Below are 142092 nucleotides of genomic sequence, written 5' to 3' on the forward strand. Positions count from 1 at the left end.
CTTTTGTATTGCCTATTTAGTCGTACAAGTTGTGAGAAAATTATTTTTGGTGCTTCCGCTGTTAGACAAGTTCTTGTTTTGAACCTTTGTTGAGTTTTTCCCAACAAGTGGTATCAGAGTCGATGGTTAATCGGTCTGGTGGTTTTAAGGGGTATTCAAGGTGAAGTCGAAAGTCTTCCCGACAAAGGTGGTTCGGACGGCGTGTCCACGGTGTTTTGCGGCGGTGTGATGGACGAATACCCGTGGTGGAGGAGCTAGAAAAAGGAGGAGTTGATGCTTGATATGGAGACTCACACTTGGGGAAGAGATTGTTAATATTGCAAGTGTGAGAAGTGTTGAAGTTAGTCCCACATCAAAGAAAGCAAGGCAGAGTAAGGAGTTTATAATATGAGAGACCCATTAACTTACTACTTTAAGGTTTTGAGTTGGATGTGGTGTCTACTCATCTTATCTTATCTCACTTGATTCCTTTCCGAAATCTCCTGGTTGAGAGCTTCCCACGGTTGGTCTAACACATATAGACTACAAACATCATTAATGGAATATGATTGTCCAATGATTATTTTGAAGCCATATATAAATTGTAGAAACCATAGTTAATTTCAGTTCCTGTGATAAATGAATAGAGTGGTAAAGAAATCTGAACTGAAAAATCTACAGTTAGTCAATGACATAAGTTACTTCAACCCAAGCCAAGCTTGATAAAATATGACATATCAAAAATAGTTATCTAAACAATAATTATAATTAATAAGATTAAAAAATTAAGAAAATTTTTGATACATAATAAATCGTAGGGCGCGAAAGGCCTTGAATCCAAATACATTACCTACAATGGAAGTAAATATGTTAGTGACAAAACCTTCCTCAAAAAGGTCTAAAGGATAAGCTACATAGGCAATATATTGATTTATTGTATGAAAAAAGATTATAGAAGTAAGAGGCATTAAAAAAGATATAGATATATGGTATCTATCTATGTATATTGAATTGAGAATATACAAATAATACAATTATTTCAGATTCGACAAAATCTGGATATCCGACATAGATGAAAGAAAGTAAATAAAATGGGTGGAAACATTTTTCAATAATAAAAAATTTAAGAAAAAAGGACCAAACCTTTGATTCTTTCGAGTCTTTTTCTATCGTATTTAGATAATTCCTTGTACTGCAGTACTAGTCAGTCATAGTATGGAGATGTTTACTAGATGAGTAAAGAATAGGTGTATGTTCCCGGTATATGTTTATGTCTATAACATTAAATTAAATAGAATATGTATTAATGAGTACAGTTATTTCATGAATCTTATGCTAATATATCTTTTATTTGATTCCGAATAATTTATTTTCAAAACAACTACATAAAAAGTTATATAAAAATTACTAAAATAATGAAATTATTAAGAATTGTATTTTTGTCGAGTTGGGTTAAATATCAACTATTCTTTTGATGCATATCTATTTTTAATTACTTAAAATAATTTTTGTTTGTCAATATCACTACGAAGTTAGCTTTCTTTTTATACTGATCTCAAAACAGAGTTTGGCCATTTAATTTGAAGGATTTGTTCCAAAATATGGGGTAAGAGGATTCGCAATTTTACTAATCTAGAATAATAAGTTTCTATGTCATGTACCAACTGAGTGTTACTTGATGTTCAATTTTTTTATACACATGCAAATCAAGTATCAATCAGGATTCAAATTTTTACCTGTTGGCATCATTTCTATCTGCATGCACCGCCATTCAATTTTATGATGTTACTAATTGCGTTCTCAGCGCTGAAGAATAGACCAACAATTTTTTCTCTTAGTACAAAATATTGTATTAGAATAATTAATAAAAAAGGAAATTTTTTGGTTTTTTTTTGTGTTAAGAGAGACGGTTAGAAGTTAGAGAGAGGAACATTTCACATGGATGGTGCAAATCTTGTTTTGTTCTTCGGAAGGATTTTGGATAGATGCTGTTGGTCTAGATTCTTCTTTTGTACTTCTGCTGAAACTCCTTGCTTTCTAATATTTTGTTTGCCTTGCTCACTAAAGACAGAGGAATTACACTTTTTCATTCTCATGTTTCTTTTGTTTCTTTTGGATCATAAAATTTAACAAATTGTAGGATCCTTGTGTTTTGTTGGCTGGTACAATTACATCTATCTCTAATGATAAGAATTTGTGGTACTCAGTTTGTTTGTGTGGTGAAAAAATATATGCAAACCAATCTAAGCTCTTTTGTCACCTTTGCTTGACACATTATTCTGATAGAGTTTTGAGGTTATCTTTTGAACTATCTTCATTTCTATTTATATATTGTTTAATTAGTAGATTTTCGGGTTAGTTTAGGACTTTTGAATTATTTTAAAATATTTTTACTATTATTTGTTATTGTAGATACAAAGTAAAAATTTTTGTTAATCACACTGGTGGTTGCAATGCATTAGTTCTCCATGATGGAGATGTGCAACACTTAATGGGATGAAAATATTCTGAGGTTTTAAGAGATGATGGCTCCTTTATCTTAGTTAGCTTCTTCACGAGTTACTTCTAAACGAGATTAATTTATTATTTATTTGTTACATTGATGCTTATAATTTATCTAAAAATTGCGAACTATTTAGATGTGGGTTTGATAACAACTCATTTATTTCATATGGTGCTATAAGTAATACTGAAAATCTGTATTTTTTACAACTAATATTGAAATAAAATTAGTCAGTACTTTATCCTTAGCTGTGTTATTATACATCACTTGAATTTTATTTTGATATGTTTAACATTTAGTTATTTATTGTTTGTAATCTAAAACTGATGATTGAGTTGTTTCTCTCAGAATTGGTAATGTATTTAGGAGTTGGTTGTGTGTGTGTTGTTTTTTGTTGGTGGTATTTTTATTTTAAAAATATTTTTATGTCTTGTAGGTCACATTCTTAACTTTATTAGAAAACAAGACATTTATTTTAATTTTATTTATGATGCTAAGTTAGTTTCTAATCTTTGAATTATTGATGTTGCATTTTTTATTGGGCATTTAATTGAATAAATTAATAATATTGTTGTTCTGCCTTTTTTTTCACCATGCGCTCTAGACTGGAATTCTTTATCTCTTATATTTCTACCTGTTAAATGATATATTTTTATTCATTTAATGTAAAAAAATTGTTGTGGTCAAAAGTGAAAAATTCTGTAAAATTCTCTCTGGTGTGATATCAATTGATGGTTTTCTTAATTTGTATCTTAAAGATACGTCATGTGTATCGTTACTACTCTTTATTTTGTTCTCTTTCTGTGTCTTTGATTTTTTGGGTTTGATATTCTATTTTTTTCTTTGTATATTCAGATACTGATTTCTCTATTATGTTATTATCAGAATGAACAATTTTACTTGAATGCATCCAATTTTTTGTATAAATTGATAGAAAAAAATTGGTATTTATGGTTGATCCTTAACCCGTTGAGAGTGACACAATATGCCTTGCGTATAATGTTTTTAAAGTTTTTACACATGAGTTTATGTTAAAGCTGATTGAACGTGTTGAGAATCGTATTTTAAATGCGATTAGTTTAGTTTTCTCTATTGACTTTCAAGTTATTTTTTAATAAGTGTTTATTCACTTTTTTTAGTATTATGCCTAACAATAATATTCTCTTTTCTATCAAAACATGTATAATTAGTGTGCTATTATTTCGACTTTAAATATGGTTTCTATTAAAGATCCTGTTTCACATATTTTTGATTCAGTATTATCTGTTGTAAGTTTTCATCTTTATATTATATTTCCGACCATTATTTTTTGATATCGCATTTTTATAGAACTGGTTCAGTATTACCAGTATTGATTGATGAATTGTTAGAGTTTTAGTTATGATATTATCTGTATTTCTCGAGATGAGTGTTTTTTTTGGAAAAACACTAGTATTTCATAAAATACATATGATTTTCTTATAAAAAGTTTAGTTGTGTCTTTTGACAAAACATAATAAGAATTAATGAATGAAAAATTCTACGGTGTTGACCCATATTGTGAGCATGGGATGATGTTAATGCGTGGTGGTTTGGGAGCGTGAAACTTAATTAATAGTTCTTTTTTCGTTGATGTTATTCATTCTCCATTCTCATTGCTGTGCTTAGTTATGATTAATGAAACTGCTAAGTATTTTTTAGTTTGTGGGCCGGTTACCCTAAATTTGGTAATGAGCCATAGTAGATGATACTTCGTACCATTCTCAATAAAAAAAAAAAGTATATATCTATTTTGATTTTTAAAGAATTTTGAACTAGACACTTTAGTCTTCAATTAAAATTAATTACTCGATTGGTCCCTAACAATTAATTCTGTCAGTCATTTAGATTTTTGGCTCGTCAACTCCCCAACTAAAATTCAAAATTAACAAACTCTTTCTCTCAATCTTCATCTTTATTTTTTTCTCTTTTTTCTCTCATTCTCTATTTTTTCTATTTTTTTGTTCTACAAAAAATAAAATTAACAAAATAATATAATTTAAATAAAAAATATTATTATTATATACATATTTTTTTAAGTTTTTTGTTTAGTTTTAAATTTTCACCGCTTATCTTTCTAATCTATATTTTTATTTCTCTTCTTTTAAATATTTATTAAATATAATTTGAAGAGAATTCTAATGTTATGATTAAAAGTTAAAATTAAAAGTCAATTGTTTAAAAAAATTGATTTTGAGTTAATTTTATAACTATCAATATAATTTTTTTATGCTAATATCTAATTATATTTTTATATACATATATATAGAGAAAAAAATATTTTTAAATAGCAAGCATAAAAATTAATTATTTCTATTTGTGCAACAGACTTAACACCTAATCAAAAGTATACGAGTTAAATCGTTTCTAATTTTAGATAACGAAATTAAAATTAATTATTAGTAATAAATTAAACTCTTTTACATGAAAATAATAATAAAAAATCTTAATATTCGAATTTTTATCTACGAAGACCTTGGTCTTCTTAGTCGATAAAAACTTTTGTCCGTACGATCTTTTTGTAAAAGTAGTTTAATTTTATAAATCTTTTGTATCATAATTTATAATGTCAGAAAAAAATCGACGTAATTTTAAAAGATTTGTATTCTTATAATATAATTACGGATAAAAATATTAATTATTAATAAATATAATAGACGAACGATAAAATAATAATTTATAAAATAAAAAATATATTTTATAATTAAATAATATATATAAAAAATTAATTTATAATTAAAATTAAATAAAAATTTGACCATCAATTTAAAAAAATATGTTTTGTTTTGGTAGAAAAGAAAGAAAAAGATGGTTCCAGTATAGAGAGGTGGACTTTTTTTTTTTTTTGACAAAAAGTCAAAAATAACATACAGAGATAGAGAATAGAAAACTCTTTTGCGTCTTATTGCAGCTTGAGTCTGATGGGTACCTACCTGATTCAAGGAAAAGATATCTGGTTTGGGAATCGAAAACGGTGACTATGTGTTCCTACGTTTGAGGATCCACCAGGCACGGCGCTATTTAATGAAGCAACGAAGCTGATGACACATATATTGATGCCATGGATAGCGTTATTCCTCTCCTTACTCCATACAAGATGGGGAAGTTCAATTTATCACACAGGGTTGTGTTGGCGCCACTAACAAGGCAGAGGTCCTACAACAATGTTCCACAGCCCCATGCAGTTTTGTACTACTCCCAGAGAACCACCAATGGCGGCCTTCTCATTGCGGAAGCCACTTGTATATCCCCCACTGCTCGCGGCTATGCTGATACTCCCGGGTTGTGGAGCGACGAGCATGTTCATGCATGGAAGCCCATCGTGGACGCTGTTCATGCCAAGGGTGGCATCATCTTCTGTCAGATTTGGCATGTTGGAAGAGTCTCCAACACATGTCCGTACTCTCTTTCTCTCTTAATAGAAATACTAGTGTCGTTTATGTGAACGTAACTAAGTGTTGTATGTTTACGCTACAAAAAGGTTATCAGCCAAACGGTGAAGCCCCTATATCTTCTACGGACAAGCAACTATCATCACAACCTCGAGGCAGTGGCACCGAAGTCGATACCTTCGCAAAACCAAGGCCGCTAAGCATTCAGGAAATTCCTCAAGTTATCAACGACTTCAGACTTGCTGCTAGAAATGCTATTCGAGCTGGTAACTTAATTAATTGCATGGAAACATCTTCATGTGTGAAATTTTAATTTTGTGAGTATATATTCAAACAGATCCTTAAAAAATTTTGCATAATATTTTCATCTCTCAAAATTTTTTATTATATTGAAGTTCTTAAACTTTATAAAAGTAAGACATATAAGTTTCTGCCTTAGTTAGATATGTTATTTTTATTTGGACAAATAAATCATATTTGGGTATACTCTTCTTAGGTTTTGATGGAGTGGAGATCCATGGGGCTCACGGCTACCTACTTGAGCAGTTTATGAAAGACAAAGTGAATGACCGAACAGATGAATACGGTGGATCCCTTGAGAACCGTTGTCGATTTCCGTTACAAGTTGTTGAGGCAGCTGTGAATGAGGTAGGAGCTGACAGAGTTGGAATTAGACTATCACCTTATGCAGAGTATGTAGATTGTGGAGATTCCAACCCTGAAGCATTGGGGCTTTACATGGTTAATGCACTCAACAAATATGGTATTCTCTACTGTCACATGGTTGAACCGAGAATGATAACCGCTGGAGAAAAAGGTGAATGCCCTCACAGTTTGGTTCCAATGAGAAAGGCCTTCAATGGCACTTTCATTGTTGCTGGAGGGTATGATAGAGAGGATGGGATCAAAGCCATAGCTGAAGACAGGGCAGATCTTGTTGCTTATGGTCTTTGGTTCTTGTCTAATCCGGATTTGCCAGAGAGATTCGCACTTAATGCACCTCTCAACGAGTATAACCGCCAAACGTTCTATACATCTGATCCTGTTATTGGTTACACTGACTATCCATTTCTTGACGATGCTGCTGCTTCCCCTATGTAATGCAAAGTCGATTATTCTCACTAGATTCAAAGTATTGTGTTACAAACTTAGTTTTCTAATGCCATATGAGCATTGTGTTAACATTTATTATATCGTACTTCCTGTGTAAAACTAGTGTTATTATATTTCATCTACTTTAGGTCCCAACAAAAGAAAGATTCGATTGATGTAAATCTATTTTTTTGTTTTAATTTTATTCTTAGCAGCTACCTTACTTTAAAGGTGACTTAGTAACGAAGATCAGAAAACTATTGAATCTTAACTGAGAGGTTCAATTCAATTTTTGTTAAAAGAAAGGCAAAAGTTGTAATTATTGAGTCTGGGATAAGACAGAATTCATCGAGTACAGTGGTTGGAGTTTTGGTTAGAGTTGTGTAATGCTCTTTGCTATGACCTTGTTATGCTGTCTTGTTGCTAATTTTTTTTTTTTTTTGTTTCCGAGACTGCCTTTCCTTTTTTTTGGACGGTTGAGACTGCCTTTCATGTTCTAACTTTTTCTTAGTCAAAAATATCTGCTTAGCTGATTTTTCGATATAGCTTACTAGACTAGAAAGAACTAGTAATTCATCTCTGATTGTGTTTGTATTCTTATAAAGGTTTGGAGAACTACAATGTCTGGTGAACTAATCACTGAAAGTGGGTGGGTAAGGCCCGTAAGGGACTGGCCAAACTTAAACCTCTCAAATCTCATTGAAAGCATAGACTTCAACATTTTCGGCCCATGGCCCAAAATAATCAGGAGTATCCACGTATTGGCGAGCCCATTTGAGAATTAGGAGCGAGAGACATGATCTTTGGTGGTACCGGTACTAGTCATTTCACTCACTTGTAAGTTGTAACATGAATTAATGAATCAAAATTTTATAAGATTAGGTAGTGATGAAGGCAATAGGCAAGGCAAGGCTAGGCGAGAAGAGTGTAGCGTAGGTTCAATTCAATTATTGTATGAATTGTGTACTTGGTTTCGACCTTGATTTCATTCATCCCTGTGTGGTCCAATAATGCATTTAAGATTTTTACTTTTACCCACCCAACAATCAATTTTCACCTCAATTTGGAATGAAGAAGCACATTCCACGCCACTGCTACTTCTAGTAGAGATACCGAGCATGACAAAGGGAACAAGCACACAGAATCATTGCATCATCATGGTTAACATTGCCATTTGACACAACACAATGGCAAGCAAGTGTGACTCAACCACCCTAATAAAATGGTTACCAAACTAGGCTACCGTTTGGTCCAACCATGTTTTCCTAATTATGACAACCTTTTCACCTCATACATTTCTAATTAAAATAAAAACTTGTGCTTAGCTTTTCTACATGGAGTCGTGCCCCACATATATGGTATAGTCATATAATAAGTGATTTTGTATGTGATGTATGATTATATTTAAATTATTAAATTATAATAAGATAAGATAGGTCTACATCATAGTTATACAGTGTTGCTTGTTAGTATATCCATGTTTAATGCAAAAGATAGTGACAGATGAGGAAAGCTTTGTCACATACATTACCCAAACCCAAAAAACCCTCATTTCACTCTATGTATGTATGTATAGAGTATGGACTAAGAGAGAAGAAAAATTAAAGTTCAAAGCAGAAAAGAAGGAAACTGGAAGCGCAAAAGAGACCATGCTGCTCCCTTTGACTGAACTGCCTCGCTTATTTTTACCCCCTCTCACTCAATTTTACAATCTTGGAACACAAAAAGCAAAAGCAACAAGCAGATCTTCTTTCACTTCTTTTTGGTTTCTTACGAGCTTTTTCATACATATCTATATATTAATTAACAACCGGTTAATCTTATTAATATAATTGTTTTTGGTTATGACTCCTTTCTACATTCTGTGTGTTAATGCCAGATGCTAATGCACCAAACTACTTTTCTATGCTATAATACTGCGTTTGGTTAATGTCTTTAAAACATATAGACACATACACAGTATACAAAGATATATAGACATAAAAGATACATAAATTTTGTAATGTGTTTGATAATAATGTATAAGATACATATGTATAAATTAAATATCAATTTTACTTTCTGAGTCTTATACATTGTGTCTTATGCATTAATAATTTTAAAAATAATTAGGGATAAAAAAGTCAAATTTTATGTTTTATGCATTGTGTCTTCCTATTTCAACTTTAAAGAAGAATACTAAATACATGTATTTTGTGTGTATTTATGTACTACCGTGTCTATTCAAATCTATGTCTGACCAAATAAATACTAGATGTGTACCACCGTGTCTAACAATTAGTGTCCATGTCTCAACAAACAAACAAACATATTTTGCTGAATCACTGTGTTCATATGTTAGACACATTTCGAATACGATATTCATCTGACACTCGTTTGACATGTGTGTCATTTGTGTTCAACTTGTGACTTAATAAAAAATGAAAAATATTTTTTGAGAGATTTGGATACATCTAAATACTATCACATGTTAGCATATTTAATTTTATTCTTAACATGTATTCTTAAAATGAGTTTAAAAATAATATACATGATTATTTATTAAAAAAATACTTTTAATACTTTATATAATTTAAAAAGATATTAAAAATAATTAAAAACTAATTTATATTTTAATATCAATAAAATATTAATTTATTATTATGATTTATCTAAAAATATTTTATATTTTATATATACGTCGTATTTTTCTGTTTTATAAAAATTTAAAATTTGTGTTCCTCAGTTATGTCTTTATCTATATATGGATGGTCTTATTTCCAAGTTCCAACAATTGAATGTCGTGCAGTTGTGGCCAATGCTTTTTCACTCATATGTTGAATAATGAGTCATTTATTACTTTCAAGCTTAACTACATATTTAAGGAAACAGATCCATGCTATGCGTGATAGATTTTAATATGATTGAACAAATTCAATAATTCATCATCACTGCGTTTAAATGTGTTCCCCTTACCAGCACTTTGCATTGTGACAGTACAAATTGTATTGCTAAATATCTGTTCAGAAGGCATAGCATTTAATTCTCTACCACAAAGTTTGCCTCTCTTTCTCAAAATGAAAATGGACATCATATCACTATTGAATCCAAAGAAGTTGGTTGGTTCTTCTTAGCTAGCTAGATATGATACCACTGATGAAGATGCTGAATCTTGTATAGATTGTCTATACTCAAACAGATATAGACTATTACATTACATGAAAACTCTGTGCCACCCAAATTTGTAGGACCACTTCTTCTTCGCCTAAGGTGTATAATTCAATTTACATGTACACTTTATACTATTTTATACTATATGGCTCTCTCTTTGTTACAGTTTTGTGCCCTTTGCTAGTTTAATTATATTTACGTAACCATGTACACTAGAACTGTTGTTCTCTGAAATTGGAATTATGGTTGAACATTTGAGGATTTGACCCGCATAGTAGTGTTAATGTTAGAGAATAGAGATGGCATGGATTTGTTGAACGCTCGAGGATATTCAAAAGGCAGTAGCAATGGACGGCGCATGATTCTAAAGTCTAAATTAACATAACAAACACATACATTATGAAATTGAAACCTCCCTCCTAATGCATCATGAAATCAAAAAGAAAAAGATGAACCCCAAATTTGGGTGGAGTGCCAAAAAGTTCTTCAACTTGATTGGCTACAGATCCAAACATTCCGTGCTATATATGCATCCCCTTCCACCAATCATATACATTATACATACTATCACATTGCTCCATAAAATGCTCAATACTATATCATAGTAAAGACAATTGTTAGAGGAAGACTTAAAAAGAATATTTGTTGTAAATACTAACATTTTATTGTAAAATTATACCTATCAAAGAGGACGAAAGCTATCATTATTATATAACTGTTGTCACAAAAGCATGGTACAAAACATAACAAATTCACGATGATTCTAAATTGTAATGAATAAAAATAATAATTTAATGCTGTATGATCTACTTTTGCTTTGGCTTTGGTAAGAAGAGCAGAACGGGAAGAAGAAGAATACATGCAAAAATATAGAAACGTTTGGTGAGTAAGGTGGGTGCAGCCTTTGCTGGTTGTGGCGGTTGTTGTTCTATGTTCAGAATCGTTAAAAGCTATGCCCCTCTCTTCTCTCTATAAAGCACATAATATAATATTGATTTAATAATTTATGAATAAAGTTGTTACATACATACTGTGCTTTATTCTGTTGAAAAAAAAAAAAAACAACCTTGTTCCACAGAACGAGGCACTATGCTTATGCTTATGCTTTTAAGAGTTAAGACACACAAACAACATAATTCACAATTCACAACCATAACCCTCTTTAGTCACATGAAATTCTTCTTCTTCCTCTCTTCTCAATCTTTATGAATTACAACATTAACAATGAGACTTGATCATTCAAACAACACCAAGGTTGGCTTTTTCTCCACTCTTTCTCTCTCTCTCTCTCTCTCATTTTATTTTTGTTTTTTCTTCTTCCATAACCATCTTTGAATTCTCGGCAACTCTGTTAACTCTTGTTCCCTCTGTTGTGGTGAATCATGAAGCTGTCATGGTCCAAGAGAATGGTCAGAAAGTTCTTCAACATCAAAACCAAAACGGAGGACTCTCACCAACCAAATGCTGTTTCTTATGGTTATGGAGGTGCACATCTTTTTTTTATTCAACAATTAAAGCCTAGTTTCCTTCATCAAATTCATCCCTCATTCCTATGCATTTTGTCTGCTATTTCGGATTCACCAATGCTCATTGATTTTCATGAATTTTGTTTCTTTCTGCAGTTGGTGACGTGGAATACAGAAGCAGAAGCAGCTTCTCCGAGAGAGAGCCATGCTCAAACAAGAAGAGCAAAACAGGTAAACACACACAATCTTCAATGAATGGATTCTGACCATTTATACGAAATCCTCATAATTTGCAATGTACAGACAAGGGAGGAGGAGGAGGAGGAAGAAGAGGAAGAATGAATCTTGAGCATCCTCGAATCATAGATGTCCACAACTATAGCATTTTTGTTGCAACATGGAATGTGGCTGGAAGATCCCCAACAAGTAATTTGAGCATAGATGATTGGCTTCATGCATCACCAGCTGCAGATATATATGTTCTTGGGTATGAATTAAATTACTTCTTTTTGAGGGAAAAGTCTTTGCTTTAATTGGTTACCAATAACAAGATTGCTATTTTTGTTTGTGTTGCAGATTTCAAGAGATAGTTCCCTTGAATGCTGGTAATATCTTAGGGGCTGAGGACAATGGTCCTGCAAAAAAGTGGCTTGCTCTGATTGGCAAGACTTTGAACAATCTTCCTGGTGCTAATGGAGGCAATGTGTACTATGCACCATCTCCTATTCCTCAGCCGGTTGTAGAATTAGATGCAGATTTCGAGGGATCGGCTCGACAGAAGAACTCTTGTTACTTTCATCGCCTCTCTTTCCAGACATCTTCTTCAACCAGCTGGAGAATGGACAATGATCCTTCAACTGCGCAGCCACGGCTGGATAGAAGATTCAGTGTGTGTGATCGTGTGATATTCGGTCACAGACCAAGTGACTTTGATCCCAGTTTTAGATGGGGTTATAGGCCAAGTGACTATTCCAGAACAAGTGACTATTCCAGACCAAGTGACTACTCAAGATGGGGTTCCTCTGATGATGATAATGGCCTTGGAGATTCACCCAATACAGCGTTTTCGCCAGCTGCCTCTAATGAAGATGGATATGGAATGGCAGGGAGGTCAAGGTATTGTGTTGTTGCAAGCAAGCAAATGGTAGGAATATTTCTTACCATATGGGTTAGAAGTGAATTAAAGGATCATGTTGGGAACATGAAAGTGTCTTGTGTTGGCAGAGGACTCATGGGTTATCTTGGAAATAAGGTCAATTTCAATTCATACACCTAGAATCATTTTCAAGATTCATCAGCTATGTGAAAATGATTCATCTCTGATATGTATGTACTTGCAGGGGTCCATATCAATTAGCATGTCTCTCCATGAAACAAACTTTTGCTTCATTTGTAGCCACTTGACCTCTGGACAGAAAGAAGGAGATGAACTTAGAAGGAACTCTGATGTGATGGAGATTCTTAAGAAGACAAGGTTTCCACGTGTTCATGGTTCTGACAATGACAAGTCTCCGGAGACAATCCTCCAGCATGAGTAAGGATGAATCTTATTATGCAGAATGAACATCAAAAACATTTCTGTTTCCACACACTGTTGTAATTTTGATTTTGATTCATTTTTTCAGTCGAATTATATGGCTTGGAGATTTGAATTACCGGATAGCTCTATCCTACCGTTCAGCAAAGGCACTTGTTGAGATGCAAAATTGGAGAGCATTATTGGAGAATGACCAGGTACCAATGGTAATTAACAATATTCTCTTTGTTTAAGCATAGCAGCACCAATGAATCTTATGCTAAGTTTTGTGGCAGCTGAGAATAGAGCAGAAAAAGGGTCGTGCATTTGTTGGATGGAATGAAGGCAAGATTTATTTCCCTCCAACATACAAATATTCAACCAATTCTGATAGATATGCAGGAGATGATATGCACCCTAAGGAGAAAAGGCGAACACCGGCCTGGTGAGATCATTAGGATTACTCTATTACTTCTGCTGCTACTACTGCTGCTAGTATTATGAACACATAGTAATCCTTAGATTCTTGGTGTAGGTGTGACCGTATTTTGTGGCACGGTGGAGGACTCCATCAATTGTCTTATGTGCGTGGAGAATCAAGATTCTCAGACCATAGGCCTGTTTATGGCATATTTTGGGCTGAAGTTGAGTCAAGTCATGGAAGAATGAAGAAAAGTATGAGTTGTTCTTCTCGTTCCAGAATTGAAGTGGAGGAACTTTTGCCATATTCCCATGGATATACAGAATTAACCTTTTTCTGAAGCAAGCATGGTTTTACATATTTGATGCTTCCATGCATATTCAAGTACTTTCTCTATCCCTTGTTCATATATAATCATATATGCTCACATTTCTTGCTTCTAAAGCATAACTTAGGTACCTGAAATTAAAGTTCATTCAGGCTAAGTATTGATCCTGAAATATAAGCTATTTTGTCATTACAATTACAATTAATTTTCCACCTGAGTCAGAAACCTTACATGCATGATGCAACCTATTACTGTTCAGAAAACTGGTCAAACAAGAACAAGTCACTTTGAAGAAATTCATACATAAATGGAGAGGTTGGTTGATAGAGACAACCCATTTCCCATATACCGAAAAAGGTTAGTTTTTTTTTTTGTTAATTAATTTTTTTTTTAAACTCTGATGCTTTTCTTGGTTTCTGCTTTTGGTTCCAAACCTCTTTGTCTAATTCTAACTTTAACTTTTGTTTTTTTTGCATTGTGATTTGTCAGGTGCTAATATGTAATTTCACCTTTGTCTAACGCATGATCAGTACAGTTCATAATCATCATGAATGTTGTTACCTAATCACGCCAGCTTCTATCAATTAACAACACTCACTTTCCGTTGTCTCATATACCTTCTTATGACAAATCACAGTGCTGCACAATCATTAGGTACTAAATTATTCTTTTCTGATTAATTAATTAGTTAATGTATATGTAAGTTACTAGTGATATGCACGCTGCACGCATAATCATAATCATAATCAAACCCCCCTTCTTTTTTTGTGTGCAGGAAATGGAAGAGGATGATTTTTCATTTTCTTATTCATCATTCTTAAATTGTTTCCAGAGAATATTTATGATGACTAAAAGAAGATGAAAATATAGTCAAAATAATCAACATTATTATTATTTTTTTGTTCTTGTAATAATGCATAGAAAATGAAAAGAGTAGTTATGATGATGTATACTGATAGCTACAGTGATTGGAAAAGAAAAACTGTAGAAAGAATTTGAAAAGAAATGATTTAGTTAATTAATGAAGATAGAATTTTCAGAGCCCCCCACTGGTGATTGTCTTTGTCTTTTTCTCTGCACTACTAATGATATGATATGATACATCAAATAGTATGTAGTGCTTTGATTCCTGATATGCGTGCTCGTCTTTTTGTGATTGTTGGAGAGTTATTTAACAGATTATAAAGTTTCTCACAGCTTTAAAGCCATCAGTTCTGAATTCTGATGCTCAATTACTCTTTGCTTTTGACTAATTTAATTTAGCTTTTTGAATTAAACATTAGTAAGTAGAAAATGAGGCGAAAATATATGCTAATAATAATATATAGTACTATTTTGAATTTTAATCATGATAATTAGACAAGTTTGGTAAACAGTTATGAATTTCTTTTGATATGGAATATATGTATGTGTAAGAAACTAAAATTTGGTAGCATACTATATATAATCAACACAAGTTGGTCCAAAACTAATGAAAGATGGCTGAAATGATAATTGTAAAAGCATGTGAGAGCGAGAGATCATTGTGAAAATGTGTGTTGACAGAAGAGAATGCATCATAACTGTTTGACATGCGTAATCAATAGCTTATTTAGTCATGTATGATCATTTGATATTTTGATTTGATGATTTATTTGCAAATACTAACAAATGACAACTGTCAATAGATTCTTGTTACAGGAATTAAACTAAGTTGCCCTTGACCATCCATAGGGAAGACAAATTAAAGTTAACTCAATTATATATAATACTTTAGCATAATGTTGTATGTAACTACGTATACTTGTTGAGGCATCCTAGTATACTAAACTACTCTTGTCCTTCGAAACTTGATTACTTTAAAGATACCTACTCATTAAATAAAGATATAAAAAAAAACATCTTTTTACAAATATGTTTTGTTTAAAAGTATAATTTATTTATTTAGTCACACTTTAAATAAAAATAATATTTTTATAATATATTAAAATTTAATTTTACAATTCATCATTTATTTTCCAAAAAAAGTATTTTTACATAAAAAACAATTATAAAATTTTTATTAGAGTATCCATCTACTTTAAATTATACATATTTAGAATTTAACTAAAAAGTCAGATTTTTTTGGTGGACATCAATAACTTTTTAATTTAAATTTTAGACTTTTACACTCAAAATTTTAATATTAAACTCTAAATTCTCCAAAAATAGTAGTCTCTTTTTGGGCACAACAAAAACAATTATTAAAAGAATACTTTTATTTATTTATTTATTGGTATTTGAATAGTTTTACAATAAACAGAACCAAATACTGTAGTGGGTCACATAAGACTGGTATTTTGGACTGAGTAGGACTTTTTGGTTGTTGCTTAAAAGATAAGCCCAAGAAGCCCAAGAAAACTTTGTTAAACTACTCCAACCTTTGACTGAAAACAACATAATGTTTGTGTGAAGTGGTTATGACTTGTGACCCACAATACCAAAACCGAAAGTTGCTATGACCCAAAAAAATGGTACGGGGTGGCAACTGGCAATTGTCTAATATCTAAAAAACTCGAGTATACCAAAAAAAACCATTGGAGGCTTGAACAAAAAAAAAAAAACATAAACCGTTAATTGTAGCCACATTTTTAAAGTGGCTAAAAAGAGTGCTTGGTCCGTGAAAGTTCATTCGTTAGATCGGAGAGCATGCCTACGAAATATTTTTAATATACGAAATATCTTAATTACCAATATATATATATATATATAATCTCTTTTCTTTACTTACCTTTAACATTTTATGCAGTAATTTTTTGAGTTTAATTTTAGTATATGAATAGTATAATTGTTGTTTAATTATATTTATTATTTTAAACGACTATTAAAAGATCAATGTAAGGTAATTAATTTTACATATTATATAATTAAATATACGTATAAAATTATTTTATATTGATAAAATTAAATTTAATTTTTATGCATAAAAATCCAAAAAAGAAAAAAAAAGTTTGATATTTAAGTTTGTTGTAATTATTGTGAAAGATTTTTGTGGTAATTGTTGAGGGATGGAGCAATAATTGAAGAGAGTCAAAAGATGGAAGGGGTTTGGTCAAACTTAGAGTGTTAATGTGAAAGAGGAGGGAAATGATGTCCTATAAAATACACAGCTACATAGGTTTTATGATGAAAAAAATCTACAACAATGGTACACTTGCACAGTTTGATGCTTGCAAAATCAAATCATGAGTCCTTCTCCTTCTCCACTAGTGTTAAAGTAATTAATTACATATGGGTTGAGAGTTGGTAAAAAGCTGCTGTTATATTGTTATGTGAGAAGGAAAGAAAATCAGACTAGCTATGTATGTATATATGTACAACAACTTAGACTACTTGATCATCATGTTCATCATGCATATATATATATATATATATATATATATATATATATATATATATATATATATATATATATATATATATATATATATATATACACTTAACCAAATTATTTAATTCATGCAGTAATAGCTAGTACTGTATGTAATTCATAGATATAAAATAGTATACAGTATATGCATTACGTACAGTACGTAGCACTTGAGTAAACTTATATATACACGATACACCAACAACCCAGATATATATAATAAGCCTAGCTAGGTGGGTGCATGTGTATTAGGTGCAGCCACAAAATATAAATAAATTAAAAGTATTAAGAAGGCTCAAATTAAAGTATTTTATAGAGATAGATATGGAGGTGGCATAGTAGTAGTATTCTGATTGATGCGGCTGCTGTATGCTTTAATTTTTATTTGTTTTAATTTGGGGATGGGGATTGGGGAGAGTTATGGAATCAGAAATAGAAATGGAAGCTAAGAACCTAATTAAGCTAAGCAAGTAGCCACTACACAATTCATTTCATTCGGGTAATGCAGGGACTAATCCAAAAATATGAGTAACGGCTCCAACATTTAAACCTATTATTCATGTCGAGAAATTAATTAAAAAGAAAAAAAAATTAGGCTCATAAAAAATTTACTATCATTATCATCAATAGTTTAATGTGTACATAAAATATAATTTAATTAAGTATACATTAAAATTAATTATTAGTATAAAATACATATAAAAATAAAAATTTAATTAATCTGTTGATTCTTATAATTTTACTAAATTTTTAATTTGATTCTTATACTTTTTTTCATTTCAATTGAGTCTCTACATTACTTTTAATTTTGTAATTAAATCTTTCATAATTAAAAATTATTAAAATTAACCGAATATTTTTTCACAAATTAAAGATATCTATAATTAGAAATATAATTAGAACTTTGATCACATATTTTTTAAAGAAAATATTTTATTAATTTTAATATTCTTAATATGAAAAGAACTTAATTGTAAAATTAAAAATAATGTAAAAATTTAATTAAAAAAATATAAAAATCTAATTATAAATTTAATAGAACTATAAGAACCAACAAAATAATAAATAAAAATTAAATTAAATTAAATTACACATTATATATTTATAAAAAATACACGGCGGCTGATTTTAATAATTGAATCTAATGTATACATATTATTTTTGAATAAAATTTAAAGTTGATTTACTTAAATAATTTGACAATTATAAATGTTAAAAAATGGGATGGGATTATTTATACGTAAAAAGAATTTAATTTATTAGTTAAATAAATATGTGCATGCATATAAAGTGGGAATAGTGACTAGTGAGTGTACAGTTGTGTGGTTGTCTGATATGATTGGTATTTGGTACTTGAATATTGTCTTATTTGGTCAAGGTTTTATATATATTCATTCATACTGTGTTCTGCTTCTGCACCTCTGAACGCTTCCCTATCCTTTTCTTTGTTCCTTCAAATCACAACTCTGTTATATTTGAAGACGGTACAACAAACACCACACACTCTTTCATTTCATTTCATGCATGCCAGGTAACTAACCTTGTTTTCTCTGAGTTTAATTATTATTTCTATTAATTGTAGGTGGATCGCGGCTTCCACTCTTCAAGCTTCCATCGGTTAGTGCTCGTCTTTTGCTTTTTTTTTTTTTTTGTTTTCATGGAATTTCTCTTTTACATGTTAAGGAAACTACATACTACGATACCCATTGCACAAAAATTTACTTGAACTTCCACTTAGCTAGTTAAAGTTATTGTTGGGAGTAATTTAATAGCGAGGGATTTGATTTATATTATATAAATATGAAATATTAAGTTTAAAAAGTCGACATTTTTTGTAAAGAATTAGTTAGTTTTAATTCAAATAAAAAATAAATACAAGAGAAAAATAGTGATAATTTAATATTTGTGAATATTTTTTTTATACAAATAATCTTTAGTATTTTAACATCTTTTTTATCATGGAAAATTCTTATGTGCTCTGGAAGTAAAATAAGTCATTTGTTTTATATCATTTGTTGTTTCGAATATTTTTTAAATTATGGATACTTTTCTAGCAATTTAAAAAAAAAAAAAAAACTTCAATTGTTAATATGTCAAACAATAATAGAGCAGAACAAATGACTTAATTTTTTTTTTTTGTGACTGAAGAACAAATGACTTAATTTGCTATTAGTACAAAGAATTTCTCCCAATTTCACTCAAGTTCTTGATCACTTTCGCTCCTAATCAATTGAAGGTAGAGTTAATAAAAAAAAAGTAAATAGTATATTTTTTTCCCATTGAGAAACCAGTTACATCTTTGTTCCACGTCTAAATTGCTTCGTAACTACCAAAAAAAAAAAAAAAGAAGGAAAACTAATAAAATCTATATAATACAAGCCACATAAAAATGGGATTAAAAAACTCACTACTACAACAATATAGATAGTAGAAGAAATACAAATTTCGAACTATCGACATTAAAGTAAATGAGACTAATTCTATGGTATTTGTTATTTGGTGTTTTTTTTTTAATTTATTATTTATAGCAAATTTTAAATTTTTAAAAATTATTTATTTTTATATTTTTAAATTAAATATTATTTTTAATTTTTTTTAACAAATTAGACAATATTACAAAGCAATGAAAGCTCAGGCCGGAGAAATATTTTTAAAAAAAAGTGGGGATTTTTGCTTGCAAATAATTTGGGTCGGGTTAGGTAAAGCAATTTATGGCGTTTGGAAGTACTAGATGCAAATAGTAATAGGATAGGGCTTTCAAAAATAAAAGTTTCAACAAGTTGCCTTGCCGCTCATTATTACGGCGGTGATATATACATATGGCTGATGCTGCCGCCGCCATGGCCATTCTGGCCCAAAATGCCAATAAATTGAAGAGCCTTAGCTTATAAACAACTTGGTCTAAAACCGGTAATTTGGTCTAATAATGCGTCCAAAAGGACCTTGAGAAAATTAAAATATCTATTGGCGTGCCTCTACTTTTCCTGAATAGAGGGTGTACAGTGTAGTACACTGAAACCTAGCTAACTTCAACTTTTATTTTCATAAATCATGACTTTGATCATTTTATATTGCTGCTGCTTTGGTATCTTTGCTGCCCTCTCAGAATGGTTTTGTTGTAACTGATTATTATATATTATGAAATAGATTAGGTTAAAGTGCTTTTCTGGTTGTCAGAGTAATTATCAAAACTATATACATATCAATGTTTTTATATTTTGAGTTTTATTATGTATTATATTGTGAGCTATTTTTTATATTATGTTGGCTACTATGCTTCCATTCTTTCATCTCTTTCACGTGGAAAATTGCTATATGATTTCTTTTCTTCTGTCCTTTATTCAACAGCGGATTTTTATATATATTATAGCATGAGTTATAAATAATCTTTATACTATATATATATATATATATATATATATATATATATATATATATATATATATATATATATACTGTTGACATAGCGGTCAAATTTTTTAACCAATAATCACGTTTTAAAATAAAATATGTTGTTTCTTTAGTAATTTTGTAAAAGATAATAATGCTAAATGTTTGCCGAAATTTTATTTAAAACTGATTAAGCTGACATGTTTAATTACCACATATAAGCTTTCAAAAGGTCAGAAACTAAACCGAGGGAATAAGAGAACTTATTAGATATGATACCATTCGTTTTTTAATTTCTTTATTGCAACCAAAGACATGCATGCTTCATATTAATTTATCATAGAAATTTAGGGTATGCTTTGAATTTCATAGTTAATAAGCTGTAGACTCAGATTAAAATAAGTGTTATGTATGTCAGAATTGTATACCTAACTTAGCTAGTATCCGTACAAATTAAAAGATAAACTGAGGTGAATGTTAATTAAATATCCTAATACTTAATTGCATGATCATGGAATGTTTGAATAGCTAAGCATTAAGAAAATCATTTAGCCATAAGTAGTCATTCAATATTTGGCCTTGTAATTTGCTGCATCAATAATTAACCTGTTCACAATGAAACCCTAATTTTGTTTCTAATTAACATAAAAAGGATAAAATTTAATTAGGTTGAAAGTTGAAACAATTAATATTTGAGTGGTCTAATTAAAATGATGTCAAAGATAAGAAAACTGTATAAGTTTATCAGTTAATATTCCATCAAACTAGCTACTCAAAATCTGTGTTTTGAATAATATCAACCAAAAAGAATGCTCATACCACCGGAAGATAATTAGTAATATAATACTAATCTTCTTATTAGAGTTCCCTTATTCAAAATTAAGATAGATAATCAGGGCATATATAAGGAGGAGGAGGAGGACAAAATAGAGTGACACTGAACATTTAATAGCATTGAACTGCAATATAGTTTGTATACATTTGAAATCACTCCATTAATAATTGTGAACAGAAAATATGAGTACATGCATGTCCTAAATAATCATCCATACTTCTGTTTTTTTCAGCAGTAAATGTATATGTATGTATAGATATAGTTACCAATGTATGCAGATCACCATATATATATATGATATTTTACATTCCATTCCATTAATACAACTATAAATGTATAATTAAACTGCTATCAGATACAGAAGGAAAACATAGATCTTGGTGGTTCAGCAATAAACGATGCATGTATATATATTCATCTTGGAGCTTTGAAAGGAGAAGATGAACCTTCCCAATGAATGAGAGAACTTGAAAGCAAAAAGTGTGGTAAATCATCACAATTCAAACATGGATATTGCTCCCATCCACATTGCTTAATTCAAAAAGTATTAGCTAGATTAATTTTTGATAACTTGCAAACACTGTTATATATATGAACAGAAAAAATGAATCATAATACATGACTAAGAGTTTTGTATATAACACATAGTGTCAATATAAGAAAACCAACTAATTAAGAATGTTAGTTGAAATTATTAGCTGAAAAAATACTGATAATTTAAATTTTCTCTACATTAGTATTTACTTATGCGATCATTGTTCCCTTTAATATAATAATCTATAATGGAGTTGAAGTTTTTCACTATATGATTGATCCCATCAAGCAATGTTTGAAATACTACTGTTTCCGATATATTACAATCTTCTAATACATACATAGTAACATGATATATTTCTAGCTTTTGTCAGATCTCAGAAACATTATCTTAATTTGTGCCATTGGCTGATCATTATCATCATCACCAGAAACAAGCAAGCAAGAATGATAAGCGGAAAAACATTGCAAACAGAAGTAATTAAAGTGAGAAATTATAAGGCAGAAAAAAAAGTTACTGATAGAGAAAGGGCAGCAGGAAAAATATGCATCGATCCATGAAGATGAGTCCTTGTCAAAGCTAAGTAATTTAGATTTGAGAATATGACTCATTCTACTGATATCTCATATTATATATATATTCCACACATCACTGTTTATGCTACTGCTCCCTCCCTGGTGAATGATGATGATTATTATTGTTGGTGTGCACTCCTCCCAAGACTTTCCAAGATTTGAAGCTCTACAAACACATTAATTAAACATGTATCACTATTCAAACTGCAAAATAATCATTAAACACTATTTGTACATCAATATATATACCTGAATAGAGATTCATGCTCAAGTTTCCATTAATATATAGTGGCATCATTGGTATAAATTCCAATTGGGAGGGGAGTGGTTGTTATTGTTATTAATGTTGTTGAAACTAGCTTCCTGATGTTGAGGGATCTCAAGGCTCATGAAATTGGTTCTTAGTAGATTAGGGTCTTGAAGCTCAACATCCATAAGTTGATGATGATGATGATGAGGATCTGATGAATCTGGAGGAGGGAATCTCTTGTCCTTTGATGATGAGAAGCAGGTGAAGCAGAAGGTGTGATGATCATGATGAGAACAGGTGGTGGGATTAGCTTGCTTGGTTCTTTGAAGCTCTCTGATAGCATTCTCAGATTTAGTGAAGAGCCATTGGAGGGTGTTGCTGGGTTTGTCATACTCAAGCATGTCCTGAAGATCAAAGAACTTTCTAGCAATCTCGCTTGAAAGCCTCACCCTTCTGTCTCTCAAACCCTGAGATGTAAAAATCTTGCTGTGCCTGTCTTTCTTCCCTTTCTTTGTCAACAAGTTCAGACCATTATGACCACCCACAACACCACCAGCACTAGCACCACCACCATAATCATAATAAGAACAGTCCCTTTGGAGCATGGCAGCATAGTCAGCAACATTCAGATTTGTTGCTGCTGGGAACAGTAATGGAGCTTGATGAGTAGTAGTACCAAGAGATGAAGATGGGTCAAACATACTTCCATCACTATTAGCAACAACAAAAGCATTGCTATCATTGTGAGAATCATCAACATAGAAGGGATGAAGAAGAGGAGGGTAAGAAGAAGAGGAAGAAGAAGGGTTGGAGGAAGAGAACATAGATCTGCATATAGTGAAGAAAAACCCTAACTTTATTTTTTGAGGGATGAGAAGTGGTTGTAAGATAAGATAAATAGTGATGCAGGAAGCAAAGGAATCTGGTTAGAGAAGGGGAATGGTAATGCTATAAGTAGGATCAAAGTGGAGAGCTTTCAAGTAAGGTACTTGGCATCAGCATTCAGTTGCCAAAATAAAGAAAGAGTGGTAAAGCTACTTTACTAACAAAAATGGACAAGGGAAGAGATGAGGAAGTAAGGGAACCCAACCAGTACATAGTACATACATACATAGTTACGTTTCATTATCCACATCAAAAGGACATTCAATTATTTTGTTTTGCATTCTTATTTCTTAACACCACATTAAAGCCATAACCTTCAACACCATCACGTCAATCAACTCCAAACCTAATTCAACTTCAACTCTCATTTCACTCTTCCATATGCATCACTACTAAGTACCAACAAAAAAAAGGAAAAGAAAATATCAACTTAATTTTCTCTAATGAAGTAGCTAGTATGTGTTTATCATTTTGTATAATACGTTAATAATATATATGAGTCAAACCAACTTGCGTTGGTCGAGTGGTCAGATTACTCATCCACTTAAAGGATCAAAATTCTATTTATACAACTATTAAATTCCCTATTTTAAATTGAAGGATCTAATAATTATGAGAAGATAGTTTGCTGTTCCCACTTTACCATACAAATTGATCTCACATACATTATTTTTTTCTTCTTCTATATATATATAAAAGTAGTTTTTCTTTCATTTAAGGTATCTGTATATATTTGAGTGAGAATGATTGAATATTTTTTCATTCTCAACTGTACGAGATAAGTCCTAAAGTAGTCCCTAAAATTGCACTCGAGTCTTAAAATAATCCCTAAAGTTAATAATTTCTCAAATTCGTTCTTAAAATTACACTCCGGGACTCATAGTAATTCTTGAGAAATTTTCTGTTCGTCAGAATCTTAAAACGACGTCGTTTTGAGAAGTAAAAAAAAAAAAGAAAAGAACATTGGAAACGACGTAGTTTTACGTTTATTTAAAAAAATAAATAAATAAAACACACTAAACCCCACCCTTTTCCTGAACCTTCCCTTTCCCTTCCCCAACCCTTCCCTTTCCCCTTCCCCAATCTGCCCTTTTTCTTCTCCTTCTCTCCCTCACAAGTAAGCTTTCCTCAACCCTCTCTGTCGTCGGCCTCCATTTTGGTGCCGCACCAATCGTCCCTCCCCAACCTAATCTTTCACGTTCTCAATCTGCTTCTTCGCACCACGACGAGATCGAGGTGCTCTCTGATCTCGCCGTCCAGATTTCACACTTTCTCACTGTTTTCAAGCGCTCCGTCAACCGCCCCAACCCTTCGTCATTGCCGTCTTCGCTCTCAAGCCCGCCGCATTCGCCGACAACTCCAAAGCCCACCAATAACTCCACAACGAGGCAGGTGCTCCAGGCCACAAATAGAATGTCTCTCACGGTCAGCTCCAGGCGCTCTCCATTGTTCCGGCTGACAGCCCCTCCCTATTATCGCCGTTTGCTCTCTGTTCTCCTCTCTATCTCCCTCTGCATCCTTCTTCTCTTCTCTGCAGCAAAAGTGAGTTTTTTTTAATTTTTTAGTTATTAAATCATTATTGTTTAATATTTTGGATGATTATTGCTGCTGATGATTGTGTTTTAATGCAGCTGTCATGGTTGATTTTTTGTGTTCTTGATTCTGTAATTGTTGCTGTTTTTTGTGATTGTTGTTATTTAGGTTGATTGATGCTGGTTATTTAGGTTAATTGATCTTTTCTAATTGTTGTTGGTTCTTTTTTGTGATTTTTTGTAATTGTTAATTTTTTTCAATTCTGTGATTTTTGTTAGTTCTGAAGATGTTGTTGTTGCTTCTATGAAATTGAAGAAGAAGAAGAACATAAGTGAAGAAGAGAATTGGCGAAGATAAGGATTAGTTTTTTTTATAAATATAAAACGACATCCTATTGGGGATTAGGTTTTATTTTTTTAAATAAATACAAAACGACGTTGTTTCAGTCCAGTTCAGATTTTCGGTAGCAAAGATGGATGGAAATTATTTCAAGGACTATTATGAGTCCTGGAGTGCAATTTTAAAAATGAATTTGAGAAATTATTAATTTCAGGAATCATTTTGATACTCGAGTGCAATTTTAAGGACTACTTTAAGACTTATCTCCAACTGTACATCATCGTACTTGGAGCTCATGAACCATTTTTATAGATTATTTTTTTTAAAAAAATGGTCAAACAAGAAAACATTACTTTCAATAAGTCAATAACGGATGTTTTTTTGAGTCTGGTGATTATTAGTATTTTTTTTTTTTTTTGTATTTCGGTCTGATGATTATTAATTACTTTGGGATGTGCAACGGCAACAACTTATTGAAAGTCCGACTAAGAGAGAGAGAGAGGAGTACAATCCTTTTTTTTTATGATGGGAGTACAATCCTTTATTCCTTTGCTTTTTGTCGGTTTTGACATGGCTTCTAAATTTTAGTTAGTTGGGTCTGGTATCTGGACTGGGCTCTGAGCCATAACAATTGGGCTCACTATAGTCTCCCTTAACAGCCCAGTTAATTTGAAAACGCTGGCAATGGCATTAAGCTTAGCAATCTATTAGCACTGTCCAGCATAGCTGCTTGGGATATATTTAGTCCAGCTGTGCGATAATATAGTAGTTAATTCTTTAATTTTACTTAAGTAAGTATTAAAAATTTAAATTCTATCTTATATATGTAATATTTATTGTAATTTATCTTCTGTCTATCGTAATTGTCAAATACAAATATAAATATATTTATGTATAATTTATATGTTTTACTGTTTATATCTTTGTATTTCTATCTCAAATTTTAAAAAATAAGAACCAAACACAGTCTAAAGTCCCCAATTTTAGTTTCACTCTCGAAAAATAAACACAGCCTAAGCAAGCACCCATTACTCAGAAAACATTTATTTAAAGAAATTCTAGCTCAAGATAAAAAAAAATAACTTATTCATAAATACAATTACTGTTATATATAGAGCTCGTTTTTATATTTTCTTTTTTCAAAGAACTCTTTTTCACCGGCATTAAGATATTATAAAATTAGAATTCTATTTTCTAAAATATATAATAAAATAAATACATTAGTAATTTATTCTTATAAATATTAAAAATACTTTTTTGTTCATTTATATAATATTAAACAAATAATTTTTATATATATTACACTTAAATATAAAATTTTAAATGAAGGCTCTAGTTATTTTTATATAAAATTAATAAAAATTATTAAATTATTTAATATATTTAATTAAATATAATTTAATAATTTTAACTTTGATTTCATATAAAAACAGTTGTAGGTTTTTAAAAATTTTTAACATGTTCAATTACTAGTTATTTTTTCATTATTGTCTTTTGACGTTAAGGTTAGAAGTGAATCGAGTTAGACCAAACTCAAGTTCGACTTATAAAAATTGAACTTGGTTTACGACTCAATTCATTAACAATTGAGCATATTTCTTAAGTTTAAACTCGGCTCATCAAAAGCTAATAAGAACATAATCTATAATTCTATATCAATAAATTATAATTTATATATTTTAAAAACATTTAAAAAGATTAATTTTATATATTATTTATCTATCAATAAATTATAAATTTTTATATTTTTGTGCTACACTAAAATTATATATAAAAAATAAATATAAAATTTTAAATAATTAAGATCATTAATATATATATATAATTATATATTACTATTTTATGTGTATATATAATATTAAAAGTATAAATTAAATGCATATATATATATATATATAATCAAGCCAATTCACGAGCTAATGAGTTGAATTTATCCAAGTTTAAACTCGGCTCATTTAATTTGTGTGTTCAAGTTCAAATTCAAACTTGGCTCACAAATTCACGAGTTTAGCTTATTAAACTATTAACGAGTATAACTCGAATTGGCTCATGAACTGACTTAACTCACTTCTAACCCTACTTGACGCTATATGTTATGTGAAATGAATATATGTGTATCTAGTATAATGAAAATTTATATACAGTCAACTTGAAGTAAAATTAATAGCCAAAAATGGTTAAATAATAATTTAATTAATTTTATTAAATTTTTATCTAATCGCTTTCCATTATCAACTTGAAGTAAAGTTGACTACACCTAGTTTTCACAATCTAAGAGGCGTCAACGTGCATGAGTACGCAACTATATATGCATAGCCATGTCTCCTTCTTGCACGTGCATGGGATCACGCCTTATAATTAAGGCACATCACAAACACACAAACCACAAGCCACAATGTTCTCTAGTCTCTATATATAATGTTGTGTTGCATCATCAAACTTAAGTTCTCTCACTCATCTGTTTTCTAGTTGGCAGCCATGGCAATCAAAGCTAACGACAACAATAATAGGCTAATTATCATCATCATTCCTTTGTTCTTGATGGTTGTGTTTTGTTCTGTTTGTTTGGGTGATGAGAATAACCGCAGAAATAACAAGAAGGTGGTGATCAACTCGTGCAGCAGGGGACGATGCAAATCAGATGAAGTTCAAGTTCAGAGAAGCATCATCTATGGATACTTGGTTTGCCATAAGAGAACCTTCCACCTCATCACCAGACAACGCAATAATAAAAAGGAAAGGGACGAAGAGAAAGAAAGCGAGCACGATAGGGAACGTCAAGAGGAAGAACAATGCAAGAGCACGATAAGGAGCGTGAAGAAGAAGAAAGTGAGCACCAGCAAGAACGCGATGAAGAAGAAAGTGAGCACCAAAAAGAACGAGAAGACGAAGGAGGAGGAGGAGGGTGCAGAGGACGTCGTAAGGAGAAATGAAAGGACGGAAGGTAGCTGCATTATTATGAAGGAAGGGGGAATGAAGTTAACTGTAGAAGACGTAGCTACTTATTAGATAATAAATGGAAAAAAGGAATTAGAATCAATTCAATTGCCTTTGGTCCTTGTATCTACCTCTGTATTAAGTAAATTTCACGAATGTACCAAGAGTAAAATAAACACCAGAAGTTTCTTTGCTTTTATATTCTGTTCCATCTCTTTTGTTTTTCTCACTACTACTCCTAAATCTTAATATTTAAGGATCAGTCAATATGACATGCTCAGAGTTATTATAATCATGATGAATTGCCACTCTTCAAGTTATAATGCTATTTGAAAATTATAGTATCATAATTCATGATAGTTATATAGATTAACTATATTAGGTGTATATAAAAAATTAATTATTAAATTAATTATTATATGTTAAAAATAGATTAAATAATATATTTATTTATACATAAATAATAATTGATTTTTGTGGTTGTTTCTTTACTCGTAACAAAGTATAACTTTGGTTCTTAACATATATGACAATTTTTTTTAATTTATCTCTAACATTTTTTCATACAAAATTATTGTCCCTAATATTTAATTTGGTTTTAAAATTATCCTAATCTTAGGGGGCAAAATCATACGGAAATGACGGCGAAAATGAAGACAGAGGTGGATCGTGGACAGCTTATTCTTCTTCTTTTTCTTCCCTTTTTTCTTCTTTGTCCCTCCCCTTTAGGAAGAGTAGAAATACTTTCTCTCTTTTATTTTTTCTTTTTTTGTTATGGGTAATTTAGACTAAAATTTTAATATTTAAATAAAAAAAGACGATTTTATATGCAGAAAGAGATTAAGGACAAAAAAAAATTTTATCCTATATTTTAGAGACCAAAATCATACTTAACCATTTTTTATATCAATTCGTGTATATTTAATTAGTTAATATTAATTAACTTTTTATTACAAATAAAAATTATTATTTTTTATTTTAATTTTTAAAGAATTTAGCATTTATCATTAGAAACTAAAATTTAAAATTTAAATATAAAATTTAGGAATTAAAATTTATAATTTATGATTTAAAATTAAAAGTTGAAAAAGCGACTCCTTAATTGATCAATATGACAATTTTTTTACATTATATGACTCCTCAATCCTCATTATACTGCATTTTCGTTTCTTGTTGTTTCTATTGCTGTTTTTTCCGTTTAATTTTAGTACTCGAAAGTATTTTATGAAAAATAGTTACACGCTGATCAAGAACTCATCCAACATATATATATATATATATATATATATATATATATATATATATATATATATATATATATAAAAGCTTATTTGTATTTGTTCCGGACTTGATTTTCAGGTCCTTTATCGAAGTAGTTTTTATTTGGTTATTTAGATTTGGACCTCATTTATGGTTTTCAAATCTCTAACCAAATAAACTAATATTCAAAATTAAATATCACTCTTATCTAATCCAATAAAATAAAATAAGATTACAAACTCCAACTATTTAAAGGAAATTAAGGATTTTTTTAGATATGCTACACATTTTAATCTCCATATATATATATATATATATATATATATATATATATATATATATCTTAAATTTATTCTGACTTGAGCGTCGGAGTATCTTTGCAGGTATTACGCTTGCCATTCCGAAGATTCAATTTGATCGACGAGTCCCTGATCCATCTTATAATCTGTACTAGTAATATCTTGTACATTGGTACCGTCTGGAGACTTGCCAAGTCTTGACGACATGATGGAAAAATTTGAGGAGCGGTCCTCAAGCCATCTCTACGAATCAGACCCACCAAACCTAACGCACGAGCCACGAAATGACATTTTCCACCGACCCACGGGAGGGTAACTAGCACCGTGCACCCGTCAACCAACCCCCTGACAGGCAACGACCAAGAGAAGACGACCGCCAGCTGGATAAGACCAGAATAACCAACGGCCTAAGAGAAAAAGCGATCCAAATAATCCAAGAGCTCTACCAAAGAGTACAAACCCTAGAGGGTCGGGTTGATTTCAAAGAACGATACTACCCGGAACATACAAGTCAAGCAACCTCCAGGAGCCGATCACGGCGAGAAACCAGGAACGAAAGATCGCCCGACCGGTGATCATCTCCTTTAATTCTTGTGCTCATTCCATTTTTACAAGCTTCCTCTCCATCAAATCCAGCCAAATGCTACCTAAAATAAACAAAATTGCACGAAACTCAAAGTAGCATCCATAGTGGCTAAAAGATAATTAATTCTTGATTAAACTCAACAATTTAAATACAAATTCACTAGGAAATGATAAGAAAGATGCTCATGCATCAACTGGCACCACGAAAAACACTGAAATCACAGTGTTTCTCAGGAACCAGAGCGCCGTCACGATGACGAAGATAGAAGACACCAACAAGATTCTAAACGAACAAAGAGTGAGCACGTGTTAATGGGAGCCACCCTATTTACTAAGAGGATCCTAAAGGCCAAGTTACCAAAGGGTTTTGACAAACCAACCGATATGAAGTATGACGACACCAAAGACCCTTAGAAACACCTAATGGCCTTCGAGGCCAGGATGAACCTAAAAGGAACTGTCGACGCAGTTCAATGCAGGGCTTTCCCGATGACCCTGGCCGGCGCAGCAATCAAGTGGTTTAATGCTCTCCAGGAAGTTCATGGCACATTTCACTACTAGGATTGCAAACACACGATCAGCCTGCTCGGAGTCACGCAACGGCAAGACGAGCCCACGAGGAAGTACCTCGATAGGTTCAATGACGAGTGCCTAATGGTTGACGAACTCATAAATTCCATGGCCAGCCTCTATCTAACCAATTGCCTCATGAATGAAAACGTTCATAAGCACCTCACGACTAAACCAATCTGGACCATGCACAAAATCCAGATCCTCGTTAGGGAATACATAAACGACGAGGAAGTAACCCAAGTCGTGGCAGCAAAAAATGGCACCACGGCACGTCGAGGTAACCCCCGCCCAAAGACCTTCCAAAAGAGCACTTTAAATCCATTACCCTTAGCCGGCCACCCAAGGTGGGGAAGTTCATGAACTACGCCCCTTACTGCCCCAATCACGAAGATCTATCACTAGACAGCAGAGCGAAACATCCTCCCGAAGGCGCGACAAATAAAGAAACAGACAGGCGGTAATAAAAGCTTATACTGCCACTATCAAAGAGGATATGGACACAAGACTCAAGAATAATCTAATTTGAAAGACGCTCTCGAGCAAGCCGTCTGAGACAGAAAACTCCCCGAGATTGCCAAAATTATCCGAGAAACTAGGAAAGCCGAAAGAGAAAGATCGCCAGAGCGGGAAGGAAGCAATCCTAGGATGGTAAGGCAGGCACAATAGAAGATTCCGAAAACCAACCCAACAATCATCATGAACATTATCACCGGGAAAGATGCAGCAGAAAAATCCAAATCGGCACTGAAAAAGGATCTCCGGGTGCTGGCCATAAAAGACGAAAAAATACCCTCTTCGTTTCCGACAACGATCGCCTTTCCCCCGATGAATGCCAGGATGGCACCTCGGTAGAAAATGCCCTCTTCATCATATCCGCTAAATTCAGGATCAATTTGGTAAAATGTATACTGGTAGACACCGAAGCTAACTCCAACATCCTTTTGGGAGGAGCTATCAACAAGCTAAGATTCCAAAAAGAAAACCTACAAAGTCATCGCAATGGAGTAACCAAACTCGGAGATAACTTCCTCAAGCTGGATGGTTCCATCGTGCTACCAATCGCTATCAGAACCAGATGCCAGAAGAGGACCATACTCGCCGAGTTCGTGGTCTTAAAAGATTCCACGGCCTACAATATAACATTGGGTAGAAAGTCAATCAACAACTCTTTGTCGCCATATTTACCAAGTTCCTAATCATGAAGTTTCAAGCCAACAACGGCACCATAGGAACGATACACAGCGACTGGGAGGTCGCCGTAGAATGCGACACCACCAACCGGACCCTACGAAAGAGGTCCCGGGATGCGGCAGGAATCTTTCTTGCTGACCTAGACACAAGATAAGAGGATCAACCTAGACTAGAACCTGAGGGAGACATGGAAAAGATACAAATAGGGCAGACCAAAGACGAATTCACATTTATCAACAAAAATCTACCCTTCGGCCTAAAAAGCAAACTATGGAACTCCTAAAACAAAACAGGGACCTCTTTGCATTCACCCCAACTGACATGTCGGGAATAGACCCATAACTGATGTCTCACTGATTATTCGTGGACTTCAAAGCCAAACTAGTAGCCCAAAGAAGAAGAAAAATGTCTACGGAATGAGCAATCGAAGTCAAAAAGGAAGATAGAAACTTACTCGAAGCAGGATTCATCCGGGAATTACCCTACACGACCTAGTTAACCAATGTCGTGCTAGTAAAAAAGGCAAACGATAAATAACGAATATACGTCGACTACATGGACTTGAATAAAGCTTGTCCAAAGGACATATATCCTCTCCCAAACATTGACGAACTGGTGGACGCTACCTCGGGACATCAGTACCTCAACTTCATGGATGTCTACTTAGAGTATAACCAAATACCCATGCACAAATCGAATGAGGATAAAATGGTGTTCGTGACTCCCGAGGGTACGTACTGTGACACAGTCATGTCCTTCGGGCTGAAAAACGCCGGGGCACATACGAAAGGCTCGTCATAAAGATCTTCAAAGACCTCTCGAGGACCAAACTAAAGGTCTACATCGGTGACATGTTAGCCAAAATAGAGACAGGCGACGAGCTCATTGACGACCTAAAACTCATACTAGGCACTTTAAGGAAGCACCGAATGTGCTTCAACTTGATGAAATGTGCTTTCAAAATTGAGGGCAAAAAATTCTTTGGCTTCATGATCACACAACGGGGAGTAGAGGCAAACTCGGAAAAATGTAGAGCCATCATCGAGATGAGCAGCCCGGCAAATATCAATGACGTCCAAAGGCTGACCGGGCGACTTGCCGCTCTTTCACGGTTCCTCGGTGCCTCGGCTCAAAAGGCCATCTCCTTCTTCCAACTCATGAAGAAGGGGAGTAGTTTCAAGTGGGAACTCGAATGCAAAAGAGTTCTAGCACTTTAAAAAGGTGCTAGTAGAACCTCCTATACTCTCAAAGCCCAGAACGGGATAGACCTATATCTCTACCTGTCCATAACGGAAGAAGTGTTAGCAGCGGCGCTAATACTTCATAAGTAAAATTCTCCAAAACATGGAAACGTGCTACTCCAAACTCGAAAAGCCCACCTATGCGCTACTCGCGGTGTCCCGACGCCTTCGGCAGTATTTCCAAAGCCACCTCAATGTGGTATAGACAGAATAGGCAGTCAGACAAATACTACATAAGCCAGACTTGGCAGGACGGATGCTCGCTTGGTCGGTCAAGCTGTCACAATACGAGGTCAAATTTGAGCCCAGAAACACAATTAAGGCTCAAACCATGGCAGACTTCATTGCCGAAATGACAACGGAAAGCGAACCCACAGAGTTATGGAAACTCCATATTAACGAAACCCAGTTTATGGACAAATGATTTAAGGAGTTCCTAGAAGGACTCGGCATCTCACAATGGTTCAACTCGGTGGAGCACCTGCAAATCAAAGGTCAAATAGTAGCCAACAAGATCATTATGTAGGGCTTCAAGAAATGACTAAACGAGGCCAAGGGCCTATGGGCCGACAAGATTGGGTCTCTCCTCTGGTCATATCGAACATCCCCTCAAACCTCCACTGGAGAAACCGCCTTTCGTTTGACCTACGGTCTAGAAGCCGTCATCCCGTTGGAGGTTCAAGATCTCAGCCCGCAAAGAACCATGGGAGGACACGATGAAGACGCCGAGTAGGTTCTCGCGGACAAAGTCAGGAGCATAGCGCACCTACGAAAGCTAGCCTTGAAACAAAGGATAAGCCTAAGGTACAATCGATATGGTAAAACAAGACTACAAATAGGGAGACATTGTCTTATGACGCAACGACATCGGTCTCCCCATCATGGGAGATGGAAAGCTCACACCCAACTGGGAAGACCCCTATCGAATCAAGTTTGTAACGAGACAGAGGTATCGAGGTCATGGGATGGTTCAAACCTATGGCACTGCTACTCATGAGGAAGCCCTACTGATTTGGTAACTTTGTTATATTTATTTATACGTTTTGTAATTTTTAGTATTACCTCTATTTCTTTCCTGTTATTATGTTTTCTCGTTTTCTCGAGTACATTTTCCTATCCAAACAACAAAAGGAGGTTTTAATGAGGCCCAACATTAATAAAAGTTATACTTTATTTCCTACCAAAAATGACACGAACTACATGGCTACACTGGGGCTTGATCACTACTGAGGCCAGCACAAAACGAATATCCACAAAATAAAACAAGTACTCAAAACGGCCCACTAGGAGGCCCACCATTCATGCATGAAAAAATAGCCCACCAAAAGGCCACTAAAAACGTTTAAAAAGCCGAAAAAATGGCATACAAACTTCAAAAAAGAAAAATTGTTCGAAAGCAATGCATACAAATGCCGAACAAACAACTTACAAACTTCAAAAGGAAAATTGTTCAAGAGCAATTAATATAAACACCGAACAAACGGCTTAAACACTTCAAAAATTAAAAAGAACTAATCAAAGATCTGCTATCTGGCCATCTTGCATGGTCAGGAAGTCCCCTATAATAGACACGTCCACCTCCGGGGCTAACACACGGACCTGGGCCTTCATGGTCTCCTTAGCAGCCCAGATAGCATCCTTAGTATCCTAAAGCAGGCCCTCCTTATCCTTCTTTAGTTGAATGACTTCGGCCCTCAACAACTCTGCCTCTGTAAGGGTAGTGATGCGTGAGTATCTTTTCTATCTTTTCCTAGTGAATTTGCACTTAAATTGTTGAGTTTAATAAAGAATTAATTATATTTTAGCCACTATGGATGCTATTTTGAGTTTTGTGCAATATTGTTTATTTTATGTAGCATTCGACTGGATTTGGTGGAGTTTCTGCAGCACAAAAATCAAAGGAGATGGCTGCGAAGAGCGATGCACACGCGTGCCTGACGCGTGCACGTGATTTAGAGATATCCATGGCGACGCGTGCGCGTGAGTGACGCGTACGCGTGAATTGAAGATCTTCTCAGCGATGCGTTCGCGTGACTGACGCATCTGCGTGACTTGCGAAAAAGACCATCGATGCGTACGCGTGACTGACGCGTACGCGTGACATGCGCCACGTGCAGAAAACCCAGATAAACGCTGTGGGCGATTTCTGGGCTGTTTTAACCTAGTTTCCAGCCTAGAAAATACAGATTAGAAGCTGTAAAATGGACAAATCAAGTGGTCCCCACCCATCAGCTGAAGACTTGTTAATTAATTCAAATTTAAATTCAAATCTTATTTTTTTAGGAAAAGATATTTTTAGTTTTAGATAATTAGATTTTAAATTTATTAGGATTAGTTATAAATAAGAATTTAGATGCCATCAGATGGGTACTGTACATTTTTATTTGAATCCTTATTTTCCCTCTCAATCATGAGCAACTAATCCTCCATTGTTAAGGTTAGGAGCTTTGTCTATTTGTATGGATTGATTTTATTCCTTTTTCTATTTTAATTGATGCATGGATTTATAATTTAAGAATTGTTTTCGTTCTTTATTTTATGAATTTGGGTGGAACGGAAGTATGACCCTCTTTCTATTTGAGTTCTTATAAAACTTGAAAAAGCTCTTTACTTGAACAACAGCTTGAAAATAATTTCTCCTAAATTTTAATTATTTGGATTTAACGGGATACGTGACATATAATCCCCTTATTTTTTGGTAATTAGAATTTTTGTGGCATATAAACTAGAAATTGATTATCACCCTCTAATTGGAATTAATTGACCAAGGAATTGGCAGTTAATGAATTTTTGAGGAGACTAGAAAGGTCTAAGGAATTAGGGTCTAGTCACATATAGTTTGCCATAAATTAAATCCTACATGATTAAAATACTTAGTAAGAAAAGTTAATCCGAAAAAATAGATAACTCTGAAGCCTTAACTGTTTCTCCAATATTTTATTTTCAACTTATTTATTTGCATGTCTGCCTTCTGATATTTTTGAATTTAAATCTTTTGAATATCTCAAAACCCTTTTCTGCTTGCCTAACTAAGCCAATCAATCAATCATTATTGCTTGATCCATCAATCCTCGTGGGATCGACCCTTACTCACGTAAGGTATTACTTGGTTCGACTCGGTGCACTTGCCGGTTAGTTTGTGGGTTGTAAAATACCGCACCAAGTTTTTGGCGTCGTTGCCGGGGATTGACTGTGATTAACAACTATCAGTTGTTTGATTGCTTAGATTAGGCGTTTTAGTTTTAATTTTATTTAATTTTTGTTTTAGTATTATTTTCTAAAAAATTATTTTGATTTATTTTATTTAAATTTTTTTCCTCTTAATTTTTGAAATTAAGTTTGGTGTCCCCGTAGTAATTTTTCTTAAAAAATATTTTTTTAAAAATCCTAGTATCTTTCGTTGTTTAATTTTTGAATTTATAGTTCACTTCTTTTCATTTATTTTCGAATTTTTTATTATTTTTTTATTTTATTCCTTTTCAAAAAAAAATTCTATCTTCTTTGCTTTCCTATTTACCACATGGTGCGTTTGATTCTGTTTGGTATTTTGTGCTAAGGAAAAATAATGGAGAGAGATCGCATAGGTTACTACTCACACCAAAGTAGTGATTCATATTATGGTGGATGGAGGAACTATCCAAATTTTGGTTGGCAAAGTCAAAACCAAAGAAACTTCATTGCTCCATGTTCCAACTATCTAGAGCCACCATCTCCATATTCATATCAAGAGCCACCATCAGATATTGAGACTCCTCAGAAGAAGGGTGTTATGGAAGTATAAACTCTTAATGCTATTTGTTCATACCCTGGGTCGAGTTGTCCGACCCGGGATGGTTAGCGACAAGACGACCGATCTCTTCAGATCAAACCATCCGACCTCTCCTCAAAGAGCTCGGTCAATTTGCTAGGAAAGTCCAATAAAGGGCCCAGATAGAGGAACATGGTCCGAATCCAAAGGTAATCCAAGCCTACAAAGAGAATGGCGGTTCCCATGAGGATAAGCTGACCTCACCTAAAGATAAAGATAAGATAAGATAACTAACTTATCTTATCTAAAAAGGTTACTCCTCACCATTATAAATACGCTGGAGCACCCAAGTATAACTCATACTCTGATTCTACTCAATACCTGCTTAATACCCTTGCTAACTTAAGCATCGGAGTCCCTTGCAGGTACCACCACCCTCCGAGGATGAAGGATCAGCAGCACCACCAGATCCAACAAGCCGGACACGTCATCTCTGACCAGCACAGAAGATCTCGATGAGATCGACCTACAATTTCAGGTAACCTTCGGAACACTATTCTTGCTCAGAACAAGCTTATGTCTCAGTAATTAAATCTACTTACTCAATAGATGGGTAGCATGCGAGTTTCAGCTATCAACACCCAAAATCCTCTTCAAGAGGTCAATTACATGGGGAGTGCTCCTAGAAATCCCAATAGTAATCCCTATTCTAAGACCTACAATCAGAGATGGAGAAATCATCCAAATTTTGGGTGAAAAGAGCAACCTCAGAGGCCACAAAATTTTAATCATAGTTCTCAGGGTGGCTTTCAACAGAATAATTTTAACAACCCCCAGTTTCAGTCATCTCAGCAAGCAACTTCTCAGTCCCAACAGAACGATGATTTGGAAGAAATCTTGGCAAGTTTTAGACAGGAAACCAGAGCATCAATCAAGAACTTGGAGATTCAGATGGGTCAATTAGCCACAAAAGTTAATGAAATTGATCAGAGCACCACTAATAGCCTTCCTGGTAACGCAATTCTAAACCCAAGAGAGGAAGGCAAGGCTATCACCTTGATAAGTGGACAAATGGCAAGTATGGAAGCACAAGTTAATGAGGAGCCAGTTGAAAAAGATTGCAAGGTTATTCAATTGAGAAGTGGTAAAGTAGCTGGCTCTGAGACCAAGGTCAATTAAGAGTTAGTTGAAAAAGAAAGCTACCAAGAGGAAGAGGTTGAAATAGAGGAAGCTTGCAAAGAGGTGGAAGAATTCAAAGAAGAACACAAGGGAGTGGAGCTTGCAAGACCTCTTCCAAAGCCATCACCATCCAATACAACATTCAAGTGGGTAAAATTCCTTTCCTTAATCCTTACTTTCCCACTTGAATATGGGCTACTAGAGACGGATGGTCAACTTAGAGCTCTTTGTGGCATTAAGAGTAATAGGAAGATGGTTAGTGGCAAGAGTTGTCAAGCAAGGTTCAATATGGCTATATGCTCCAAATTGAAGTGCAAGGATTGGTGTAGAGCTCAATTGAATGGGTCTAGAAGGTTGTTTGAATGTCTCTGTGAGAATTTAGATTGCTTGCCACCCGTTGGGAACAATGGTGATCCACAAGATGACGGGTGTAAAAGCAAGGTTTGGGACCCTGGAATTCATTCCCATAATCAACACTCTTGGGGCCTTGTCACTTGCTTCAACTTGCTCGAAGGCGTTATGCGCCTAGCTTAGAATACCAGTCGCCATTGGAATTACAAACTTTGGTGGAGATTCCTAGATCAGTACAAGTACAAGCCACCATGACAAGGAGCTCACCACATGTCCAACTTAAGGACTTTAACTAAAAGTGCTTGGTGGGAGACAACCTACCGTGGTATGATCGTTTTTTTTCATTCTTAGTTGTTTTTCATAGTAGTAATTTTCTTACTTATTTTATTTTTATTGAGTTATTACTAATTTTCTGATCATGCAGCTATTTTAGAACAGGAACCGAATAATTCAAAAAAAAATATTTGACAGAGAGTTGAGTGGGAGTGGCGCTAGACCCATGCTTGGCGCACAAACATGACCGCGTGTATGCGTACCCTACGCGTGCGCATCGTTTGCAATTATCGCCATCCACGCATGCGCGTCATTGATGCGTACGCGTGACCTGCAAAACCGACGTAAAGGAGTGTTTGGGCAGAGAGTTGTGCTGCCTTAGGGTTGGAAGCGTGCTAGAGGCACAAATTTACTCATGCGTACGCGTCCTTGACGCGTGCACGTCATTTGCAAAAATGGTCCTCCACGCATTCGCATGCATGACGCGCACGCGTCGTATGAAATTCTGGGTACCCAAGCCACGCGAACAGAGAGTTGTGCGTGCGCGCGGCAGGCTTCGCGCGAATTGCACAAAACCCATGGCACGCGGACGCGTGCCTGACGCTAACGCGTCATTAAGAAAATTCGCGACCCACGCGTACGCGTGCTGCACGCATACGCGTCGCTTGCGCCGCACAATTACACTAGTTTGCCGCACAGTTTTTACTTTTCTCTCTTTCTCCCTCCCAATCCTAATTCTCTCTTATTCTTTTATCTTTATATTCTTCTTTCCTCTCACCATTTATTTTTATTTTCAGTTCTTCTTTGCTTGAGGACAAGCAAACCTTTAAGTTTGGTGTTGACGCTTCGCTTAGAAGTTTTCTGTTTATTCCTATGGTACTAAAAGGGAGGCGAATCATCTTCACTGAGGATCACAACCTGAAGAATAAAGCAACCGCTAGGATAACTAAGGTGGTTGAGTTCCTTTCATTTTTTATTCCTCCCCTCTTTTTCTATGCTATGTTCCGGTTTTCTGCTATTTTTGCTTTGTTTGTTGCATGATCCTTTATTAGTTAGAATCCTAGGACTAGTTTAGTTTTCTCTTAATTGCTTTAAAATATGTCTCATGTATTACTCACTGAGCTTGAATTCAAATAAAAAAATACAGAGTTGATTTATTGCATGATAAATTGAGTTAATTTTAAGAGTAGTCTTATTTACTTAAATGTGGTGGTATTAATTGTAATTCTGAATGCATGATATGAACAGTGCATATTTGAATTTGAATCAAGGGATGTTGATGTATAAGGAACATGAATTTAGAAAATTATTATGACATCTCTGAAATAAACAAAAATTTAATCATTGAAGCAAAAGAAACAGCAAAAGAAAAAAATAAATAAATAAATAATAATAAAACCAAGGTCCAAGGCTCTGAGCATCAATGACTAGGGAGGTCAGACATGATTAAAAGCTCAAAGAGTTATTTTCCTAGTCATATGCTTGTGGTGTGATTGTGTCAAGTAATCCTTGAGACAGAACACTTAGAGTCGAGACCAAGTGCGTATAACAGAGTATGCCAAAGGCTTTGAGCACCACTGTCTGGGAGTAACTGAAAGAAAAATCAAGACTCAAAGAGAGTCCCCCAGTTAAGTGCTTTTGGTGTTTCTGTGTCAAGTAATCCTTGAGACAAAACATTTAAAGTCACGGCTAGGCTCAAGGTGCAAAGCACCAAAGAAAAATAGATTAAACTAAATTTTGCTGTGTTCAAGGATTAAACTAAAATATAAAGATCAGAGAATTCATAATATTATCCGGATTCTAATTCCAAATGACAATGGCATCCTTCTGATTCAAAGAAGAGTGAGATGCCAAAACTATTCAGGATTGCAGTTGTAAACCCCACTATAAGAAGAGACATGGGCTTAATCGAACTCTCATTCTCATGCAAATTCACATCCTAAGCTTATATTAGTTTTGGTTGCTTGAGGACAAGAAACAGTTTAAGTTTGGTGTTGTGATGCGTGAGCATCTTTTCCTAGTGAATTTGTACTTAAATTATTGAGTTTAATAAAAAATTAATTATATTTTAGCCACTATGGGTGCTATTTTGAGTTTTGTACAATACTATTTATTTTAGGTAGCATCCGGCTGAATTTGATGGAGTTTCTGCAGCACAAGAATAAAAGGAGATGGCTGCAAAGAGCGACGCGCATGCGTGCGCGTGATTTGGAGATATCCATGCGACGCGTGCGCGTGACTGACACGTACGCGTGAATTGAAGATCTGCTCAGCGACGCATCCGCGTGACCGATGCATCCGCGTGACTTGCGAAAAAGACCATCGATGCGTACGCATGACTGACGCATACGCGTGACATGCGCCACGTGCAGAAAACGCAGACAAACACTGGGGGCTATTTCTAGGTTGTTTTAACTCAGTTTCCAGCCCAAAAAACACAGATTAGAAGCTTCAGAATGGACAAATCAAGTGGTCCCCACCCATCAGCTGAAGACTTGTTAATTAATTCGAATTTAAATTCAAATCTTATTTTTTTAGGAAAAAATATTTTTAATTTTAGATAATTAGATTTTAAATTTATTAGGATTAATTATAAATAGGAATTTAGATGCCATCAGATGGGTACTGTACATTTTTATCTGCATCCTTATTTTCCCTCACAATCATGAGCAACAAATCCTCCATTGTTAAGGTTAGGAGCTCTGTCTATTTGTATGTATTGATTTTATTCCTTTTTCTATTTTAATTGATGCATGGATTTATAATTTAAGAATTGTTTTCGTTCTTTATTTTATGAATTTGGGTGGAATGGAAGTATGACCCTCTTTCTATTTATGTTCTTGTAAAACTTGGAAAAGCTCTTTACTTGAACAACAGCTTGAAAACAATTTCTCCTAAATTTTAATTATTTGGATTTAATGAGATACGTGACATATAATCCCCTCATTTTTTGGTAATTAGAATTTTTGTGGCATATAAACTAGAAATTGATTATCACCCTCTAATTGGAATTAATTGACCAAGGAATTGGCAGTTAATGAATTTTAGAGAAGACTAGAAAGGTCTAAGGAATTAGGGTCTAGTCACATATAGTTTGCCATAAATTAAATCCTACATGATTAAAATAGTTAGTAAGAAAAGTTAATCCGGAAAAATAGATAACTCTGAAGCCTTAACTGTTTCTCCAATATTTTATTTTCAACTTATTTATTTGCATGCCTGCCTTCTGATATTTTCGAATTTAAACCTTTTGAATATCTCAAAACCCTTTTCTGCTTGCCTAACTAAGCCAATCAATCAATCAATCATTGTTGCTTGATCCATCAATCTTTGTGGAATCGACCCTTACTCACGTAAGGTATTACTTGGTACGACTCGGTGCACTTGCCGGTTAGTTTGTGAGTTGTAAAATACTGCACCAGGTAGCAGCAACCCTCGACTCAACGTTCGCAACCCATTTCCGCTCTCAAGCCATTTGAGAGAGAAGGAAAGTCTCCAACTCAAAAAGACGGAGAATCTCTAAGCCATCATCCTAAGCGTCCTTCAACTGAGCTATCTCCGCCACCTCCAACAGCTCCTTCATTTTCCCAGCTTTTGTCTGAGACTTGCGGAGCTTGCCATTCAAGAGCCCCACTTGAGTCAACATCGGCTCCGCCTTCCGGACAATGATAGCCAAATGAAGAATGGCACAATACACGAACTTCGCCTGACCAGCGATGTCACAATCATGAAGCTAGTCAATGAAAGCCGAAGAGTCAAAATTCCGGTCCATCACGGACGGCACTAGCCCTTTCTCTTCCATGTTCTCCCCACTACTCCCCTCCATCACCCTCTTCCGCTTCTTGCTAGTCTCGGGAGCTTGGACCACTACGACCTCCTCGTCAACCTCGACGCCAGCTACCTTGATCAAAATCATCTCCTAAGAAATAGTCCGGGAATCCGGCTGAGGTTGGGACCGAGGTGTCGACGGCGAAATTTTGCCACCTTCACTTTTGGCATCTTGGGTCATAGCGGCCTTCAGCCTTGTAAGGGAAACTCAAACTGCCAGCCATCTCAACTGAAGAAGAGGAAAAGAAAATCACATCAAGTTTTAAACTTGGGAAACAAAAATAACATAAAAGTAGGAAGAAACATAAAAAAAACCTACCAATGTAAGTTTGGCACGCCACTGGATCACCCATAATGTCCCAGAGATTTAAGGGCCAGACCCCAAAAGTTGCCAACAAGATGTCAGCAATGTCCTTATTCTCGGAAGACAAACTCTCACAGTATCCCGCGTCAAGTACGATGCACTGGCCCTGAAATTTCAGTACGTGGCGAATCGACTTTCCTCCTCCAGGGTCAGCCAGAAGGGATGGTGCCCCCAGCAAGGTGTAGCTTTAAGTATTCCTTCTTAAAGTCGTGAAAGGAGTTCTGAAACAACCCAAAAATTTATCGATTTGGCTGGACCCAGAACGACACATAATCTTTCTTATGCTTTCCCTCATTGGTCCGAAGGGTGCATAAAAAGAAAAAGAGGAAAACTTCCACCCGAGTCGAAAGCTCTAGATACTCACAAACCAGTTCGAAAGTCCAGATGGCCGCCCAACTGTTGGGATGCAGCTGAGACGGCACCACCGAACAACGATTAAGTAGCACTTGAACAAACTTTGAAAAAGGAATACACACACCCCCAACCGCGTGAACATGGATTCATAGACCCACATCCAGTCAACAACTCGGGGAGAGTCGACATTTATATAGCAAACCCTCTCGTCCATCCCGACTCGCGCAAGCTCGTAGGGAGGTTCAGCCTCACCACCTTCGTAAACCACGCCCTCGTTGCGGAGCTTCTAGAGGTCTTCCTTTGTAACCCGGGACGGTGTCCCCCACACGTTAGAGGTCGCCCAGTAGTAAGCGTTGGGGACGCCACCGATAGGGACAATGGGATCCCTACCGCCCTCCACCAAACCATACCTGAAAAAGGGGGCAACACTGTCAGCCCACTTCCCGTGAAAAGAGAACCATACAAATTCCTTCACTAACGCGCCTAAAAGAAGCCTAAAAGACTTCGGCACCTTCCCCATCTCTTTATCATTAACACAATCATGAAGCTATATAAAAAATAACGGCACCCCCTCTGATTTCGTATCACTACAACCCAGAAAAACAGCCCCGAATAAACGAATGCAAAAGCAAGGCAATCAAAAGGAAAACACAGAAAAAACAAGTTAAAATACGCATTAAAGGTGAAGTGAAAACCGACCTAATTTTTTGAAATAAGCAGAAAAGAAGACACAACACAAAATGCAGGATGAACGAACGTACAATGCATGAATGAACCAACCCAAAAAGCAAGCAGTGAATGGAAAAGTATGAAAATAGGAGAAGTGAAAGAAGAAGTTCTAAACAATGAAAATGTAAAAAAGAGAAGCGGTTACTAATAAAACCCCAACACTTCAAATGAAATACGAAGGGGTGAAGAGAAAAATTGAAAGAGAACCAAAACTCCCTTTCACATTAAAAAGTCATTGTGATGCCTAGAGAACGACAATTGGCGAACCCCCCTCGAGAAAAGCAACAGACAAGTGACGGGACAGCCAAGCACTCCCCAGATTTTCTACCTCGACCAAGGAACCAGGACGATGCCTGCTAGGCTCATGGCCGCACGACAAGATCAAAAGCTCCTTTAGTGATAAGATTGAGCCCACTCACTCTCTCGCTCCGGGGGCAACTATTCCGGGCCCAATCCCTGGGTCTCTCATCGGAGTAGCCTTCGACCCGGTTACCCAGGTCTGGGCCTTCCTCACGGCCCAAGTTGGCCTAGTAATCCCATATTCCTAACCAACATTCAAAATCAAATATCCCTCCTATCTTAACCAATAACATAGAATATATTACCTAGATTAATTTTTTTAACCTCAAAATAGAACTCCATTATGCATTACCTTAAAATGAAAAATTAAATTCCTACAAAGAGCATCAACTCAATCTTTTTTTGAAAACAAAACAAATCTATAAAGCTACTATTCACGCACCATGAACACTACAAATCTATCATTTCCATGAAGAAAATTGGACTCATAATTATGTGATGATCACTTCTGTAAATTTAGAATTTTTGTCTTTATTGGCCGTTCTCTCTTACCATTTTGACAATTCGAATGAAAACATACAACAAACAGCATCACATATGATGCATGCCTACAGCAACACATCGGCATTATTCCTTCTCAAGACACCCTGCAAAGCAGTAAAAAAAAGGGTTCTCTTTTGGGCTCCATCCCCGAATATGACACTTTGTGGCTAAACAACCGCAGTTCTCAGACGACCTCCAGCCAGGAACAGAGCCTAATCTTGAAGTCAGAGTTCTTTACTCCGTTACCTCTTGCCTTCGTTATCGGCGGCGGCGTTGCCGCAAATAGCTAATGCGGCTCCGCCACCGCCTCCTCCTTTGATTCCTCCTACTAATTTAATTTCTATTTTCTTATTTTAAAAATTTTAAATAAATAAAAACAAAAAATTGAAAAATATTGTATGGTTAACCTTATGTATTCCGGATGTACTCTTACTATAATTAATTATCATCTATATTAAACTAATAAAAAACGGATAACAATTATGACACTGTGGCTGAGCAACTAGAGTTTTCACCGTAGAGACGAACTCCAATTCTGCAAGAACAGAGCAGCGAAAGTTCTTGGTATAGTGACAACCTCCATTACCTCCTAGTGCACCCTATTTTGTGGTTAACCTTATGTATTCGTTATGTACTCCTAATGACGTGTGAGCATCTTTCCTATCTTTTTTCCGTAAATTTGTACTTGAATTACTAAGTTTAATCAAGATGAATGCTATTTTGAGTCGTGTACAATTCTGTTTTTTTCAATAGTATTTTGGATGAATTTAACAGAGTTGGAACCAAGGATGAAATAAAGAAAAATTAGAAATAAAGGCTGCTACTCCTACGCCAAACTTGAGATCCAACTCAAAGACCCCAAGGAATACAAGCTGCCAAAACTAGACTCATAATTGTGTGATGATCACTTCAGTAGACTAAGAATTTTTGTCTTCTTTCTTACCATTTTGACAATTCTAATGAAAGCATACAGCAAACAGCATCACATATGATGCATGCCTGCAGCAACACATCGGCATTATTCCTACACCTCTCTTTGGAACTCCATCCCCGAATATGACACTTTGTGGCTGAACAACCGCAGTTCTCACCGTAGAGACGACCTCTGGCTGAACAGAGCTTAGTCTTGAAGACAGAGCTCTTAGTACAGTGACAGCCGTTACCTCTTGCTGCGCCCCAGCCTTCGTTAGCGGGTGCTGCCGCAACTAGCTAGTGCGGCTCCGCCACCGCCTCCTCCTCTGGTTCCTCTTACCACTTTAATTTCTATTTGTCGAGAGAGATTGGTTCTTCTTATTTTAAAAATTTCAAATGAATAAAAATAAAAAACTGAAAAAATAGTGTGCTTAACCTTATGTACCCCGTATGTACTTCTACTATAATTAATTACCATCAATATTAAACTAATAAAAAAAAATAATCTGGATAACAATTATGACACTGTGGTTGAGCAACTGTAGTTCTCACCATAAAAACTACCTCCAATCCTACAAGAACAGAGCCTGGTCTAGCAGCAAAAGCTTGACAACCTCCATTACCTCCTGTTGCATCCCTGTTTTGTGGTTAACCTTATGTACTCTTTATGTACTCCTACTGATGCGTGATCATCTTCCCTATCTTTTCCTAGTGAATTTGCACTTAAATTATTAAGTTTAATCAAGATTTAATATATTTTAGCCACTATGTATGCTACTTTAAGTTGTGTATAATTCTGTTTATTTTAAATAATATTTTGGACAAATTTAATAGAATTGGAGCCAAGGATAAAACAATGAGAGATTAGAAATAAAGGCGGTCTCAAGTTTGGCGCCAACTCAAAGACTCCAAAGAATACAAGCTGCCAACTCCACGTCCCCAAGTTTGGCGCCACAACAAGATGTTCCAAGAAAGCTTGCTGCCACCTCCACGCCAAACTTGAGATTACTCAAGTTTGGCGCCAACTCAAAGGCTCCAAAGGAAAGCTTCACGCACCCTCACGCCAAACTTGGATTCTTCTAAGTTTGGCGCCACAACTTGAGAATGCAAGTGGTCCCCATTCGTCCAAAGGCTCGCACAAATCATTCATTAAATTTTGATTTAAACTTTTTATTTTATTTATAATTAAGAAAAGATATTATTTAATTCTAGGAAATTTATTTTTACATTAATTAGGATTAGATATAAAAGGAAAAAGAATCAGCCCTTCGGGCTCTTCTCTTTCCTTCTACCTCATTCGGCAATTTACATTTTTTTCAGAATTTTAGTTTTTTTCTCTGAATCATGAGCAACTAAACCTCCACTGTTAAGGTTAAGAGCTCTGTCTATTATATGGATTGATACTATTATTTTTCTATTTTAATTCATGTACTGATTTATAATTCGAGAATTGTTTTCGTTCTTTATCTTATGAATTTGGGTGGAACGGAAGTATGACCCTTGTTCTAATTGAGTTCTTGTATAACTTGGAAAAGCTCTTTACTTGAACAAAAACTTGAAAACATATTCTCCTAAATCACTAATTATCTGGACTTAACGCGATACGTGACATATAATCCTCTTATATTTGGGTAATTAGGGTTTTTGTGCCATATAAACTAGAATTGAACTTCACCCTCTAATTGGAATTAAGTGACCAAGGAATTGACGGTTGATGAATGTTAGAGGAGACTAAAAAGGTATAAAGAATTAGGGTTTAGTCACATATAGTTTGCCATGAATTAAATCTTGCAGGATTAAAATAGTTAGTAAGAAAAGTCAATTCGAAAGATAGATATCTCTGAAGCCTTAACTGTTTCTCCATATATACTTCACAACCTATTTACTGCTTGTTTTTCTGATTCTTTGAATCACTGTTTGATGCATTTGAACTCTCAACACTATTTTCTGTCTATCTAACTAAGTAAATCACTTGACCATTGTTTCTTAATCCATCAATTCTCGTGGGATCGACCCTCATTCACTTAAGGTACTACTTGGTATAACCCAGTGCACTTGTCGGTTAATTTTCCGTCCGACGATCCTACACACGACAACCAAAAATAGAAAAATTGACATCAAAACTGAGATCAATAAGTTGACCAACAGAGATAAGATTAAAGTTTAATTTTGGAATAAAATAAGTGCTAGAAAGAATAAGATTTGACTGTGAAATAAAACTTTATGTATTGCATGCAAGAGGGAACCATTAGCAGTGTTGACAGAAGGTGCATTTGTAATGGTAGACAAAGACGAGAAACAAGAACGCAAAGGAAACACGTGATTAAAGCAACCAGAATCAAAATACCATTTATAATTACTTGGAAGAGTGAAAAAAGTAGTAGAGGTATTATTAGAAAAAGAGAAAAGTTGCTTAAGAAGAAACTCAATACCGAATGGAGAGACTGAAGGTGGGTTGAGAGAAGCAGAGTTGGTGGATTCATTAGCAGTAGCAGCAACAATAAAAACAGGCACATTCTTAGAGTAGTTGGGACGAGAATAATACTTGTTCTGATCTGAACGTGGTGGACGAGAAGGACAGGTAGTAATCAAATATTTCAAGAGCTTGCAATAATGGCAGAACAGTTTTGGACAATTGTAGCTAATGTGACCTTTATGTTTGCATTGCGACATTCAATAAAAGGACAATCTGAGAAGAGGTGTCCGGAATAGTTACAATTTCGACAAAATTTACCCTTTCTGTCTGTGGCAACAAACACATATGATTTTTCCATAATATATAATAAATATAAAGATGAAAGAGAAGAAAGAAAACTACAAGATTGTAACAAAAATCGAGAAAACAGAAGTCAAAATCGAAAAGATCTCAACCAAAAAATTTTAGGATGGGTCCCACTATGTGCCATGTCAGCAGCCACATCAGCAGTGGAGGACACGTGGCGACGTGTAAGAGGAAAAGGAGACACATCAACGCTAACGCGGTGAGAAGCTGGCACGCGGGTCAGGAAGCAGGTCGGTCTAGGTTGACACGCAGGTCGACGGGAAGCATGGTCTGTGACACGTGGAGGAGTCTGGACCGTTGATCGTAGACGTTGATCAACAATGCTGGATGCATCTGGAAGGAGAAGAAAGAGGAAGCGGGCAACGATCTTCCAGCGACGCATGGCGGCGCATTGGAGGATTCTAGCGACGTGGTTGGACTCAGAGCGACAAGAAGAAGACGATGGTATGGTCATTAACGAAGGAAAACGTCGGAAAAAGGGTCGATAACAGGTACAAAAAGGCTGTCGGAAGAAGAAAACATGAAAGGCTAAGAACTAATTTCCATAAAAAAAAATCTATGCTATCGATACCATGTTAGAAATAAGAGAGTAATCAGAAGAAAGTGATTGTGTATTATTGGGTGTGATGCTCGAATGATACAATATATAAGGATATGTATAGGTACTAAAAGAAACATAGCAATAAACGCATAATATCTCATATATAATAAATATATAAATATGCTAAATAAATATAATTGATATCAATTATACTTTAACATTATTAAATAAAATTCAAGGCTCATATTTAATAATAAAAAAATAATAGCTAAATATGTTCCATGAATACCATGATATGGCTATGTTTAAAAGTGGAGATCAAATAATATGTTATATCCTTTGTTTATTTTGATTTTTGAGTAATGTTATTCTTATCGTTTTAGAGACTAAATTAGGGTTTATTTGGGAAGTTTTAAAAATAATTTTTTTGAGTTTTTGACTTATGAAAAGTAGTAGTATTAATATCTGGTACAATTTTTAAAATCAAACTAAAGCTTTCTAAGAAGCTATTTAGGAACTTATAGAAAAGTTAAAAAAATAACCTCTCTCATAATGCTACTTTTTGTCTACTTTTTATCATATCTATAGAATAAGTACTTTTAGAACTAAAAATCCAAATATAAAATAACTTATTTATAAGCTACTTTTAATATAATCATTTGTTTAAGTTATTTTTTAAAAAAATAACTTAATTAAATTGTTTACTCAAACTGGATCTTAATATTATATAATATATATCTTTTAAGGAATCAAATTACTATTATAATCTCTTTGTCAAAAAGTAAAATAAAATAAACTACCACTATTATAATCTTGAATTAATAAAAAATTACGAGAATGCACAAAAATGTAAGATAGTTTAACAAAAAAAAAAAGAGAACACGAAGTTTGTGTATAGATTAACAAACGGAAAACCTTATAGTGGAGCATTTTTTTATGGATTCACTTCTAAAGTTCTAATACCTTATAAATACACAAATAAATAGTTACTTTTGGTATACAAATATTAAAATTCTAAAAACTAAAAGGTGAAAAATAATTTGGAACAAAATGATCGAATATTAGTAGTAGAAGGAATATCAGTCCAATGTGATTGAAGTTATATATGTCATCTAACTAGTATTGTGACGCATATAGCCATATATGATGACTATATAAGTGGATCGAGTATCGTAAATCGTAAGCATGAAACGGAAGGGAATAACACACCTCATATAACTTACTTTTGTTTCCTTTCATTTGGAGTAGGAAGGAAGAAATGGAGCAAAACACCCAAATTAGTGAAAAACAAAAAATAAAATAAAATAAAATTTTGAATGAGTATTTTTGTTGTTGATAAATCTCTTTATTATTCTCAGACGAATTGGTTTTTAATTTATTTTATAATAATATTTTTAAAAAGTTAATTACTTTTTAATAATTTTTTTATTAAAAACGCATCCATTAAATTACAAAGAGATTACAAATTCTTGGTTACTTGTTAGTGACCAAATTCGAGTGTTTAATCTAATGTGATAACAGTGGGCAGTAGGTTGAGACTGAATTAAATTTGGGGACTAAATTAAATTCACGATAATAATCAAATATTAAAATTAAAATTTTAATTTTAGATAATTTTAAAAATAAGAAGAAAGAATAAAAGTTTTTGAAATAAAAAATCTTTAATAATATTTTTTTAAAATATTTTTGTTTAATATTTTAAATTTTAAATTTAATTTTTAATTTTTATATTTATCTTAAATAAAAAATAATATTTAGACATAATTCAATACATAGTCTCAGCCTCTGGGCTCTCGCTTCACCTCCCTTCTAAACGTTGCCGAAGCTGAAGAGTGTTTCCGAGGAAGCAGGGGAGTGTGAGTATCTGTCTCACTCACTCTCACTCTCACTCTCACCCATTTTCATCTCCAGAATTTCTTCTCTGGTAAGCTTTCATCGCAAAAATCCTCCTTTTCCTTTTTCGAATTCCCCAAAGTCATTTTTCCGTAGAAATAAATAACAAAACCACGTCACATAATTGCCACCCTGCAAATTTCAAATTTTCATCGCATTGTTATTTTTATTTTCTCAGTATTTTGTTTGCGATTTATGTCCTCTGCAAAATCACAAATATTGAAGAGCTGCTTGCAAGTTTACCTAATGCTATCGTATTGTTTTGTGGGCGTAATTTTGTTTTGTTGGTTCGTGTTTGTTTCTCCTGTATTTGGTTGTATGTTATTGAAGAGATAAATGTGTAATTTAGGTTCTATTGAGAGATAATCTTTTAACTTAGTAATGATTTTGGATCCTCTCCTTTTGCTTGATGACAAGAGAGTTTTCTCTTATGTGAGATACACTATTTTTATGGTGGAGTGACCTAACAAATACTCTCTTTAGGGATGCTTTGACTTTATCATCTATGTTTTTTCCTTCTCTGAAATTCTCATCTTGTATCTGTTGCAGAACTGAGTTGGAAGTTCTGTTCATCCCCGATGAGTACTGTTGGATACAGGTCAGATGATGAATGCTCTTATGTTGGAGGAAAGGGAGAAATCGGGTTTCTAGATTTTGAGGAAGAGAAATCTGTTTGTAGTTACGCTGCTATTGATGATGGCGATCCGGTTATCATATCCATCCCATTTGCATTTGTGGATGGGAAGCCTCAATCAGTGTTTGTTGGAGATACTGCTGTGGATTTAATAACCATCAATAATACCACCAAAGAGCCTGTGCAGTTGTGGACTGTTCATATTTTTGCCTCAAATCCTCAGAACACTTTCACTCTTTCTCTGATGGAACCTCCATCAGCAAATTCAAATTCAAATGGAGATTCAGATGAGGGCTTTCTCGAATCATTTGATTTGGAGGATAGAATGCTTCAGCCTGGTGAGATTTTAAAAGTATGGTTGTCTTGCAAGACAAAAGAAATGGGCATGTACCAATCAATTGTGCATTTTGATGTTGGAGAAGAAAGAATAGAAAGGGTGGTTTTTGTCTTAGTTGAAGACAAGATTTCGAAATCGTTGGCTTCTAAGAGGCCTTATTCTCGACAAAGAAGAAAAGACAAATTTGCAGTAGATAATTTCGTCGCAGGCTCACGTCCTGCAGGGAAAACAAATCGGGCCTACATTAATAGGCTTCCAAAATATGATATTCCCGGGGATATTAGACACTTGCTTGAGAGCAATCAGATCCCTGAAGCTGTTGAAGGTGGTCTAACAAGAAAGAATTATGCTTCTTTTTTCAAAACATTGGTGATAATGGAAGAAATACAATTAGAGGTATACTAATTTGTTTATTCATAAAGAAAGAACAAAAAGAGAGTAGCTTACGAATGATCATATGCAAAGACTGATCTTGGTTCCCTTTGTATTCTTGTCACCGACTTATGCTTCAGGAAGACATGAGGACTTATGACATGGAATGCGTAACAATGAGGAAGAGACCCAATCAATTTTTGTCCATGTTGGTTCCTGGGCTTGCTGAGAGAAGACCATCACTGGTTCATGGGGATTTCATCTTTGCCAAACTAGCATCTGAAAATGATAAGAACACTGGACGCCCTTATCAGGTTTGTTAATTATTTAGCTGCATATCACATTGTCTTTTCATACTCCTTGGACAAATCAATTTATTAACTAGAAATCATTATAACAGAATCTGGTCATTAGAACTAGTCCGCAGATGCTTAACAGTAATTATTCATTCATATATTTCAGCTTTATCAATGGAGTTATTATTGCTTTGTTTGGACTCTTAATTAGGAATCTATGGCATTTATAATTTGATTGCATGCAATTGGGAAATGACAAATACTGTTAAGATATGCATATGAATATGATTGTATTGATATATAATTGGTAAGCATAAATTGTAGAATCTAGAAATTATATTATACTATTATAATTTTTTTTTGAACTTACAGACTGGTATTCTGAACTTTAATTTAGCCAAAGCTATATATATATATTTGGGATATTTTATTTTTCATAATACGTTCATATCTGATTTTCTTTCAAACAAGTCTGAGAATATATTTATCAAGTTACTGTCAATATTCTGCCGATGTAAAATCATATGTGAATTTTTGTAGGGATTTATCCATCGTGTTGAAGCTGATGAGATCTTTTTGAAGTTTGATAATGAATTTCACCTGCGCCATAGAGATGGAAATCTTTATGATGTTCACTTCACCTACAATAGGATCAATATGAGAAGGTTGTATCAAGCAGTTGAGGCAGCCAGTGGCTTAGGATCCGAGTTCCTTTTTCCATCTACTTTAGCCAGGAAGAGGTTCATTGAAACCACTGATCTGATTCCCATATCTGGTGCTTTTAATGATGAGCAGATTTCTTCAATCAAAAGTATTGTTGGTTGCAAAGGGGCGCCACCATATCTGATTTATGGGCCTCCAGGTACGGGAAAGACTAAGACAATAGTAGAAGCAGTTCTCCAGCTCTACAAACATAATAAGGATGCCCGTATTCTTGTCTGTGCACCATCAAATAGTGCAGCAGACCACATATTAGAGAAACTGCTTGCTGAGAAGTCTGTTGAATTTCAAGAAAATGAAATATTCAGGCTCAATGCTTCTACCAGGCCATATGAGGATGTCAAACCTGAAATTATCCGTTTCTGCTTCTTTGATGAGTTGATATTTAAATGCCCGCCAGTCAGTGCCCTCAGGCATTATAGGATTATAATATCAACATATATGAGTGCCTGTCTTCTTTATGCAGAAGATGTTTCACGGGGTCATTTCTCTCACATTTTCTTGGATGAGGCTGGCCAAGCCTCAGAACCTGAAACCATGATCCCTATATCCCATCTCTGCAGAAGGGAAACTGTTGTTGTTCTAGCTGGAGACCCAATGCAGTTGGGTCCAGTAATTTATTCGAAGAAAGCAGATACACATGGATTGGGGACATCATACCTGGCACGACTGTTTCAATGTGAGATGTATGCAACTGGAGATGCAAATTATGCAACGACATTGGTTAATAATTATCGATGCCATCCAGAGATATTACATCTCCCTTCAAAGCTGTTTTATAATGGGGCGTTGATTGCATGCAGAGACAAGACAACCTTCATGGTGAGTCCTGGCTTCCTCCCTAATGAGGAGTTTCCCGTTCTTTTCTTTGGCATCCAAGGATGTGATGAAAGAGAAGGGAATAACCCCTCATGGTTCAACCGAATTGAAGTGAGCAAAGTTGTCGAAGTTGTCAAGAGGCTGACAGCTGGTGGGAATATAATGGAGGAACACATTGGCATAATAGCACCATATAGGCAACAAGTACTCAAAATTAAACAGACTCTTGAAAATCAAGAGATGCCTGATATCAAAGTTGGTAGTGTTGAACAGTTTCAAGGACAAGAGAAGGAAGTTATTATCATATCAACTGTTCGATCAACCATCAAACACAATGAGTTTGACAGAGTCCACTGTCTTGGCTTTTTGAGCAATCATAGAAGGTTTAATGTGGCTGTAACTCGTGCCATATCATTGTTGGTTATCATCGGGAATCCACACATTATCTGCAAGGTATTGCCTTTTTCTCTAATTAGCCATGAGTTGATGTCCAGTTAGTTGTCTATAATCTATATGATGAGCTTTATGCTATGAATGGGGTATTTCCATATATTATCTGAAAGATTGCATTCCATATTCACTTAAAAGGTAGTATTACTATTACTTGTATGAATGATACCGAGAAATCGGAAATGCTTACTTTAGACATTAATTCGGTTGGTCTTTCTAGAGGATAATTATTGCTAGAAAATATACAAAAATGAAGATGATTAATAGTGAAAACTGGATAAAACCCTATTGTTAGATAGATCCTTGGTTTTGATAGTTATACACATTTTAATCTCCACTTGTTTGACAGGACAATTATTGGAGCCAAATGCTGTGGCACTGCGTAGACAATAAATCTTATCAGGGTTGTAAACTTCCTGATAGGCCAAAGACTTATGTTGAGGACGCTGGAGACAACAATGTGAAGCCTTATGGAGAGGTCAATGGAGAGGACTCTGTAGAATGGGGTCAAGATTTATCCCAGGTGGAGATTCCCAAACCTGTTACTGATGAGGCTGAATGGTCTGATGGCTGGAGAAGTAGTTGAAGATATCCGACTTAGAAATGATATAATTTTGCATGTTATTTACAAGTTTGAACTTGTACTCGCTACTGCTAGTCTACTACAACTACTACTATGTTAGAAGTCTTACTTAGGAATGTGTGGAAAAAATATCAATGTTACGTTTTGTTACGATGGGGTGAAAAGAAGAGTCCCGTTCAGTTATAAACCCGGGCCAAGCTGTGATATTGAAAACCTGGAGGAATTCACTAATCACTATTTATAGTATTATTTAACCATTGGTGATGTATTTCCAAAATGAAAAGAAAACTTTAACCATATGTGATTTTTCACAAGTTTCCTGAGTTTCAATCCTGAAGTGTTGAAGAAACGAGAACATTTGGATTGTGAAAAGGCTATCATTTTTTCAATAATAAGTAATGGAGGCGTAACACAGTAACAGTTAATAGCAGTAGTTAGCAAAAAAGTGTGATTCAATGATATTGATATAGACTACCAACTAGTCACGTATATACAACTGCTACTGAGAGCAATGATAGTAAAGAAAATCATGCTACGTAGCAACCAGTTATGAAGGGTGATAGTTACACATACACATTGAGCACTGTACACTATTGAGTGTTGAGGAGTGACACAAAGATGGCAAGTGCTACTGAGAGTAGTAGCAGAGTGTTGCTGCTGCACAAGTGTGTTGAAGCTGCGCCGTTTCCATTTGATGACAATGGAAAGAAAAATGGCCTTCCTCTTCCCCCGCTTTTTGGTGACCTACCACCAATCTTAGGTGCTGTTGAACTTCCTCCACCGCCACCCTGGATCCCTGTCAATCACAAACACCAAAACGTTAGTGTTCATTATCGTACTTGAAAACCATTAAAGATTAGAGAGAATAAGAGCCAAAAATGAGTTAAAGAACCAGATATGGTGAATCCCAGTGTCGCTGCGCTGTTGAGAGGTGGCAGAGCCGGTGATGCTGCACATGAAAAGAACAAGAATGGATGAATGAGAACATTGTGATGCGAATCGTGATGATAGAAAAACCAAGAACATGTGAAAGATTGAAGAAAAGAAAGAAAGAAGAAGAACCTGAGCAGAGGAAATTCAAGGAAAGAGGAGGAGTTGGATTGCAAATGGAAGAAAGCGAGATGAGCCTTGTGGAGTTGATAGGGAACCCGAGGATGTTAGGGTAGCGTACGAAGTAGCACAGGCAGATTGCGCCGCCGGACTCCGCCGCCGAGTTGAAGGCGGCGCAGCAGTTGGCGGAAGGTCTCTCGTTGAGGTCGTTGGGCGGGGACGACACGTATGAAAGACACGCTGAGAACGACAGCAGCTCGTCGGTGCAGCCACCTGTCGCCGTCGGGGAAGTCGGCGCCTCCGTATGTGCAACCAGTGCGAGGAGGAGGACGAATGCTGCAGTGACGCCGGTAGCCATGGTTGGCATTCACGGGAGCAAGAGAATTGAGATTACGTTTACGCTCTCACTAGCTTTACGCATAAAACTTTCTTTTTATTAGTTAATTTTATAACTATCAAACAATTAGGGTGCGTTTGGCTGTGTTTTCATTTACTATTGATCTTAATTCCAGTTTAATTTCGATTTAAACGAATACTTCAACAGGCAGACCGTTGGGACTAATTCTGCATTGGCGGGAGGGAACCCGCACAGTTTAACCGAATTCCCGCAATTGCCCTTCGAGTTTTTGCATAACTGCGTTGAGTCATTACAACTCAAGTAAAAATATTTTTATGAAAAAATAAAAGTTAAAATGTAGATGATGCTATATTAAAGTTTGTTGGTGCATAATTCCGCCATTTTCTTTTATCACTTAAAAATGAAGTAGAATAAGTAAATTAACGTGTAGACTAAATGGAAACAATAAGAATTTATTGTGGTCATTTGTGGATACAATCATTGCCTTTTCATTTGATAAATAGTGTGTCTCCCAATGCGGGTATGAATGAATCAGAGCAAAACCCAAAGAAATAACCATGCATTGCACACAACCTAGTAGTGTTTAAGAACACCATATCCCAACGCAACAAGTACGGCAGAAGGCAGGAGACTGTAAGATGAGACGGCGGATGATGGAGTCAGACCGGCACGGCCACTTGTCGCAGAAGGGGCACCGGAGTCCACCGATGGAGGGGTCGTGTCAGATTCCGGGGACAGAGAAGGTGTAACTGGTGAGGGGAGAAGAGGAGAATCTGTTAAAACAAAAGAGAAGCTGATATTGGTATTCCCAGTTGAGATAAGTATCTTTGTTGCACTAAGTTCTTTTGGTGAATATTAGTAAAGTACCTTGAGGACTTGGAGATGGAATCAATCCAGAAGGAGCAGATGCAGGGGAAAGAGATGGTCCAAGTGCTGCTGGTCCTGCAAGAACAAATCAAAATCATTCAAAGTACTAGTTAGTTCAAATGAAAAAGATTTATACTTTACTTGCATAAAAAGAAGCCAAGAAATTTCAGAAGGGAAGGAAAATTGAATACTGGCATTACCTGGAGCAGGAAGAGGAGAACCCGTGCCTGCAAAGTAATGAAGAGAGAAAATTAAATGTCTTAGTCTTATTGATGGGAAATCAGAATTAGATTTCACAAATAAACATTATTACTAATGAGTAATAAAATTGAAGAAATATATATACTTTTGCATTGAACAGGAACACCAGGCAAATTGCAAGCACGAGGAAGAGAGATGGCCAAGGTTCTATTGAACGGTATTCTGAAGGGAACACTGCCGGTGACGATGAGGCACAAACAATCCATGCCGCCACTTGTGAGGGACTTGACTGAATTGCAGCACGCCGCGGTGGGGGAGGTGCTATTGGAACTGCTGCCTGTGAGGTAGCCAACACATGGGGTGAAGGAAGTGCTTATCGTTGATGTGTTGCAAGGGGTACTGATCTGGGCATAGGCCGGCACAACCATTGCCATGACCACGGCTAATACCGCGACTATGTGGCACGGCACCAAGCGTTCCATGTGTGTTTTCTACTTAAGATTTTGGATTTGCTAGGAGTTTGGATTCTCTAGTGGACTTCTTGTGCTCAGGAAGTACAAAGAAAAACTGGGTCAGGGAGTTTTATGATTGGGAAAGAACAGGATGAACCAATTTATATTTAGGAAGGGAAACTCAAAGTTGGTTCAAGAGTTCAACTACCATAACTAATCACTAATCAGTGGGAAATGGATAACAGAATCATTCTTTATTAGGTCAGCCGCTAAGGTGGATAACCGAATCCATGTAGCAGTTCTTTCTTCATTGGTTTCCTTGCCCCTCTACTACTTTGAATATTTAATTGTTACTCGTATGACTTACCAAATGTTAAATTTGGTCAACTTGCCAATGAAACATAGCTTACCAAATCTTTTTGTCTTTGGTAGTGCTAGGGAGCCAATGGCGTAAGTGTACAATGTGTACAATGGACTAAATCTTTGGTCCATGAATATACCAAGGATAATAAACATCTCAATAAAAATTTAAACTGATTTTGGGGTTCACTAAAGATCGAACTCTTGACCTTTCGGATCTAGAACTCTAATACCATATCTGAAACCACTCATCCCAAAAGTGTAACCTGATAGGATAATGTAACACTAATGGTCATATCTCTAATACTTTCTAAACCTCCATTGTACACATTGTACGCTTAAGCCATTGGCTCCCTATACTTTTTCTTACAATTAAGTTGAATATTAACCATAATAATTAAGTATATATTCTCTATTTTTCTTTCTCTCTCTTGTGATTATTTAAATTTAGTTTAGCACTACCAGTTTATGATGGTGGTGGTGGCTGTCACCGCTCGAGGTACGAAAAATCTCTGCTACATAGGCACAACTCTTTCCCAACCTCAGCGTATACCCACTACTCACTGCACCTCCTCCACCCTCTTCTGTATGGTAATAACATTCTCAAAGTTCACTCTCCGCAAAATTTGTTTCATGAAAGTGATTAAATGCATAATTGTCACCTCATCTTGCAAATCATATTGTTTGCAATTGAATTCGACTTGATCTCCACCTCATCGACAACAGTGTCTTTAATCTCATGAGGATCATCAACAACAATGTTTTTAACTGTGTTTATGACTTGAGGATTTAAAAAATCTTTTCAAATGTCTTTATGACTTTTATCATCACGGACCATAAGCTCTCTTTTACCTTCGAGTGCATCAATTGCATTCATAAATATCTCTTCCACTTCATAAAACTCATCTCGTGAATCACTTTCAATATATATATCACAAGGAATAATTTACCCGTTATTTTAGAGAGAGTATGATAGAATTCACCATATATATATATATATATATATATATATATATATATATATATATATATATATATGTTCTTTAAATGAAAAAAATGGTGACAAAAGAAATAATCGAATTAAATTCTTCATAGAAAGTGCGAAAAAATTGTGTTAAATAAAATCACTAGCTTAGCATGCCCAGTCATGCCCGCAATCTGATAACTGGGGTTACAAGAATACAAGTTACATTATAGCAAGCAAGGACACCATTAAGACTCCTTGCTCAACATTGTCCCACCGTAAGACACGTGGAAATCTCTGGATATGTCATGTTTTCAAAGTCTGCCTCTGGCCCACTGCCAGGTGAACACATGAGCAAAAAGTTGGTTATCTGCATAACCGAATTTCACATTTACGCTTATTATATTACAGAATAATGGCCGCCACAAAGTATTAAACGAATTCCGTTAAGAGAGTGGGAGGAGTTGTTCAACAGCATCACCTTCCCATTGTCAGTTTCTGACTTTCTGTGCATCCTTTCTCTACAAAAGGGATCCCCTACCTCCCTCCTTCAACACCATTCTCATCAAACTACATAGTATTTCTTCAATACCAAAAGACAAAAAGAAAACATATATGCATCAAACAATTACAATGGAACACAGAATATCTAAGATGAGCTTTGCTATGGTGGTGATGGCAATGCTGTGTGCAGGGGCTGCAGCACAATCGTCGAGTTGCACCAATGTTATAGTGAGCCTGTCACCCTGCCTTAACTATATCACAGGGAACTCCTCAACCCCATCTTCAGGATGCTGTTCCCAGCTTTCCAGTGTGCTGGGCTCGCAGCCACAATGCCTCTGCCAGGTCCTTAACGGAGGTGGATCATCATTGGGGATCAACATCAACCAAACTCAGGCTCTGGCTCTTCCCAGTGCTTGCAAGTTGGGGAAAACCCCATCTGTCAGTCAGTGTAAAGGTAAAGGCAACAAATCCCTTCAAATATGCATATCCAAACCTTCACAATGAATATGGAGAGATACTAGGCAAATATCTAACTTTCTAATCTTATGAAACCTCTACTACAAGTACATCCTATTCCAATCCACATCATTTCTGCTAATAAGTTTTATGTGTTTGTCGACAGCTTCTTCCCCCTCCCCAGCAAACTCACCAGCTGGATCAGCAACAGGAACAGGAACAGCAGCAGAGTCTCCCAACTCTCCAACCACAGATTCTTCAGGTACAATATACTAACTTCTCAGCTTATACCTGATGAAATCATTTTCCAAGTTTGTCTGTGTTAACCATTCAAGTTGACATAAAATTGCAGGATCCGGATCCAAGAGCGTACCTACAACGGATAGTGGCTCATCCAGTGCCAATTCTGTCAAGTTATCGGTTCCTCTGTTCCTTACTTTGGCAGTAATATACGCTTCAGCTTTCAGAACATACTGATTCTTTCCCTGCTGGCTGGCTTGCCTTTTATGTTTTTTTCTTTTTCCTTTTTATTGCCATTGTCAATTTTCATTGTTTTCCTCATGTATTATTGAGAAACCCTTGGGCTGAGGGGTTCAATCTATTCATTTTTGTCACCTATATTGGATTATGCTGTTCTGTATTATCATGGAGATATCATTTTCTCCCATATGAATAAAGATGCTTGTAATTGTGGTTTGCTACTATGACCTAATTCGAAACAAACATTACTGAGACAACCTGCCCCCTCACCCAAGCTCCCAAAGGGGGAAAAAACAAAAAACAATAACAAGCTAAGCTTTTGTTTCTAGCACCTTTAGGCACTGACAAAGGCAATCAACTATCACTTGAAACCTGTCAAAGAAACTAATGTATGTTTATCACACCTAGTCCAATGAATATTAATATGCAAAGTTTTTGAATAATTTTAACTTTTAACAATACAAAAGTTGCCGAAGCAATGGAAGACTGAATATAAAGCCAATTAAGAAACCACAATTCTGAAGGAATTATATACTTAGTATCTATTGAATCAGCGGCTTCCCTGTAAAACTTTTCATAAGATTTCAGGAGATTATCATTCCCTTTACATTTAATAGTAACCACAACCTTGACTAATGACTAACGACACTCGAGTAAGCTTCAAAATCTGTGAAACCAGACCAAGTAATTGGAGCATAACTGATCATTCCATGGATTCAAGATTACTTTTCTATCTATTTTCTAACATCTTAGTTATGGAATTGAAGGGTTCTCTGTACTCTGTAGTTTTCTAGCCATGGAAGAGTTAACAGAAAAACTGTAAAAGCTCAACTAGATTCTAGACATTAATAAATCCTCAAAGTTACTAAGTTCAACAACTCCAGCCAAGGTGACTAGTCCTATAATTTATCAGATTACTTGAGAGTGCAAATGCTTCAACTTTCAGCAATACACAATCTTCAATTATGTTTACCTAATGCATTGGAAAACAAGCAAGGGTAGCATAAAAAAGAAATCAACAAATTGTCAATACTAATTTCACTAACAATAAATTATTTGAACTATTTATCTCATCTCATAACACATCATAAGACAGCCAAAAATGTTTAGTATTCAGTTTGAGGAAACGAATATTACATACAGGGTTATAAATATGGTACACACATTAAGAATGTGATCGTGACCGTACAAACTCTTCTAGCCTGTCCCAGACCTCCAATGCTGCAGCCTTGTCTTGATGTCGCTTGTTCTTGCTAATCTGCAAAAAAATTAGAAATTTCTAGTTAGATCGCAAGCCAGAAAAGAGGAAATATATAGGAAGCAAGAAGAGCAATAGTTTGAACAAGCATGCAAAATAAAACCAACAAGGTAGGGCACCCACCGATATAATCTTCACATTCCACTGCTTCACAATTTTTGCTGATTCCAAACTATCATCTTCAAAACGCATGTAAAACCCAATAACTGCAAGAACATCTCAAATGGTCAACACGATCATCATCAACATAAAAAACATGAATGTGGCATTTCTCAACTGACAATCCGAATAGGAGAGCAGAGGCGTAAGCACAGATAGAAATACACAAAAAGCATAAAAATTGACTGACTTTTGTTAAAAATCTCGACATGATCCTTGAAAGGCCATTCCTTAAATTGCCACTCCTTGCCCAAGACGAAAACGGCGACAACACGATCCCAATCCTCAGCCTTGAGGGAAGAGGGCTTATCCCTGACCTCATAAGCGGTGACCACCCTGTCCCTGCTCAGCTTCTTCTGCACCGTCACGCAATCAGGCCTGGCGCCCTTCATCTGCTTCACCTTAACATCGGTGGGTATATAGACCCCATCCTCCAGAAACTCCTTCACGTTGTAAATAGTGATCAGCGTCTGAAACGCGCTGGGCACGAAAATGATGGGGACCCCTTCCCCAATCTTGGAACCCTTGAGATGCATCTTGGGCTTGGGAGTGGGGTCGTAGCTCATGTCGTCACCAAACCCTAAACCCCTCTCGTCGGCGCCCATGAGACGGCTCTTGGCGACAAGGCCGTCCTTGCGCTGCTGGGACTCGATGCGCTGGCGCTCCTCCTCACGCTTGGTGGCGGCGACGAGGACGCTGTAGAAGTCCCTGTTCTTGCACTCGAGAAGGGACTCGCGGTCCTTGAGGGGCTTCTCGGCGGAGCGAATGAGGGAGATGAAGTCCAATTGGGGCTCCTCCGGGGCGGCAGGGGTATGAGAAGGGGGAGGGTGAGGGTGAGGGGCATTTTGGGGAATGACGCCGGAGGGAAGTTGTTGTTGGTGGAGGAGTGGTGGATTATTAGGGTTGGGAGGGAGAGGGAGAGGGTGGGGGATATCCTCCGGGCGATACTCGACGGAGTCGGTGGAGGAGAGGGAGCCCTGGAGGTATTGGAGGAGGGGCTTGCGATCAGGGAGGGTGACAGAGGGGATGCCGAGGGCGAAGGTGCTCTGGAAGTACTCCGTGTGCTTCAGCTGGTGGTTGTTTATGTAGTGCACCAGCGTCTCCAGTGTGTACCTGTTCCCCTTCGTCGACCGATACGCTGTCTCCGCCGAGCAGGGGAACGAGTACTCCTCCCCGAACCGGAACTCGCCGTTCACCCTAACGATCTTCTCCAGCTCCCCTCTCATCGTGAAGTCTCTCAGAGCTGACAGCGGATCCATTCTCTCTCTAACTACACTTGCAAGTTTTCACACTAGCAGCTCCGCCTCCCAAAGACGCAAATTAGGTTTTTATTTGCCGTAGTTAATAATAAATATACACACTTACTTTAATTGAATGTCATTAGAACGTAAGCGACCACCCATGGAAAGTTTATTTTATAATAATAATAATAATAATAATAATAATAATAATAATAATAATAATAATAATAATAATAATAATAATAATCATCCAATCTCTGCTTGCCACCTTCATCAACAATAATATAATCAAATTAATGGCTTCATGCAGAACAAGGATTCACCTATCGATATTTCATCAAAATCTCAAAAGTTGTGAATCTTGTGACTTGTCGTTAGCCAAATTGTGGCTTCTCTAACTCTAACTGGTGTGATTTGATAAGTGGTTTTAAAATGTAATTTGAGACAGAGAGTAATGTGGCCGAATCAAGACAACTAGCGCGCATTTCATTTCATTGTGATTCAGTAATAGTATGAAGTATCATTGAAAGATCTGAAAGTGTGGGTAGAGTACACTTTGCATTTTATCACCTACTCATCCCCGAAGAAAGAAAGAAAAAGATTAACAGAATGAACGAACGAACATATACAGGTTCTAACTCCATTGTATACAGAAGATGCGGAGAAGCATCATCATGCACGACACTACTTTTACGCCTTATTCTCAGCACCATTCTCCAATGTCTCAGCAACAGTGCTTCCGTCAACTTCATTATCCTTACCCAGAACAATCTCAATCTGTGCAAAAAGAAATTAATATCAGCTACGTCACTAACACAGCACACTGAACAAATAAGTGACAATCAAGATATAAAAGAAAGAAAGCAAGCATGCAGGGTAATAATAAAAAACCTTAGGCTTGTGAATCGCCCGGCCTTCCTTGACTTTAGCGGCAACAGTGGCTATCGCTAAATCTGCATCACATACAGGCCCATATGAAATCCACTTCCATTGAAACTTAGCATTAGTTAGAATAAACGTATTGCTTTGTAGACACTAATTAAGGACAGTAGTAGTGATCGTACTTTTCTCAGTTGCCCACCCATTGCGTTTCAGAATTTCAGAGATGAGTATAGCAGTTGGAATAGCTGAATAATTCAATTAAACAAAAAATACAGTTAGAAAACAAGAAAGAATGGATCACAATTCAAGAAAGAAAGGAACATATTTCATCTTCTAAAATTCCTGTATCTTCATTCTTAATTGCTTTTCCCACAATCAGTGAAGTAGTTGTACTCCATCGTTTATATTGAAACACAATGATAATTTTCCTGATGGAGCCTAATGGAAAAAGAAGTAATGTGGTAATAAGGTGCAGAAACAAAAGAAAGCAGAGAAGTGAAAGAAATCAATACCCATGCCGAGCGCGCAGAGAGCGACGTCATTGTTCTGCTTTATATACCTCTGCATCAGCAAAAAAATACAGATAAATATAAGGTATTTGAATCTAATTCTATCTATATATGAATTGAAGACGTTATGTTATCATTGGATTGCAAATTGCAGTAAGGTGAACGATCAGTAAGAAATCAAATCAAGAACGTACAAGAATCACTACAAAGCTAAACTAATCCAAAACCGAAACAGATTGATTCAATGTAAAAATAATGAAACCGAAAATTAAGTGAAGGTGAACTCGAAGAAAGATACCTTAGAAAGGTTGAGGTAGAAATCGAGGCGTTTCTTGGTTTTGGAAACCTGAATGCGAACGATCTTCTCCTCCTTTTCATTACGACGATGATTCGCCTCGTTGTTGTTCTCAGCACTAACAGCATCAGCACTCACTATCACCTCCATTATTGCAACTTGCGAGCTATCTCTTCCTTCGCGTGCGCTTTTCCTCTCTCTTTCTCAGCGACAATTGTTGAACTCAACTTTCGTAGTTAGCTAGCTACTCTCTCCGATCTCTTTCTCTCAGCTCAGAACTCAGAAGCTTCTTCAACAAGAAATGCACGTTCCATCAAGTGATCACTATTCTCTTATAGTGCCTTTCAGTTATAACTTCTCAAAACCATTACCTATCACACTGCGACGCGTGTCCATTTTTTTCCCTCCATCTTACTTTGGCCGTTATGGATTTTTTTCTTACCCTTTGGCGGTTATGGGGTCTCGTCATCGCCATTCTTTATTAAATTACTTTCTTTTTATAGTTGGAAACAGTTTTTTTTTTTTTTATCCTTTTAATTTCACTTACATTCAGTTACATTAATGAAGAGAAGTGGATATTAAGGATTTACATTATAAAAATTTGGTGAGTTTTATAGTGCCTTTTATTATAGTGTTTAAATTGTCTAATTTATTTTTATAAATAAACAATAAAATATATAAAATAAAAATAAAATATTTAAAATTTATTAAATATTTTTTATTTGCCTTTTTTTAATAAATTAGGCACAATATTATAGATGCCATGGCATTCACCTAAAAATTCAACTCCAGACTATCTTTACTTGTAAGTGGATATTAATAAGGGTATACATAGGTCAAAAAATAAATTTGAAGTAATCTGCGCGTTGCAACTTTGATGAAATAATGCCTTATATTGCATGTGGATTTAAGATCATTTTATTTATTTATTGGTAGTATACTAGTATGTAATTCTAACATATAAAACCAATTGTTTTTCAATCAATTCAAACACACACATTCCATCTGTTATATAATCAATTAGACTTATCATCACAGCATAATTATTTTAGCATTTCTCAATGTTATTTCACAAAATAAGATAGTAGTACAAATATTTCTCAATTTCAAAACTCAGCCTCAAGTTTGTTTTTACTTTGTAGACCACACTCGTATTAAATGCATTTTGTTTTCTTCTCTTTGTTGCTGTAGCCAATTGAGCAGCCAGAATAATTGCTAAATATCCATAGATGATGCATAGTCATGTAGCTAAATAGCATAGTAATATAAACTAACATTGTCCTCCACTGAGAAAAAATAAAATAAAAATACTAACATTATCTCAAGCTATTTAATGTCCCTGTCTTAATATGGCAAGACATGTGGGCATAGCGAGAAAATAATCAAAATATACAACTTAGAATAATGACTCCGCCCATTAAATTGTTTTAACCTTTTCCTCATTTTCAACCAATTAATTTGTTTCATTTTAAAAATTTTCTATTTGGTTATCCTCTGTCTTCTTACCACTTCCTCTTTATCACTGCATCTGTTCTAGCACAACCAGGATTTCTTTCTATATAAGCTTGGAATCTCACTGTTTGAGAGCATCATTGATCAATGAAGAATATAAAGGTTCCCCATTTCTTCCCTTGATCAATCTCACTGTTCTAGGGGCCCCCTTTTTTTTCAAGTGGCAAGCAAAAGAGAGAACTACTTTAAACACCTATCTAAAGATCTTGATCATTATACACACTGTCTTATTTGCTTTTAATCACTGTTTAATGCAACAATTCATAACTCTGGTCTCACACTCATGCAAAATGTCCATGGAATTGAATATAAGTAAAACAATATCATCAATTTTATATATTTAGCTAACAAAGAATGCTATGTAATTATGTTACATATTCATTGTTTGAAGAAAAATATAATTCTCCACCATAAAGACATCAATCAATATTCCAAGAAATGGGAATAAAGAAGGCAGGATTTAAAGGGAGCTTTGCAGGTCCTTTAACAAATACTAAAAGAGGTTGTTACTTTTGCATCACTACTAACCAACCAATCTTTTATTGATGTGAAAGCATTTACCATCAATAAGGCAAATATGGGTCCTGTTTAGTTATTTACCACTTTACATTCCATAAATTTATCTTTCCTTTTCATTTTCAAAGACTTATATAAATTTGCCTATGTTTAAGAAAAACAAATAAAAGTACACATTGCAACAAGTATAACTATAAATAATATAAATGGGAACCCCTAATTATAAACAGACAACCATATAGGTCAGAAAATTCTACCTGCTTGCCCCCACCCACACACAAGAAAAATCATCAAAAGGACAAAGGAAATTCACATTCAAAAGAACATTCACTATTTAGTTGCAAGAAAAAAGATAATAAAAAGAAGAGAAAAGACAACTCAGTATACAAAAATCCTATCTTAATGTAGAGTTCAAAAAAAAAAAAAAAAAACCTAGACCCAATGAATATAAATAGGCTAATCTGATAATTACATTGATAAACTGATTTTACTGTTTAAATCCATGACCTGAACTCTAAAAATACTTAAGCTTACTTTATTAAATGTTTAGTAAACTATACAATATACACATACCTATGGATTTATATATATGAAAAGGTAAAATAGTGAATCCATGGCAACAATTTGGTTGGGAAGCAAGTGGGGGAGTTTTATTTTCCGACACATTCCCCACATTCACGTATATAAGAAGGGACCATGAAAGGCAATGCATGGCCATATCAATATCCAACAGTGCTCTCTGCCATCTCCTCTCAAACTAACTAATCTTCCATTCTTTAATTCTCCCCCACTTTTCCCCGCACACACACGTATACATATGATGAAGGAGTTGAGGGGAATGCTGTCTGGTTCGAGACCATTCCTTCCATTAACCAATATGCGGATGGTCAGAATGATCTCGGACCAGGCTTCATTCCCCCCAGCTCAAAGTTTCTCCAAAGGTGTGTTTGCTATCATTCAATGAGGGTGTAAGAGTTTTCTTTTCTCTTACATAAAAGCTTATATGTTCCTTTGTTCAAATTTATTTGCTGTAGAAAGTAGAGAAAGTGCAGGGTAACTAGTTTAGTTTTTCTGTTTTCATGTGTTTGAATCCTTTAGTCTTCAACAACATCAAATCCAGTTTATTATGTTAAAGGTCACGGAGTAATTATATACATTATAGAGAAGGAGATCAGAGTGAAGGAAAAATGGGAATGAATTTGAACGAAACAAAGAGGTTCATTAAGCACTATCAGTTAGTTGTTCTTTTCCAACAAATTGGTTGAAAAACAAAGAGGTGTGAGTGTGAAAATGTGACTGAAAAAAGTTTTGGTTAATTGGGTTTGCTTGTGAAGGGTTGCAAAGAATATAAGTTTTGGAGCTTTCACTTTTTGAGTTATAGAGTTGATGAGAGGGGAGGGATCCAAAACCAAAGTAATAAATAACCAATGAAAGATGTATCTTTTTAGTTTGTGTTTCTTTCAACCCCAAGACTGCAATCATAACCATTCTTTTCAATACCGTGTGGGTCATGCTGCCATGCATGAATGAGCTTGTGGGTCTCATGGTCTTGTTCTATGCCTTTACGCCTTACTGTTCAATCCAATGCAATGAGACTCTCCAATCCTTTGCCCATGTATATATGTTAATATGTGAATGTGAATATACTCTGTTTAATTTGTTTACTGTCTCATGATAATAGAAACACGAATACAAAAATATGTATATACACTAATAGTCTAATACACACAAATACATATAATGATATAAATACATTCAGTTGTTTGGTTGTTGAAATATTAATAAAAGGTCATAAACACATTTCTGACTAAAAATTAATTTTACTCCTAATATGGAAGAAATTATTGAAGATCAAGGTGATAATTAGAATTTTAAAATTTTTTAAAAGATAAAATTATGATAAAAAGCTATGTCATCTCAAGTTTAATATAATATTTCTGTCCTAATTTTTTGGAAAAACACTAATATATATTTTGTGTATTATTATATTTTGTGTCTTATTAAGCAAATATAACATATTTGTATCTATATTTTTAATAGATATAAATAAACATCTTATATGATCAGTAAATATTATTATTTTTTATTAATATTTGGTCAATAATAATTTATACCCATATTTATAAATATTTTGCACATAAAAAATATATAATTTGCATCTATATTTACTAATATTTTATATACATAAATCAATATAATTTGCATCTAAATATTTTAAAATTGACACACGTATATTTATAAAATTTATTTAATAAAAATAATTTAATATTTATACTAACTAAATAATAACAAGAAACATTAAAAAAAATTGTTGGTAAAAAAATTTCTCTATATAAATAGCAATCATATATATATATTAGGTGCATGTTTTATGCCACAAATTACAATTATATGTTTCTATGAAGATAATGATACGTGCATAATAAAATCCAATTTGAATGTTTTTTGCTAATTGCTAAGACTAATTAATTAGACATACCAGTCCGTACAATTATTTATTTTATAGCATCAATTACATCAGTTTGGATTTTTAATTACGTGGGCACACAAAATATATGGTACTTTGGGATGGGATATGAGATATGCGATTTCGCAGCCAAAGGAGTCAAAAAGGGTAGCACAATAGACTATAGAGAGAAAACATACTGAGTATGTTAGCACAAACACACAGTTAATTCAATCATCGCTATGCCCCGCCATTATTATGATCCCCTTCTACTATCTCAATAGTCCTTACATCCAATTGTTCTATTCAGAAACTACATTTTTTTTTCAGAAGAGTTTATTTTAATTATTAACTATACATTGATATGAATAATCAATGATCTTTTACCATCCAATCTTGTTTCCAAAAAAAAAAAAAAAAGAAGGTTCTACTTCTTTCGTCGTTATAAATTTTACTTGAATATTAGTATATTATTAATATTTTTTACCATTATAATTAGATATTAATATAAAATAATTTATATTAATAGTTATAAAATTAATTTAAAGTCATTTTTTTAAAATAATTGAATATTAATTCTAATTATTAGTCACAATGTAAAGTATTATCTTCAAATTATAAATAATAAATATTTAAAGAAAAAGAAGTGAAAATATATATTAAAAAGATAAAAGATAAAAATTTAAAACTAATAAAATATGGATATAATAATAATATATTTTTATATGAATAATATTACAGGATTATTTTTTAATTATATTTAACTATAAATTTAATGTATTCTTTGTAATTTTATTAATTTATTTGAATTATATTATTTTATTAATTTTATTTTTTTAGAACAAAAAAATAAAGAAAAATAAAAAATAAGAGAGAAAAGAGAGAGAAAGATAAAAGAAGAAAAAAGAGAGAGAAAATTTGTTAATTCGGAAGAAAAATATTTTATTTTAATTATAATGAAAAATATTTCATAATACATTTTGGTTTGTCAAATTATTAATATAAAATATAAATTATAAGCTATATATAGAGTGGGAATGGTAGAGAGAAATAGAGAAGGAGAGAGAGGTAGATAAAAGAATGGGAGAAGAGAATTTATTAATTTTAGAAAAAAATATTTCATATCAATTTTAATAAGTATCATGTGACACGCTTTGATTGTTAAATTAATAATATAATATAACTATATTTCACTTTTAATTTTAATTTAATTTTATTTATAATTAGAGAATATCATGTTATATATTTTTATTGTCAAATTTATAATAATAATAATAATAATAATAATAATAATAATAATATATGAGAGATAAAGAAAGAGAGAAAAAACTCTTTAATTTAAAGTGAAAAATTTGATTTTAATTACAATAAAAATAATATTACACATTTTAATTATAAAATTAGTAAAATATAATAGATATAGTATATGAAATATGAAATTTTTGTTCTTAGTCGTGAGCTAAATTTTTGTGCACTTTCTCTTCCTAACAACAATAAGTCTTTACTTCGAAGTACTACTACTTTATAGTTTATAAATTTGATCTATTGTGAGAACTACAGGAATTGCCACCACTAAGATATGGACAAATTTAAAAGATTTTCTTAAAAAGAGCTAAATGTAAAGTTTGATAAATTAATAAATAATTAAATAATAAATTAATTAAGAGTCAAAAAAATTAAGAAATTAAATTTTATAATTTGAAGAGATAAAAATATTTAAAATACGAACTAAAATATTAATTTTAAATATTTTAATCTAAAGTTAGGCCAACCGATTAAAATGAATAAACCGGATCTAAGTAGGTCTAAGTCCACTCACACTAAACCTCATATAAGGCTGCAAATCAGCTTCGCTCTATTATTTAATGCCACGCTGAAGGAGGGGAGAAGGAAAGCAAAACTTAATTCCCAAATCAATTCAAATTTCAATTTCTCATAATTTTCAATTCGAAACTCCAATTAACGAGCTGTATGCAGCCACGCTTTTGTCTTAAAATTTTTTTTAAATCCATCTAAACAAAGTGGTAAGAATCTCTGATTTTTATGCCCAGTTTTTCATTCCTTTCTGTTTTCACATTTTGGTTGTAGGTATTGAGAGATTTTAATGATTTTGGTGGTTTAGGTGCAATCTAACTTTGGATAATTGTTGAGTTTTACTCCAACCATCAATGGATAAGGTAAAGATTCTCTAAACCCTTGTGATTTATCATTTTTGTGAATCCTAATATTAATTTTGATAAATTATATGAATTAGATTGAGTTTATGTGAAATTAAGGTTGAATCGGTGAATTGGAGAGCATGGAACTCAGCTTTGGTGGCCGGGATTTGTTGATTTTTCGTTTGGAGGTCTGAAATCTTATAAAAGATGAGTTTTGTGGTGTTTTAAACTTGGAAAAAATCGGTCAAGGTATAGTTTTGATTTTTTGTAGTTAATATATAATGTTGCGTAAAAACTTAGGCTAGTTGCCATAAGATAGGCTTAAATGTTTTGAATTGTTGATTTTGGTGAATTAAATGTGTATATATTTGCATTTGATTTTGATATTGGACATGTGTACGTAAATTTAATAGAATTATGAAATATGATGATGATATGAATTGAAGAGGATATGTGTTGGAATGATTGTGAAGTTATTGAATGTGTTTATATGTGATATAGGATGAGTATGAGATGAGTTAAAAATAGAAATTTGATATTTTAGGTGTTTGGGTGATTGATAAGTAGGGAATTAGTATTTGGTGATGTATGTAAATGTTTGAGTTTGAATTTGGTTGTGGTTTGGTTGGTTTTGAATTGAGAATTTTGGAAAACTAAAGGATTTGTAAGTTTTTGGTAAAAGCTTATTTTTTATTAATTTTGGCGGGCCATAATTTGGCATTCGGACCCCCAAATTTTGGAAAATTTATTTTAAATAAAAATTGGGTCTGTGAAATTTATGACGTTTGAATAACAGACTAAAATTAATTTTTAACGAAAAAGTTATGCGCGTTTAAAGTTTGGTGTAAAAAAATTGATTTCTGCAACTTAACAGCTTTTCTAAAAAACCTAAGGCATGCATACGCGGAAAGCTCCACGCGATGCGAGTTTTGGGCTTTGCCCAGCACTCTCGTATACACAGTACTGATTTACATACGCGACTTTGTCAATTTTAAGCCATGCGTATGTAAGGGGTTGCATGTATACGCATGACCATCCTATTTTGCAAAAGTGATATTTTTTAGTTTCTAACAATTCCTCTAACTTTCCAAACATCTGTCATCCCTATCTAAGGTCCAATAGCTAGTCTTTAGGCTTTGAAATAAGAGTGAACACATTGAAGAAGTTAGATTGATATTGAGAGAGATTGTGGAGTGACGAATTGAGTTAATGATGAACCAATACTGTTGAATGAGGTAATAATGATGTGAATTATGTGAATAAATATATTATGAATGTTGAAACTTTGAGTGATGATCGATAGCGATGATGATATTGATCAATTATGATAGTGATTGTGGATGGAGTGAGATAAGATTACGAATGAAATGGATAAAAAGACATTGAATGTGATAAGTTTGGCAATGATAGTGGATGATTCCGTTTGTTTATAATTTCTCTTTGGTTGCAATGGTGACATGGCACATATCCCCTCTAATGGTGACATGGCACGTATTCCCTCTATGGTGATAGGGTACTCTCCCTCTAATATCAACCGATGTGCTGAGTTATTTGTGCACAACAAAAAGACAATATCCGGATTAGCTATCGGACATGTCGGGTTTGGCTGTATAACCGACAGATGAACTCATTAGCCATAGGGCAGACATGCATCATATGCACTTATATGTTTTGTTTGAGTATGTATTTGTTTTGGCTTGCCTAATTGCTTAACTGTAATTAACTGCTACTTGATCTAATTGTTGTATCTGTTTTTTATATTTGTGTTTTCTTTATTTGTCTTGTTTCTCTTGTTTATGTTTGTTTCTGAGAGATCCCTCAGTGGTGGATGAATGTTGAGGGTTGTTCCATTTGGCGATTGGGAGGTTTGCAAAGAACGGAATATGAAGTGTTAGACTAGAATCCTTAGATATAATCACTCTAATTTTGGTTTAGTGCAAACTCTAGGCTTTGATCTGAGTTGTAGAAGTTTAGGATTACCTTTGGCTTCCTAGAACCTTATATCTTAACTATTTGGGCACTGTTACCATACTGAGAACTCCCGATTCTCATTCCATACATATTCTATTATTTTTCAGATGAAGGACATGAGGCACCTCGCTGGGCATGCTGGAGACTCTTTCAGAAGCGAAGATCTACTTTTGGAACTTTTATTTTATGTACTTAGCCTGTGTGTGTGCATGTGTGTGTGTATTCTCCACTTTATATACACTTATATTTTGTCCCTCTTAGAGGTATACTTAGAGAATTAGAACTTGTATTTTCTTTTGATTTCCTTTTAGGTTATATAAGAATAAAAGATAAAATATTTTTTTTCCTAATGAGTTTTATTTCTTATTCGTCGGTTTTATCTCTTTTGTAAAGGCTTCAGTTAATAATAATAAAAAAGAGTGAACATATAAATAGAATTATTTATTTTTCGAAATCTTTGCATAATACTTTCAATATTTCCGAATATTTCAAAGTATTAAAAAAGGTCGAATAAACAAATTCAAATTTCTAATACACGTTTTCGAGTTTAGAGTTTGATTATGTATCTCTGTATTTGAAATTCTATGTATGTTATGTCTCTTCTTTTTTTTATGTATAAGCCTTCTATCTTAATGCTTTTTGAGTGTGACGTTATTGTTTGGTCTTGGTTTTGCTTAACTTTTTTTCTTCAAGACTCCTAGTTAAACTATTTTTCATATACGTCTATGTATGAATTTTGTTTTTAGAGGTCGTAGCCCCTCACCACCTTTAATTTACGAGCTAGGCGTAAAGATTTATGTGGTAGGATATTACACTAAACAGATATTTGTTACTAGCAATCAGCTATCACAAGATTCTCATGAATATATAAGCTATTGTATATCACAAAATGCCTTTAATAGTTGTCTTCGAAGCAAAAGAGTTCGCAAGGTCAGGTCTCATCGTTAAGAGGATTGATTGACGTTATCGGCATCAGGGGGTACTATTTTTGTGTCTTTGTGTGATCGATGAGCTATCAACGTGAGTCTTTTTTGGAGCCGAGCCTCTTCGACAGTTTGTTGGATGGTTCTGAATATGTTAGTGACTGGACGTGTTACGCCCTTCTAGGCATCATAACGGCGTGTTCAGGAAAGATCGAGGGATTTTAGGTTAATTCCAAATTTACCCTTTGCTCATGAATTTTTCCTTTTACCCCTGTCTTTTTATATTTTGGTTTGATTGGGGGAGGGTTTTGTTGCTTATTAATTGTTATCCCTTTTCTTTATTTCATTATTCTTCTTTCTCTCTATTTTATCTCTACTCTTTTTTCTCCAAACTTGTGAAAATTGTTTCTTCTCCTTCCTTTCTTCCCTCTTCTTTTACTCTAGGAACTTTTCTATTGTTGTGCGCGATTCTAATTTTTGTTGCCATTTCTCTCCTACTGTTTTTTAGAAAAAGGTACACACATCCTTCTTCTTTTGTTTTGTATTATGATTTGTATTTTGCTTTCTATACATATGGGCATTATTTGCTTCGTTTGTTGCACATAGAGGGAAGAGACTTGACCAGGAATATCGGGATCCATTCTTTCCTACAAAGGGCGTCCCCGATCGTTATTACTGGGTGACTTTTGATATATCGAGGACGCCCTCTAGGTTGGATGAGAACGACTTGCAAAAACTACGGGACGAGGGTGCCATATGAAGCGACGGTGAGGTGAAGCGTCAATATGAATTTGTGCTTCCTGGGGAGGACAAGAGAGTTTGCTACCTTAATTTGAAGTCTCCCCTGGTCCCCAACTGGATCTAGGTTCATGAGCCTTTGTTACAAAGACCAGGGTTTGTTTTTCCTTCTCTGACTTTGTTTAGTCGCTTTTGAATAGATATTTTGTGGCACCATCTCAATTGCTTCGAATAATTTGGCGGCTATTCGTACTTTTGAGTTGGTGTGCGAATTTTTAGAGATTTCTGCTCGGGTCAAGGTTTTTCTATACTTATTCCTCTGTACCATTCCGAACAAGGAAGGGAAGCATCGAAAAGGCTATGTGGTAATGCATTGAACTATTTAATGGCTGGTTCGGATAAAGTCTCTGAGAAGGTGCGACATTGGACCGCATCTACTGCTCCTTCAAGGTTCATCCTCGTCTCAAACGCAGTGATATGCTCTTGAGGGTCTTTGGTACTGTCGTACTTCATGTCCGTTGGTTTGTCAAAATTTTTTGGTATTTTGACTCTCAAGATTTTCTTGGTAAAGAGGGTTATTCTCATCACTACATGCTAATTTCTTCTCCATTTTGGGTCTCTTCAGGATTTTCCATTATTGTTATCTCGCCGATTGTCAGATTCCCATGAGTGGCTGCAATTTCTTCGTCTTCTATGACGCCTATTTAGAGATCTAGTTCTTTAATATTTACAGAATGCAGTCCAGAAGACCGCCTCACTTGTGTGATCTGCTTGATAGCGCTCATTGGTGGCAATTCTCCCTTCTAATGTTTGGACCTGATGACGAAGCTCTTAAATTATACGATTCGTGATTTTGCCTAGGTCACTGAAAGACGTGCTTTTGTCATTCACAATTGTCTTATTTAATGCCACATTATATGCAAATATTTTATTGACAATTGTCTTATTTTAGTCTGGTGGACGAAATTGTGATTCCTATTTTGTGCCTTTTGGCATCATTGTAAAATTATGGAATTTTAGAAATTGGCACTAGTGAACACAACTCCGTTCAACTAACCAGCAAGTGTACTGGGTCGTCCAAGTAATACCTTACGTGAGTAAGGGTCGAATCCACAGAGATTATTGGTTTGAAGCAATCAATATTTATTTTATTAATCTTAGTTAGGATGTCAATAGGATTATTTGGATTAAAAGTGAAATTACTGGAATTGATAAAAGAGGGAACAATGTTACTTTGATATGCAGCACTGGGGAATATGTTGGAGTTTTGGAGATGCTTTGTCCTCTGACTTCAACTCTTCCTTGAGATCCTCTTCTCACACGCAGGTTCCTTCCATGGCAAGCTCTATGTAGGGTGTCACCATTGTCAGTGGCTACTTCCCATCCTCGCAGTGAAAACTATGCTCACGCACTCTGTCACAGTACGGCTAATCACCGGTTGGTTCCCGCTCCTACTGGAATAGAATCACTCTTTTGCGTCTGTCACTAACGCCCAGCAGGTTAAAGTTTGAAGCACGTCACAGTCATTCAATCCCGGAATCCTACTAGGAATACCACAGTCAAGGTTTAGACTTTCCGGATTCTCATGAATGCCGCCATCAATCCGGCTTATACCACGAAGATTCTGTTGGGGAATCTAAGAGATATTCATTCAATCTGATGTAGAACGGAGGTGGTTGTCAGGCACACGTTCATGGGTTGAGGAAGGTGATGAGTGTCACGGATCATCACCTTCTCCACAGTTAAGCGCGAATAAACATCTTAGATAAGAACAAGCGTGTTTGAATGGAAAACAAAGGAATTGTATTAAATCATCAAGACGCTGCAGAGCTCCTCACCCCCAACAATGGAGTTTAGAGACTCATGCCGTCACAAAGTATGTAATTTAGATCTGAAAATGTCATGAGGTACAAGATATGTCTGTAAAAGTTGTTTAAATAGTAAACTAATAACCTAGGGTTACAGAAAATGAATAAACTAAGATAATTGGTGCAGAAATCCACTTCTGGGGCCCACTTGGTGTGTGCTGGGGCTGAGACTAAAGCTTTCCACGTGCAAAGGCCTTTCTTGGCGTCAAACTTCAGGTTATGACGTGTTTTGGGCGTTCAACTCCGGATCATGACGTTTTTCTGGCGTTTAACTCCAGACAGCAGCATGAACTTGGCGTTTAACGCCAAGTTACGTCGTCTATCCTCGCTCAAAGTATGGACTATTATACATTGCTGGAAAGCCCTGGATGTCTACTTTCCAACGCCGTTGAGAGCGCGCCAATTGGACTCCTGTAGCTCCAGAAAATCCATTTCGAGTGCAGGGAGGTCAGGATCCAACAGCATCAGCAGTCCTTTTTCAGCCTAAGTCAGATTTTTGCTCAGCTCCCTCAATTTCAGCCAGAAAATACCTGAAATCACAGAAAAACACACAAACTCATAGTAAAGTCCAGAAATATTATTTTTGCCTAAAAACTAATATTATTTTACTAAAAACTAACTGAAACATACTAAAATCTACATGAAATTACCCCCAAAAAGCGTATAAAATATCCGCTCATCACAACACCAAACTTAAACTGTTGCTTGTCCTCAAGCAACTAGATAAATAAAATAGGTTTTAACAGAAATAAAGAAGCAATAATATCTCAGAGTTTTAAGTGAAGCTCAGATTCTTATTAGATGAGCGGGGCTTGTAGCTTTTTGCCTCTGAATAGTTTTGGCATCTCACTTTATCCTTTGAAATTCAGAATGGTTGGCATCCATAGGAACTCAGAATTCAGATAGTGTTATTGACTCTCCTAGTTTAGTATGTTGATTCTTGAACACAGCTACTTTTATGAGTCTTGGCCGTGGCCCTAAGCACTTTGTTTTCCAGTATTACCACCGGATACACAAATGCCACAGACACATAACTGGGTGAACCTTTTCAGATTGTGACTCAGCTTTGCTAGAGTCCCCAGTTAGAGGTGTCCAGAGCTCTTAAGCACACTCTTTTTGCCTTGGATCACGACTTTAACCACTCAGTCTCAAGCTTTTCACTTGGACCTTCATGACACAAGCACATGGTTAGGGACAGCTTGATTTAGCCGCTTAGGCCTGGATTTTATTTCCTTGGGCCCTCCTATCCATTGATGCTCAAAGCCTTGGATCCTTTTTACCCTTGCCTTTTGGTTTTAAGGGCTATTGGCTTTTTCTGCTTGCTTTTTCTTTTTCTTTCTATTTTTTTCGCCACTTTTTTTTTTTCACAAGCTTTTGCTTTTTTTCACTGCTTTTTCTTGCTTCAAGAATCAATTTCATGATTTTTCAGATCATCAATAACATTTCTCTTTGTTCATCATTCTTTCAAGAGCCAACAATTTTAACATTCATAAACAACAAGATCAAAAATATGCACTGTTCAAGCATTCATTCAGAAGACAAAAAGTATTGCCACCACATATAAATAATTAGAATTTTCCTTATTAAGAACTCGAAAAAAAAATTAAATTGCCTCTTTATTCTACAAATCTACTATTTTATTCATGTTTGATGATGATGGGAAAAATAAATTATAACTTAGTTGGAAATAAAACCAAAATAGATATGCTAATTACTACTACTCCTATATAACTTCTAAGGTAAAATCCTATAATAATACTATCACAGAGTTAAAGCTAGAATTAGAACTTAACAACCTGTATTTTGGGAAGTGGATGTTCCTCTAGTCTGTAGGGTGCCTTCAAGAATTAATTTCTGACGCTTCAGCTCCCTTAAGTTCACATCCTTGCTCTTCATGTTCTCTTAGGTGCCATGATTTTAATGAGTTTTAGCTCAGTGATCATGGCAAATCACACCAAACTTAGAGGTTTGCTTGTCCTCAAGCAAAAGAAAGGAAAGGAGAGGAGTAGAAGGAAAGGCATTTTTCAAATAAAGATAAGATGAGTTGAAAAAGATATGATAAGAAATTAAAAATATTTGAAAAAGAATTGGATTGGAAAAAGATTTATGTTTATGAATTAAGATACAATTGATATTTTTGAAAAAGGGATTTTAGAAATTAGGGTTCTTTAGAAAACCAATTTGATTTTGAAGGATGACATTTTGAAACATGTTTATGCAAGAAATCATGAATTGAAACTTAAAAATTTTGAAAAATTATGAAGAAAAACGAATTGTACCTCCTCCCATCATCCTGGCGTTAAACGCCCACATGGTGCATGGTTTGGGCGTTTAACGCCCACATGTTGCTTCTCCTGGGCGTTCAACGCCCATGTGATGCTTCTTTCTGGCGTTGAACGCCAGGAAGTCCTTCTTTACTGGGCGTTTTTCTAAACGCCCAGAATGCTAGTAGATTGGCGTTAAACGCCCAGAAGGTGCATCTTTCTGGCGTTTAACGCCCAGAAGATGCTCCTTTCTGGCGTTTAACGCCCAGAAGGCTACCCTTACTGGCGTTAAACGCCCAGTGGGTGCTTCTTTTGGGCGTTTAACGCCCAAAGTATTTCTTACTGGCTTTTTCACGCCAGTGAGCTTCCAAATTTCTCTGTAACTCTGTGACTTCAACCAATTGCTATTTCACCTTTGAAGAGACTCTAGCATCTACCTGTAAAACTTGATCAAAAATAAAATTTTGTGAATGGCTGGGTTGCCTCCCAGCAAGCGCTTCTTTAATGTCATTAGCTGGACTATTACTGAGCTTTTAATCAAGTCTCAGTTTTGAGCATTCTTGCTCAAAATTGCCTTCAAGATAATGTTTAACTCTCTGTCCATTAACAATGAACTTTTTGTTGGATTCATTATCCTGAAGCTCCACGTATCCATATGGTGATACACTTGTAATTACATATGGACCTTTCCACCGGGATTTTAATTTCCCAGGGAATAATTTGAGCCTTGAATTAAATAGCAGGACTTTCTGTCCTGGCTCAAAGACTCTGGATGACAATTTCTTATCATGCCATCTTTTTGCTTTCTCTTTGTAAATTTTTGCATTTTCGAAAGCATTGAGTCTAAATTCCTCTAGCTCATTTAACTGGAGCAATCGTTTTTCTCCAGCTAACTTGGCATCAAGGTTCAGGAATCTGGTTGCCCAATAGGCCTTGTGTTCCAGTTCCACTGGCAAGTGACATGCCTTTCCATACACGAGCTGGTATGGAGAGGTCCCTATGGGGGTCTTGAATGCTGTTCTGTATGCCCACAGAGCATCATCCAAGCTTTTTGCCCAATCCTTTCTACGGTTAATTACAGTCCGTTCCAGGATTCTTTTAAGTTCTCTATTTGAGACTTCAGCTTGCCCATTAGTTTGTGGGTGATATGGAGTAGCCACCCTGTGGTTGACTCCATAACGTACCAAGGCAGAGTAAAGCTGTTTATTACAGAAATGAGTGCCCCCATCACTGATTAACACTCTAGGGATACCAAATCTGCTGAAGATATGTTTCTGGAGGAATTTTAACACTGTTTTAGTGTCATTAGTGGGTGTTGCAATAGCCTCCACCCATTTGGATACATAATCCACTGCCACCAGAATATAGGTGTTTGAGTATGATGGTGGGAAAGGTCCCATGAAGTCAATGCCCCATACATCAAACAACTCAATCTCCAAGATTCCTTGTTGAGGCATGGCATAACTGTGAGGCAGGTTGCCTGATCTTTGGCAACTATCACAGTTGAGCACAAATGCTCGGGAATCTTTATAGAGAGTAGGCCAGTAGAAGCCACTTTGGAGGACTCTTGTGGCTGTTTGTTCACTTCCAAAATGTCCTCCATACTGTGATCCATGGCAATGCCAAAGGATCTTCTGTGCTTCTTCTTTAGGCACACATCTACGGATTACTCCGTCTGCACATCTCTTAAAGAGATATGGTTCATCCCAAAGATAGTACTTTGCATCTGTGATTAATTTCTTTGATTGCACCTTACTGTACTCTTTGGGTATGAATCTTACTGCCTTGTAGTTTGCAATGTCTGCAAACCATGGCACTTCCTGGACGGCTAGTAGTTGCTCATCCGGAAAGGTTTCAGAAATTTCAGTGAGAGGGGGGGACGCCCCTTCCACTGGTTCTATTCGGGACAGGTGATCTGCTACTTGATTTTCTGTCCCTTTTTTGTCTCTTATTTCTATATCAAACTCTTGCAGAAGCAACACCCATCTAATGAGTCTGGGTTTTGAATCCTGCTTTGTGAGTAGATATTTAAGAGCAGCATGATCAGTGTACACAATCACTTTTGATCCTACTAAGTAGGATCTGAATTTGTCAATGGCGTAAACCACTGCAAGTAGCTCTTTTTCTGTGGTTGTGTAATTCTTCTGTGCATCCTTTAGCACACGGCTGGCATAGTAAATGACATGCAGAAGCTTGTCATGCCTTTGTCCCAACACTGCACCAATGGCATGGTCACTGGCATCACACATCAGTTCAAATGGTAATGTCCAGTCTGGTGCAGAGATGATTGGTGCTGTAACCAATTTAGCCTTTAGAGTCTCAAATGCCTGCAGACACTCTTCATCAAAGATGAATGGCGTGTCTGCAGCTAGCAGGTTGCTCAGAGGTTTGGCGATTTTTGAAAAATCCTTTATAAACCTCCTATAGAACCCTGCATGTCCCAGAAAGCTTCTGATTGCCTTAACATTAGCAGGTGGTGGTAATTTTTCAATTACTTCTACCTTAGCTTGGTCCACCTCTATCCCCTTGTTCGAAATTTTGTGCCCAAGGACAATTCCTTCAGTCACCATAAAGTGACATTTTTCCCAGTTTAAAACCAGGTTAGTCTCTTGGCATCTTTTCAGAACAAGTGCTAAATGGTTAAGGCAGGAGCTGAATGAGTCTCCAAATACTGAAAAGTCATCCATGAAGACTTCCAGAAATTTTTCCACCATATCAGAGAAAATTGAGAGCATGCACATCTGAAAGGTTGCAGGTGCATTGCACAGGCCAAATGGCATCCTTCTGTATGCAAATACTCCAGATGGACATGTGAAGGCCGTTTTCTCCTGATCCTGGGGATCTACTGCAATTTGATTGTAACCTGAATATCCATCCAGGAAGCAGTAGTATTCATGACCTGCTAGTCTTTCTAGCATCTGGTCTATGAATGGTAAAGGAAAATGATCCTTTCTGGTGGCTGTGTTGAGTCTTCTGTAATCAATGCACATGCGCCACCCTGTAACTGTTCTTGTAGGAACCAGTTCATTTTTTTCATTATGAACCACTGTCATGCCACCCTTCTTAGGGACAACTTGGACAGGGCTCACCCAGGGGCTGTCAGAAATAGGATAAATGATCCCAGCCTCTAGTAATTTAGTGACCTCTTTTTGCACCACTTCTTTCATAGCTGGGTTCAGCCGCCTTTGTGGTTGAACCACTGGCTTGGCGTCATCTTCCAACAAGATTTTGTGCATGCATCTGGCTGGGCTAATACCCTTAAGATCACTAATGGACCACCCAAGAGCTGTCTTGTGTGTCCTTAGCACTTGAATTAGTGCTTCCTCTTCCTGTGGCTCTAAGGTAGAGCTTATAATTACAGGAAAGGTTTCACCTTCTCCCAGAAATGCATATTTCAGGGATGGTGGTAATGGTTTGAGCTCGGGTTTTGGAGGTTTCTCCTCTTCTTGAGGGATTTTCAGAGGTTCTATTATCTTCTCTGATTCCTCCAAATCAGGCTGAACATCTTTAAAGATGTCCTCCAGCTCTGATTCGAGACTCTCAGCCATATTGACCTCTCTTACCAGAGAATCAATAAGATCAACACTCATGCAGTCATTTGGGGTGTCTGGATGTTGCATGGCTTTAACAACATTCAACTTGAACTCCTCCTCATTGACTCTCAAGGTCACTTCCCCTTTTTGGACATCAATGAGGGTTCGGCCAGTTGCTAGGAAAGGTCTTCTTAGAATGAGAGTTGCACTCTTGTGCTCCTCCATTTCCAGCACCACAAAGTCAGTAGGAAAGGCAAATGGCCCAACCTTGACAATCATGTCTTCAATCACGCCTGATGGGTATTTAATGGAGCCATCAGCAAGTTGAAGACATATCCTGGTTGGTTTGATTTCTTCAGTCAAACCAAGCTTTCTGATAGTAGATGCAGGTATTAGGTTGATACTTGCCCCAAGATCGCATAAAGCTTGCTTGGTACAAATACCTTCTAATGTGCATGGTATCATAAAGCTCCCAGGATCTTTAAGCTTCTCAGGTAAGCTTTTCAGAATGACTGCACTGCATTCTTCAGTGAGGTAAACTTTTTCAGTTTCCCTCCAATCCTTCTTATGACTTAAGATCTCTTTCATGAACTTAGCATAAGAGGGTATTTGCTCAAGTGCTTCTGCAAACGGAATCTTTATTTCAAGAGTCCTGAGATAGTCTGCAAAGCGGGCAAATTGCTTATCCTGTTCCGCTTGGCGGAGTTTTTGAGGATAAGGCATTTTGGCTTTGTATTCCTCAACCTTAGTTGCTGCAGTTTTATTACCTACAGAAGTGGGTTGGGAAGCCTTTTTAGAAAGGTCAGCACTTGTATGTGACTGATTCCCTACTGGCATTTGAATGCTAGTGGTGGGAGCTGGAGTGGCGTCAAACGCTACTTCCTTGTTTGTTACTGGCGTTTGAACGCCAGAACCATGCTCCTTTTGGGCGTTCAACGCCAGATCCATGCTTGTTTCTGGCGTTGAACGCCAGGAATAAGCATGGTTTGGGCGTTCAGCGCCAGTTTTATCCCTTTCTGGGCTCTGCTTGTCCTCAGAGGGATTTTTAGTAGCCATTTGTTCATCTCCTGTCTTCTTGCTACTTTGAAGTGAGGTATTTAATGTTTTCCCACTTCTTAATTGAACTGCTTGGCATTCTTCTGTTATTTGTCTTGACAGTTGCTTTTCTGTCTGCTTTAATTGTACTTCCATGTTCCTGTTAGCCATTCTTGTTTCCTGTAATATTTCCTTGAATTCGGCTAGCTGCTGAGTTAGAAAATCTAATTGCTGATTGAATTTATTAGCCTGATCCACCGGACTGAGTTCTGCAGTTACTGTTTTAGCTTCTTCTTTCACGGAAGATTCACTGTTCAGATACAGATGCTGATTTCTGGCAACTGTATCAATAAGCTCTTGAGCTTCTTCAATTGTTTTTCTCATGTGTATAGATCCACCAGCTGAGTGGTCTAGAGAAATCTGAGCTTTTTCTGTAAGCCCATAGTAAAAGATGTCTAATTGCACCCATTCTGAAAACATTTCAGAGGGACATTTTCTTAGCATCTCTCTGTATCTCTCCCAGGCATCATAAAGGGATTCATTATCTCCTTGTTTGAAGCCTTGGATGCTTAGCCTTAGCTGTGTCATCCGTTTGGGAGGGAAATAGTGATTCAGGAATTTTTCTGACAGCTGTTTCCATGTTTTTATGCTGTTCTTAGGCTGGTTGTTTAACCACCTCTTAGCTTGATCTTTCACAGCAAATGGAAACAGTAGTAATCTGTAGACATCCTGATCCACTTCCTTATCATGTACTGTATCAGCAATTTGCAGAAATTGTGCCAGAAACTCTGTAGGTTCTTCATGTGGAAGACCATAATACTGGCAGTTTTGCTGCACCATGATAATGAGCTGAGGATTCAGCTCAAAGCTACTAACTCCAATGGAGGGTATACAAATACTACTCCCATATGAAGCAGTAGTGGGGTTAGCATATGACCCCAGAGTCCTCTTGGACTGATCACTCCCATTTAATTCCATAATGGAATAAAAGAGATGATATGTATGTTGCTATTATCTGTGTTATAATAATGGAATAAATAAAAATAGAATTTGTAAAAATATTTTGAAAGTACTTTGTGAAAATTTTTGAAAAATTTGAAATTGAAATTTGGATTTTATATTAAAAATTTCGAAAAAGTAGTTTTTAAAATTGGTTAGAAAACAAATTTTTTTTTTTGAATTTTGAATTTTATAAAGAAAGAGAAAAACACACAAGAGATACAAGACTTAAAATTTTTAGATCTAGTGCTCCTTATTTTCGAAAATTTTTTTGGAGGGAAAACACCAAGGAACACCAAACTTAAAAATTTTTAAGATCAAGACACAAGAAAAACTCAAGAACACCTTGAAGATTCACAAGAACACCAAGAACAAAAGGAAGAACACCAAACTTAAAATTTTTAGAAAACTTTAAGAAAATTTTCGAAAATTATAAAAGTTAACAATAAAACACCAAACTTGGAGTTTGGCACAGGATTAAATCAAGAAAAATTATTTTTGAAAAAGATTTTCAAAAGTACTGGTGCTCCCTTATCAAGAATATAAGCCAATGCTTTAGCCAATTGGGAATAAATATGACACTTGATGCAGATGTTCTTGAAAAGAAATTATCCTATCAAAATTTAATGACTCTATAACAATAAAAATAAAAATAAAAATAAAAATAAATTATTCCTAATCTAAGAAATAAAATAAGCCTTCAATTGTCCAAACTCAATAATCCCCGGCAACGGCGCCAAAAACTTGGTGGACGAAATTGTGATTCCTATTTTGTGCCTTTTGGCATCATTGTAAAATTATGGAATTTTAGAAATTGGCACTAGTGAACACAACTCCGTTCAACTAACCAGCAAGTGTACTGGGTCGTCCAAGTAATACCTTACGTGAGTAAGGGTCGAATCCACAGAGATTATTGGTTTGAAGCAATCAATATTTATTTTATTAATCTTAGTTAGGATGTCAATAGGATTATTTGGATTAAAAGTGAAATTACTGGAATTGATAAAAGAGGGAACAATGTTACTTTGATATGCAGCACTGGGGAATATGTTGGAGTTTTGGAGATGCTTTGTCCTCTGACTTCAACTCTTCCTTGAGATCCTCTTCTCACACGCAGGTTCCTTCCATGGCAAGCTCTATGTAGGGTGTCACCATTGTCAGTGGCTACTTCCCATCCTCGCAGTGAAAACTATGCTCATGCACTCTGTCACAGTACGGCTAATCACCGGTTGGTTCCCGCTCCTACTGGAATAGAATCACTCTTTTGCGTCTGTCACTAACGCCCAGCAGGTTAAAGTTTGAAGCACGTCACAGTCATTCAATCCCGGAATCCTACTAGGAATACCACAGACAAGGTTTAGACTTTCCGGATTCTCATGAATGCCGCCATCAATCCGGCTTATACCACGAAGATTCTGTTGGGGAATCTAAGAGATATTCATTCAATCTGATGTAGAACGGAGGTGGTTGTCAGGCACACGTTCATGGGTTGAGGAAGGTGATGAGTGTCACGGATCATCACCTTCTCCACAGTTAAGCGCGAATAAACATCTTAGATAAGAACAAGCGTGTTTGAATGGAAAACAAAGGAATTGTATTAAATCATCAAGACGCTGCAGAGCTCCTCACCCCCAACAATGGAGTTTAGAGACTCATGCCGTCACAAAGTATGTAATTCAGATCTAAAAATGTCATGAGGTACAAGATATGTCTGTAAAAGTTGTTTAAATAGTAAACTAATAACCTAGGGTTACAGAAAATGAATAAACTAAGATAATTGGTGCAGAAATCCACTTCTGGGGCCCACTTGGTGTGTGCTGGGGCTGAGACTAAAGCTTTCCATGTGCAAAGGCCTTTCTTGGCGTCAAACTTCAGGTTATGACGTGTTTTGGGCGTTCAACTCCGGATCATGACGTTTTTCTGGCGTTTAACTCCAGACAGCAGCATGAACTTGGCGTTTAACGCCAAGTTACGTCGTCTATCCTCGCTCAAAGTATGGACTATTATACATTGCTGGAAAGCCCTGGATGTCTACTTTCCAACGCCGTTGAGAGCGCGCCAATTGGACTCCTGTAGCTCCAGAAAATCCATTTCGAGTGCAGGGAGGTCAGGATCCAACAGCATCAGCAGTCCTTTTTCAGCCTAAGTCAGATTTTTGCTCAGCTCCCTCAATTTCAGCCAGAAAATACCTGAAATCACAGAAAAACACACAAACTCATAGTAAAGTCCAGAAATATTATTTTTGCCTAAAAACTAATATTATTTTACTAAAAACTAACTGAAACATACTAAAATCTACATGAAATTACCCCCAAAAAGCGTATAAAATATCCGCTCATCACAGTCCTATTTTTCTCCTGTAAAGACATGATTTATCGAGATCTCGTCATTTTCACAATTTTTAGGTACCTGAACATCTTTTGGCATCAAAACTATATCAGAATTTTGGACAACTACAGGTATCTTTATTATGTCATTATCTTTTTTAATAGGAATAGTATTTACCTCTTTTCTTTTTCAAAGATTTTTGTCTTTGGAACCGACAGGCCTACCATGCTTCTGACGTGAATTTGTTTTGGTGGCCATTTGTTTGATTGGGACATCAATTCAGATTAGAGTATTTTCAGCTGGTATATAGGATTTAGTGATCTTTTTCGTATCAGAATATGCATCAGGCAATTCATTTGCTATTCTTTGCAAATGTATAATCTTTTGAACTTCTAGTTCATATTGCCTTGATCGAGGATCTAAACGCATAAAAAATAATGCATTTCAATTAAGTTCCTTTTCAAGAGGCTTATTCTCTCCTCCTAATATTGGAAATTTCGATTCATCAAAATGACAATCTGCAAATTGAGCTTTAAACACATCTCCTGTTTGTATCTCAAGATAACTCGCTATAGAGGAAGAATCATATCCAACATATATTCCTAAGTTTTTTGGGATCCCATTTTGGTGTGAGAAGGTGGTGCAATAGGTATCGCACACCTGAATATCCTCAAATGGAAAATATTTGGCTGCTTGCCAAAAGCTAATTGCAGTGGAGAGAACTGATGATAACTTGTTGGTCTCAAACGAATAAGTGTTGCGGCATGTAAAATAGCATGCCTAGAAATCGAGGTTGGGAGATTTGTTCTCATAAGTAAGAGTCTAGCAATCAATTAGAGGCATTTAATAAGTGATTCTGCTAACCCATTTTGTGTGTGAACATGAGCTACTGGATGTTCAACGCTTATTCCATTAGCCATACAATAAGCATCAAAAGCTTGGGAAGTGAATTCACCAGTATTATCAAGGCGAATTATTTTGATTGGATTTTTTAGAAATTGTACTTTTAATCAAATAATTTGGGCAAGTAATATCGCAAATGTAAAGTTGCGAGAAGACAATACGTACACATGTGACCATCTCGAAGATGCGCCTAAGACTATAAAATATCTAAAAGATCCACATGGTGGATGAATAGATCCACATATATCGCCTTGAATTCTTTCTAGAAATTTAGGAAACTCAAATCCAATCTTTACTAGTGATGGCCTTAAAATTAGTTTTCCCTGAGAACATGCAACACAATAAAATTCACTAGATTTAAAGATCTTCTGGTTCTTTAGTGAATGTCCATAGAAATTTTCAATAATTCTCCGCATCATGGTTGTTTCAGGATGACTCAACTGATCGTGCCAAGTTAAGAATTCATTCGGGCTAGTAAACTTTTGGTTTACAGTGGCATGTGATTCGATTGTACTAATTTCAGTATAATATAACCCAGATGAAAGCGATGGTAACTTTTTTAATATAACATTTTATTTGAATCATGAGTTGTGATATATAAGTATTCATGATTTTTCTCATTCATTGTTTCAATATGATATCCGTTCTGACGAATATCTTTAAAACTCAATAAGTTTCTTAGAGACTTGATAGACAATAGTGCATTATTTATTATAAATTTTGTTCATCTGGAAAACAAAATCATAGCTCTTTCAGAGCCTTCTATCACATTAGCGGAGCCAATAATAGTATTAACATATTCTTCTTTTGGTATAAGATGTGTAAAATATATGTTACTTTTGAGAATGGCATGCGAACTTGCATTATTCGCAGAGGAAAACATCTTTACTATATGTCCTTGTTATTTTTTTTAAAGACAAATAATAATAATAAAATGAGTAAAAGTATATGCACAAGAAAATTATTTTCTTGATTGAAATTGTTTTTCTAAGAAATACTGTACATAGTATCATATACTAAAAACTTTATTATTATTATTATTTTAGAACTTGACATATTTAGTAATTTTGAAATTCATAAACATATATATTTTATTAAATATTATTTATATACATCACACTTGAAATTTAAATACATTGGGAATAAGACTTAAATTTTTTTTTACATTATTTATTTACTTACATAAGTATTGAACCTAAATATCAAACTTTTTCATTATTGATCAAATAACCAATATTTCCTTCAGGATCCTCAAAGAAATCAAATACTTCATGATAAGTGGTGTAATTTTCAGCAACATTCTTTGAAACAAAATTCGTCTCCTTCTCTTTGTCGTCTTTTTTCAATGATGCTTGACAAAGATCAACTAGGTGCTTTGGGGTATGATAGGTACGTGACCAATGGTCCTTTCCACCACAATGAAAATATTTATCCTTTGTTGATTTATTTTGTCCATTATCTCACTTTTGGTGAGATCATTTCTTGTGAACATAATTTTTCTTATTATCAAAACCTTACCATTTACCTCTTCTGGGGTTATGATTTGCCCAATTTACTTCACGAATTGGGGCAGTGCCAGTTGGGCACACTTCATGATTTTTTAAAAGCAATTCATTATTATACTCAGCAACAAAAAGGCAAGAAATTAGCTCAGAATATTTTTTAATTTTTTTCTCGATACTGCTGCTGCAGGAGCACATTCGAGGCATGGAAGGTCGAGAAAGTTTTCTCTAACATGTCATTATCAGTTATCTTTTCCCCACATAATTTCATTCGTGAGGTAATTCGAAACATTGCTGAATTGTATTCATTTATGGATTTAAAATCATGTAGATGTAAGTGCGTCTACTCATATCGAGTTTGAGAAAGTATCACTGTCTTTTGATAATTATACCTTTTTTCAAGGTTTTTCCATAGATCTGCATGATCTTTTAGTGTGAGATATTCATTTTTCAATCCTTCGTAAAGATGACGACGAAGGAAGATTATGGCTTTGGTTTTATCCTTCTGGAATGTATTATTTTCAGTGTTAATGGTATCTCCTAGATCCATTGAATCAAGATGGATTTCGCCATCTAGTATCCATGATAAGTAGTTATTTTCAGATATATCAAGAGCATTAAATTCAAAATGAGAGAGCTTTGACATAATAAAAATTTATTACCTGAGTCTTTTTAAAATTTGATCAGAGTCTTATACGAGTCTTATACTGATAATGTGTTGTAAAATAAATAAATAAAGAAGAAAAAATAAGTATAAAATAAAGAAGTGTAAATAAATAACTCTAGTATTAATATTCACCACAATTAATATTTCAATATAATAGAAATAATTCATATATATATATATAGCATGTAAAGAAAGAGAAAAATACTTTATTATTGTTGTGTGTATTGCTTGAGGTTTAATTTCCTATTTATATACATTACGTTTTCAAATTTTTTTAATGCATTTCATCTTTGAGAACATAAATTGCCTATAATAAATAAACATCTACATCCCCATTCTAATCACAACATTTTGTTATTTTTGTAACAGACCATTAATTATTTTCAGAGATGAGGTTTGAATTTTTTTTTTTGGGATGGTCTGAGGATATGGTTAGGCTCAAGTTGGGTCTTGGCCTTTACTATGGGTAGCAAGCCTTTTTTAACTTCTACATAAAACAATCCAACACCTTCCAAAATCGAAACCCAACGAAATCCAAAAGACAAAAAAAAAAAGGTTGCACACGTTACATAAAAAATACACATAGATACGGTTAAAGAAGTCTTTCTCCACACGATAAAAGCTAAACTAGTGCATGGAAGTCTTTCTCCGCTCGATAAAAACTAAACTAATGCATAGATAATTAGATATAGATCTATTAAAGCTAGTTAATAGGCATACATAATCAAATTTTTCTTTAGAAAAAGTAAATTACAGCTAAGCTAAACACCAACAGATTGTAGAAAAATCCCTCACTGCTTCACATGTACTTGACTTTGGGGTTAATCATTGAGATAAGGTTAGCGGGCTTGAATTGTCACCAACCTAACTAATCTTAAAACAAATTAAATGCGACCGCATCGACGGCAACGACTCTGCCACGTGGCACAACTTTCTTACTGTGTAAACCGCTGTAGTACTTTCTCTCTCCTAATCCTAAAAATAAAAAAAAGGGAAAGAGGTTATTCGAAGTCTTATTTGTATAGCGCGTCGTGAAGCAAAGCGTTGCGTTGCGTTTGTTGAAGGGAATGGAACGGAAGGAGCTGGTTGGGTGTGTCCTCTTGAGCTGCAACGACAGGGTTTCCATCTTCTGAAATTCCGTTACGATTTCGATAAGAGAGAGAAAGAGAGAAAGAGAGAGAGACAGATTCTTTGAAAATGGATGAACCTTTCTTCGATCTGGTTGAGTTCATGAAGAATCCCTCCATAACGGAGACATTCGTCGACATACTGCTATGCGCGGTGCCGATTTGGCTCGCCGTCATGATTGGCCTTGTCATCGGGTGGTCCTGGCGCCCGCGATGGACTGGCCTCGTCTTCCTCGGCCTCCGCAGCAAGTTCCGTTTCCTCTGGACGGCTCCGCCGGGATTCGGTGCCCGCCGACTCTGGTTCGCCTTCACCGCACTTTCCGCCTTCTCCATCTGCCGTACCTATTGGTTCAATCTCAAAGGCAAAGCCAAAGCCAAAGAGCAACAGCAGGAGCAGCATCCTTCCAAATCCGACGACATTGCTGAATCCAATTCCCCCAACCCTGCCAGAGATACTTCGAGGTGCCTCCTCAATTCTCCACCTCTTTTACTTGTTTGTCTATTTTCTACATTGTTTTTTAATTTAATTATTTTATGTCAATGCTGCTTATTTTGATAACTACTGCAAATTCGAAATTCAAGCGCTAGCTCGAGCTTTGATTTATCTGGTTTTGATGATGGTGAATATTAAACTAGGAATGCTTTCGTGAAAAATTGTATTACAAGGAAGGTGCATCGAAGCTCTCTGGTTATATCCATTTAGCAAGGGAGCAAGGTAGGTTAGGGCAAGAGATCCTCTACTAACAAACTGGAACGGGTATTTACGCATTAGGATAAGCCAATTGTTCTAGGGGGTATATTATTACTGTTTTCATGGATTATCCATTGACTAGTTTACTGCTTATTACTGTTTTTTGTTTTTTACATTTAGATTTTCTGCATTTCTAGGGAATAGTGTTAACTGTTAAGAAATTGATTGGTTGCTACACTGAAAACATCGAAGTTTGCAGTGCTTGTGTCTGGCATTTTATTTCCCCCATCGCTCTGTCCGTTAAATTGGGGGATTGTCTTTGTGTCGTATCTCCATCAATGTGACTATCGTCTTCTTTATTTATGGCGTCAGGAATTTCACAAATGCCCTGTAATAATGACCTTAATACTTGCTTGGTTTTAGTTATTGAATGGCTGTTCTACATATTTTAATTTTATTCATACAGGCATCATGAAACATTTAATTCACTTTACAACTTGGTTAATGCACATGAATTAGGTCCAGTGATAAGGCTGATGATAAAGGGCAGGATCTTGTTACACAAGCTGATTTGGAACATTTTCTTCATCTTCTAGAAGGGAATGATGGAGAGATGGACTGGCAAAGTTTTATGGAAAAGACAACACCAACCATGCAATACCAAGCTTGGCGTCATGATCCTGAGGTAGAATCTAGGTTCACTTTTCCGTCTCATGGATATTCTGCCTATATTATTGGTGAATTTAGATTTCATTTCTATCGGTGCCTCTGTTGCCTGCTAGTTGAAAGAGGATTTATCTCGTTAATTTCTGTTCCTTGTTTTAAAACAAACACCATAACCGTACCATCATCTGTTGTGTGGATGATAATAATGATGATCAATACATAATTCTGTTCCATTTTCCATTACGTATTTCTTTCTGATTCTCTAATTCCACAGCAAAAATAAATCAGCATCTGATATTGGATATGCTAACAGAACGGTCCTACAATTTACCGGAGCAGAACTGTCTTTGAAGATGCAACCCCAGAGCTGGTGAGGGATTTTTTCTGGGATGATGACTTTCGTCGTAAATGGGATACTATGCTTGCATACTGCAAAGTATTGGAGGAATGCCCTCATAATGGAACAATGGTTACTCACTGGATTAAAAAGGTATTTGGACTAAAGATCTTAGACTGTTTATGTCAAGCAAATGATGGTATTTGCTTTACTGATACCTTTTTTACCCCTTTCTGGGCCTAGTTCCCATTTTTCTGCAGCGATCGAGAATACGTTATTGCTCGAAGAATATGGCAGGCTGGAAATACATACTATTGTGTGACAAAGGTATGGTTGTGACACTGTTCACCACAATTTCTGGAATCTTTTGGCAGTTTATTTCTGTTTCTTTTACCATAGCTAGTCTCCACCCTACATTTTAGTATATTACAAATGCTTGCAAGATATTATTGTCTGCTATTTCTAATCAAGTTTCAAAGTTTGGGTTGTTGATATGGTTTGAGATACTATTTTGGGATAGTTGAAACTTGAAAGTATTCATGTCTACGCGCAATTGTTCATGAGACTTATCATTTTGATATCTCATGACATTTCTGTGTGTTTTTGGTATTTAATGCCAGAAGTTTTCACGAATTAAGAATTCAATAAAGTTGCAACATTATAAGGTGCAAGAGAGTGGCTTGGGACTTCAGTTTATCAAAAGAAATTTGTCTGGTGTTTCATTGCCTTTGCAGTTTTCATAACAGTTTCTTCCATCAAATGCAAAGACTGATTAATTTTTTCCCCTGCTTTCTGCACAGTGCATATGCTAATTTCATCTCACGACTTACCTAAATTTATATTTGTGCTGATTATTCTGTGTTAGCACAAGGTTTGTTACTCTTTAATCTTCAATGTTTTAGGGAGTGCCCTATGCAAGTTTGCCAAAACGTGACAAGCCCAGACGCGTAGACCTTTATTTTTCTAGTTGGGCAATCAAATCAGGTAAGAATTGTAAAGAAGAATCATTTTTTGATGGTTACTTGTAATTATTGAGAGGTGATGGTTTCAACTGCTGATATCGGACGTTTGACACAGTGGAGTCTCGCAAAGGAGATGGTCAGCTGACTGCATGCGAGGTTACCCTCTTACATTATGAAGACATGGGAATCCCTAAAGATGTTGCAAAGTTGGGAGTCCGTCATGGGATGTGGGGAGCCGTCAAGAAATTGCACTCTGGAATGAGAGCATACCAGAATACTAGGAAAACAGACACTTCTCTGTCAAGATGTGCACTGATGGCAAGTAAAACAACCAAGATATCTTCAGAAACAAACATGCATTGCTCGGTGCCTGCGTCATGCAGAGAAGAGGAAGTGAAGGGTATAATTAATAATGGTAGACAAAAGGGTCATGGTATCGACTGGAAGTGGCTGGCTATAGGTGGGACTGTTGCTCTGGTTTTGGGTGTTCACAATGGTCCAGTTGGCAGAGCTTTGTTGTTGGGTGCAGGGCACAGATTTGCACGGAGATGAATAATCCAGATTCTGGTGGAGCTTCTATTTATCTTCCTTCTGAAGATTAATCACATTATATTTAGACTGGCATATTTATCCTATTATATTAAATGCTAGTTTTGTGGTTATTTTTTGTACCAGTTTCAACCTTGTTAGGTTCATGTGGCTCTAGAGCCTGAGAATGCAAAGCTGCGATAGTATGTCTTGGTTTTATTATTAATTATTATAATTGAAAAAAAAAAAAGAAGATAATCCACTTGAGAGCGTTATTATCAAACTATCAAAGTAGTTGACCCGACCTTTATGTGCTGCCGTGATTGTTTGCATGGTTTATCAAATAATCGAAGTGCTCTCGAACAAATGACGTTTTCGAGATTACTCCCGAGAGAAGGATTTCGAAGTTATGACAAAAAGACAAACAGATATTCTATTTTGGTCAATTAATAGCTGATATTATTTGATTAAGTCATTTTGATCATTAAATTAATTTTATAGTTTAAAAATGATAACAAAATTCTAGTTAAAAAAAAAAAGAAAAGAAAAAATGCATAAAAAGAAGATGAAATATTTAATTGAACTTAATTACAGATTACCTAATATTTCTCTTTTGATCAATCGGTTGAGCTGTTTCTCCAAGTACATTTACTAATAAGAAATTCTGAATAGGATTTAATTAACGCGCCAAAACCCCTGCAGAATACAATGTCGGTGTCTGGGTTATTATGTCTTGTGGTTTTATGTGGAAAAAGAAAGAAGAAAAAAAGACTCGAGGTTGATCTTTTGGGTAAATATATAATTTGATCTTTGCAATTAATACAAGACATTAGATATCATGAAACTACTAATGTCAATAACTTAAATTGATAGGAAAAAATAATATAAATAATTATATCTCTGATATTAAATATTTTTCTTAAGTTATCAATATAGAACATCACTTCAAATTAATTTTTGATTATATTTTAATCTTTTAAGACTTGATTGATTTTATGTGTTTTTTAAAATGCTAAAGTAACATCAAGTCCTAACTTTTCTAGATCCCATTCAATGTTAAACAGCAATAAAAAAAAAAACTGAGAAAAACTAACGTGATATTATATTAACCTTTTTTTTTGAAATTATTTGACGTGTATATTAATTTGCAATAGCCATTGAATTTGACAGTATTTTTATGGATTGAATTAATCTGATGTTAATCTTTAGGAACCGAAATGCATACCTAAACTTCTTAAAATGTATGCACATGCATGCAAACAAAAGGAAGAAATAAAAAGTTAAACCAGAAAAGGTAAATAATTAGGTATTAATCCTTGACAGTTGAGAGAGCCTAAAATTAGTTAAAAACATAATAACAAATGAGACTTCGAATCAAACTGAAGCTCAAACAGAATACCTAACTGTCCTAATTGACTTCGCCATTTCATTAACAACTCACTCACATTTTGTTTTACTAATCATTAGAACCAACGTTCAGAACTACTTTAATAATGCTTTAAAGAATAGAAATTTGGTTCTCGGTGGAATGGAGTGTGCCACGTGGCAGATCCTCAACCTCTTAATTGCAGAAAAGGCAGAGACAGCTTCATGTAACAGTTTTATTATACTTGGACGTCTGGCTGCTAGAGAAAGAACCTTTCCACTCCATTTCTACTGCAACAACCTCATTCTCTCTCCCTCCTCTCTCTCTCTCTCTATGGGTCCTTCTTAGCTTCTTTCGTACTTTGTAGTTTGTACATCCATACAGTTAGGTATTCTTTCCATGATCCACTTTATCTAATTTTCACTCAAACGCACATATATATATATATATATACTTGGTTTTCTCACTGTTTTGATGCCGAGTTATTCTCATGGAGAAACTTTGGATACTGGAAAAGTGTTTTCATTGAATTGGATTTCTGATTCTTCTAACTGAATCAACTTACTTCGGTTTCAGGATTTCAGCACAAGGCTTGGGTGATGGTGACCAAGTTCGTTGTCCGCAAATGGAGCTTTGTGATGAGGAAGAAGGATGTTAGAGATGAACGGCGTTCACAATCTTGCACCTAACAAGTTCACCTTTCGGTATTCACAACCCTTGACATTTAATTTATTTTGATTTGAATGTTTCATAACACTCTATGCTACTTGTTTAGACTCCTAACCTGCTAAGTTCTAACAAAATTTATTGGATTAAACTTCTAAATGTAAAGAATCCAGCCATGCTTGTCCATCAAATCAAAACCAAAAAGAATTCAAATTTTCAGTTAATGGCTTTTGAACCAATTTAAAAATTTCCGTACGAAAAGGGCAAAGGTTCCAAAATGATGCATCTCAAAAATTTGATAAATGAGTAACCATTGATCAGGTCAATTGATTTGGTGCAACTATTTGTGCCTCCACGTTTTTTACATTGTAACATATACCCTGCACTCAGAATTTTTATTTTAAACAAGAAGGTTAATGTTGACTGTAATAATATTTCAGGACCTTTTTGTGAAGATTTTATCCTTCTGGAGATGAATGAAGAAAACGAGAATATAAAACCAAAGACTGATTTAGAACTCTTTCTGAATTATGCTAACCAGTGCGTTTGGAAAAATTTGAAAAATGAATCAGGTGCAGGTGCAAATGCAGCAGGTTCAAGAGTAGACATGACATATGCTGCCACTGACCCTCTATCTGAAATAGTTTGGTCTCCAGAAAACGGTTTATGTCTTAAATGTGCCGATTCAAGCTTTGCCGGTAAAAATAGTTCTCTTTTTCAGGATGTTGGACCGAGCAGTATGGTTATCACTCCACCACAAATTGTAAACACTGATAAGCCGGTTGAAGATATTTCTGTAAAACCTATAGCTATCATATGTACTGCCAAAGGTGATATTGCTGAAACAGATACTCATACTCCCACTATGCATCCAACAAGTTATTCAGGTGTCATGCCAAAGTGTAAAGCCTATGAAGAAAGTGATACAGGTGAAATTAACATCTTCTAATGCATCCTGTTGTTTCATATAGACAGGAAATTTGTTTTATTGTAATATTTGGATTCAAATAGGCCATTCTGAAGGAAACAATAATACATCAGTTATCCTAGTTAGTTGCATAGTTTAATTGGAGATTTCTAATTTGCTTAGCGTCCTATACCAGGCTTGCCGAATGATAAAAACAAGAATATAGTGAATCATGATGAGAACAATGCTTGTGATGAAGCCAACATTGGAGCTGATAAATTATCTGGGATAGAGGGAAACAAATTTTCTGCTATTTCAGGTATTGCTGTCATCACCACTTCTCTAGTTCTGTGGTGAAAAGAATCTAGGCATCTCATGGTTTTGCCTTTGCTTTTTCTAAACTCACATGTTAAAGGAAGAAACATCATTGAAACTTTTTTGTTAAAGAAAAATGTGAGTTCATCGGTCTTAAGCGTATTCTGGTTCCTATTTTCCTAGCAGGTCAGGTTGACCAAAGGCCATTGGATGGTTCATTACCTCAATCAGATGCGGCAAAACTAAGCATGGAGCGAAATCCTTCGCCAAGCAGGTGTTCCCATGGAGACACAGCTAAAGGCTCTGGTGTTCCAGGGACTAATATAGCATCTTCCAGCAGAGGCCCTCTAGAAAAACTGGAATCAACTGCGGAGAATGATTTAAGAACTCTCAGTGGTGCTGCTGCTTGTAAGGGGATTAAAAGGAAATCTCCTGATGCCGAACTGATGCGGCTACATGATAAGACTCTTGCAGTTTTGCAGTCTCCATGTAATAGCAAAATTCATATGACAATAAACAAGGGAAAAGATAAGTCCTTATCGGATGGGGGAGCAAATGTAAGATTATCAATGGAGGATGAGGACAGTCATTCAAGCGTTGAAAGCTGCAACAGCGGTGGTTTTTTCACCAGTTGTAAGAAGAGATGTCACTTTCAACAACAGTTAATGATTGGGAGCAAGAGAGTCAAAAAGCAAATCCAAGAAACTTCTGGTTCTAAGTCCTACGCTAAACAGGATAGCTCATTCATGAACTGGATTTCAAACATGGTGAAAGGATTTTCGCAATCAGTTCAAAATGAATCAAACATTTTGGCACTCACCCTGGCAAATCCAGATCATCAAAATGTAGCACCTGATGAGAGTCTTATTGCAATCAATGCCAATCAAGATCCCAAGCCAAAAAATACTGGATTCAAATCCATTTTTCAGGCCATATATTGTCCAACCTTGAAGAATGAGGTAGGAAAAAGAATGTCTCAAGTGGGTGAGGGTTGTGAAGATTTAGAAACAGGCAACATGATGCATGGAATAGAAGCTACTCCAATAACCTGTTGTGCAGAGAACAACAAGTCTGAAGCATCCAGTGGGAGAGATAATGCCGGTCCATCCTCACAGCCTACAGTTAAGCCTCTAAGTTATTTTCACGGTCATGAAAGCATAAAAAATGACACAATTCAGAACAAAAATTATTCCATCTTGGGCCTTAGCAAAGACAAAGAAGAAATGGTGTCAGATACATCTGCAACAAGACACAACACCAATAACACTGATAATGTGTATTCTAATCCTCTCTCTGAGAGAAAGGGAACAGATAACATCTTCAATAGAAGTGATGCTCTTCGAAGTCTGTGGATAACTCGATTTTCTCCGAAACTTCCAGCCCCCTTGACTACTTCTGAGAGAGGTGGATCGCAAGTCCCATCAACTAATGTCTCAAAGCTTCCCAATTCCGACAAACATATTTCTTATTTAAACAACTGCAAGACTGAAGAGACAAGAGAACATTCTCCTGATAATGCAGAGGCTCGGACTGCTTTTGAGGAAGATAGTGATCATAAATCAAAGCACCAGTTCATCCCTTTTTCATCTTCTTCAGGATTCAGAAATTCAGAACCAATGGCTTCAATGTTTGCAAAGAGATTAGGTGCCATCAAACATATCATACCCACAAAAAGAACAGATAGTACCACACAGGTACATTTCTTTTGTCTGTTTTGTGGGACAAGAGGTCACCAACTTGCTGATTGCTCAGATATTGCTGAAAGTGATGTGGAAGATTTGCAGAAGAATGTAACTTCATATGGAGGATATTCACATAGAGGATTGGAAGAACCTCCTTGTTTGTGCTTTAAGTGTTTTCAGTCCAATCACTGGGCAATTTCATGTCCCACTTCAATTTCAAAAAGAAAACATGTACCGGAAGTTAAAGCCTTGGTCAATGATAGTTTTCCTACTGGCAAGCATGTTAGCTCCAGCAATGAGGGCAGTGCCAGACTCCGACCTGGTGGAGATGACCAAATCTTTTCCAGCCGTCCTATTGATGCTGAAACTGTTCACCAAGGAGAAAGAAGTTTCAATTTGAAGCGGAAATTGAATGAAATTGTCCCCTCCATGATTGGATTCTGTGCTTCACTCGAGAAATACTGTAGTTCAAGTACAGAGGAAAACAAATTCAAAGAAAATCCTATCATCTCTCCACCCAGATTGTCAAAAAGGCAGATTTCAAACATACCAAAAGGAATCTCTGAGGCTGTTAGAAGCCTTCGATTGTCCCGCACCGACATCCTGAAGTAAGTAATGCAAGCCAACTATCCTATGCTAAAGTCATTTTCTGTATTAATACTAGTCATTGTATGGTTTTATGGTTCATGCATGATGCTAAAATGTTAAGGATGCAAGCAACTCTCAACCCCAGTATTGGTGCTTTCTCATTGACAGGGGAAATCTTTGCAAACATGAACAACTATTTTGATCTGGAATTGAAAACCATCGCTTGGAAATATTCATTTGAGAATAATTATAATCCAACACTTAAAGGATATTTGCAATTAATCTTACACCGGCGAAAATGAAGCAAGCTAACTAAATCAGGAAGTTTGTTAACTCAAAACAAAATTTGATAACCGGATCAATCGAATTATTACACATACATCTTATCAACAAAACAGCAACAGAATTACCAGGTACAAAAATGTTGTTATATATCAAAATTATACTTTAGGATGGAACAACAGATGAATTAGAATGCTTATAAATCTCCCTATAGTATATTCTAGTAGCCTCTATATTGGTAGTATTTCTTATAGTAAAGTATTCACTGACAATAAATGGATTAATGAACATAACAGGATTGTCTAAATTATATGCAGAGAGAGAGAGAGAGAGATGCATGTTTGTGATAAGTTTCCACAATTACAGTATCCTGTTGCTACTTATAAGACAAGTGAATCTTTGCAACTTCAATTAACAGAGTGCACTTTTGCATCAGGTGGATAAGCGGTGACCGGGCGATATCAAATCTTGATGGATTTTTCTTGCGGCTGCGGCTTGGGAAGTGGGAAGAAGGGCTAGGAGGAACTGGATACCACGTGGCATCTATAAACGGTATAACTAAAATTCTCTGCATGATTTATGTTTTATGTCATGATTACTACTTACTAGTCTTTGGTTATCTTCTTTTTGGCTTAAAAATCATGGCAGCTGTTTTTACGTTTGTTTTTTGGTTTCTCTTCTTTCTTCTTGTGGTGTATCAACAGAGGGCCATGATCAGAGTTCTGAGCAGAATACAAGAAAGTCTCTCTCAGTGAATGTAGGAGGCATCAAGTGTATGGTTGAAAGTCAGTTCATATCCAATCATGATTTTCTTGAGGTAATAGCAAATCAATCCTTGTACAATTTATTTCCACTGAACAATGACCATAAATCAGTGATTGATGCAACTGTAAAATACATAGTATCTCAGATCTCTATCTCTCTAAGATGATAACTAGTCCACATTGCATCTAGTTCAGTCAGAGGGTTTCATGCTTGTTTATATCTTACCGAGTATTAAACAAAGTTTGCTTTCTGGTATTAATATGGATGAAGACCTATGTCCTACTCTTTTCATTTCATTAATTTTGCATGTGATTGCGATGGCAACTCTTAATATCATGAGCTAGTAATTTTTTCATCTGCTTGAAATTCACGTGATCCTGGTGCTCTTCTTCATTGTAGGAAGAAATCATGGAGTGGTGGTCCACCAAATCTGAAGCTGATACTGGGGTTCCATCTGAAGAAGATCTTATACAAAAGATTGAAAGAAAGAAACTGTTAGGCCTCTAGGCATGATATAGTTATTAGAACAACGCTGAGTATTATTAAGCTTCTCTTTTCTTCATTTTCTTATTCAATTAACTGTATATCAAAAGGAAGTTTAAGTGTTGAAATGTTGCTAAACTATCATTCTTCATCTTATACAAAGTATATCTCAAGAAATGAAATTAATACAAATATACAATTTCTGTATAGCCGGAAAGTGCATCTGTTAGTTGTTCCTTGCATGTATGTGATCATGTGCCTTTTGTTGAACACAGGCATGTGGCACCACTGATTGTACTTAGTGAAAGGATGCCGCACGTTTATACTGTTTCAGTATATTTTATAGTTCATAGTTTTACACATTCCTTTATTTAAGTATTACACCATCTCATCTTATCTTTCATTCTATCCCACTTTTAATATAATGACAGATATATTATTGAGATTATAATAAAATAATTCACATGTTTATTCTAAAATAGACATTTATTTTTATTTTTATTTTATGCGAATCTTACCACAAATATAGCAAGCATGGAGAATTAGAAGTAATGATGGTAACAGAAAGTAGTAATAGTACAAATTTGTAGTCCATGTGCTTAAAGAAACTAACAAATAATTGCTTTAAAGAAGCCATATCAGCAGCTGTCAGCAACTCTGAGGCATTGTTGTGAGACATCTTCATTCTTCACAACCATATCGTTGTTCTCACAATATTTTGTGTCACTGTTGCACGGCAGCTTCTATGTCTTACTTAATTTAAACTACAACAAAAAATTGAGATTTTCAGAAACCCGTTTAATTCTATCATAAACTGATCTGCCCCCTCTTATTCAGGCTTCCTGCATGTAATGATCGCAAACTTAATTAGATCCTTCTTGAATCCTTCTATCATCAATGGCATAGCCAAAGCTCCTTTTATGGTTTTCAATCCTGCTCAAAATAATCCAAGGAAATTCAGCCTAGCAGCAGTATATATTACTCAATGGTAATGGATTTAACGAAAGCATTCTTGAAAAAGAAATAGCAATTTCAGAGGCACAAAAATCCATCTATTTTAGTCTATTTTATTCATTCAACCTCGTTATTCACTTGCCCGAACTTGGAAGACCCTAAAATACCACTAGAGAGAGAGGTGCAACAAATTAATGTCAAATGTAAATTTGATAAAGAGATGCAACATTTTCGACTTTTAATATGGTTCACACTTCACAGAACATGTAGACCAACCAACTCCTAGAAAAACAGATATTCAATTCCTATCATATACCGACAACTTGCGACTATTGTTATATTTATTATTTAATTGAGCATACAGAAAAAACATTTGAATAGCTACATATTTATATACAGAATATAATATAGAGGTTGCTAGCTAACTAAAGAAATAGTATATAATTTTCAAAGATCTAGGTGTAAACAATTACTAATAGCACTTACCACTGCGCAAGAGTGAAGTAAGACCCTTCCATGATAATGCTGACCGTATCACAGCGGGCCAGAATGGAGCAACATAGGGAGACCAATCTTCTGACTTGATGTCCTGCCAAAGCATGGGGATAGGTTAAGTTATTTGAAGATCTCAAAGGGTCCATCTTCAATAATTGGACTTGGCTAAGTAATTCACCTGTAATGATAGGGACTCAAGCAATCTAACATAATCAGCAGTTGAACACCATGCTGGAAGATAGAATGCATCACATATCTTCTTCAAGTGTTTTTCTTCCCATGGCTTTAAGGATTCTTCATCAGGGCCAAGATCTCTGTGGCACCATGTTACTATTATTATGGTGGCACCCGGTGCAGCTACTCTAGCCAACTCACTCACAAACTGCAAGTGGGGAAATCAGAATCAAAAGGGAAGAGAAATAGCATTCAAGTTCATTATTCTCCTATGCAAAAACCATGTTTGCTTTGATGGATATCATTTCACACTAAAATTTGTATGTATATTTCGGTGATTTTATTTTATCTTTATTCAAACAAAATTTATTGTCTCAATTTTGCTTTTGAACATCAATTTTGTTTCAACTTAATATAATACTCCCAAAGTTAAATCAAATATAGAAATAAATAATTAGTTAATGTTTAATTAAGCTTGCCTCAGAGGAGAAGATAAATAAATGAAGTACAACCTTTGCTTTGTCAGGCATGTGTTCTCCACTTTCCATGGACCAAACAAGATCGAATTGCCCATCGGGAAATGGTTGGTCTAAAGCATCTGCCACTTGAAACGAAACCTGTACAAGTAACTCCATTAATATACATCAAAACTTGGATTGAGATTTTCATCTCCAACAAATTTATTGTTCTCAAGTTCTAGAATTAATCTCGTCACACATATTGGTCCTCTCTTTGCTCTTAATAAAACAACAATTAATTCCTTGTCCTCTTCAAAATAACAATGAAACAACCAATTTGATGACTTTCAAAGTAGTAAAACTTTGTTTAAAACTAGTGTTCGATTTGAAATATTTTGAGCTTGTTTGGAAGGTTAGGAATTAGAATTCACTCCAAAGTTGAATTTTTTTTTTATTTCAAAAGAACTAAAATATGAATTATTTGAATTCCTTTGAGAAATTTTTTTTATTTTTTCAATAAATTTTAGCTAATGTGATTAAATATCAATTGTAGTTCCAAAAATTTTGTATGCTTTAGTTATTTCAAAAGACTTAGAAATGAATAGGCACGGAATAGAGATATTTAAACCGCACAAGTAAAACACAGTTACAAATAATGAGAAATTAAAAGTGATGACATTCTACGTAATGTTAGAATTCCATCAAAAAGCTTTTCATTAGTTCAAAATAATCAATATGTAGAATTAAAGCAGGTGATTTTCGAGATTTACGCGGAAACATACACTTTAAATTTGAAGAAAAAAGTATTCACGTGAGAAAAATGCATTGGCTGGTGTATATCATGTATCTGATCATTTACAAATTAAATCAAGAGGAGTTTGATTTTCAAATCAATTCTCACACCTTCAAATTAGCGGTAATGCTAAGGAGATAAAAAAATAGTCAAAATTTATTTTATTTAATATTAATTAATAAATATTAAATAATACAAATTTTGGACTATTTTTTGTTAATTTCTTTTGATTACTAAACATTTCTAAAATTTTAATTCTATTCTATTAAGAGAAAATCTAGGGGGCTAGAACTTTTATCAAAATCTAGCCAACACTTAACCAGCAAAAAGAAAATGAATAATTCTCCACCATTAGATGAAATTTTACACCATTAAAAATACTATTGATGGTTAATTGATAGCTACAACTCACAAAATCTACTAGCCCATAACACTCCTCCAGAATATATTAAAGTAATTTTAAATTAAAGAATTAATTTTTTTTTATATTATATTAAAATAATTTCAAACTATAGAATTGAATTTCAAATAGAAATAAATTGAGTTAATAGTCAAAATCATCCTCAGAAGATACTTCGATCTCCATTTTAGTCCTGGAAGATAAAATTAATCAAATTCTTACCTAAATAAATTTTTTAATCACGTTCTTTAATTTCTTGATACTGCCGTTAACTTGGAACGTGAAGCGACAGCGCAGCATATTAAACGGTGTCGTTTTGCATTCTTCATCCCAAAAATAAATGTTCTCATTCGTTCTTCTTCTCGCACCTCCAGCGAAGCCTCATTGTCGTTTCACAGTGGTCTCGTCACCTCCGTTGTTGCTGGTGGAGGCCACCCCTGCACATGATTCTCATTGCTCGATCGCTCTTTCAATCGTCTTCTCCTTTTCTCACTCACGCATTAGGGAAGAAGGCTGAACCTAGAGGTGGGTTTCTTGACCCAATCGCCTTCTTCTTTATCTATTTTTGTTGTGCTCAAAACCATCATTCATCTACTTCCATGGAACAAAAAATAATCCACACTAAAACAAATCTCACCATTCAAAATTCAAATTAATTTCTCTAATGAAAATAATGAAACTAAAAATCATAGCAAAACAAAAACAAAACTACCAACTTCAAATTAGAAACTAACATAGGTTTGCATGTGAAAAAAATCACAATAAATTCTACAAATAAAATCCCAATTGACCAAGAACCCTTTGTCCTCTTGACAACCCACGGTGGAAAGACCCGCATGAACAGCGGGTGAGAAAGTGAGCCACCCATAAAGAGTCGCAATCTATCCGAAGAAAACAAAGCACCCAAAGAAGAAAATGAAACCCAAAAAGAAAATACGGCTATAGTAGTTCATGTCACAGTAACCACCGCTGCCACCATTATTAGAACATACGCCACCGCCACCGCCTCCGGTTACCTGACCCGTACCCATCTCGCAAAAGGGTCGCCGGAAGAGCTCCAAATTAAGAATTTCGAACCACACAAGATCTTGCAGCGCCACCGCAATGCACTACTTCAGACACAAGTATTTCACGTTGAAAAAGAAAGAAAAAAGAAAGAGATTTTTGGAACGAAACAGAAGGATGACTGTTATGATAGGTGGTGATGGGGAGAAATGGGCTTAATACCTCATCTTGGACATCAAACAGCGTCGTTTCAACTTTTGGAGGCAAAAAGAACAAAACTACGTCGTCTGAGTATATTAAACGTTAGCCACGTCATCAATTGAGATGACGGAATGACAAACTCTATCAACACAATTATTTTTTGGAGATTAATTTGATTAAGTTTATCTTTTTGAGACTAAAATGGAGATTGACGTATTTTTCAAACACGATTTTGGCTATTAACTCAAATTTTTATCTTAACAAAAACAGATTCTTTTTTCGTATTAAATATTTTTCAAACAAACTCTAAATTTAATTGAATGTTTACTGAAATAGTAATAATAGATTAATCAACCTTGTTGGCCAAACCCTGAGCAGCAGCAAGAGCATTAGCCCTTTGAACTTGAACAGGACTGAGAGTAATACCCACGGCTGTAGCTCCAAATTTTTGGGTCAGATACCTTGAACTTCCCCCAATCCCGCATCCAACATCCACTATCTTCTTCGGCCATTTCCTCTCATCCTCTGCTATGTAACACAACACACGCACATCAATCAAAACTCAATTAATTAATTAAATTAATAAACAAATAAAGGAAGTGAGAATTGACCTAGAGGAATAGAAGCAAATCGAAGAGCTTGTTCAATCATTTGAATCTGAGCAGCACGATGATCGGAGAGGGAGACAGTAGAATCGGGAGGGTAAAAGCCATGGTGCATGTGATCTCCCCAAATATCCTCCCAAATAGCAGAGGACTCGTCGTAGAACTCGGCAATACCTTTCTTAAGAACTCCATTCTCGTCAATCACTGTCGAATTCTTCCGCTCCAACTCCATTGCTCTGCCAGAAACAGTTCTGAAGAACGAAAAAGAAGAAAGAGAAGAAGAGAGCGAGAGATGCTTTTGCAGCGGTAGAAAACTGCGATTGCGAATTTGAGTATTAATAGTTTTAAAGGCGACTGTAGCAGTTGCCAATAAAGCCATACCTCCTATAATTTTTATTATTAAATATTATTATTATGCAATTCTTATGCTTTTCTATGGTTCTGACAAGTGATAATCACAGTGGCCACTCTGTTCCATACAGATCTGGACGAATCGATAACGATTCTAGTCCAATACAATGCTTGTCTATGAGCAGTGGGGACTACTGATAATTACTTATCAACAAATACTCTTCATACAATTGAGTGAATTGACTAAACAGTTTATATCTTTTTGATTACAACCTCCAGGGCTCCTACTTAAATCCGCACTCACAATCTACACCACCTAATTGCTATACGTAAAGGGATTTAAATTTTAACTAATTTTAGTTAATAGAGTAATCAACTCACTCGTTCAAGTATTAGAATTTAAATTTTATTTTATATGTAATATTTGTTGATTAACCATAAATTATTAAATTAAATTTAATTTATCAAAAAAAATCAAGCATATGTTAAAATTGAAATTGGAGTAATAAGCAAGCGAAAGTAAGAGCAAAACTTCTTCACCCAGTGATGGGGTTTGACCAGATCAATAAGCGCAGCGTTGACCCAACATCATAGAAATTAGGTAGTATGGTTCGAGAGGCGGAGAGAAGGGGAGGTGGGAACCGGGCAACCTCTTCACGTTGGAAGGATCCGCGGATTTGGACTAGAGAAGAATATCATCGCTTAGAGAGGGACTCTTTTACTATCTTTGTAGATAATCTGCCGGAGGATATCTCTAGGAGGGAACTGTATCAGCTGTTCAACTGGACAGGAAGAATCAATGACGTTTATCTATGTAGAAGACAGAAGAATGCAAAGGCGTACATGTTCGCCTTTGTTCGATATACGACGAAGGGTGGTGCCCTAAAAGCTATAGCTGAAATGCACCAATACAGGCTGCGTGGGAAAACAGTCTCTGTAGGGGAAGCTAAGTTTCGGAGGCAAATGCAGGAGGGGGACCGAAGGGTGCTGGTGGATCAAAGCAGAGGTGTGGAAAGGAGGCTGGAGAGATTTACTAAGCAGGATGAAGTGGTTCAGCAGCCTGTGGAAGGCGGAATGCAGGCAGGGGACCAAGCGCGTATTCACCAAGGTAATGGATGTATGAAACGGCTTGCACTACCTGTACTAGAAGCGAATATGGAATGGTTGGCCAGAAGCCTAGTAGGGTACACACTGAATCCTCTGGACCTCCGATCCTTGAAGAGGGTGATCCAAACAAATGTGCCTCACGTGGAAGATGTTAGGGAGATAGAGAGGACCAAGGTACTGGTAACGTTTGATACGGTGGAGCATTCTGCTGAGGCATATACGTTTAAACTGGATTCAATGTTACAAGTTTTTTATCGAATCCGGCGATGGGAGGAAGCAGAATGCGGCGGGTCTCGTCAGGTATGGTTGGAATGCTACGGAATGCCTATTCATGTATGGTCAGAAGAGGCATTCAAAGCGGTAGGAGGCCTGTGGGGTAACGTTATACATTGTGCTATTCCAACAGGAGCAGGGGCTTCATTTCGGGTAGGACGAGTTCAAGTAGATACATGTGTCTTTGATGAAATTAGAGAATCGGTCAGGCTTGTTATTGGGGAGAAGGAGGTTACAGTATTTGTGCAGGAAATGGGGTGGGTGACTGGTGGGCCGAAGAATTCAGTGGAGGTGAAGCAAGCTTATGAAGGGGTAGTTGATGTTGGTAATGGGGAACATAGCTGGAGAAAGGCGGAGGTGCCGAGGGACCTAGCGGCAGACATGATCACCGGCAATGAGAACGGGGGGGAACATGAGAAGGGCAGGATAGTAAACTCAGAGGTACTATTGAATGATATGAACGTTGACTTTTTGAATTTTAAAAAGATTGTTGAAGTAACAGATTCGGAGGGTAGTACCAACAATAATGGGAAAGGGGATATGCTGAGATTTGGTGAGAGTGAAGAAGGGGATTCTGACAGAACGGTTACGCAGGTTTTTAGTTCGGGGGAAGGAAGGGTTGTTGGTTCAAGCGTTCCTCGTGCTGACCTATTGCAGAAGGATGAGCCAATTAGGCCCAACATAGGACGCATTTTAGGGGGAAGGGACTTGGGTCATGAAACAAAAAGCCCAATGTTAACTAACTAAGGGGAGTGGGGGGAACCGGGTCGGCTGAGGTTGGGCTGCAACATGGTGGACCGGGTTGACATGACCCGTTTGATTCAGGAAACGCCCAAGGGTAGGGTTGCGCGAGAGGCTGTGGCTGCGGGTGGGTGCAAAGGCAAAGCTGTGGTCAATATGGTTTGTGAGGCAGATGCTGAATGGGACCAGCAACCTATGCATGGACGGCTGCCGACGACCTCCGTGGTATGTGAATTGGGGTTGGTAGGCTGTGAACAGGACAGGGCGGTGGGTGTAGTGGCGCGAGCAACCTCTGCTGCGTCGGGGTGCGATGGGGGCGGTGAGGGGACACCCGTTGATCGTGCGAAGGGAGAAGCTGGCCAGACCAGGTCGCCCGTTCAGGGAAGAACGCCGGTGGTTTCGGAGGAAGGCGAGGCGGGGTACAACGGCCCGAACAAGAGGTGCTGCGATTGGGAGCGGGGGTGGAAATCGGAAGAGATAGGGTCAGAAGGTTAGAGAATTGCAATGGTTCAGGAGGCAGGGAGCAGCGTGGCACGGGCAGGGAGGGAAATTTTGCTGATAGTTGGGTGGATGAGGGTGCAAAGCAGCAAATGATCAGGGCAAATGTGGACACCATTGGGAATGATCAAGAGGAAGAGGCGGACGACAAAGGCTTGGTGGGGATTGAGGAACATGTTGAGGAAGGGGCTGGAGCTGAACCTGGCAGTGTGCGGCTAACGGAGGGAAATGATGATCGGATGTCTATGGAAGCACAGACCAAGGAAAATGCGATTACATGGGAACTGGCAGTGGAATCTGGTGCTGTGCTGTTGGACGAGGACGTGGATATCATGGGTATATTGCAAGCTCAGAATGAAGAAATAGCGAGAAAGCGGAAGTTGGCGAAACAAAAAGCAAAGGCAAGAATGAGTCGTCCAAAGAATAAACAGAAGGTGAGCAGTAATTTGTTTAAATGATTGTGAGCTGTTGGAATATTAGGGGTTTGAGGGGGGATGGAAAGATGAGTATGATTAGGACGTTGAAAAAAAAGTATAATTTAGACATGCTAGGTTTGATAGAAACTAAAAGGGAGAATATCTCGAAGTATGATGTTGGAAGGATTTGGGGCCATAGTTCTGTCGGTTGGGAATTTGTGGAATCTGTTGGGGCGGCGGGGGGGCTTCTGTGGATGTGGGATGATAACATGTTTAAGAGAAGGAATTGTTATAAAGGAGATATGTGGTTGTGTATTGAAGGAGTAATAACAAAGAATGACTTTCAGTGTGCTTACTGTTTGGTATACGGGGCACATGAAAGGGAGGCAAAGTGGGTGGTGTGGGAGGAGTTGAGTTATATTGCAGGTTTGTGCCAGGTGCCTTTCTGTTTGTTGGGTGACTTCAATGAGATTTTGCAAGTTGAAGATCGAAGAGGGCTATAGAATTTATCGGTCTCAGCGAAAGAGTTTAAGAGTTGGGTTCAAGACATGCAGTTGGTGGATCTCCCCCTTACGGATAGGAAGTTCACTTGGTTTAGGGGCAAATCTTGTAGCAGAATTGACAGGGTGCTGGTTAATATTGAATGGGTGGAGCAGTTTCCTGACTTAAGGCTGAGAGGGGGTCCAAGGGGCTTGTCCGATCACTGCTCGTTGATTGTGGAGGATACAAAAGTGAGAGGGGGGCCTAGACTATTTAGAAGTCTGGATGCCTGGTTTAGCCATGAGGGCTTTCTAAGGATGGTAAAGAATGAATGGCGGACCTTGGGAGGTGGTCCATTCCTTGATAAACTGAAAGCCTTGACGATACCATTGAGGCAATGGCACAAGGATAATTTCAGAGATATGGATACTAGACTGCAAAAGTTTGAGGAAGAGCTCAGGAAGCTAGATGAGCAGGTTAGTGAGGGGATATATGATGGTACGACGGAGGCTAGAAGAAAGGCGTTGGTGAGATTTTGTGAAAAATGGTACAGTAGGATGGAAACCCATTGGAAGCAGATGTCTCGATCTAAACATGCAAGGGACATGGACAGGAATACCCGGTACTTTCATACTATTGCATCGGCTAGAAGACGGAATAATAGGATTGATGCTCTGATGATTCATGGTCGGCTTGTGAGGAATCAAGGGAGAATAAAGCAAGCAATTAGGGGATTCTACAAGGAGTTGTATTGTCAGGAACATGCTCCGAGTATAGGTATTCGGGATGGGTTGTTGAAGCAAATTGATAGAGCTGAGGCAGAAGCCTTGGAGGTTTTTCCGTTGGCTGAGGAAATTAGGGACGCCGTTTGGGATTGTGAATCGTCTAAGGCCCCAGGTAGTGATGGATACAATATGAACTTCATTAAAAAATGCTGGGATGAGTTGGGTCAAGAGTTCACAGAGGCGGTGATGGATTTCTTCCACAAGGTAAAGTTACCAACAGAGGTGAATATAACATGGGTGACTCTGGCCCCAAAATTCCTGGGTGCTAAGGAGATTAAGGATTTCCGGCCAATAAGTCTGGTGGGTTGTGTGTACAAGGTGATCTCGAAGGTGATGGTGAGAAGAATGAGGACGGTGATGCCGGGTTTGGTGGGTGAGACTCAGACGGCTTTTGTGAAAGGGAGAAAAATTCATGATGGTGCTCTAATAGCCTGTGAGACAGTTAGTTGGCTTAAGGCACGGAGGAGGAAATCGGCGATCATAAAGCTGGATTTTCATAAAGCATATGACAGAGTCAGGTGGAGTTTTGTGGATATAGTGTTACAGAAAATGGGATTTGGCCAACGCTGGAGGAATTGGGTGAAGGAGTGTGTAAGCACGGCCACTATGTCTATTTTGGTGAATGGGGCGCCGTCTAAGCCATTCAACATGGAAAGAGGTCTCAGACAAGGGGATCCCCTTTCTCCATTTCTGTTTGTGTTGGTAGTGGACGTGTTGAATAGGATGGTGGGAGAAGCTGTAAGGAATGGGCGCATTGAACCGCTGTTGGTTGGGGGAGAGCATATCAGTTTGTCGCACCTACAATTTGCGGATGATACGATATTGTTTTGCCCACCAGAGACAGAGACAATTCTTAATTATAAAAGACTGTTGAGGTGTTTTGAGTTGATGTCGGGGCTGAGCATTAATTTCGAGAAGTCAAGTTTGATATCGGTGAACTGTGAGCAGGACTGGATAGATCAGGCCTGTGGATTGCTGGGATGCAAGCAAGCAGTATTACCTGTAAGATATCTCGGGATTTCTTTGGGTGCAAATCCTCGATTGGTGAAGACTTGGAAGCCCATAATTGACAAGGTGGAAGAGAAACTCAGTCTCTGGAAAGCTAAGGTTCTAACTAAAGCGGGTAAGCTTGTTCTTATCAAATCAGTGCTGAATAGCCTTCCTATATACTATCTGAGTCTATACAAGATGCCAAAGGCAGTTGCAGATAAGCTGATCGCTCTGCAAAGGCGATTTATGTGGTGCAAGGAGGATGGCAAGGATGGTATTCCGTTAGTTAAGTGGGAGTTGGTTCAGGCACCGAAAAAGGCCGGGGGCTTAGGTATTGGGGATGCGGTGATCCGGAACACAGCGCTATTATTCAAGTGGTGGTGGCGTTTCTCAAAAGAGAGTGCCCATTATGGAAGAAGATAGTTTGCTCATGCAACAACCTGAACCCTGCTGTAATGCTAGTGAATCAGCAGTTACCAGTGAAAGGAGGGCAATGGAAAGATATATGTCAGTTAAACGTTCAAGAGCAAAGGATAAAAGATAAAATGCTTACTGGCATGGCGATGGAGGTAGGGAATGGGAGGAGTACCCTGTTTTGGGAAGATAACTGGCTACAAGGTGGTCCTTTGAAGGTGACATTTCCAAGACTTTTCTCAATTTCTAATCAGCAAGGATCGAAGGTAGGGGAGTGTGGATTTTGGGATGGACTTGAGTGGATATGGAACTTCCAGTGGCGAAGAGAGTTGTTCCAATGGGAGCTGGAACTTGTCCACCAACTTCATGAGCGGCTTAGGCAGGTGAAATTGTCAGAGGATAAAGATGATAATTTGGTTTGGAAGTTTGATGGTAAAGGGGTATTTTCTACCAAATCTGTTGTGCAGGTACTACAGTCGGAGACTCTGTCGGATGAGATAACGAGCTACAGTTACACAAGTTCTATTTGGAGGGGAGTGGTACCGCCGAGGATTGAGCTTTTTGGGTGGTTTGTACTTATTGGCAGAGTAAATACAAAGGAGAGATTGATTAGACTAGGCGTCCTTAGGCCCAGTGATAATATCTGTGTTCTTTGTAACAAGGAGGTAGAGTCGGTGGAGCATTTATTTCTCAGGTGTGAGATAACATGGAAGGTGTGGTGTAGTTGTTTGAGATATGTTGGGGAGGTGTGGTCTATGCCTGGTACCATAAAGGAACTGTTTGAGCGGTGGGCCGGTAGGCATAAGCGGAAACAGGATCAGAAGAAGTGGCTGCCGGGATTCTTTGCAGTTATTTGGAACATTTGGGTGGAACGCAATGCGCGGATCTTCAATAATCAGAACACAGATGTGGAGTTTGTAATAAGAAAGACGATTCTGAGTTACGACGAATGGACTACGAGTGTTCCGTAGGGGTTGATGGCATCACTGGAAGTTAAAAAGTTCTATGTAATTTTTTAAGTACTTGTTGTTTCTACTGTTGCTCCACTTCAGTGTGTTGAGCTTATTTTCTTTCAAAAAAAAATCAAGCGTATGTTGTGCACTTGTGCTCATTTTTTTTACTCTAGTTTAACGTAGACAAAGATAAACCTACTTGGCTACTCATCTTCGCTACTGGCTTCATTCGGTTTCAACAGTAACTATAGCTAGGCATGAGGCATCGATCGTCTTCACCACAAGTACATGTACATCCTTCTAATATTAATGACATTAAATCATATTGACTTTAGAACTTAAAATTTTGATTGATGAAAGAATGACACTTCTCTTGTTTCAGTGAAATGTTTAAATAATAACAATAATAAAAGTTTACAATAATAAATGCATGTTATTTTAATTTAAGATGGTGTATTTTATATATATATATATATATATATATATATATATATATATATATATATATATATGATAAAATTGTGAAAGAATAGAAAAAGTAAAGATGCAAACTTTTATTGATTGTTGATTGATTTAAATTGAATTGAAGTGTGTTGTAAACTATGAGGGTAAAACTAAATATATATAGAGTATTGTCTTATGAAAGATAAAACAAATAAAGATAAAATAAGAGAATTAAAGATAAGATAATAAAGACTAAAATTGTAATTGAATTTATGTATTTTGTTGGGCTGAATTTGTGGGTCACGAGACTTTTTTATTGTTGTCATGGAGCAGCCCAGAAATCGCTGAGGGCGAAATCTAAGTTTGCAGTGCGTCGCGCATGTCACGTGTACGCGCCAGGTGTGCGTGCGCGCCGATAGACTTTTCGCCAATGTGCGCGTGCGCGTGATGTGCGAGTGCGCGCCCTTAAACGCCAGATCAACTATGTCAAATTGTATATCTTTGCGAAGTCCTGGATGTTAGCTTTTCAACGCAAACCGCCTTATTTGGACCTCTGTAGCTCAAGTTATGATTGATTGAATGCAAAGAGGTCAGACTTGACAGCTTTGCGATTCCTTCCACTTTTACATGCTTCTTTTCCATCAAATCCAGTCAAATGCTACCTAAAATAAACAGAATTGCACAAGACTCAAAGTAGCATCCATAGTGGCTACATCCTAATTAATTCTTGATTAAACTCAACAATTTAAGTGAAAATTCATTAGGAAAAGATAGAAAAGATGATCACACGTCTGAGAGAAGAAAAGTGTTAAATGTTGTTGATTAATTAATGATGATAGAGATCTTAAATCCAGTAGGATTACAAGTAACATGGCTCAGGATTCGGTGGTCCCAGAACGTTTGGACCACTAAGTGGTCCCATAACAAAACATGTTTTTTAAAGTTTTTTAATAATTGCTAAATAGTCCTTTTATAAATTTAATTACAAATTAACCCCATATATTTTATTTAATTATAAAAACTATTTTTTATTTTATAAATAATTATTTTAACCAAAATCTATCATGTTTATTAACAATCAAGAACAAAAAGAATAATGAATTAGATCTTCCATTGATCCTAATAAACTTTTTAGCCATTCCAATCGATTAAAATATTACATTCGATCCGGGACGTTCCCGAGGTGTCATTAAATCGTGTTTTGTTGAAAACCAATCGATTGGACTATCAAACCAATCGATTGAATTTTAACTCAATCGATTGGATTTCAGTTTATCATTGAACAATCGATTGTAAATTGCTGGGAAGAATGGTTTTGCATAAATCAATCGATTGGTCATAGTAACCAATCGATTGAACAATGTATTAAATGTGGATTTTATGTAATTCAATCGATTGTTTATGATTTTCAATCGATTGAATTCTTCCAAACAATCGATTGGTATCAATATTCAATCGATTGGTTATGCACGTGACTTCGAATTCAATCGATTGGTTTGAAAATTCAATCGATTGGAAAGTGATCTAAATGTGTTTTTTTCGGCTTCCAATCGGTTGGTATTGTAATCCAATCGATTGAATTCACCAAAATAATATGAATTTACCTAATTCAATGGATTGAAGTGTGCTTGCGCCTATTTCAATCTTGTTATCTTTTTAGAAATTATCTTATTATTCATCTATCTTATCTTTCAAATTCTATCTTCAATTTTTGCGGTCTTATTTTGATGTAGATACTCTAATCTTATCTTTTCCTTAATATTAACAGTATAAATTGGTGAATAATCCATCACTAATTATTCAATCCCACCATTGAAATCCTGTATCATTTTCTTTGATTATACACCATTAATTGTTTTTCTTTGGAACATCCATCTACTCAATATCCAATTTTTTTAAATACATTTTTTATCCGTCTATTTAATATCCAACATTTCTTCATCGTTAATCACCGTTGCAGCAATAAGCAAAGGTCCAATCAAGTTTTTCATTGTAGTGTTCAGAAAATAAACCATCGTTTTGATTACAAAATCGAGGTCAGTGAATAGAATCTCTAATTTTGCAATTATTCGTTTCGATACTTTATTCGTGAAATTGATTGTGTAATGAAAAAATATTTTTTTATCTTTTATTAATTCACAGACATTGAGAAATACTAAAAAGTAAATAGATATTATTTTTTATTATTTAGTAGCTAGCAATCAGGAACGGACCTAGAGGGGGAGTAGTGGCTTGGACACCCCAAAATTTCAAGAAACTATACTCAATCACGTACTCACGTTCTGTAAATTTTGCATTAACCCATGACAGAATGATGTAACTGCTCGTTAAGATATTCTTATTGGATCTAAATTATTGTTAAAAAGATTTTTATTAAGATATGTTTTGAAGGAATAAAAGTATAGAATAGTTCAATAAGGATAATTTTTTTTTAAAAAAAATAAATTTACACTAATAATTTTTCTCTTCAAATTGTTAAGTACTTTTATAATATACTCTAAGTACCTACACAATATATAATATTAATTAGCGTTCAAATTTAAGTTCCAATATTGTTATTAACGAGAGAGGTTTATTAATTGTTAAAAAAATTTACACACAATAATTTTTATATCAATATATCATGATTCATTTTAAAAATAATATTTATTCATCTAAGTCATAGAGTGTCTTAAAAAAGTATATTTAAATAATTTTTTATCTTTTAATTATTTTATATTTTTAGATTGAAAACTTTGTATTTTTTTATTCAAGCTTTATTTTTATATTTTATTTTAATTCTCTTATTCAAAACTATTAATATGAATTTTTATTTTGTAGGATAAATAAAAAGATGAGATTTTTTTAATAAATTAAATTATTGAAAAACTTACTTATTATAAAAGAAGTTAAGTATATTTCTTGATTATATCAATACATATAATTCACTTTTGAATGTAATCAAAATAAATATAAATTTATTCAATTTTTTAAACTTTACATTAATTATTAAAATTATAACATAATGAATGTACTCCTATACAAATTTATTCTTATTTTTGTGTTTTATTTTAATTTTGTTAAACAAAAAATTTTAAATATTATTTACTTTTAATTTTTAACTTTTACCACAAATAAGAATATATGATTAAAGGGGGAGTTAAATAATTTTTTTCATTGGACATTTTTAAGATGTCAGGTATATTTACGGACACTGAGATGAATGAGCAATACCAGGAGGACGATGACTTTAACCAATAAGAAGAGCTAGTAAGTGACCAAGATATGATGGATGAACAGAATGAATTTGAAGAAGACTTCAGAGATGAATTTACTGAGGGAGCATTTTTTTCTAGAATCTGATCAGTCAGAAGATATCCTTGAAGCCGCTTATGCGGTTGACTCCGTGCAAGACATTACAACTTTGAAATTTAGTGAGAATTTTGCGGAGAAAATTGGCAAATACCACTTTTCTACTTTGCAGCTTGCATTTGATTTTTATATGAAGTACTCAAAGTCGAAGGGCTTTAGTGCAAGGAGAGCAAGACCTTCAAGAATAGTACTGGTGAGATTTACAAACAAAAGTTTGTATGTCATAGGCAAGGATTTAGGATGGAGAAATATTACACGATGGAAAAAAGGAAGAAGGAGCCTAGATTAGAAACAAGAACTGGATGTGATGTCCGAATGGATGTTAAATTTGTACCAGAAAGTGGAAGATGGCATACCTTTTATTTCTCTGACGAACACAACCATGATCTATTGGATACACAATTCAGTTTTATGTTGCCTGCCCACAGAAAAATGTCAGAGGCAGATATTATGCAAATGATGAACATACTAAAGTCAGGGATTAGCACTTTACAGATATTTGGTCTTCTAGCTAGTCAAGCAGGCGGGTATGAATTTGTTGGCTATGGTCCCAGAGATATGTACAATGAGATTGCTCGGCAAAGGCGTCAAATTCCTGGTGATGCAGCGCGAGTGTTGAAGAAGTTGGAGGATATGCGATTGAAGGATCCACAATTATATTTCAAGGCATGTCATGATTCAAGAGGTTTGTTACGCAATTTGTTCTGGTCTGATGGGATTAGCCAACTAGACTACCAACTCTTCGGGGATGTTATTGCTTTTGATGCTACGTACAAGAAGAACAAGTATAGTTGTCCATTAGTCATATTCAGTGGGGTTAACCACCACAACCAAACAATTGTTTTTGCAGCTGTGTTAATTGCTGACGAAACTACTGATACATATATTTGGCTCTTGCGTCAGCTCATGTTTGCAATGAGGGGCAAGACCCCGACCTCAATCATAACTGATGGGGCCATGGCGATTAGGAATACAGTGAGAGATGTATTTTCCGAAGTCAGACATAGATTATGCGCTTGGCATCTTATTCGAAATGCAACTAGTAATGTTGGAAATCCATCGTTTACATCGAAATTCAGAAAAATCATGTTGGGAGACTACGAGATTCCCGTGTTTAAGCGTAAGTGGGTTCAGCTTATTGAATAATTTGGCATTGAGGATAAGTCGTGGGTGATCAACATGTACGAAGAGAAGCATATGTGGGCTACTGCATATCTAAGAGGAAAATTCTTTGCTGGCTTTAGAACTACATTAAGATGTGAAGGTTTACACTCAGTTGTGGGAAGGTATATGGGGTCGCGGTATGATTTGACAAGTTTCGTAGAGCATTTTCAAAGGTGTGTTGCACACATGCGATTTAAAGAATTTAATGCTGATTATGAATTTACACGTGGGGTGCCTGTCATGCAAACTTGTATAGAGCTACTAGAGAGATATGCTGCTGAGTTATACACTCATGAGATATTTCTTTTCTTTCGGCCATTTCTTTCTAGAGCTGGATCAATGCGGGTGCTAAACATAGATAATACCGATGATTGCATAAAGTACACCGTGTGTAAGCATGGGAGGCCCAATTTTATGTGGACCGTTGATTTTCGTCAAGAAGAAATGATCTTCATGTGTACCTGTTTAAGAATGGAGTCATTTGGTATTCCCTGCGAACATATTGTGAAAGTTCTGGTTGACAGAGACATCTGTGAGATTCCCCGGTCATTGGTATTGGATAGATGGACAAAAAAGGTTAAATCAGCATTCAATGATCCAAGTGGGTTCACCAGGGATGCTGTTGTTATTAGTTGTCAAAGTGCCTTGGTGGAATTTTCTAAACAATTTGCTGCAGTTGCTGCTAAAGTACCAGAGAGATATGAAGAGACACGTGACCTAATTATGGGATTGTACTCATCTTACAAGGCTGCAGACGAAGGCACTAATCAACCTCAATCAGGTGTAGCTAAAAGTAGCAATCTGTATGTGAATCAAAGCGGTGTAGGCTCAAGACAACCATCTAGGAAGAAGCGCCAACGTTGTAGTGTTTGTCAAATGGAAGGACATAAGAAGACAACATGTCCTTGGCAAAAGGACATTGACAACAACGTTATTGAAGACGAGGCTAATGGTTCGGATGATGGCGACGTATATCCAAAACCGACAGCTGAGTTAGATAGTGATAACTAGCAACCTCCATAAACTTAATTTTTTTGCGTAGAGAACCAGTTTTATATTTGTATTTATTTATTTTTTTGGACTATATTAATTATATTTTATATATTCTATACGGATAGCCTTGCATATGCTTTTTAGATGAAATAATTCTTAAATAACATTCGGTTTGCAAAAAATCGTAAAAAATCGGTCAAACCGACAATGTAAAGGCTCTAGTCTACTATTTAAAACCGTCATCTTGAAAACCGTTTGAATGGTGTGAACCGACCCGTATGACCGGACCGTGATATCCGACCGGTTCTTATAAACGACGCCGGTTTGATTTAAAACAACACCAAAAATGTAACGCGTTAATCCCCCTTCCCCTAACTCCCTCCCCCCTTCGTCCCTCATTATCAGTTCTTTGTTAGTTATCACAGCAAGAACAGCCAATCGGTAATGAAAACGATCCGATCTAGTGCCTAAAACCGTTAAATTGAAAACCATATGAAAACAGCTGAACCGATCGAAAATCGGATGGGTGAACCGAACCGAAAACCAATCGGTTCTTTATAAACGGCGTCGTTTTGATTTTTGCTTTAAAGAAAAAATCAAGAAACCCTCCCAACGTGTTACCCACCCATCACTTCCCCCTAACACCCCCTCCTTCGTGATTCACCTCACTCACTCAGAATAGCTTGGTCAAAACCTAGCTTCTTTAACGTTTCTGCCGCCGCCGTCCGTGGTTGTCGGCGCCTCCACTCCTTCCACCTTCTGCCTGTACCGAACTCGTCTTCTTCTAGCTCGGCACATCATCCCCATCTCCCGTGGCTTCTCTGTTTGAGGATTCAAGCTGCTCGCCATCGTATGGTAAGTCGTCTGTGGTTCGTTTCGCCACTCGCCATCGTCCCTTCGTCGTCCTGCTCTGCGTCAAAGGTTAGTGTCACTGCTTATAGGGTTTTTCAGCTCTTCCTTTCATGCTCTGTTTAGTGAGACTGGTTTCTGAACATGAATGGAAAAATAATCATTGATATCAAGTTGTTAAAATTACTGGTTAAAATGAATTTGTTAGTCTGCTGCTGCTTTTTTTAATTTCTGAGTATGCTGTGTTTAAATTTTCTTTTGATAGATTTATTGATTTTAGGTTAAGGGTGATTATTTGTTGCCGTTTTTTAATTTTGATGCTTATTGTTCTTGATTCCTGGCTCTGTTCAGTCTGTTGTGTTGTTGATAATGGTGTTTTTGATTGTGTGTGTCTTTGAGAGCTGCTCTTGGTGCAATGTTGCCTTGTTGATTTTAGTTATGGTTTTTGATTGGGTTTTTGAATGCTTATTTGTTGCTGTTTTTTAAATTTTATTGATGAAGATCTTGCCAGCAATTGCTCAGACGTGATAATCTTCAATCTTGCCAGCATGCATTATTGGTCCCAAAGGAGGAAGACTATATTGAATGGTTTAAAAATGTTGGCTTCAAAGACGTCAAGCTCAATAGGATATGTCCAAAGTGGTATCGTGGTGTGCGGAGGCATGGTTTGATCATGGGTTGCTCCCTGATTGATGTGAAGCCATTTTGTGGAGACTTTCCCCTCAAGGTAATTCCTAATTTCTTCATCTCCTTTACTTTAATAATGTTTTCTTTAATTTAGTTTGTTATGCAGCTTGGTCCAAAGATAGAGGACGTAAAGAAGCCTGTGAATCCACTTCTGTTTTTTTCTTGACTAATTCTTGGTGCAATTACAGCCACAAAGTCAAAAATGACAATTTCGATGACTGAAGCTAACCCAAGGAAGAAATCTGCTTGAGATATGACAATTCCTAATGACGTTTTCCCAATTTATATTGGCGATGATCGTACAGAGGGGGATGCTTTTAAATATAGTAATTTATTTTTTGTATTATGGTGAATCTGAACATCCTTGCCCAACCAATATGTTCAGGTTGAGCAATTTTTGCGGCGTCTAGTGGAATGGAAAAGATCGAGTGACATACACCAACAAGTGCATAGAGAGATTTATAAGATCGAGTGACATACACCAACAAGTGCATAGAGAGATTTATTCCATGAGTAGTATACTTAATTTATTGTAGATTACCTATTGAGGGAATATGATAGTGATAGGCAGCTCCTCAAAATTTGATGAATGTGGTGTATGAAATATGATGAGCATATTTTGATCCTTGTTGGCACATTTGCATGCGCATGCGGATAGTGTTTTTTTCTTCTAGTCAATATTTAATAGAGGTCAAATAATGATCAAATGAAAACAACAAAATTCTGGTTTTTTTTAATATAAATTAATTATATAAAATAAAATTTAATTTACACGACATAATATTTGTATGCCATTGTTGCTGAAATAATAAATGAAAATAACATTATTGAATCAAAATAATATGGTTTTTTTTAAACTAAAATATCTATATAGTGCATAGAAATAGAGAAAAATTATAAAAGCCACAAAGTTATAATTGAAAAATAACAAAAGAAGTACATCCACCAAACATAACAAATAAATAGGCAATAACTTAAGTATTAAGTTTTATCTAGATTATTTATATAATCTTTATATATCATGGTTTGCGTGTATATTCCAAAACTCATTGGCCGACGATATAATTTGTGACTTCTTGTGGTTGATCCGACTCCGGAGTAAATGCACAGCGGTTATCATGCGAATATCGTGATCCTCAAGCTGCAATCGTTTTATTGTAAATTAGTACAGAAAAATGGAGTCTGTTATTATTTGGGAGGTCTTTTATAAATGCTCACCTTATTGTTACCATTTGGTTTAAACTCAAAAGTCATATCCATCCACTTCAAAACCCAAGTTGCAGAATTCAAGCTTGAACTACATTGAGGTATATCTTCTGGCCTTGTAATTTTGTAGTCACCAAATTGTTTATTATACTCTTGAATGCCATCATCTTTGTAAAACCTCGACTTGATGACTTGCTCCAGTGCGTTTGCCTAATTTCATGTAACTAGATAGAAAAAATTTGAACAAAATATCAGCACATAAGCTTAATAAATTTTTTTCAAATTCTTACTAGTGCCTTGATAACATGTTCACGATAGTGAATTCTGTCATCATTAAAATGGGTGTCCAAGTGATAGATTGTGCGATCGCAGACCGAGATTACCATTAGATACCAGTGGTCACCCTCTTGTATAGAAACATATATCTAGACAATAAAATTTGCCCGTAAGTTATGTTTGTTAATGATGAAAAATGATAAATCCAGCCATGAATATCCAAAAAAAAACCTTACAAATTTTAAATCAAGAGTAGGTTGCATAAATTTATAAATATAGTGTTTCATCTTCTTCTTTAGATCTTTATTGCTGAATACATCCACCTAATTCATTAATGCAAACCAATATAACTGTTAGTACTTGATAAAGATCAGCAGTGCATTTATAACTTATAACCAGTAATACTATCTTGTTAAGGGTTATATAACATACCTTAAATCTCGGTGGAAGTTGCCACGTTGTCTTGAAACTGACATCAGATTGGTCATCAGTGCATCTCAATGCCGCTAATTCAAGAATCTGACCCATAATCCAAATAAAGTACTTGTTTATCAGGAAAATCAAGTGTAAATTAATAAATAGATTATTTGTGTACCTTATCAGTAATGGGTCTGTCAGGTATGAGTTGTTCAAAGTCTAATCTAGTTGCTCTGATTGTATCTGTTACCACAAGTTCTTCCCTGTTTCAGTTAAAAACCAAAAACACATTAGATTGGTCATCATTCATCGGCAACACAGATAAAATCATATTAACTTACGATGGATTGAGCGAGGCTGAAAATGCATATGCACATGCCTTTATCTGATCTTCCAAAAGACGCATGGTTGGAGTTGGCATAAATTTACAATGCATTGACTACGAATATTTGACACAAAAGTATTAGCAATACACAACTATATAGTTAATTAGCAGTACTAGTAAGAGCTAGATAATTAAAGATTGGTTCATAAGTGGTAATTACGTCCGTAATGGAAAAGAAATAAACAGGTCTTCTATAGGCATTTGTGGATTGGCTCAGTGCATAAGATGCCTTAGATTTATTGGATGATTTGGACTCAATCTTTGGCTTTCTAATCCCGCCTGGGGTATTGAACGGTACCTTTTTCTGTGTCCCCATAGTGGTCTTACCCTAAAAAAATATATTCATTAAATTCTTATTATCATTTTAAGAATATAATAGTAAAAAAATGAGTTGTTGTCCATTACTGCACGTGCATTACCTTTGATATATTTTTCTTTTTTGTTGCGGCTCTTACAGTTGGAGATACTGGGTTGTCCATATTGATCTCTATTTTGAAAGCATCATCGTCAATGAAAGACCTCTTGTCCAGTTCGATAAGATCATCCTCATCGTCTGATATAGCAGTATAAATATTTGAGAATGGAAGTGTCTTTTGTGCAGAAAGCTTGGTCAGAGTCTCGAAATCATTCTTTAGACTGAGTTGTGATATCATTGTCTCAATGCAGCTTACAGATTCAAGGATTTTATCAATCTTTTCGTCCCGAGCCATGTTTACAACTCTCATTGACTGCAAACATTTTAGGTAAAATAATGTCATATAAATGTAAAAATACAAAAAGAGTGAGACAAAATTTTTATACTATATAGATTGTATGACATAATATAAATTGCATTACTGGTTGTCAAATTAAATTACCTCCATGCTATGGAGGAGCTCTTCCACTTTACTAGACAATTCTTCACTTTTATTGAGATCCTTGCTTTGAATATTTTCATCATTGAAAACTAGGTCATCCTGTAGAAAGATTATATAAAAGATTAAATAACTCATAATACATTCTACTAAAATTTTAAAACTGATTACGTCTTACCGTAGCACTAGGAATTGTAATTCCAATTTGATCAACAAGATCAACTGTGATAAAATCACAGTCTGTAGCTAGTGACCTATTTTGTGTATTACGTGCATCATTGAGGACTAAATCTTCGTTAGGAGGAATATCCATGATTATTATCAACTGAAAAATATTACTTGAGTATATTTGGTTGAAGGGCAAATACTTAAAATAATTTGTGAACGTATAGAAAATAAGTCGGATTGAGCACATATATATAGACCTAAAAAAAATCTTCAAATTTTAATTCTATCTTTTTTAAATTTTTTTAAATTAAGTGTAACATCTTAAAACTGGTTAACATATCTTATCTTTTAGTTTTATTCATATGATTATATCTTATCCATAATTATCTTTAAGTCGATAAATACTCAAATAATAATAATAATAATAATAATAATAATAATAATAATAATAATAATAATAATAATAATCTTAGACGGATCATATTAATGATTTAAATAAAAAGTTTTAAAATTGGTAGATAGACTATGCGAAATCAAGCCCCCACCAATCGATCGAAGTATACTTAAACACAATGTTCCAATCGATTGTTTTGTTATTTTAATCGATTGGAGTACATATAATTATTGTATCAATCGATTGGTTTTATATGCAATCGATTGAAATTGAATTGATGATAATTCAATCGATTGCATATAAAACCAATCGATTGATACAGTAATTAAGTGCACTCCAATCGATTAAAATAACAAAACAATCAATTGAAATAGTGTTTAGGTGTACTTCAATCGATTTCACTAAGAAAACAATCGATTGAATCCATACAAACACCTGATTGCACCCAGTCTTCAATCGATTGCATTAAAAACCAATCGATTGAAGAAGTAACTAAGTGTAATCCAATCGATTGGTGGATCAAAACAATCGATTGGAACAGTGTTTAAGTGTACTTCAATCGATTGCACTAAGAAAACAATCGATTGAATCTATACAAACACCTGATTGCACCCAGTCTTCAATCGATTGCATTAAAAACCAATCGGTTGAAGAAGTAACTAAGTGTAATCCAATCGATTGGTGGATCAAAACAATCGATTGGAATAGTGTTTAAGTGTACTTCAATCGATTGCACTAAGAAAAAAATCGATTGAATCCATACAAACACATTGTTTTCAAGACCTGATTGTATCTTAAGAATATAGATAAACTTAAAAAATAGTTAGCTAAATTCATTCCATCATCCAAGAAGGTCTTACAATTCAAACAAACCTAGTACCTTTAAGAACTCTATATATGAATTATAAAAATCAAAGCAAGGCATGCTTGTACTTGAATATTGCTATAAAACAATTTCTTCATGGTCCAGGCCTTGGGATGATGCCCCTTGGGTTTGTGATTCCTAGATTTGTGTATAGAAGATCAATTGCTTCTCCTTGACGATTGACAGCTTCAGTTTGCCTGTCTTGACGCTGCCTCATATCAGCAAATTGCTCTTCCATATATACTCTCATGCTTTGCAATTCATCCATCAAATCTCGCATTGTTGGCGAAGGAGGGGTGGTTGGGGAGGTTCCTGTGATTGTGCTTGCACCTCAGGGTCTTGTGGTTCTCCTTGGACCTGAGGTTCTTGGGCATTCGGATCTCTTCCCATCTGTCTTAGTGTGCTGTCATCAATCTTGGCTACATTACTCAAGACGACACTTTTCTCTTCACTCAAGTCAATTCCAAGCCAGGTGAAAATCTTGGTCCAATGGCAGGCATATACTAAACCAACACTTGATTTTCCTTTCTTCATTTCAAGCATATGATGAACCATAAAATAAGGCCAATTTATCTCCTTTCCAGTCACCATAGCCCAAAGCACTATAATATCTTCGTTAAACAAGATTCCATGATTATGTTTTCTTGGAATCAACATGTATGAAAACAAATACATCAATATACGCAGCTCATTACCCAACCACTACAACTTATATTACCTCTAGCATCTATTTGTGGATTCTCATACTGTAGACTCTGCAAACCAACGATCCTATTATATTCACCCCATTCTTCATCTGCCCCAATACCTCCAGTAAATTTTGCCCCATGATAAACTAAATTCCATTGTTCAGCTAGTTCTTGCAGAGTAATTCTATAATGCTGTGACCCTAAATCAAACTCAATCAGTGGCATTACCTCCTCACCCACTTCATCAGGTTTAGGAACAACATAATTTAAAGTACTATAAACAGCCCTAACCAAGTTCGGGTAATAATCAAGCCTAGTTTGTACAAAATCGATTAAGTGCTGTGTTTGTAAAGCATTCCAGACCAAGTTATAATGTCTACCATGAATGAACTCGGCTGTTATGTACCTGGGAGGAACAATTGGCCTTGACTCGAAATTCTCCACATAGTTTTTCAGTGCCCTTTGAGACGGCAGCCACCTTGCCATGTAATGTGATAAAGTAACCAGTCTGGCGGAAGCAGAGCTTTCTCCCTCAACCCTGGCTCTTTTGGTGTTCTTGGTTCTAGCCATTTTGGGGATATTGATTTGGTGGGTTTTGTAAGGAGTTGGATGAGGATTAATAATATGTATGTAGGACGGAGTGGATGTTGGTGAGGTTGGAGAAGAAGAAGAGAGAAGAAGATGAAGCTTTCTGGTTCGGTGAGAGAAGAGAGCGATGCAGAAATGGGGGTTCGAATGTTTTAAAACGTTACTTCTAATTCAATACGCATGGTTTGGGTTTAATATAAAGCGAATTTGAAATTTCAATCGATTGGATTACAATACCAATCGATTGAAATCCGAAAAAAACACATTTAGGTCACTTCCCAATCGATTGAAGTTTCAAACCAATCGATTGAATTAGAAGTAACGTGCAAAGTTCAATCGATTTTTAGCCATTACCAATCGATTGAATATTGAGGCCAATCGATTGTTTGGAAGAATTCAATCGATTGAAAATCATAAACAATCGATTGAATTACACAAATCCAATCGATTGAGTTAAAATTCAATTGATTGGTTTGATAGTCCAATCGATTGGTTTTCAACGAAACACGATTTCATGACTCCTCAGGAACGTCCGGATCGAATGTAATATTTTAATCGATTGGAATGGCCAAAAAATTTATTAGGATCAATGGAAGATCTAATTCGTTATTGTTTTTGCTCTTGATTGTTAATAAACATGATAGATTTTGGTTAAAATAATTATTTATAAAATAAAAAATAGTTTTTATAATTAAATAAAATATATGGAGTTAATTTGTAATTAAATTTAAAAAATGACTATTTAGCAATTATTAAAAAACTTTAAAAAACATGTTTTGTTATGGGACCACTTAGTGGTCCAAACGTTTTGGGACCACCGAATCTTGAGCCAAGTAACGTATAGTGTTGCTGAAAAGGGTAGACAATAGAGTTATGGCTGGTAATAAGTAGTATAGGATAAGATTTTGACTCTATTCTAATTTTATTTGTGAGTTAAAAATTTTATTAAAATTCTACTCTATATTATTTGTAGGTTGAGAATTTTTTTAACTCTAACTTTATCCGTACCCTAAAGTTCTAAATCTTATTCTTCCCTATTTTACCTATAAAAATATCAAATTTTTCAAAATAAATATAAAATTTAATTATTTCTAATTTTATACATATTAATAAAATAAAAAAATTAATGCTCTAAATTATTAAATTAACTAATTAATTTAGTAGTTACCCATTTATTATAAGTCATTATATGAGAGAAGTTGTAAGTTTAACTCTCACCTTATTTTCTGTATACTTAATTTTTATAAAATATGTGTTATATATAGAGTGCAGGTAGAGTAGGATAGAGTACACCCTAAATTCGTATTCTACCTTATCTGCAAGCATACTCAGACCAATGTAATCTCTATCTTATTCGTAACGAGTCGAGTAATCTACCATATTCGAATGGATTACACCGAATTAGATATCTACAAATAAAGTATGAATTACCAATCCTAAATAGTATTTGGCTTTTTTGTTATTGTGTTGAAATCTCTTAATTAATAATTTAGCATATCTTGATGGCCGTTCTTTCATGAAAACACGAAAAAATAACTACAAATAGATTTTTGAAAATTTATATTTAGAATAAATTAAATTTTTTTAAAAATATCAATAATTTTTTTTAAAATAAACGTAAATAAATTAGTTTAAATTAAAATTTTTAATTTTAATTATAAAGATTAATTTAAAAATATTATATTATATTTATTATTTTAAAAAATTTTGTTATATTTTTTTAAATTAATCAATTTAAAATGTACATTTTTTAATTTATTTATTATTTTATTCTAAAATAAATTGAGTCCCACCAAAACGAGTGCACGTTTCTCGTGTGCTATCGTGAACGCCAAATTGAGTCCCACCTACATTGTCTTGCTCTAGGCCTTATAAACACGTGTTGTCCTGTTTCAAATTTGAAGTTACATATAATTTCCCGTCCAAAAAGAAAAGTTACATATAATTTAGGTTAGATTTAGATGAATTGCAAGGTTTTGAGAATTAGATCTGTCAGTTAAATTGTTTTAGTCATTGATTTATTGGTTTAATTGGTTCAATTATAGACACCAAAAAAAATATTAAAACACCAAAAGAAATTAGTTCAATCGATAATTCAATAAAAAAAATGTTTTAAAATAGAATAATAAATAAATTATAAATATATAAGTATTAAGTTGAGGATATAGGGTAGTATGAAGTTTTTTTAATAGTGGTGAATTATTTTTTTAGAATAATAATCAAATACACGTTGCAAAAAATTAGCATCAAAATATTAATGATAATTCAGGTACTCAAACTTTATTTTTTGCAAATAATTCATGTGCTGAAGATGTAAATATATGGTACTTAAATAATGTCTATAGTAATCATATGTTTAATAGAAAGGAATTATTTTTTTATTAGATGATTTAGTTAAACTATTATTGAAATTTGGTAATAGTACGAAGATCCTTATCGAAGAAAAAAGGGCATATATCAATTAGATTAAAAAATGGTTCTCTGAGTTATATTTCTGATATTTTCTATGCTCCTAAACTTGATTACAATTTACTGAGTATAGGACAGTTATCTGAGAAGGGATATAAGATGATAACATATCGTAGATATTACACTGTGTTTGACAACAACGGAATGTTCATAGATAAAACAAAGATGACTTCAAACATAATGTTTTCATTGGAAATTCAACATGTTAATTTCTCTTGCATGAATTCTATAATACTTGATGATAGCTAGTTGTGGCATATGCGGTTTGGGCATTTTTATTTTTCTGGTCTAAACTATCTATCAAGAAAAGACTTGTTTCTGGGCTACCACAAGTTCTATTCCTAATTGTGTTTGTAAGATTCGTCAACTGAAAAAGAAGCACAAAAATCTATTTCCTACAGAAAAGTCATGGAGAGCCAGAAAATTATTTGAAATTGTGCATTCATATCTTTATTCTATTGAAGTTTCAAGTAATAGTAGTAGTAGGTACTTTATCTTTTATTGATGATTTTGGTAGATATACATGAGTATATTTTCAAAAGCAGAAATCAGAAGCATGTGATATCTTCAAGACATTCAAGGTGTTTGTCAAAACAAAGTAACTATAAAATCAAAATTCTCAGGAGAGACAGGGAAATAAAATACCTTGCATGTTCAGAATACTTTAAGCAACACAAAATTCAACACCAACTACCAACCAGATATACTCCTCAACAAAATGGAGTTGCTAAAAGAAAGAATAGAATCATCATGAATATGGTCAGATGCATGCCCAAGTCAAAACAAATGCATAAAGAGTTTTGGGCAGAAGTAGTCGCAACAACAGTTCATATTTTAAACAAGTGTCCAACAAAAGTTGTTCGTGATAAAACTTCAAAGGAAGCTTGGAGTGAAAAACGGCCTTCCATTCATCATTTCAAGTCTTTGGGTGTATCACTTATACCCACGTACTAGATCAATTAAAGAAGTAGTTAGAAGACAAAGGTGAGAAGTGTATCTTTATCGACTATAACACATACTAAAAAACATACAAATTGTACAATCCAGAAATAAAGAAAGTAATCATCAGCAGAGACGTGACATTTGGCGAGAAAGCCATATGAGACTGGGACACAAAGACAGAAAAACAACCGATTGTAATTTTAAATACATGTGATGATGAAGAAGAAAGACAACCAAACACAACCGAACAACCAAAATCATCTAGAATACCTCAAAGAAAGCGGAGACTACCTGCTAAATTAGCAGATTATGAAGTTGGCAATGACAATGATTCATTCAATGAAAAAATCATAAATTTTGCTCTATTTTCAGATTGTGTGAGCCGTTGAACTTTGAAGAAGCCTCTAGAGATAATAATTAGAAAAAAGCAATGGATGAGAAAATTCATGTCATTGAGAAGAATAATGCATGAGAGCTGATAGATTTACTAGCAGATAAGAAGATGATTAGAGTAAAGTGAGTTTACAAAACTAAGTACAAACCCAACGGTGGAGTTGATCGTTTCATGGCAAGATTAGTTGCGAAGGGAGACAAACAAAAGTCATGTATCGATTATTTTGAAGTATTTGTTTCTGTTGTTAGATTAGACATTATTCGTATGATTATTTCACTCTCAGCTAAAAATAAGTGGAAGATACATCAAATAAACGTTAAGTCTGCGTATGATTATTTCACTCTCAGCTCAAAATAAGTGGAATATACATCAAATGGATGTTAAGTCTGTATTTCTAAATGGCACTTTAGAAGAAGAAGTGTACGTTGAGCAACCTATAGGATATGAAGTTCCTGAAGAAGAAGATAAAGTTTACAAGTTGAAGAAAGTTTTGTACGGGTTAAAGCAAGCACCAAGAGTGTGGTACAAGAAGATTAATTTTTATTTTACGCAGAATGATTTCAAAAGATGTCAATTTGAGCATACACTTTATATCAAGTTCATTGAACTTGGAGATATCTTGATCGTGTGTTGTTATGTTCACAATAATTTAATCTTTACTAGCAACAATTTGAAGATAATTACAGAATTCAGGGAGGCTATAATAAAGCACTTTAAAATGATAGATATGGGTTTGATGTCTTATTTTCTTGGCATCGAAGTTCTTCAAAAAGGATGATGAAATTTTCATTTCTCATAAAAAATATGCAAATAATATTTTGAAGAAATTTCAAATGGAACATTCGAAGTCAGTTCCTACTCCAGTTGAAGAGAAGTTTAAGTTATTGAGAGAAGATAAAAGAAGAGCAGTAAATCCTACTTATTAAAAAAGTTTGATTAGAAGTCTGAGATACTTAACTGCAACCAGGCCAGATATTATATTTGGAGTTGGATTGCTTAGCAGATTTATGGAGGAGCCTTGCACTAACCATTTGCAAGTTGCAAAATAAATTCTTCGATATATCAAAGGTACTTTAAATGATGGTATTTATTATAAAAATACTAATGAAGTGAATCTTGTCTGTTACACTGATAGTGATTGGGCTATAGATATTAAAACAAGAAAAAGTATTTTAAGATTTGCATTTCATCTTAGTTCTGGTGTAATTTTATGGTCGTCAAAGAAATAATTAGTAGTCGCTTTCTTTACAGTAGAAGTAAAATATATAGCAACAACAAGTTGTGCAACACAAGCAGTTTGGCTAAGAAAATTTTTTGAAGAATTGAACGACAAATAAAGTACTCTAACAACAATATTTTGTAATAACAAGTAAGCTATTGCACTTTATAAAAATCTAGTATTTCATAGGAGATCAAAGCATATTGATATACAGTTTCACAAAATTAAAGAATTGACAAATAAGAAAAAAATTATGATCAAGTATTGTCCTACTGAAAAAGAAATTGCAGATATATTTACAAAACCGTTGAAGACGGAATTATTTTACAAGTTGAAGAAGATGTTTAGAATAATTAATTTTACAAGTTTAATTTAAGAAAGACAATGTTGATTAAAAATTTTAAATCAACTTGCATAATCCTATATAAATAAGAATCTTCATGAAACATGGTTAAAGAATTGAAAAACAAAGTTTTAATTAAATATCATAATTATCTATTTACTAAAAGTTAATTGCATTGAAAATTTGAAGAATTACCAACAATGTTCTAAGAGCATTTGCCAACTAAGGTATTTGGTAATTAAATGATGACAAAACCAAAGTTTGCAAGCTAAACAAGACGCATTGTTTCCTAATACAAGTTATATCTCAAAGTTTCTAGAAAGTACTAACACTTTGAAAAGTCAAAGCAAGCTCTACAAGCTTCATCAATCACGGCCAATATATACAATTAGTTGTTAAAAATTATTATTTTAATATTAAAATTTATTTATATAAAGACAGATATGCCTCATGTATTTTATCTTAGTCAAATTTCTGGTGGCTATGTCTATGGTAACTAGTGGTGGCTAAAGCTACACTTTTAATTTAAAAGTGTAACTCTTCACAAAGAAAAGCGTCACCTAATGGAAAAAAGTAAATTAGAAGATTTAAGAGAAGAAATAATTAAGTTATCAAAATTAATAGATCAAAAATTAATGATTTTAACTAATGTTAACTGTAACGACACCGAATTCTTAAAATCAATACAAAATGATTTTTCTCAAAATCTTTATTTTACTGTAAGTTTTATTGAAGGACTTCAAAAACCTGAAAAAACTTATTTTTCACACGGAATTTCTAAAAAATGTTACCATGGAAATGATTTCCCACATCTATATCATACTTTTAACCCACAATTAAATTCTATAGTAGATATGCTTGAAGAAATATTAACATCCATAAAATTTCAAAGAAATAAGGAAAAAGAGAATCCCAAGAAAGAAAAATTTCAAAACATAACAGATTTAAAAGTAAAACCACCACTAAAATTATGAATATTGAAGAAAAATTAGAAGAAGTTACAATGCTTTTTAAACAATTAAAAATAGCTCAAGAAAATAATATTATCGAACATGGTTTTCAAATAGAAGAAGAATTAGTAAATTCTGAAAATATAGAAAATGAAGAACACATTCTAGATTATTCAAGTGACGAAGAACCAGCTATTCCAATACAAGTAAAAAATGAAGGTGGAACATCTAAGGATAATCAATCTCAATTTAAATGGGAAACAGGTTTTGATAATTATGCTTTTAAAAAAGGGTTTATAAATAAAGATTCAAAATATACAAAAATACCATCAAAATACGTTCCTAAAATCCAGGAAATGGAAGGAGAAAGAATGCTCAATTTAGACTGCAAAAAGAACGAAAAAGAAATTTTCAAAAATTGGTTGAATTCCTTCTTATTAGAAGCCTTTACTAATCCAAAACTTGGTGAATTGTCTGGAAGGGATATTTGGAATTACATAGGGTTTCATACTAAAGGAACTATAAGAGATTATATGACATCAATAGAAAACCAAATAATAGAAGAATTAGAAACAAAAACAACAGCTTATGATAAGATATTATATATAATGATGATTCTATATAAAGCATTTTTTGGAAAAAATATTATAGATCATAGACAAGAAGTCTATAATAAAGAATATCAAGAAGCAAAAAATCATTTAGCTAATATTCAGATATATGATTTATGTAATGTGGAGTCTTATATATGTGAATATAGAATGCATTATTACAAATTAAAAGAAGAAGATAAAAATCATTATCTTAGTATGTACATAACAAAACTTCCATATCCTGCTAATGAATTTATAATGGGAAGATTTATAAGAGAAATAAATAGAGGAACAATTGAAAATAATTTTGGTGGAGCAACCTCTGCAATAAGAGAGGAAATAAAAGAACGTTGTATGCAAGAAGCAACTCAAAAAAGATTTGCAAATATAATCAGAATTTGCTGTCAGGATAATGAGGAGATACCTCAAAAATATGGTCTTAATAAAAATTTTCAAAGAAAAAGAAAATATCAATTTAGAAAAAAAAATACTATCCAAACTGGAGAAAAAAGAGATATTTTAGAAAAGAAAATAACAATAAAAACAAAAGACAAAGAAATAACTATTGCCCAAATAAAAAAGAAAATTGTAAATGTTGGTATTGCCAAGAAGAAGGACACTACGCAAATGAATGCCCGAAAAAGAAGGATAAAAAGGATCTTACTAAACAAATAGAAATTGCTAAGTCTTGTTTCATGGAACCATTAGAAGAATTTGATGATAACTTAGACTATATTTTTGAATATGTCTCGGAAACAGACTCAGAGACTGAGTAATAATGCTACATTTATTACTATAAAAATAACAGAAAAGTTTATAAATGCTTTCATAGATTCTGGGGCAACACAATGCTTTGCTAGTTCAAATATAAAACTTGATTGGAAAAAATTAAAAAAACCATTAAGAGTTAGAATAGCTGACAAATCAATACATAAAATTGACCAAAAAGCAGAGATGGTTGAAATTTTTATTCAAAATTATAGGTTCATTGTTCCATCTATATATATGTTAGATTCTGGAATGGATTTTATCATAGGAAATAACTTTTTAAAGCTATATCATCCATTCATTCAAGAATTAACATATATAGTTTTAAAAGCTCCACACGATTCTTCAATAAATCAAAAATCAAAACGTATAAAAATACCAACTACTACTATAGATAAGATCTTAAAATTTAAAATATTTTCTATATTAGAAACATGTTATTTAAATCTATACTTTCAGATAAATATTCCAAAAAATAATCTTGAAATAAAGATAGAAGAACTCTTGGATGGAATTTGTGCTGAAAATCCTTTAGATATTAAAAATACAAATAACGAATTAGTAAGTATTAAATTAAAAGATCCCACAAAAGAGATAAATGTTCCAAATAAAATTCCTTATTCTGCGAGAGATAGAGAAGAGTTCTCATTAGAATGTAAAGATCTTTTAGAAAAAAGAATTATAAGATTAAGTAAAAGTCCTCATGCGGCTCCAGCTTTTTACGTTGAAAACAATAATGAAATTAAAAGGGGAAAACGAAGAATGGTAATAAACTATAAGAAAATGAATGAAGCAACTATTGGTGATGCTCATAAACTTCCAAGAAAAGATTCTATTTTAGAAAAAATCAAAGGAGCAACTTGGTTTTCATCTCTTAATGCAAAATCAGGATATTGGCAACTTCGTTTAGACGAAGAAACAAAGAAATTACCTGCTTTTACTTGTCCAACAAAAGAATCAACAAGTGTGTTGCTTTATGAATGGAATGTATTACCATTCGGATTAAAGCAAGCCTCAGGTATTTATCAAAGATTTATGGAAGAAAATCTAAAAGAGTTAAATGAATTTGTTTTAGTATACATTGATGATATACTAATTTTTACAAAACAGGATAAAGAAGATCATCTTCAAAAATTATTAATAATTTTAGAAAGATGCAAGGAAAAATGATTAGTTCTTAGTAAAAAGAAAACAAGAATAGCAAAACAAGAAATAGAGTTCCTTGGATTAATTCTATCCACTCAAGGAAAGCTAAAACTTCAACCAGATGTTCTAGAAAATGTAAATTTATTTCCTAATAAAATAGAAGATAGAAAACAATTACAAAGATTTTTAGGGTGTATAAATTATATTTCTGATCAGGGATTTTTAAAGAATATAACAGAATACACTAAAAGTTTGTTTCCAAAAATAAGTACTAAAAAAGTATGGAAATGGGATGAAAAAGATAGTATACAAATTCAAAGAATTAAAGAATTATGTGAAAAACTTCCAGAACTTTATATTCCAGAAGAAAATGACTACTTAATAGTAGAAACAGATGCTTCAGACATAACCTGGTCAGGATGTCTAAAAGCTAAGAAAGCTATAAAAAGTTTGGAACAAGAAAAAGAATCACTAGATTCTAAATATCCCCCAAAGGAATTACTTTGCAGGTATATTTCAGGGACTTTTACTCCAACAGAACAGAGATATACTACTCATGAAAGGAAAACTCTAGCAGCAATTAAATCTCTTAAGAAATGGAAAATTGATTTACTACCCAAAGAATTTACATTAAGGACAGATTCAAGTTATTTAACAGGTTTCATACGATATAATTTAAAAGTTGATTATAATCATGGACGACTGGTAAGATGGCAATTATTTTTGTTACAATATCCAATAAAAATTGAATATATTAAGGGTGACAAAAATGTTATTGCAGATACATTAACAAGAGAATGGAGTTCGTCTACAACGCATTAAATCAAGAAATTCAAAAATACGAACAAGAACTCGAAAAATGCAAGCATTGTCAGAAAATAAGGACACAGATCCAATCCCTCAAGAAGGCCATCGAAGCAATGAAATCAACACAACAACCAAAACCATCAGAGTTCAGCCAGCTAAGCGTGGTGGACAAATCAGGTGAGGAAAAAATTCCAGAAAATAAAACAATTGCTGAAATTATCAAAAAATCCACCCAAGATAAAAAATATTATGTAATTTATAATGGCCCCATGAAAGGAGTATATGATGCCTGGGAAAAAGCAGCACCATTTACACATTAATCAAGGATAATTCATAAAGGAGGGATTTTAACACTGGAAGAAGCAAAGGAATCCTTCAGAGAATATGAAACTCTTCATCCAGAGCAAACCCTAAAAAGAGCAGATAAAGCTCCAATTCAAACCCAGAGAACAGGGATAATAAGAAACATTCCTACAAGGGCTGAAATCAAGGAAAAGAAAAGGGTCTATAGATCAAATCTCAGAGAAACCCTTAACATAGTCCTGAATTGGACTGAAGAAAAGAGGGCAATCTTGGGATATTATCCTATTGCCAAAGAACAGCTAACAAAGCTGGTTATATTTCCAGAGGCTTCCCCATCTGACACCTATCAGTTTTTCCAATATGGATTAATTGATACAATTTTAATTTTTAATGATTTGAAAATTATTAGTGAGTTTCCTGTAGGATTCGTTGATGCAGTAAAGAGATTTAAAAATATGATTGACAACGTAAATCCAAGGGATATATCCCTAAAATTTACAAACAGTCAACCTATTTTTAATAAAGAAGAAGAATGCTTGGTTCCAGCACATCAAGTAATATTCATGTCCGTCTTCCCAGGAAATTTTCAACCAATTGATCAAGTTCAAGATTTAACAATCTACAGTCATGAAGGTAGACTAGCCAGCACACTAGCAAGGGTCTTCGAAAGAACTCAAAAGATAACAAGGGAATCTCACACAAGAATCAATTATAAAAGCAGAAATACTCTGCTTGTGTCCAGTAAAAGAAATAAAATTGAAGAAAGAGAGATAAGACTCTTAGTGGAATTTGAATCAGCATTCTACAACTTATCTGGACTCTTAGAAAAGCTCCCCGAAGGGATAAAGAGGAATCTCTGCTATTTGATAAAAGACAGAGAAGACCACAAGTGCCAGCTGTGTGTCTCAGAAATATCTGAAGAAAGTAATAATGAAATGGGATCCACCCACATGATAAAAGAAGAAGACAGCGCATCCACCCACATAAAAGAAGAGGACAGCGCATCTGAAGCATCCCTCGACATTATTGCATAATGACGTAAGCGCTTAGGTCATAGAGCACCAACAATGTAGGTGGTGCAAGATAATAAACAATGACGTAAGCAATGACGTCATAAGAAGGGTAAGGATGGGAATTGTCCATCAGACCCAACCATTATAAATAGATTGCTTAGGCAATTGTAGAAGGCATCAGACAGTAGAAAGCAGGAGGCTAAGAGTACTCATATGCTAGGAGAGCAAGGAGGAAGTTGCCAAGGCGATTCTATAGTCTGACGAAGAATTCCCTTAGGAAAAACCAATTCTAAACTCCCCTCTGGAGTTAGTATCTATAATCTCCCCTCTGGAGATAAAAACATCTTATGTAAAATATTCTAAATAAAGGAAGTTTTTCTCCAACAAGGTACGCCTTTATCCTAATCTCTTAGTTATGAATTATTTAGAAAGTTTAGAATTAACGGAAGAATCTGATTATTATAGATTATCTGCCTTATTAGATAATGAAAAACAGGCTGTTCTAAAAACAGAATTAAATCTCAAATCAAATGAAAATTTTAATAAACAAAATCTTTTAAAAGAAGTTTTTAATAGAAAAAATATAATATACTATGGAAAAATTCAACTTGAAGCCCCTATAAAGATAAAATCCGCCAATGGAGAACTTGAAATAGCTTTGATAAATGATGAAGAATTGAGTAAACAGATTGAGAAAATTAAGGATCAACAAAAAAGATCTAAAATTGGATGGATTCATATTAGTATTATACAAGTCTTGATCAAATCTACATATATGAAAGGAATTAATTCACCAATAAGCTTAGCAATCTGTGATAAAAGAATTACTGATGACCCAATAGATCAAATAATTGGAATTGTTCATGGAAACCTGGCAAACGTAAATGTTAAATTCAATGCCCATCTTGGATACGCTATACCTTTATCAACTGAAAATCTTGGAAGATCTATAAGTTTAGCTTATAAATTTCACAGAAAGAATCTAATGGAACAAGATGATGAACCATTCTCAATTACATATGCAATAAATTATGCTTTAACAAATAGCCATCATAGTATAATATTTAAAAACAGAGAAAGGATTTATGTTGATGAATTATTTCAGAAAATTGTAAAAACAGAAATACCAAAATATAAAGCTATTGAAAACCCAATCTTATTACTAAAGGAACCATCAGGAAAATTAGTTTTATCGAATTTTCAAATAAGAGAATCTAAAATTAATAGCCCTTTAAGTTTATCTAAGTTAAAAATTAAAGAAGAAAGTTCTGAAATAAAAGAACTAACAAAAAAGGTCGAAAAATTAAATGAGACCCTAAACACTAAACTATGACAATAAATAAAGAAGAAATATATGTAACTTATCAAGACAAGAAACAAGAGCTCTTTGAAAGAGAAAATCGTTTAAATTATTTACAGTTTTCTGAAATAAATCAAAGAGCATTTGAAGCCCTAAAAATAATCTATGACAAGTTGAAAAAAGAAGTTGAAGAGCTAGAAAAATTAATAGAATCTCTAGAAAATAGTGATGAATCGATGATAGAGTTTGTGGAAATTTTAAATAATGAAGCATAAAAAAATTGAAAAACCAGAAAATAAAATAAAAAGAAATAGAACGAGAAAATTAAAAAGTAAAATAAAGAAGTATAAAAGGGAATTAAATAATCTTCAGATTGAAATTAATGATCTTATAATAAAAAGGATAGAAATAAAAATAAATATAAACAAGTTGAAATTAAACTTAAAAAATTTATAAATGCCTGGAAAACCATATTATGACTTAAAAGAATTAAAGCTGCTGAAAGAAAAAATGAAGAATGAAATTGAAAAATTAAACAGATATTTAGAAACAAGAGAAAGTGTAGAAATAAAAGAAGTTATTGAGGATTTGAGAAATTATATTAAAGAAAAAGACAAACAGATAAAAGATTTTATATACAGTAATCCATGCAAAAAAAAATATTATAAACTAAAACAAGATTAAAAAGTTATAAATCAAAATTATAAATACATTAAAGACTAGAGAAATAGTAGAAATGGTCAATACTTCAGAATTTACAAATTATTCAAAGTTAAAAGTAAAAAAATTTAGTATCAGAGCCAAGTTAACGATTAAGGGTAACACTTTCTCTTTAAACAACACTTTTAGTAATACGCTTTTAAATTGAAAAAAAAAAAAGAGAAGGGAGTCAGATGTTCACATTTAATTGGTAGATTGCTTGTAGTCACCATAGCCATGGTAACATAATGGGTACCACAGAACGCATCTTTTATGTTTCATAACATAATCTTCATTTCTTTATTTTATGAGTGTTAGTAAGTTAGAAAAAAAAATATAATAATATCATTTATGTGAATGAGTAATCTTAAGACCAATACATTGTAGCTATTATACTTACACCTAGACATTTATTTTTATTTTTATTTTATGCGAATCTTATCACAAATATAGCAAGCATGCAGAATTATTAGAAGTAATGATGGTAACAGAAAGTAGTAATAGTACAAATTTGTAGTCCATGTGCTTAAAGAAACTAACAAATAATTGCTTTAAAGAAGCCATATCAGCAGCTGTCAGCAACTCTGAGGCATTGTTGTGAGACATCTTCATTCTTCACAACCATATCGTTGTTCTCACAATATTTTGTGTCACTGTTGCACGGCAGCTTCTATGTCTTACTTAATTTAAACTACAACAAAAAATTGAGATTTTCAGAAACCCGTTTAATTCTATCATAAACTGATCTGCCCCCTCTTATTCAGGCTTCCTGCATGTAATGATCGCAAACTTAATTAGATCCTTCTTGAATCCTTCTATCATCAATGGCATAGCCAAAGCTCCTTTTATGGTTTTCAATCCTGCTCAAAATAATCCAAGGAAATTCAGCCTAGCAGCAGTATATATTACTCAATGGTAATGGATTTAACGAAAGCATTCTTGAAAAAGAAATAGCAATTTCAGAGGCACAAAAATCCATCTATTTTAGTCTATTTTATTCATTCAACCTCGTTATTCACTTGCCCGAACTTGGAAGACCCTAAAATACCACTAGAGAGAGAGGTGCAACAAATTAATGTCAAATGTAAATTTGATAAAGAGATGCAACATTTTCGACTTTTAATATGGTTCACACTTCACAGAACATGTAGACCAACCAACTCCTAGAAAAACAGATATTCAATTCCTATCATATACCGACAACTTGCGACTATTGTTATATTTATTATTTAATTGAGCATACAGAAAAAACATTTGAATAGCTACATA

The 142092-nt window shown here is 35.0% G+C and overlaps 15 protein-coding genes and 1 long non-coding RNA gene across 29 annotated transcripts in view; 9 read left to right on the top strand and 7 right to left on the bottom strand.

Moving 5' to 3' along the window:
* Positions 1-5414: 5414 nt before the first annotated feature.
* Positions 5415-7214, top strand: LOC112801297 (putative 12-oxophytodienoate reductase 11). The gene is made up of 3 exons (XM_025843956.3): positions 5415-5895; positions 5982-6158; positions 6389-7214. The coding sequence occupies exons 1-3, from the start codon at positions 5562-5564 to the stop codon at positions 6991-6993; spliced, it is 1116 nt and encodes a 371-aa protein (XP_025699741.1). The 5' UTR covers positions 5415-5561; the 3' UTR covers positions 6994-7214.
* A 3728-nt stretch (positions 7215-10942) lies between these two features.
* LOC112801296 (type IV inositol polyphosphate 5-phosphatase 7) lies at positions 10943-14909 on the top strand. The gene is made up of 12 exons (XM_025843955.3): positions 10943-11388; positions 11523-11619; positions 11757-11831; positions 11904-12087; positions 12177-12852; positions 12941-13134; positions 13226-13334; positions 13413-13561; positions 13652-13921; positions 14125-14222; positions 14355-14519; positions 14641-14909. Exons 1-9 carry the CDS (start codon positions 11359-11361, stop codon positions 13875-13877), a joined length of 1740 nt encoding a protein of 579 aa, XP_025699740.1. The 5' UTR covers positions 10943-11358; the 3' UTR covers positions 13878-13921; positions 14125-14222; positions 14355-14519; positions 14641-14909.
* A 3737-nt stretch (positions 14910-18646) lies between these two features.
* Positions 18647-22859, top strand: LOC112801299 (uncharacterized). Of its 2 annotated transcripts, none has more exons than XR_003818852.2 (4): positions 18647-18737; positions 18836-18870; positions 21834-21963; positions 22377-22859. It is a non-coding gene; the product is annotated as an uncharacterized lncRNA (long non-coding RNA). The 2 variants fall into 2 exon arrangements; XR_011882078.1 differs by having other exon boundaries at positions 22387-22859.
* Positions 22860-22882: 23 nt separating this feature from the next.
* LOC112801298 (uncharacterized) lies at positions 22883-23662 on the bottom strand. Its single transcript, XM_025843958.3, has one exon. It carries the CDS (start codon positions 23660-23662, stop codon positions 22883-22885), a length of 780 nt encoding a protein of 259 aa, XP_025699743.1.
* A 27678-nt stretch (positions 23663-51340) lies between these two features.
* On the top strand, positions 51341-56003 carry LOC112801300 (probable RNA helicase SDE3). Its single transcript, XM_025843959.3, has 5 exons — positions 51341-51509; positions 52028-52845; positions 52962-53135; positions 53658-55109; positions 55456-56003. The coding sequence occupies exons 2-5, from the start codon at positions 52057-52059 to the stop codon at positions 55690-55692; spliced, it is 2652 nt and encodes an 883-aa protein (XP_025699744.1). The 5' UTR covers positions 51341-51509; positions 52028-52056; the 3' UTR covers positions 55693-56003.
* A 117-nt stretch (positions 56004-56120) lies between these two features.
* LOC112801302 (non-specific lipid transfer protein GPI-anchored 25) lies at positions 56121-57160 on the bottom strand. Its single transcript, XM_025843962.3, has 3 exons — positions 56752-57160; positions 56582-56638; positions 56121-56485 (listed from the first exon to the last, which is right to left on the bottom strand). The coding sequence occupies exons 1-3, from the start codon at positions 57104-57106 to the stop codon at positions 56280-56282; spliced, it is 618 nt and encodes a 205-aa protein (XP_025699747.1). The 5' UTR covers positions 57107-57160; the 3' UTR covers positions 56121-56279.
* Positions 57161-57533: 373 nt separating this feature from the next.
* Positions 57534-58762, bottom strand: LOC112801303 (non-specific lipid transfer protein GPI-anchored 20). Of its 2 annotated transcripts, none has more exons than XM_025843964.3 (4): positions 58311-58762; positions 58165-58191; positions 57965-58039; positions 57534-57846 (listed from the first exon to the last, which is right to left on the bottom strand). In XM_025843964.3, the coding sequence occupies exons 1-4, from the start codon at positions 58645-58647 to the stop codon at positions 57671-57673; spliced, it is 615 nt and encodes a 204-aa protein (XP_025699749.1). In that variant the 5' UTR covers positions 58648-58762; the 3' UTR covers positions 57534-57670. The 2 variants fall into 2 exon arrangements, with proteins under 2 accessions (XP_025699749.1, XP_025699748.1); XM_025843963.3 differs by having other exon boundaries at positions 57534-57870.
* Positions 58763-60059: 1297 nt separating this feature from the next.
* LOC112801305 (non-specific lipid transfer protein GPI-anchored 5) lies at positions 60060-61605 on the top strand. The gene is made up of 3 exons (XM_025843965.3): positions 60060-60899; positions 61068-61163; positions 61254-61605. Exons 1-3 carry the CDS (start codon positions 60557-60559, stop codon positions 61376-61378), a joined length of 564 nt encoding a protein of 187 aa, XP_025699750.1. The 5' UTR covers positions 60060-60556; the 3' UTR covers positions 61379-61605.
* Positions 61606-62404: 799 nt separating this feature from the next.
* LOC112801301 (protein CDC73 homolog) lies at positions 62405-64540 on the bottom strand. The gene is made up of 3 exons (XM_025843960.3): positions 62989-64540; positions 62763-62845; positions 62405-62639 (listed from the first exon to the last, which is right to left on the bottom strand). The coding sequence occupies exons 1-3, from the start codon at positions 64055-64057 to the stop codon at positions 62547-62549; spliced, it is 1245 nt and encodes a 414-aa protein (XP_025699745.1). The 5' UTR covers positions 64058-64540; the 3' UTR covers positions 62405-62546.
* On the bottom strand, positions 64497-66032 carry LOC112799664 (uncharacterized protein At2g34160). Its single transcript, XM_025841730.3, has 5 exons — positions 65729-66032; positions 65434-65482; positions 65104-65166; positions 64931-64992; positions 64497-64816 (listed from the first exon to the last, which is right to left on the bottom strand). The coding sequence occupies exons 1-5, from the start codon at positions 65873-65875 to the stop codon at positions 64730-64732; spliced, it is 408 nt and encodes a 135-aa protein (XP_025697515.1). The 5' UTR covers positions 65876-66032; the 3' UTR covers positions 64497-64729.
* Positions 66033-91993: 25961 nt separating this feature from the next.
* LOC112801306 (uncharacterized) lies at positions 91994-95683 on the top strand. Its single transcript, XM_025843966.3, has 6 exons — positions 91994-92678; positions 93427-93592; positions 93887-94063; positions 94154-94237; positions 94813-94894; positions 94988-95683. The coding sequence occupies exons 1-6, from the start codon at positions 92287-92289 to the stop codon at positions 95422-95424; spliced, it is 1338 nt and encodes a 445-aa protein (XP_025699751.1). The 5' UTR covers positions 91994-92286; the 3' UTR covers positions 95425-95683.
* Positions 95684-96763: 1080 nt separating this feature from the next.
* Positions 96764-102663, top strand: LOC112801307 (uncharacterized). 12 transcript variants are annotated; one of them, XR_011882082.1, is made up of 9 exons: positions 96782-97149; positions 97343-97470; positions 97873-98361; positions 98536-98658; positions 98841-100944; positions 101093-101337; positions 101643-101758; positions 101911-102023; positions 102371-102663. XR_011882082.1 is itself a non-coding variant. In XM_072237155.1 (8 exons), exons 3-8 carry the CDS (start codon positions 98040-98042, stop codon positions 102476-102478), a joined length of 2886 nt encoding a protein of 961 aa, XP_072093256.1. In that variant the 5' UTR covers positions 96764-97149; positions 97343-97470; positions 98005-98039; the 3' UTR covers positions 102479-102663. The 12 variants fall into 12 exon arrangements, 8 of the variants coding, with proteins under 8 accessions (XP_072093256.1, XP_025699755.1, XP_025699756.1 ...); XR_011882080.1 differs by having other exon boundaries at positions 96916-97154; positions 98838-100944; XR_011882081.1 differs by having other exon boundaries at positions 96916-97154.
* Positions 102664-102921: 258 nt separating this feature from the next.
* LOC140172915 (gamma-tocopherol methyltransferase, chloroplastic-like) lies at positions 102922-108237 on the bottom strand. The gene is made up of 6 exons (XM_025843976.3): positions 107546-108237; positions 107290-107459; positions 104590-104694; positions 104082-104285; positions 103895-103997; positions 102922-103387 (listed from the first exon to the last, which is right to left on the bottom strand). Exons 1-6 carry the CDS (start codon positions 107916-107918, stop codon positions 103284-103286), a joined length of 1059 nt encoding a protein of 352 aa, XP_025699761.1. The 5' UTR covers positions 107919-108237; the 3' UTR covers positions 102922-103283.
* A 10034-nt stretch (positions 108238-118271) lies between these two features.
* On the top strand, positions 118272-119488 carry LOC140184899 (protein FAR1-RELATED SEQUENCE 5-like). The gene is made up of 2 exons (XM_072238098.1): positions 118272-118477; positions 118570-119488. Exons 1-2 carry the CDS (start codon positions 118272-118274, stop codon positions 119486-119488), a joined length of 1125 nt encoding a protein of 374 aa, XP_072094199.1.
* Positions 119489-119521: 33 nt separating this feature from the next.
* Positions 119522-120517, top strand: LOC140184900 (protein FAR1-RELATED SEQUENCE 5-like). Its single transcript, XM_072238099.1, has one exon. The coding sequence runs from the start codon at positions 119522-119524 to the stop codon at positions 120515-120517; it is 996 nt and encodes a 331-aa protein (XP_072094200.1).
* A 20756-nt stretch (positions 120518-141273) lies between these two features.
* LOC112801308 (gamma-tocopherol methyltransferase, chloroplastic) overlaps positions 141274-142092 on the bottom strand; it is a 3592-nt gene continuing 2773 nt past the window's right edge. The window contains exon 6 of the mRNA XM_025843974.3: positions 141274-141683. Coding sequence (XP_025699759.1) covers positions 141580-141683 — 104 coding nt within the window. The 3' untranslated portion in view covers positions 141274-141579. The remainder of the gene's footprint in view (positions 141684-142092) is intronic.

This window comes from Arachis hypogaea, chromosome 5, assembly GCF_003086295.3.
Source record: "Arachis hypogaea cultivar Tifrunner chromosome 5, arahy.Tifrunner.gnm2.J5K5, whole genome shotgun sequence".
Taxonomy (NCBI): Eukaryota; Viridiplantae; Streptophyta; class Magnoliopsida; order Fabales; family Fabaceae; genus Arachis; species Arachis hypogaea.

Bases quoted from the DNA above. Each gene is read 5' to 3' on its own strand.
- LOC112801297 (XM_025843956.3), top strand. From the start codon at position 5,562: ATGGATAGCGTTATTCCTCTCCTTACTCCATACAAGATGGGGAAGTTC. The intron at 5,896-5,981 runs GTCCGTACTCTC...CGCTACAAAAAG, and splicing joins TGGAAGAGTCTCCAACACAT to GTTATCAGCCAAACGGTGAA. The intron at 6,159-6,388 runs GTAACTTAATTA...TACTCTTCTTAG, and splicing joins TAGAAATGCTATTCGAGCTG to GTTTTGATGGAGTGGAGATC.
- LOC112801296 (XM_025843955.3), top strand. From the start codon at position 11,359: ATGAGACTTGATCATTCAAACAACACCAAG. The intron at 12,088-12,176 runs GTATGAATTAAA...TTTGTGTTGCAG, and splicing joins GCAGATATATATGTTCTTGG to ATTTCAAGAGATAGTTCCCT. The intron at 13,335-13,412 runs GTACCAATGGTA...GTTTTGTGGCAG, and splicing joins CATTATTGGAGAATGACCAG to CTGAGAATAGAGCAGAAAAA.
- LOC112801298 (XM_025843958.3), bottom strand. From the start codon at position 23,662: ATGTTCTCTTCCTCCAACCCTTCTTCTTCCTCTTCTTCTTACCCTCCT.
- LOC112801300 (XM_025843959.3), top strand. From the start codon at position 52,057: ATGAGTACTGTTGGATACAGGTCAGATGATGAATGCTCTTATGTTGGA. The intron at 52,846-52,961 runs GTATACTAATTT...CTTATGCTTCAG, and splicing joins TGGAAGAAATACAATTAGAG to GAAGACATGAGGACTTATGA. The intron at 55,110-55,455 runs GTATTGCCTTTT...CTTGTTTGACAG, and splicing joins ATCCACACATTATCTGCAAG to GACAATTATTGGAGCCAAAT.
- LOC112801302 (XM_025843962.3), bottom strand. From the start codon at position 57,106: ATGCCAACCATGGCTACCGGCGTCACTGCAGCATTCGTCCTCCTCCTC. The intron at 56,639-56,751 runs GTTCTTCTTCTT...TTTCATGTGCAG, and splicing joins CTTGAATTTCCTCTGCTCAG to CATCACCGGCTCTGCCACCT. The intron at 56,486-56,581 runs GTTCTTTAACTC...TGTGATTGACAG, and splicing joins ACTGGGATTCACCATATCTG to GGATCCAGGGTGGCGGTGGA.
- LOC112801303 (XM_025843963.3), bottom strand. From the start codon at position 58,647: ATGGAACGCTTGGTGCCGTGCCACATAGTCGCGGTATTAGCCGTGGTC. The intron at 58,192-58,310 runs GTATATATATTT...ATTACTTTGCAG, and splicing joins TGTTCCTGTTCAATGCAAAA to GCACGGGTTCTCCTCTTCCT. The intron at 57,871-57,964 runs GTACTTTACTAA...TTGTTTTAACAG, and splicing joins TCCATCTCCAAGTCCTCAAG to ATTCTCCTCTTCTCCCCTCA.
- LOC112801305 (XM_025843965.3), top strand. From the start codon at position 60,557: ATGCATCAAACAATTACAATGGAACACAGAATATCTAAGATGAGCTTT. The intron at 60,900-61,067 runs GTAAAGGCAACA...GTTTGTCGACAG, and splicing joins ATCTGTCAGTCAGTGTAAAG to CTTCTTCCCCCTCCCCAGCA. The intron at 61,164-61,253 runs GTACAATATACT...ATAAAATTGCAG, and splicing joins TCCAACCACAGATTCTTCAG to GATCCGGATCCAAGAGCGTA.
- LOC112801301 (XM_025843960.3), bottom strand. From the start codon at position 64,057: ATGGATCCGCTGTCAGCTCTGAGAGACTTCACGATGAGAGGGGAGCTG. The intron at 62,846-62,988 runs GTCAGTCAATTT...ATGTTCTTGCAG, and splicing joins TGTCGAGATTTTTAACAAAA to TTATTGGGTTTTACATGCGT. The intron at 62,640-62,762 runs GTGGGTGCCCTA...ATTTTTTTGCAG, and splicing joins GGAATGTGAAGATTATATCG to ATTAGCAAGAACAAGCGACA.
- LOC112799664 (XM_025841730.3), bottom strand. From the start codon at position 65,875: ATGGAGGTGATAGTGAGTGCTGATGCTGTTAGTGCTGAGAACAACAAC. The intron at 65,167-65,433 runs GTATTGATTTCT...TGAATTATTCAG, and splicing joins TCTCTGCGCGCTCGGCATGG to CTATTCCAACTGCTATACTC. The intron at 64,817-64,930 runs GTTTTTTATTAT...CTTTTTGCACAG, and splicing joins GGGCGATTCACAAGCCTAAG to ATTGAGATTGTTCTGGGTAA.
- LOC112801306 (XM_025843966.3), top strand. From the start codon at position 92,287: ATGGATGAACCTTTCTTCGATCTGGTTGAGTTCATGAAGAATCCCTCC. The intron at 94,064-94,153 runs GTATTTGGACTA...TTCTGGGCCTAG, and splicing joins TTACTCACTGGATTAAAAAG to TTCCCATTTTTCTGCAGCGA. The intron at 94,238-94,812 runs GTATGGTTGTGA...TCAATGTTTTAG, and splicing joins CATACTATTGTGTGACAAAG to GGAGTGCCCTATGCAAGTTT.
- LOC112801307 (XM_025843967.3), top strand. From the start codon at position 97,905: ATGAATGAAGAAAACGAGAATATAAAACCAAAGACTGATTTAGAACTC. The intron at 98,362-98,535 runs GTGAAATTAACA...GTCCTATACCAG, and splicing joins CTATGAAGAAAGTGATACAG to GCTTGCCGAATGATAAAAAC. The intron at 102,024-102,370 runs GTAATAGCAAAT...TCTTCATTGTAG, and splicing joins CCAATCATGATTTTCTTGAG to GAAGAAATCATGGAGTGGTG.
- LOC140172915 (XM_025843976.3), bottom strand. From the start codon at position 107,918: ATGGCTTTATTGGCAACTGCTACAGTCGCCTTTAAAACTATTAATACT. The intron at 104,695-107,289 runs GTTGATTAATCT...TTACTTGTACAG, and splicing joins CTCAGGGTTTGGCCAACAAG to GTTTCGTTTCAAGTGGCAGA. The intron at 103,388-103,894 runs GTAAGTGCTATT...TATTTTGAGCAG, and splicing joins TACTTCACTCTTGCGCAGTG to GATTGAAAACCATAAAAGGA.
- LOC140184899 (XM_072238098.1), top strand. From the start codon at position 118,272: ATGAATTTGAAGAAGACTTCAGAGATGAATTTACTGAGGGAGCATTTT. The intron at 118,478-118,569 runs GTACTCAAAGTC...TGTATGTCATAG, and splicing joins GCATTTGATTTTTATATGAA to GCAAGGATTTAGGATGGAGA.
- LOC140184900 (XM_072238099.1), top strand. From the start codon at position 119,522: ATGTACGAAGAGAAGCATATGTGGGCTACTGCATATCTAAGAGGAAAA.